This window comes from Pogona vitticeps, chromosome 2 (assembly GCF_051106095.1).
Source record: "Pogona vitticeps strain Pit_001003342236 chromosome 2, PviZW2.1, whole genome shotgun sequence".
NCBI lineage: Eukaryota > Metazoa > Chordata > Lepidosauria > Squamata > Agamidae > Pogona > Pogona vitticeps.
Window position 1 is genome coordinate 120,831,692 of NC_135784.1, and position 144,179 is coordinate 120,975,870.

Here is a 144,179-nt window from a genome sequence, read left to right on the forward strand (position 1 = left end):
AGCTGGTCTTTTGTGTGCAGTGATCACCAGTCCTTGTAACTGGGTAGAGTTCGTTTACCTTTTGCAGGCTGTATTATTCAGTGCTGGGAGCCAGGCTTTGTTGAGTTTTAGACTTTCTTCTTTTTTTTGTTGAAGCTCTGCTGGTATTTGTGGATTTCAATGGCTTCCCTGTGCAGTCTGACATAATGATTGCTGGTGTTGTCCAGTACTTTGTATTTTGAATTAGAATTTCATGTCCAGCTTGTTTTTGGGCATGTTCAGCTACTGCTGATTTTTCCAGTTGTTTTAGTCTGCAGTGTCTCTCATGTTCTTTGATTCTAGTGTGGATGCTGTGTTTTGTGGTTCCAATATACACCTGGCCCCAACTTCAAGGTATCTGGCATACTCCTGCAGTGGTGAGGGGTCCCTTTTGTCCTTTGCTGACTGTAACATTTGTTGTATTTTTGTGGTGGGCTTGAATACTGTTTGTGTTTTTTCAAAAGTTTGCCCATGTAGTCCGTGACCCCTTTGATGCATGGCAGAAATAGTTTATTTGTGGGTGGCTGTTTTTCCTATTCAGTTTGGTGTTGTTTTCTTGGTTTGCTGGCTCTTGTGATTTCATTCTTGAAATAGCCATTTGCCTGTAGGGCCCAATTCAGATGGTTGCGTTGAGTACTGAGAAATTGAGCTTCACCGTTCCGATTTGCACGGTCTACCAGTGTTTTGATTATGCCTCTTTTTTGCCGTGGGTGGTGGTTGGAGTTTTTGTGTAGGTACTGGTCTGTGTGGGTGGGTTTTCTGTAGACCTTGTGTCCCAATAGGAGGTCAGATTTGTGTATGACCATGACATCTAAGAAAGGGAGTTGGCCCTCTATTTCTTTTTCCACGGTGAATTGTATATTTGGGTAGATGCTATTGAGATTGTTTAGAAATTCTTCCAGTTTTTCTTCACCGTGGTTCCAAATTGCGAAGGTGTCATCCACGTATCAGAACCAGACTGTGGGTGCGAAGGGTGCTGAAGCCAGGGCCTGTATTTCGAAATGTTCCATGTAGAAGTTTACTCTAACTGGACTTCCAGAAGACATCAAGGCCCTTTTCCAACACCACCTAATGACCAGCTACTTTCAGTGGGACAATGAGTTCTATGAACAGAAAGATGGAGTGTCCATGGGGAGCCCCCTCAGCCCAGTTATGCATGTTGGCTGCAGTATTCTGGGGTTCGTGGTCTCAAAAATTAATTTTCCCAAGCTCTACTGTTGCAGCATGGAACTGTTGCTGCAAAACCCAATTCTCCCATCACCCATGCACACTCCTGTGATTCCCTCCTGGCCACAGGCTCTGTTCTTCCCCTCCAGTACCTAGCACTGCCTCCTTTCAACAGCCATTCATTCTTCTCTCAGCTCTCCTGTCATTTCCTCTCTGCTGCTCTCTATGTCCTCCACCACCACCATGGTCATTTCCAAGCCATTGCCTTGCCACAAAGCCCTTCTCCCAGCCTCAGTGTTCCTCCTTTCTCTCCTTGCCTGCCAGGATTTTTTTAGTGCCAGAAAAACAGGAAACTGAAACAGAAACATCCAAAAAAAGAAGAAAGAAAGAAAGAAAGAAAGAAAGAAAGAAAGAAAGAAAGAAAGAAAGAAAGAAAGAAAGAAAGAAAGAAAGAAAGAAAGAAAGAAAGAAAGAAAGTGCCAACAAGTTGGAAATATAGTGACCCTATAGTTACCTTCAAAGTAATGGAGATATTTAAGGACCAATCAATACCCCGAGTGAGTTTCCATGGCTGAGCACGTACATATTCAAACCCAGGCCTTCAGAGTCCTAATCTGTCACTCTACCTACTACACTACACTGAGTATCCCTCATACCCATAAGATTCCCAAAATAAAAGAAGAGCCCACAGAAAGGCCACAAAACAGATGTAAAATGAAATACACCTCCCACACATTCACAGCTTGCAGCAGTGAACCTAACACCTTCTCTGTATCTTCCTATGTCTTTGGTTATGCTGTACCTGATGTAAAAAAAAAATCTTGAAAATAGTGTTTCTTTCCTTGCTGTATTTACAAATGCTTCAGTGTGGTTTTAGGAATATATTTCAAATTCCAAATGAAATGATTGGAGGAGACAAGTTAGACAGGAGGAGCGCAAGATGTTCATGTTTATGAAAAGAGGCATGGATTTTAAGTGGGGAAGCACGGAGCTAAAACATATTCACTGTCACATAAATGTCACTGAAGCCAGCAAGACTTGCCTCCAAGTTAATGGATATAGGTCTGTAGCCTCATTAACCTGGTAAAGGTTCTTGCTATTTTACCATACTGCTAAATATTTTTGTAACCTTTATTTTCATTTATATGCTATTCTTCTTTTCAAACAGACCCAGAATAATGCACAGCACAAAGACAATACGTATGTGACACACACAACAATAAATTATAAAAATGAAAGACACCCCCCCACCTAACAACAATTTCAAAATTTGTGTTATGTTTGCTCCATTGACCCCATTTAATATGCATTTTAACACAGAGGTGCATAGCCTTGGTAAATGAAGTGAACTCTCTCTCTCTCTCTCTCACTCCCCTTTGCTGCCCCTCTCATTTTCTGAGCATGCAGCTGTGACATATGATGGTGTGCTCATTAGAACAGAATTACAGACTTTTTATTACATCCTGAGGGTCTTGTCATGAAGCCATACATTTTAAGCCAAGCCTCATTACTTTACACTGAGCAAAAGAATGCCACTGCACAGCTGCACCTGTTTAACAAAAAGTTTTGTCACTTACACTGCTTGCTATCACCTGTCAAATGGCTGCACTGTTATCACTTACTCATGAGTAGTCACCTGGGCTGCCAGCAGCCACAAAGTTAATGATCTGAAGTCCCTTGAGAGGGAGAAATACTCTGTATTTCAAAATGAACTTACTGTATTATGGCTCTCTACCCATACCTTCCTTTTTCTTAACAAAACAAGAAAGGTGACAGAAAATAGCTTTCTACTAATCAACATCAACACCATTAGTTCTTCTGTGCTTGCTACAAGCTGTCAAGTTGGAACCAACTCATAGCCACCCTAATAGGGTTTTCAAGGTGAGATATTTAAGGAGTGGTTTTACCAGGTCCACTCCCCCAGCCCGTTTCCGTGGTCAAGTGGGCATTTCAACCTTGTTCTCCAGAATCCTAGTCCATCCACTACACCACACTGGGAACCCTGTGGGAAATACTTCTAGTTCAGTATTATCTGTACTACGGATGCGATAAGTTTGGCCCTCCAGACATTGTTGGCCAGTAGCTTCCCTCATCACCCTACACATTCCCCATCTCTTCTACAGCACTACCAAGTTTGCATGCAGAAGACCTTCAGTTCACTCTGTATGGTTTCCAGATTATGAATATTATCTGGAAACCATACAGAATGAACTGAAGGCCTTCTGTATTCAAACTGTAGAAGAGACCATATTTTCACAAGGCCAATTCAGAGAGATAAGTGCGAGGCACATCTGAAGCCATGCAATTTCAGTCATCCACCTAACAGCTCACAACTAACTCAGTAACATTCAGAAACAGCAATTAAAACTCAAAAGTTGAAGTATGTTGACAAATGAAGGATCAGAAGAAAGGGCATTTTATTGAAAAGTATAAAGCTGAGGAACTGTAGAACAGCACTTTGCCTGCCTTAGCTGGACTTGACTATCCGATGGCAACCATCCTAGGGAGTACAGGAGAGAAGAGGTGTGAAGCCATAACACACTACTTTGCCCAAGAATTGAACATTAGAGACTCACTGGTAATTATTACATACATTGGGATCTGAGGAGGGCTTTTTCAGCACTTGTCTTACTACTGCCTCTTTTAAGCATGCTGGGATCCTACCGTGCTGCAAAGAAGCATTCACCCCTCCTCTGGCAGCTTTTATAAGCCAGGAACAGCAAGGGTCCAATGGACATGTGGTTGCCTTCACCTTTCCGAGAGTCCTGTCCACATCTTCAAGCTGCAAAACCTGAAACTTAACCATCAACACAGGGCAAGTAAGGGCCAAAATTACATTCATAGGATCTGTGTCAATGCCAAGTCAGAGTGGATCTGAGCAATTTTGCCTGCAAATTGTCACACAAAGTCTTCATCATGGGCTGCAGAATAGTCTGTGTTTTCTTCCTGTGGACCAGCATGTAATATGCCCTTCTACATTTCCAAGTGTAAACCCTGGTGTTTCCAATTAAAGGCTTGTGGAGGAAAAACCTCTGAGCTTGAGATAAATCACTGAAGAACTGGTATTCTGAACTGCCGAATGCCTCTGCAGATTGTATGTATTTCTACTGCATGGCTAAAAAGTAAACTGACAGAAAACTGACCATCTATCACATTAATAAGGAACATTGAAATCTTTTCTGAGCTATGATTTGTGTTGGAGTAGACTCATTAAGAAAGGCTCGAGGAGGAATGTCTGGAAATAATTTTATCTCCAAACCTGGGTCCAGTCCTATCACAGGCCGTGCATAGGATTGTACTTCTCACAGATATCTCATACAGATATCTATAGTTGTGACCTAATATGCGAAAAAAACCCTTACTTAAAATAGGCCCTTAAAATAGGCCCATTTGAATCCATGGAACTTATAGGCAAATTGACCCACCAAATCCCCATTGTTTCAGTGGGCCTATTATAGTGCAATTTACACACTAAAGAATGGGATTTTGGCCAATGACTAATGGACATACTTGACACAAATGTTTGTGCACTACGAATAATCAATGAGACTTCTTCCAGCCAGTTTTGTGGATTTCAAGCAAAGTCCATTCCAATTTCCACAGCAGCCCATGATTTCTGGATCTTGCCAACTTCCAGGTGGTGCACTTTGGGGTGGGGGGGACAGAGCTTACATGAATTCCTATATCCCTTCCACGCATTTATCTCTCTTTGCTCTTAGGCAAAACAAGGCTCAAGGATGCTTGCCATGCCCCCCCTCTCATGGAATATTTTGAAGGAGTGCTAGTTGGTCACATGGGGCAAAGACAGACTTGTTGCATTCTGCTGTTGCTGCTTCACACAAACCAAGGTGGTATACTTTCCAATGGACAAGAAGATTTGGTAAGGCTTTGTCAGGGAAACTGTCCATCTATCATTTTATTGCCATGAAGAAGATTCCAATTACAGCCTGAAATCACTCTTTTAAAGCAGGGAGGGACACATAAACCGAGTGTACGAGATAAGTCTACACATCCAACCCCTTACTTCTTGTTCCCTCCACTTTCCATTAGATCTTGGCCGTATTTTAGTTCCAGTCTTTACAAACAATGCTTGCTACTTCTGTTTTCATCATGAACCTCAACTAAGTACTGACCTTTTCAGGACAGAAAAAACACTTGTAGACATAAAGAGCTCCACTGCAGGACATTTCACATGCATGATAGTAGACAGGTACCCAAAGAGGCAGATTAAAGCGTCCTGCTTATTAAGAAGCTGTAACTTTTGACTCCTATCATTTTGAAACAGGCAACTCCAACAAAAACAACCAAATGATGTCCTTCAACTAAAAAAAGCATTTTTCCAAGGCATTGATACAAATCATACACATCAATTGTGAGAAGCTATTTTTGGTAACTGAAATATTGTTTTTTTAGAAATTGCAAGTCAGTGGCCATGCTGGCTGGAAATTCTGGAAGTTATAGTTCAAAAAAGCACCCTTTTTGAGTTCTGCACCTCCCATACCCAACCCTATATGCATGTCTGCCTTTAATGAAGTCAAGCATAAGAACTACTGTAAGCTTGAGTGCAGCAATTTTATTGAAAAAAAATCTATGGATATGTGCATTTTCTTCATTAAAATACATTAAGGAGCAATTGATGGTCAGGAATTCAATTATACCTTTCTATACATGTTTTATTTCCAAAACTATACAGACATCAGAAAACTGTCCTTAAGTCTCTGTATTGGCTGTCAGTAATTCCATAGTTAATATACATAAAGATTATTCCTCATTCCCAGTTGCAAACCTATTTGAGATCAACTGGTGTTTACAGTTTGTGACCATAAAAAAGTCAGTCATATTTACATGTGCTTAAGGTTGCATAACTGAGCATCACACAGATGTTTTAAAACCAGCAGCTAACAGAATGATTTTCAAAAGTCACCCTACTGGCTCTTGTTGTTTTGATGTGCACATACTACAGGGAAATGGCATTTTAGCAAAGACACTTGTCCTCTTTCCCTTATGTTTCTCCATTTGTTTCACCGCAATCTCCTAAGTTGCATGCTAGCTTTCAACAGACTCTGTAACATAACAAAGGGATCCAGAGAGAGTGGGCAGGGGAGAAGGAACACAGACATCAGCAAACAAATAGATGGTGAAATGCAGGCTTGTATATTGATATAAATGAAAATGCCTGGAAAGCAAAAGTTTGCTATCTTTGTAAAAAAACAAAGCTATATTAGGTTCTGGTTCATTCAGATGGACAGTATATCTCAGCAAAAGTATTCCAGGTAAAAATTATCAGTGGTAAAAAATGGGAAAGGATCTGTTGGCTGCAAACAAAGCTTTAAAAGACCACTGGCATTCTGGCAGGACATAGCAATGACAGGTTCAGTTGCTATAGAAAGTGAGGAATAAAATGACACTCCAGAGCTAATCTGTAGTCTAAGATACTATACTGATTGGTCTTACTGATTTCTTCTGTCAATATGATGGTGTTTTGTTCAGCCTCTTATATCTTGTCTAACTTCTTAGAGATAGTGCTCTCTGCCCAAATTTTTCATGCATGAGGGAAAAGGCATTTATGCCTGAAAAAAAGGACGACGATGAAGAAGAAGCTTTTCTGATCCACATTTTTCTGCTAATATAGCCAAATTAGGGCTAACAAAATGAAAGATAATACTGTATATGGTATCTCTGCTCCATTTAGCCCCAGCCCCAAAATCTTCATGCAGTAGACCCAAGGTAATACAAGGTAGTGGAATATTTACAGCAATATTTGTACATGTGCTCTTAGAGAGGGAACCCAAATGTTCTATTTTATTGTTACTATTATTTGGGTGTAAAGAAAAGCTATTTTTCTCCATAGACTAGTTTACCTTACTCTGAAGAGAGAGATGACTCTTTCAAAAAGAAAAGCCCAGAGAGGACAAAGATCATACATTTCTCACCAACATTAACAGTGATCTGTTCTGTGTTGTTGTCTTCATTGTTGTCATTGCTGAAATCACTGAAATTATAATACTCAGATTCCAAGAGCTTGTGTAAGTCCTCTCTCCATTGTCCCTCCCAAATTCAGTGGTAGATTTCTACATGCTACTTGATTTTGTTTGTAACAAATTGCTTAAAATGTAGGATGATAGCATTCAACTACACAATAATTTTCCTGTCGTCTTAGACAAATGATATGAGAGTTGACATTTATTGGGCTATGGCACGAAAGAATTCAGACCACTGTGTTGTAAACTTGTTCAAAGTTCCATGAAACTCTGGTGTTTAATGAAGTTTTAATGAGTTAGGGTTGACCTACATGTCAGAGAATGCTCTGTGTGTGCAGGAATAATGCATGGGCAGAGTATTCCCTGAAATAGAAGAGAATGTGTGGCTCCTACTTGCAGGAACATCTGTTTATGTGTGTCGCAGTCCTCACGTTCACTATAGCCATTGCACCATGGCATCTAAGTGGATTTATACAGGAAACCATCTAATAAACTTCAAGAATAAGGCTCATTTCACTGATTTCCTTTCTGATTGTTTACAGGTAAAGGTAGGAGACCCAGTAAACGAGATTAAACAAACAAAAGGCAGTTGGAAAAAATATGCGGGCATACGAGTCCATTTTGGCAATACGGATATGTATTCTTCCGTGCCGCCATGCTCCTGTTCGGCAATCCTCAAAGCAGCAGAAAAAACTTGCACAGTCCTTGCCATCAAGACACTCATAACCATATTCTTCATCCCGTTCTTGGAGGTGTGTGGCATTGTTCATTTGAATTGTGGCTGATCTTGGACGGATATCAATTGTCGGTGCCTAGGCAAATGAGTGGCAAGAAAGAAAAGGGGCAAAATTAATGTTTTGCTCTATGTTACAAAATTCTACTTCTCTCAAATAATATTTGGTGTATGAAACACATATTGCCAGAATAAGGCAATTCTTAAGATCATAGGGGTGTTGTTATAATGATGAATCCTTAATTTTGCACTTATTCAAAGCAACAGTCCAACGTCTGCACTCTAAATTCACTTCTGGCTTAACAGCAGTAGCTCAGTTTAATTCCAGATAGGAATATAGGAAAAAGAGCACGGATCACTGTTAGCTATTAATACAGGACTGTTTGAGATAGCACTGCTTGATACAAGAAGGCAATCCCAATTTTTATTTCATTAAAATCATAAACAAAAAAACAGAAGTTGAAACGTGAAAATGGATGCTTTGTGTTTCTCTTTGGGCAGAAATCTAAACTTTGTTAAAGGGAAGAGGATACTGTCAGATAAATTACCTTAGCATGAGTTGGGTGATCTTCAACAATGCTCTCTGGTACTAAGCATTCCTGAAAACATGCAGCTCTGGGTTAACGACTGTTCACCAGCTTGAAAGCTCCATAATGCCAACACAGTATACAGCAGCTGTACGCATATAACAGCTTGAATCATGTTTTACTGACAAACTTCTTTGATCCTTTGATCATGCTGCATGAAGCAGCTGCTGAATGATTAACACCCCAAAACAGTGGATGATTAAGGTTAAGATAAAAACGTGTTTGATGTGAATGATAATTATCATTTTAATTAATCTTTGATTTTGTGGATCTTTTTTTTTTTTACCCAGAACTGAACATCCGCATTTCAGAATGATTAATATTTAACATTACTATAGAGCTACCTGCCTTTGGACAACATATCTAAGAGCAAGTGACAGCACTGAACGTAAGCGCCTGATACCCTTTCAAAACTCTTGACAACGTAAGAACCATTTCAGGACCATTCCAATGAGATCTAACAGATCAGTAGACATCTTTAATAAATTTGTAATTCCAAAAGAGTTTATTGAGTTCCAAAAGGGTTTATTGTGGGTTCTCGGTGTAGCTGGTGCCACTGGTTTGGATCCCATGAATAACTGAAAAAAGAGAGCAACACAAATGTTTTGGATATACTACTAAGCTCTCTTCATGCATGCGATCCAAAAATGTTGAAATCCTTTGAACTTAACATAAGTTCAAAACAATAGTGAACCAGTGTTTGGGCTGCTGAATCTACTAGATGGACATTTCTAAATATTAGCCATTCTACTTCACTGCAAGTTTGCTCCAAGTAGAATGCATAGACATCTAATAAGCCTTCACTGAAGCTCTAAATTGTTCAATTCAGCAGTCACATGCAGTGGATTTCTATACCAAAAATATTATACCTTGAATGAAAACATCCGAAGAAGCTTTGGTTTTGTAGACAGAAAAGAAAAGAATCAGAGTTTTTAAATTAAAGAAAGGAAGAAAGGTGGGGGAGGAGACAAAAAAGCAGCATAAAGTAAAGATACTTTTCTAAACTATATCAAGTTTGAAAAAACAGAGATAGAGAAACAGCTTTAAGAATAGAGAATTGGTTTTTAAGTTAGAACTTCAGAAATGATTAATATGCGAAGAAGCCTCTAGGTTTAAAAAGCCCCATAGAAACCATTGATCGATGTGTTGGTAAATAAGATGCTTGGGATTTGAGGCATTTCCAAATGCAGACAAATCACCATGTGAGTCAAAAATTCAAAAGTTATAAATTTGCTGACTCTTATCTCCTAGAAGAAAAGGCACAGTAGTGTTCACCCATCAGTCAAGTCTATAAAACGGGATGAGGTGAGGATCCCACAGGGTGCACGATGTCCCACCAAAACTTGAGTGTGGCCACCCAAGTCTCCAAAGCCCTTCTGAGCCCAGAAAGTCCAAAAGAATATCCCCAAATTTGGTCCCCAAAGTGCACATCACACTCCCCTCTGAGAAACACACTCTGCACTGTAGACTCCTCTGGTCGTCACTTCCTGTTTCTAAGGCATTCCAATGCCTAAAACAAGCCCAAGTGTACAAAGAAAATTATGTCCCCCTAGAAGCCTGGGGCAGTTTCGCCCTGGGGCATTTTGGAGATGCGTGTCTGAGCGCATATAACAAAAATGCTTGTTGGAAGTTGCCCATCCCTCCTATAGGGCTCAGTCACACTGTCCTCAGTTTCATTTATGTTCTGTCATTGCTGTTCCACCATCATCATTCCCAATATAGGTTGTGGAAAGTGGAAAGAACACAACTTATTTAAAACATTTATAAGTCACCTTTCACCAATGACTTCAAGGCATATAAAATAAGTAGGATATAATATTTATAAAACTTACAGCACTTTAAAAACAAATAGACCTTTAAAACTGTGTTTCAATGGTTGCTGGAAGGGCATACTAGGGGACAGGGGATAGAACAAATCCCCCTATCCTTTAGCAGAGAGGGAGGCTGATTTGCAGAAGAGGACGTCTGTGCCTTTACAAGCCTCCCTCTGGCAGGCACATAATGGTGCCTTTGTTACTCCATTTCTGTTGCACCAACGGTGATAATAGCAAAAGGGTTATACTGGGGTGGATCAGTAAAGGCTTTGGCTTCACTATTTCCAAAAAGGCCCCCAACTGCTCATGGAATAGAGCACTCCCAGGTATTCATCTTCCCTGCCAGTTGGGCTGATGACAGAAAGAATCTAGAGAGGATGTATAGAAATAGCCCAAAAGAAAAGAGACAGAGAAAAAGAATGCTTCTTCCCTCAAATCCATGCCCATTCATATCTGGTCTGCCCTGCTGGTGCAAAGCTCATAAGACTTAGGGTGTGAAAATTCCTCTACCTGAGATTCTCCTCTCTCATCCCAGAAGACTTTCCTGTAAAATCTGGAGAACATAAACTCTACAATATTTAAACACAGAGAACTACAGTGGAAGCTGGTCCCGTGAGCAGACAAAGTGCCTGGTAATGTGCAATGAGCACTGTGTGAGATCATCACACATGTTTCTGCAGTTGGAGCTCCATGTGTACTTCAATATTGATCCTGGTCAAATAGTTCAAATAGATTTAAAATAGTCAGAAAAAGTTGAGGGAAAATATTTTTGAAATACTTCCATAAATAATATTCCCCCCCCCCCAGTGCCTAAAAAACAGGAGAATTAGAGTCAACAAATTTATTTCTTCCAATTCTGATGTGTTTTGATAAACACTTGTTGGTTATGTTTTGCAATTGTTCAGATCACAATGACCTCCTCAAGCAAAGGAAGCGAGGTCTATGTAGATGGAAACTCCCTAGAAACTCACTAACAAATCTGTAAATAAACTTGCTAACAGGACAATTGCGGTATGTTCATATAATACCCTAGAAAGTACAGTTGACAGACCTATGGCCCTCCAGATGTTGTTCGATTTTACTTCCCACCAGCTCTTACTAGACTGGACAGTCAATGATATATGCTGGAAAGTATGATGATTTCATCAACATCTGGAGGTTTATAGGTTTCCTCCTGTTTCTGCCCCTTCTATAATGGTAAATGGCAGATAAAGAAAAGAGAAAAAGGGGGAAAGTACGGTGAGTAGAAAGAAAATGGAGGCCGATAAAAGGAAGGTAAGTTATTCACAGGAAATTCAGATTAATAAACTGGAAGTTTTACAATCCATTTTAAGCCCTTAGAAATTCTAGAGTTGATGGTCATTCAAAAGAGCTATCCAAGGTCCTGAACCTATTTGAGGAATAGAGTTCAGAAGATTGCATGGCTCTGATATAGTTTGAACTTAAGACTGGATCAGACTGACACCCCAGCCATCACCCTGACTGAAGGTCTGTTTTGGTGAGGGGGAGAGGCACCAGATACATACATAGCTCATCTGATGTATTCTCCTTGTTTTCATCTTTAATATAGCTTGAAGAATCAAGGGAGAAAGGTTCTCTTTCTTTTAAAAGGATAATGAAGCATCCCTGGCAGAAGCTGTGAACTACCTCAGTTGGGGTTGCTAATGTTAGTATCACCCAGCTGTTAGTTCTTGGTGCACTCTCCTGCCATAAGCAGTGCATGGCTTAGATTAGGGCCAGCAGAACAAGGCATACACTGCTGTGCCGTTGACTTGCTCCACCAATTCCAATCAACCAGAATTATTCTATACACTTAACCAAATCTGTCCATTCTCCATACACTGTGGGCACACCTGCACAGTTCAGCTCTTAAAAGTCTCCATTCATTGGAGTAGTGAGAACATCAATTGGATCAAAATAACTAGTCATTCTCATCCCTTCCCATTCCTGATCATCCAGCAAACCTTTCACAGTTGGCTATTGCCTCTATTGTAACTACCAACAAAGAAACACTTTCTCCTCTGCAAAGCACAATTAAAATGTGGGCATCAATTTGTAAAGTAAGAAAATACATACAGGGTTTTTCTTCTTTTTGTCTTTATCCTTGCTTGGCTTCCTGTTACTGACAAAATAATGAAGAGTCCCGTACTCCACCAGTGCAGAAAAAACAAAAATGAAGCAAACTGATACAAAGAGATCCATGGCCGTCACATAGGAGACCTTGGGGAGAGATTTCCGAGCAATTGTACTGAGTGTGGTCATTGTCAGGACGGTTGTGATACCTAGTGAGGGGATAGAAATGTTCAGAAAATACATGATTACTTATGGCAAGAATCATAATTCTGCTGAAGCTGACACACAGACAAATGAAGACACAAGATGCAACAGATGGGTTGAACTATTTATTAGAGAATTAACACCTCTGCAGTGGAATGACTGTTAGCTGCCAGCTCTTTTCTCAGTGTGGGCAACCAGCTACCAAAATGAGAGTAAAGAAACAATCTTACTTGTTCCCTGTTCTAGCCTGTCAAAGGGGTTTTTAAAAAAAAAGCAAAACTGCTGCCTTTCTACACATGCACACAGAAAAGGGCAGAGAGGGAGAGATAGAGAGATTTGGCTAGCTAGGAAACCTCACCCCCCCTTTTTTTTTACATTGGTTATATAAAAACTGGATCAGAAGTTTTCATACTGATTTCACATAATATAAAATGATTATTCGCTCAATGTTTGCACAAGATAATATGGAGTTTACTTTCATGTGTGCAAGCAATGCTTCCATATCTGCATATGATTAATATAGAATAACACTGCTGACAGGTAATGCAGGGCATGTGGATCTCTATAAAACATGGGAGGAGGAGTAACTGGCATAATCGCTGATCCAGGCATGGTGTAGGTCCCCTTGCCCCAGCTTCTTACACTTCATCTGAAGCCCAAGAGAAGGTGTCATAAAGTTATTCCTACCAGGAAGCTTCTTTGGATCAGGAAGCATGGGAAAACAAGAAGGAGATGTGCTATTGGCAGGGCAGAGGGCAAATTCCACACTGTTGGCTACCTTGTAATATTATGGTGAGCTCAAAAGCATTATAAAATGAACTTAATAAGAGATCTGGGAATAAAACAGAAAATTGAATCCTTCATGGGAAAATTAATTATGGGGGAATTTGGAGGACAAATCATGATACAATACTAGCACTGCCATCCTGTATACCTGCACACAAGGAAGTAGGCATATTATAAGCAAGGTGCTGAAGAATAACAAGGCCTGAACTAAAGTTTTCCAGGTTTTTTTTTTATTTTAAAAGGATTCTTAAAAACATACTGAGATCTCTTTTCTACTTCCCACAGAGAAAGTTGATGAACTATTCCTCACCCCAGTTTCTCTGCTAACACAAACAATTTTGAAAGGTCATTTGTGCACAGATACTCTACGAATTTATCTATTTAGGCAGATTAAATGGTGGAACTACTACCTCCACAACCCTGTTGAGCAAAAAGTGGTTTTGCATACACATGAGACCTATTTTCTTCATAGTAACAGATTTTTTATCTAACAAGATATTACTCAAGGTCCCAAGAACAAGAGAAATATTGCCTCTGGCACTTTAAATTACATTCCTTTTTCCATGTAATTGAGGTGGAAATCCAGACTTCGTCCCTGCAAACACGTGTGCATCTCCTTTGTTTGGTAATGCTGTGTTTCTTATATAAACAGAACTATGTTAGAAACATCTTGTAGTTCTTGTAATCTAGTATGGGAAGGGCTGTGATCAATGGCATGACAGAATTTCATGACAACTCTGATGCAGTTACTGTTATTCTAGTAAATTCATCTGGTTTGAGTTTTTAGGCTGCATTTCTCTTTTGAGTGAAAGAATTTTGCTTGATGCACAGCCTGAAGAAATAGAATTTCTGAAATGTAAGCACAAGGCTTAAAAAAAATCTCTGATTTGAAGAAGAAATTCAGATGTAGCTAAAAATGCATTCCCAACGATACATGGATCAAACAATCTTTCTGATGGCCATGCCTTTGGCAGCTGTATGAAAGGGCTCTAAATGTATTTAAGGTTCTTATATGCAAAGGGGAATCCTGTTTGGTACAGGATTCTCCCTGCAATGAGGGTCATTCACACTGCTTTTAAATGAAAACGTGGTACCTGAAAGGGAATAACAAGTATGTAAATAAATCCATACAACAAGAGTATTTCTGTTGATGAGGCAGGTTTCCCCAGTCACATTAAACATCCAAAGGTCTTGTTGACTTCTGAATGGAGTGGGGACATAGAGGGCACGGCTTCCATGAATTTCCCCATCCCCATCACCCCTGCAGCCCTTTGCAGTTTCAGTTTTACTCAATGCATAGGACTTATCTGCTTTGTAATGAAAGTGCCTACAAAAAGGCCCCTTAGTTCTTGAGGTATACAGGAATCATAATGAACAGCAATACCGTCCAGCTGACTCAGGCTGGCAGAAGGGCTTGTGCATGAACTGTGATATATCTGTGAAAATCCTGTGAGAAACACCAGGAGAAATCTCACCGATTCTGGACAGGGTGAGCAATACATTATAATAGTGCCCTTGGGTCTTTGCAAGCAACACATCTCTTTCTAGCCTCTCCAAAGCATTTACAAATATTGATTAACTGAGCTTCCAAATACCCTTACATTTAAGATCTATGTATGGTCCATGTAAACATCTCACTTGGGTCCACTTTGACATTCAGGAAGTATCCCAATATTGAAATGTTTATAACAGACAGGTCCACAACTATACACAGTGGCATCTGAACCAAAGAAGCTGAAATTTTTGTTTCAACTGGAAATAAAGCTGCAGTACATGTAATGACTTCATCAAGGTGTCAAATGCTTTTTTAACACCACAGAATTACTGTAGTTATAGACAGTGACTCAATTTCCTGAATGAGAAAACCTGGGCACAGGAAGTTTTTAGGTCTGTTGAAACATCATCTCAATATAAAGACACTTTGGTATGTTTTGTTTTTGGTAAGGATTGGGCAAGTATCTCAAATAAAATCAATGTACCAGTTGTGTAGATGGGTAGTAGTATTCTGTCATTAGGCCCTATTAAATCAGAGATATTCCGTCCACTTTGAACTCAGAGATGTGCCAGATGCAAGCAGTTAAGATTTGGTGCAATCTTCTGCCAACTGACCTTGGAGATCTGCTGACAGAGTAATCTGCTCTGCTGACTATGATCTGTCAGCAGAAGTGCCAAAAAATGGGAAAAGACCTGAGTTATTCCAGATTCAAACCTCATATTGCCAAGACATAGCCATAATCCTGGCACAAAAGACAGAGTAGGGCAACAGTAGTGGTATATAATTCCTAACATCCTTGGGCTAGGAGGAGTTTAGATTCAGTCAGTTTTCAACTGGCCAAGTATCAACCAACCTTTACCATTTGGACAATTACATTGAACTGTGGAATGGGGTAAAGATTGTCCATATTTATGACATTTTGGATCTACGAGTACAGGTACTATTTAAGAGGGCTGTTGAGATAGTAACAGATTACAAAGAAACAATAACATACCCAAAGATGTTCTGGCTGGAACAGCATCCTTATTAATCCAGAAGGAGACCCAGGACAACACTACGATGAGTGTGCAGGGGATGTAAGTCTGAATGGTGAAGTAGCCCATCCTTCGGCTAAGATCAAAGTAAACTGCCATGACCACATAATCTCCTGAAAAATATGTTATATAAAATAACCACATGACACAGTTCAGTGACATTACTATTCAATACTGAAGCACCAGGGTTTACAAATAAATGTCCAGTTGGGGAACTAAAATAAGTTAATATTTCGGATCAGGACAGTGTTGTTTTTTTGTTTGAAGAAAAGCATTTCACTTGACCACACCTTTTATTCTTTGGGCAGGGCAAGCTAGCTTACTAGCAACTACAAGAGAGCACATCAGGTCTGGTATATATACACTGAAGTTGACTGATCCATTAATTGCAGTGAGATTGTACTAGCTTCAGTTCAGCACACAACTGATGTACTGTAAGCAAAAGGATGGGCCAGCCTGCATCTGCTCAGCTCCTTTTAATTTCCTCCATGCATATTTCATTCACTATTTATTTATTTGAAATATTTTTATCCCACTTTTCTCCTTATAAAGGACCCAGTGCCCATCACTGCCCTACTCTTCAGTTTGATCTAACTGGTCTAATTCAGTACGGTAGCTCTTCATTTTGTTAAAAGTCAACTTACACAAAGACATCTGTTTTAGTCTCTTCCAATAGGTGTCTGTTTCAACAAAGACTAACAGGTTGAGAGTAAGACGTTTAGTGAAACATGAGCTACTGGCCAGATAGCTCACTGAGCTGGAGGACCTGAAAGCCAATGCTTGACAACCTGTGTCTCCTAGGAAAAGAGCCAGACTCCGTAGTCTTGGACAAGCAGTACAATCCCAGGGAATAGCCACTTCTGAATGCTTTAAATTTAGAAAACCCTGAGAAGTGTTGCCACAAGCCAGAATAAACTTGATTGTGACCAATGACTAATTATTTTTACATTGAATTACAATCTGCTTCCTCAGATTTGAGATCCATGATCATCTGTGCTGCAATAGATCTGTTCATCTTAAAGGTGCCAGAAGAGTTTGTCCTTTTGTATATATTTAGAGCAATTATCAGACAGGAAAGGCAACAAAGTAGACATGGTCTAGAGGGGTGGGGTATACATTTAATAAACAAACAAACAAACAAATAAACAAACAAAGTATGTTCATGCAAAAAGCAAAAACAGAAGAGAGTATGCCTGGCCATCACCAGGAACATAGATATAAATTATATACAAAACATTTGACAAATAGAAGTGTTATGTTCACAACAAAAATAGCCTCAGATGCACAGATAAACAAGTGGGCATGCATACATACACACACTAACTCTGCTGTCTGCTAGGTTACTACATTAGCCAACATACAGTTCTCTCTCTCTCTCTCTCTCCCTCTTCCTCTCACTCTTTGTTTAGAATATTTAGGCAAAAACCCCACACTTCTTAACCCATGATGCTTTTGAGGATACCTTGCGTTTTTAATGTTTCTGGCTTCTCTGTTCACATTTTTGTGAGTGATATTGGGTTTATTTATTTATTTATTTAATTTACATGCCGCCCACACTACCCAAAGGTCTCTGGGTTGTGGTACATTAATTGTTGTCGGTTGCCCAGAGTAGTGCCCTGACACAAGATGGGTGGGATATAAATCTAATGAATGAATAAAGCAAGTAAAATAAAAACTGAATTGAGAAGACTTGCAAAGAAGGCGATACAATTGTGGCAATTGTGGATGACTTGTGACTGGGACAGGAACTGTCTCCTCCCTGTCCATATGTGCCCCTGGCTGCAACTACTTATACTGGGTTGTGTTGTGTTTTAAGTGATTCTTTTTAGCCTGCCTTTTAATCTGCAATGTAATTGATAATGTTGTCTTCAATCATAAAGCAGGAAAAGAGCAATAAAAATTGTGTGGCGTTATTATATTTTTTTAAAAAGTCAGTAAAAAAATAGCAATAAAATAGTGACAGCACAATAAAAAGAACTTCATTGTTCATTTAAAAACTTGAGCAATCTGAACAGCTTCACAGCACAGGCCTATAAAATATTTCCTCCAGGGGAAAAAATCTCACTGTCTAAATCTCAAATGAATGTGCAGATGGTAACCACCTTCACGTGGCACATAAAACTTGGAAAAGGAGGAGCCAAGATGTTCCATTACCCACAAGTCATTCCTCAAAAGGCAAAATCTCCAGCAGGGAATCACTGAAAAGGAATTGATGAGTATAAACTTAACATTAATAACTCAGATATTTTTCCAGGCTGTGACAGCTTGTTCTGTACAACTAAAAGCTATGCTCTTTGATTTATATGGATGCCATGTAACTTGATTAAAGACTGTGCTTAAAACAACAAAGCATAATAAAGCCACACACTTGTTCTTTATCAGAATACACAGCAAAAGTTAACTCAATAAAATTATTTTAATAATAAACTCCCCAGTGTTTGGCAATGAAGTTAGGCTTGACTTTTGCTCAGATACGGAAGCAATGTAGGGAATAATTATGCTTCACTCTGATGAACTCAGTCCAAATTAACAGCAAAATGCTGCATTTAGTTTGATCTGGGGGATGTCACAGTGCTCTTGTGTGTCTCTAAATCATTTTATTGTTTTGAAAATACTCTTATGTATGGAATATGGCCTTTCATTTTTCTTGTCCCACAGACTTATTAACTCCTGCCTGTGATGTAATGGGGTGGTGTAGTGTGAATGAGATAGAGCTTAAAAATTACTCTTTTGGACTACAAATACTTAAAACCTTCAGCCAGCATAAGCCATGATATATTTGCCCAGAAAAGTAACTTTGCCAAGCTCTGAGAAAGAGTTTGTGAAGGTTACTTTCCCCTTGCATATTATTAGCCAATGGCCATGTCTAAGGGAGCAGTCCAGGGAGGAAGACCACCTAATTGCTGGGGATCTAGAATGCAAAGGAAGCTCTAATCTGTTGATCTGGAGAAAGCTAAGGGCGTCATTATGAGGCTTATGGGATCAATGGGCAGGTCTGGTGGACTAAACTGGAACTGAAGTTAATCTGCTGAGGAGAGAAATACACCCAAAGGTAGAAACATCCAAAGGCCCCACTTGTAGGCATGCTTGGTCTGCAGAAAGAAATGGCTGTAGGAAATCCACAAATGTGGTGTTTCTAAACACAGATTATGGCTGTGGTGCAACTGAAGCAAAGATCAAGCCAAAGGACAGGCATGCCCCCAAGATGGAAAGGAAACACACTTACCTCAGGGGCACTGAAACTACTGGGGGTTGGGGTGAACCCTGAAATTTCTTTCCCTCTACTCTACCCTTCCCTTTTTTAACATCTTCTCTAAGTTATGGGGAACTTGAAAGCATGTACATTATTTTGTGGGCATTTTAACTGGCCTTTAGTTGGGTCATAAAAGTACCACTACAACATGGATTTTGGGATTTTTCTTAAGGCCAGCATATCTACTTTGGCTTGGGTATCCAATCACCTTCTTATAGGATTACAGTATGGCCCTAGTTTTAAAAGCACATACTTTATAGGCCAGTATCCTATTGGTCTTTGGGTGAGGTTTGAAAAACTTGCTGAGCATATTGCTGCTAATTGTCAATGTGCTGGAATATATCTCGACTGAATGTCTGGTTCTTCACCCTTGTACCTTGGCAATTAGCCATAATTAGCAGGGGCAAATTACAGAAACCTTGTGCATACACCAGTAGGATTCTGGCCATGCACTCCAATATTTCTTTCAGACAGCACACTCTAACTGTTGAGACCCAGAATTAATTGGAAACCAAGTGTCACACTGAACCTTGGGCTGACGTGATCTCTTCTGCATGCCAGAAAGTATTGCAATGTTTTCATTTGATTGAGATTAATATGGTTCCAAATGATGGCCAATCCCAGGGAATTGTTCTACAGAGAAAAATCAGTTTTACACAGTGGTTGGCCAGCAGTCTCTAATTGTGGGCAATCTGGTCCGTGGGTACAGAAAGCCTAACAACTAGCAACTGAAGGACTCCTCCTTCAGCTGCTGCTTTGCCTGGGAGCTGACTTAGCTGGAAAGCAAGGAATAAGCAAAGCGATTGAATCATGGACTCTCTCATAACCTCCCCCTTTGCAACAGTGAGGATCTGGGGAAAGGTCATTATGAGGCCTGTGGGATCAATGGGCAAGCCTGGTGGACTAAACTGGAACTGAAGTTACCCATCCTCTGTTCTAATGTTGCTGGGATTAATCAACAGCTAAGCAAATTATATATCTGAGCTGTACTCTATGTGACTGTGATGGAAGACTCTGATTATGAAAAGTCATGTTCCGTTATCTTGATAGCCAGAGTTCTCAGTTCTCAACCTCTTGCCTTCAAATTTATATTTTGGGATCCCTTCTAATCCAAAATCTGTGAAAGGAGCTCTGTCCATTGGCCTCACAGGCTGGCAAAGTACAGGCAAAAATGTTGGTGTTTGTTCTGTTGGATATAGTATTATGGAGAATGGGCACTACTTTCTGTCCTGTGAGGGATACCTAGGACTATCTTAAGCAGAATCACTCTTCCAGTTCAAGTCACCTCTGACTTATGGTGACCCTTTGAAATGATGATCTGCAAAATGTCCTGTCCTCAACAATCCTGCTCAGCTCTTGTAAGTTCAAGCCTGTGGCTTCCTTAAGGGAGTGAATCCAACTTGTATTTGGTCTTCTTTTCCTGCTGCCTTGCACCTTTCCGAGAATTACTGTCCAAAGTAGGACAGCCCCAATTTCAATATGTTTGCCTCCAGAGATAGTTCAGGCTTCATTTGCTCTAGGACACACATATTCATTCTTCTGTCAGTCCAACGTATTCACAAAGCTCTCCTCCAGCACCACATTTCAGATGAATCTGCATTTTTCCTGTCCACATTCTCTACTCTCCAGCTTTCACACCCTTTCATGGCAACTGGAAATACAAGAGTGTGGATGATCTTAGTCTTCCAGTTTGAGATGTATTTAAAAGCATGTAGAGATGTGATAATTAGGTGCAAATAATAATATGCAAATGTTGCAGCCTGGCTTCAGTAGACAATAATACTCTGGAGGGATAAGACTGCAACCAAGGAGGGAGTCCTGGAGAGGCACCAGCATCTCACAGCTACTCACTGCCACTGTGGCCCTGAAACTCTTGTGATTTATTATTTCGGCTCTTCATCAAGACTATTTCTACTTCCCATGGCAGCTGACAAGAATCCATTAATCTAGATGAATGTGGAAATGCAGCTCAGCCACTCCTTCCCTTCTCCTTTCTGTGGGCTAGCTTCCATTAGTACTTGGGATACCTCCACAAGGGTTTGTGTGGCTCTATCCAGGCAGCTGAGTTGACTGCACTGAAATATTCTTCAACACAACCTCAGAGGGACAGAAAATGAATGTCTTTTCCCTTGCACTATTGTATCTTGCAGCATCCATTAATTATTAGAGAACAAATATCTTTTCAACTGAAACATGCACAGTATTCAAATCTCCTATGAAGCTCTGCAAACTACTGTTTATAGAAAGGCAACCAACACCTCGGAAACTGTACAGCTGAATAGTGGTGCATAGTGTCTCTGTCAGTTATGTAAGGAAGAAAGCTGCCCACAATCAATACAGGCATGGCATGGCATCATGAGCTACATCTGTGAGCTCTGAGTCTCTTCCAAACATCCTCTTCTATGCTACAATTAGAGCCTTATTATATAATGAAGTGAAACAACATTACGTCTTTGATGACCCTTGTACCAGAGTTCATTTATATAAGATTCTCTGTGGGATTCTGCTGTTCACATACTTGATTCTCTCTTTCTGCTCTAAAGTCACTCTATTTTGTGGCTAACTCTCTGTCTCTCTCTGTGTGTATGAATGCAATGTTTCTTTTAATGACAGCCATTGAAAATCAAATGAGTTCAGGTTACAGGAAGAAAACTGCCCATATGTGTGTATCTACTTCCCAGCTTTGTATGATCACACAATCACATATTAGACTAACGCAAAACACATGGGGGAGGAGGATTTTGCCCAAGATTTAGTGTTCCACTGTGTGTGGATATGCATGAAGTGAATCTCCTTGGCTCCAGGCTACATGTCAATTTTTGAATGTGAGAAGACTTTCACTACTAGAGTCCCATTAAGCATTTAACTGTACTATTGTACTAACTCTATAATATTTGAATTAAGGAGCAATTTGTCATTGTGCCATTTAGTTAAGGCTAAATGCAATTTCCTTTTACATCATACTACAGACACCCCGTGGTCCAAGTGGTAAGGAGTGTGGGGCTCCATCCACCATTTCACGGTGAGGAACCCCCATATTCAGACCATAGCCCCCCTCCTTTTCTTCTGTATCACCAGTCAATTATACTTTATCTTTAGCCACTTTTGAAAAGTAGGCTAGCAATTATTTACTTACATTTAAAATACAAGCTTGGGATCTGTTACCAAGAAATGCTATACATTGCAAGACTGTACAACATATGAACAATTAAAATCTTCAAGAACTCCATGATTTTCCATATTATTCAAGAATCTTCCATTCATTTCAATGGCATGGAGATTTTGGCTTCAATTTGGTCAAGAATAAGGAAAACGCTGTGTACTTCCCAAGACTGCACAAGTGTACAAGCAGGTGATGCTACTTTTTATTGGACCACTAAAATTAAACAATTTGCAAGCTCCTATGGATAAAAATCTCACTTCTTCATGCTTAGCAGAAATCCTCCATGAATAGTGGAGAAAAATTGTAGACAAAAGTTCAGAAATTGATGGTACATGTTTGAGAACTGATGTAAGGAACTAATCTAAGGAAGTAAATTCACAGAAGTGAACTTGATGCTTTAGGTATCTGTACTCTTGAAAGCATAGCTATGGAGCTCTAAAATATGGCCACTGGAAGATACGGCAAATACTCACAAATTTTCTCATAAGAAAAATGGTGTCTTGATGTGAACATAAAAGTCAAGCACCATGAGCATTTACACTTCAGCATGTGAGTGAAAAGTGTATTTATCCTAAGTTCTGAAGGGTTATAAACATCACAATGTAGGCAAGTGAGGCACAATTAAAAATAAAATTGCCTTTCTCTTTTAAAAAAAGAATTAGAATTAAGAAGAAGAAGAAGAAGAAGAAGAAGAAGAAGAAGAAGAAGAAGAAGAAGAAGAAGAAGAAGAAGAAGAAGAAGAAGAAGAAGAAGAAGAAGAAGAAGAAGAAGAAGAAGAAGAAGAAGCACAGCGCTTGCTTGGAGATTTGCAAAGAGGAACATCTCTGGCACTTGGAATTAGAATCCCTGTGAAGAAAACGTAATGAAAGAATAGACTGAACCAGCTCCGAATGTGCCAATATGCACCAATGTGTAAATAATCTGCAAATGAGGGACCATCCACTCCCTTTCCTTTCATATCCTCCCCATTAAGCTACTATTAGAGAGGAGAGCAACAATTTCCCCCCTTCTTTTGAGCTCTTCAGACTGGTTGAAAGATTTGCATTCCAATTAACTCACACAGTTCACCATTATACCAATAATATTCAAGGAAATTGCTTTGCCATTGTGCAGTAAATGAGATTTTAGGGAAGTAGCTTTTCCACTCTATAGAACCTGCAACACAAAAATATTTTCCAAAATGGCAGCCGGAGATTTGACAGCTCAGCGATTTCAAATTTCAGGTGCTTGTAAACACTCCAAAGGAACCTGCAAAAATCCCCCTGCCTTTTAGACATTTTCAGAACAGAGAAACTAGGATTCCACTCCTAGGGCTTAGCCCACCATAAGGCAGAGGGAAGTGGCCAGTTCAGGTGGGAGATTCCCAGTGATAGGAGATTGTAGTGAACTGTCAAAAGGGAGAGGAAGTGGGGAGAGAAAGAGAGTTGTCCTGAACCTGGCATTTCTAGATACGTGTTAGGAAAGATTCTTCTCTGAAAACACCCACTGTATAAAATACTGAGTCAGATGTACCAGTTATGTAGCAATTTTCTTCTGTTCCTGCTTATCTGATCATAGTTATTGTTCTGATGGCCTGTGGTTACCTAAATACTGGTTTTATGTGGTACTACTATTTTAATTTTGTTATGACCTCTGGCCAAATAGAGCTCAGTTACCTATCCACCCACCCATAAACAGCAAGGTGTAGAGAGACCTGAGGCCGGAAGCAAGCAAAATAAGGGGCTCTCACAAAGTACATGCCAAAAATCATCTCAAAGTGTAGGAATACCTTCTAGAACATTCCTTTCATGATCTGGCAAATATTTAAGGAAGTTAAAAATACTTGTAAATGTTCTTATCCTCAATAAGAAAGGGCATCTTGACACAACAAAACACTGGAAAAAATAGGCAACTACTATGAGGTTTCTTCAATTCTGCTTGACACCAAAATGATGCATACTTTTTTCATGAGTAGCAACATTAGTAAAAACAAAACATCCACATACAAAACCACTGTGTTCTCTGCCAAAAATGTTATTTTGTACAAACATAGCTTGAATTCTGCTTTTAAAAAAGAGTTTTTTGGTCAAAATATATGTTTCCATGAAAAGCAAAAGCAAAGCGTGCCGCTTATATACCGCCCCATAGCGCTTCAAGCACTCTCTGGGTGGTTTAGAAGTTAATTATGCAGGCTACACATTGCCCCCCCCCACGAGCTTTTTACCGACCTCGGAAGGATAGAAGGCTGAGTCAACCTTGAGCCGGCTACCTGGGATTTGAACCCCAGGTCATGAGCACAGTTTTGGCTACAGTACAGCAGTTTAACCACTGTGCCACAGGCTCTTCATAAGAAGCACTTCCACAGAGACTGAAATGTGACAAGGTGCACAAAATGCACAAAACACTTACAAATTTTTGTTGTCACCTATGAGAGTAAAATGAGTTTTCACATCCTTAATAAGCTTCCATTGCTGTTAATATGAACTGCTACTACTGCACAAGAGGGCAAATCTTCCTTCCATTCATCTTGTCATAGCTGCTTTCCGAGAAAGCAAACAGGGTTTTGATGGGTGGCTCAATCATTCTAATGTGAAACTTCAAGTTGTGAATATTCACTAACTAATCTGTGTTGGACAGTCAGAGTTTACCTCAAGGATTTTACAAGTGCATCAGTTAAATTGAGATGGAGGGGTTAATTCTGTTCTGATGTCAAAGTGTGCAGCGTATATAGTTATGGATAGTTTACAATTCAGTTATGCAGGCTACACATTACCCCTTCCTGCCCCTGTGGGATGGGTCTCAATTTACTGATTTTGGAAGTACAGAACGCTGAGTCAACCTTGAGCCAGCTACCTAAGTCCATCAGGATCTAACTCAGGTTTTGAGCAGAGACAGAAGTGGTATGATTTTTTAAATTTCCTCTCCCTCACCTCCCTTCAAATCCTGATATATAGAGTATGGAAGACATCCTTCTCTGAGTATAATTTTGAACTCACCTCTACATCTATAGGTCAAAGCAACACTCCTGAGTCTTCATAAATATGCAGATCAACTGGTACAATTTGTATCAGGGCCGGACTGGCCATCTGGCAATTCTGGCAAATGCCAGAAGGGCCTATGGTCAGAAGGGCCGGTTCTTGCCTCAGCGCAGGGCCAGGCTGAGCCCCCCTCCCCAAGAGAGCGAGAGAGCGAAAGGGAGCCTTCCCTCCCCGCCCCCTTGCCTTACCTTGCCTTGCCTCCTCCTCTTCCTCCTCCTCCCGCCCCCTCCAGCTGGGGCGTCCCCCCCCAACCTCCCCGCCCGGCCCAAGAGCACACCCGTGCCCAAGGGGGGGCTCCCGTGCCCGTGGAGCCGGCGGCGGCGCGCTTTGTTCGAGGCTCACGCGGGCAGCCAAGACGCCACGGTTTCCCGGCCCTGCCTGCCCGCCGGCTGCTCTCGGGCCATGGCTGGTGCTGGTGGCCGGCCGGAGGGTCTGGCCGGCGTATCCCCCGCCCCGCTCGCTCGCTCGCTTCCTCGCCCTGGCGCGCCGGGGCCGGGGAGGGCCGGAGGGCAGAGCGGGAGCGGCGGCAGGAGGAGGAGGAGGAGGCAGCCTCGCCTCGGATCCTCCCCCACCGCCCGCCCACCCCGGCCCAGCCAGGCCCGCTGCCCGGGTGCCCAGGTGGCCGAGAGCGCACGGTGCCCGGGTGCGTCGCCTTCGCCGGGTGCCCTTGGCCTCTCCAAAGGGAAGCGTGCCGCTGGGGGAGCGGGCGCCTCGGCCGGCCTTCCCTGGGCGGGCGCGCGAGGAGGGAAAGCCGGGGGGGCGGAGAGGGGAGGAGGAGGAGGAAGGGGGCGGGGACGGGGAAAAGAGCGGAGGGGGGGACTGGAAGAGGTGAGGAGGGCCAATCGGAAACTGGAAGCCGAGAAAGCCTCTCCTCCCGGGCAGGGGTGGCCATGCTGCCTCCCAGGAAAGCCCCTCTGACGAGGCTGGGCTGAAGTTCTTCGGCAAGCCCAGCCTCGACCGGAGGGATCCTGACCCGGTCCCAGGAAAATCAACTTTCCTGGCCAGTTTTTTTTTTAAGTGAAAATTTCCTCATCAGAGCTGGGCTACGCTGTCTTTGTTTCACCGTCCCCTGAGAATGTCACAACCCCGCTTTAGATACGAGTTGCCTTCTTATCCTGCTCCTTAGGATGCGCTGCGGCAGAAAAGATACACTCCTCTTGCACAAGGAGGTTCTGTTTATTCGTTTCGTTCATATCCTCAGCTCCCTCCCAAGTTTTATCCTCCTCCCTACAGCCCTGTGAGGTAGGCCAGGCTGATGGCGAGAGCACCTCGCTCAAAATCCCCCCCGGTGCTTTTCAGGGGTCCATAGGGCCAATCCTGGCCCAAAGCCAGGTGGGCCTGTGTCCCCACAGCCGGTGGGCCTGTGTGCTCTAAATGCCAAGGCCGATTTTTGGTCCCAGTCCGGCCCTGATTTGTATTATGAGTCATCACCATTTTTATTTCACTGATGAAGACAATTACCACAGTGTACTAGCTTCCTTTTCTTCAAGCAAAAGAAAGCTACCTCCCTCCAACAATGGAAGCAGCCCCTTCTGCTTTTCATGTCAATTTGCTATTTGGCAGATCTGTGTGAGAAGCAAGTCCAGTGAGTCCAGATATAAAGAGTATGGATGAGCTTCCTGACTAAATGCGCTTTTGGACTTCCTGGTAACACACATTGTCAGTTCAAATTTACTGAAGGCCTTTCGAGGAGACAACACTCCCAAGCACACATGTGAGGAAGACAATAAGCTCCTGCTTCTGCCCACCTCACAAACCAAAGCCAGACTGTGACAGCAATGATCCCTCAAATTAATGCCACCAGAGAGTGAGGAGCATCATGCAAAAGGCCGATGGCAGAGACGCAAATTGGACAAGCAGGTTAATGCTCAGAATTTTGCTTCGTCAACTCTCTTTCAAGTCTCTCTAGATCGCCTAAGGTTGGATAAAAGCTGGCTGAACATTCCTGTAAAAGCTTTCCATTCCCTGAGAGCATGGAAATGCAAGGTTGCCGCACATTTAATCTTTTGATGTTTATATTTCGAGCTGCTTCCAAAGTCAAGGGACAGGATTACATAATAAAAGGAAATCTTCTTTCTAGTTCAGGGAACTGCTCTGTGAAGAGGCTACAGATTTAACAGATGCATTCTGCTTGGACCCATAGCAGGAAAAATACTTATACAAGGAAGTACCATTGCAAAGTGTACTAGCATCAAGCTGGTAGGAAGGTCTCATAAGCAAAAAGCCAGAGGGATTTTTCAGTTGCCGACAAGATGAAAAGCTGTTTTATTGCTCAAGTTTCTGTAATCTTCTCTCACCTGCCCCTCTCCACATCTCAATTCCATGTATTTTTGACTCCCACTTTTTAAATATTTCAAAGAACTGCATCAACCATTTTTTCCTGGAACATTTTGTTTTAAATCCCCTTAGGAAAGCAATCCAAGCAAGTAAGCAACACGTAAAACTTATCTTAATACAAGATTCTGGAGGGTAAAACAAAAGCAGTGCAGATCAAAAGCAGCCTTCTTGGAAGCTCCCTATGATCAGTCAGGTTAATGGCAAACATTTCAGGGCAATGCGATTTTGAATAGAGCCGAATTTCAGGCTGGTTGTGTGCAGAAAGTAGTCAGGGAGAGAACAGACACACAAAGATGCTTTTGAAAAAGATGGTAGAAGACTGTGCACATCTCTTCCATTTTACTCCTTGGATCCCTCATCAAAAGAGAGATGACAAAAATCCACTATGATAAAGAGGATGTTCTGGATGTTGGAAATGGAGAAATCTGACACAATCTAGACATCTAACTGCCTTTTAAAAGTATGATGGATGCTTGATGCTGCTGGATAGGAAGCACAGACAGTAGGATCATTTTAAGGTATTTTATAGCCTGTTATGTGAATGTTAAGATACGCTGATGGCAGAGATGCAAATTACACAAGCAGGTTAATGGTCAGAATTTTGCTCACTCACAATTCACAGACGCTCTGGTCCATGGGGTCATGAAGAGTTGGACACGACTTAACGACTAAACAACAACAACGTCATCTGAGTAGTACCAAGAAATTAAAACGTGGGAAAATGGAGAATGTGTCTGGAGGAAGGGAATCCTATGCCTGCTTATTGTGAACCAGTGCTATGATCAAAGGGACTTACTCCAAATTAAGTGAGCACAGCTGTAGTTTCAAAAGTAGCCTTTCCAGCCTCTGTAAACTATAGCTATTAGCTAAAATGAACAATTAGTGTCATCTTGTAAAAGGCACTTTCCAGTATTTCCTTAAAACACAAATTGTACCACTTTTGTTTATCTCAAATAGGTAAGAGGTTATTAATGTTTAAAATCCTTCATGGGGCTTATAACAAATCTCTGAAACTGGTACTTGACTCCAAGTATGATGCACTTTGCTTGAAATGGTTAAAATAAACCCTCATCTAATGGGTCACATCTTGTTTTGGAGATATTCTAATATAAAAAGCTTTTTTTATGACTACTTAAGGAAAAAAGTTACTGTGTCACAAATAATGCATTTAATTTAAGCAACAAAAAGATTATTTCAAATTCAAGGCTAGAACAGAAGAGATAACAATCCTATTACCAGGAGTGTGTACAGCATGGTGAATCAGTTGTAAAGCCCAGGTTAAGATGTTCTAAAAACAAAGCAGGCTCTTGTGTGAAAATCCACAACACAACTTTTAATAAGGGAAGGCAATACCATGTGCCAAGTATCCGAAAAGTAGCACAGGGAGAAGCTGACTGCTGCAGTCATCAGCTGGTATACAATGGACCTGGTTCTGCTTAAATTAATAGTTACGTTTGTCAGAAGGATCAAGGGCAATTTGGATTTTAGTAATTTAGGGTCATTGGCAATCTGTTGTGATTCCCTCCCCACCAAGATCTTGAATTCTCCTCACAACAGATTTTCACAGCATGTGGTTTCACAACATGCTCACATACATTATTAGAACTGGTAATAACTTTGTCTAAGTGGCAACTCAATCCGTAACCTAGTTATGGCAAGCCGTTTAAAAGTATAGCGTTATATATGGTTTCAATCACTTCTGATTTTCTCTCCCACTCACCCTCCTCAGCAAACCCCACCAATTTAACAGGATCAGGAATGGAGTTGTTTACTTGGCCGAACATCCTATTTCACCACCTCCCATTCAGCCCAGTTCTTAATTAAAAGCTCCTTGTTATACTTAGGGAGAGGGGGAAAGGCATCTAGGAGGTACATATTAGCTAAATAGGTTATTAAAATGCTGTATAACAACATGAAGTTGAGAAGCCGGCAACTACAGCTACATTGTGAAGGGGCTTAATTGGGCAAGAACAGCCTTGGAGGCATCTGTGTTTATTACCGATAACATATATGCGCCAGAAGCCAATCCCATTTTTCCCCTTCATCTGAACTGCATCTGCTCACCCTGAACATGCACCCTACTAATATTCAAAATGATTTTTCTGTAGTGCCTTTTTTGGCAATAACTTAAGCCTTCCTTTGGTGTTGAAAACAGCGAAGCAGGTCCCACCCTCAGACTTAGGTTGTTCATGCAAATGGCTGAATCGTGTCCCTGTCTCTATATAGGAGCTTGGCCACAGCTTCATTTATTGGTCAGCGAGATATGTGTCCTCTTCTGCATGGGGGAATGATTTAGGCATGGCGAGGTGTTCGGGGTTTGAAGTGGATACAATTGGGTAGATTGACAGCCTTTGGCCAATCGCCTCCTGATATTTTGGTTATTCACTTAGGAGGTAATGATTTGCCTGGATTACCCGGTAAAGGGCTAATATTAGATATTTTGAGAGATCTCACTTGGTTAAGACAGAGATATACTACAATGCGAATTGTGTGGTCGACAATTATACCAAGGCTAGCCTGGCGAGGCGCCCGGAATCTGGATGTGGTTAACAAGGCCCGGCGGGGCATTAACAGAGAAGTTTGTCGAGGTGTCTGCAGCGGCGGCCTCGGATCCGTGGTTGGTCACCACAGGATCTCTGCGTGTAATAAGAGTCTTTTTCGAGAGGATGGGGTCCACCTGTCCAAGGCGGGTTTGGACATTTTTCTTGAAGACATTAAGGGGGGCCTGCTTTTTGAGCTCGAGGAGCTTGGTGGTGGGCATAAGACATAGCTACGCTAGTCTTTATGCTGTGGCGGGTAGTGCAGAAAAACAGGTGGTCTCGGTGAGTCCCGTTTGTAAGTCAAACTAGCCAACAGCGTGTCTGACCTCTCGGCTCTGCGGATTGTGCGATCACAGGGCCGGTGTGGGAAGATGCGTTGGGCCACTCCTGGATCAACAGTCATCAATTAAAGATGGCTCGAGGTCTAGGGGTGTTTGTTAGCGGCCGGAGAGGTTCTTGCTGTCAGTAAGACAGTGGGAGCACGGGGGCCGGGGGCTCGCCCAATGGCGATCTTATGGGGTATTTTGATACCCCTGGTTTCCTGTTTCCGCACTACAGCAGCCCCCCCCCAACAGTTTTAAGAATTTGAATTTGGTTGAATTAATTAAATAAAGTGTGGCCCATTTAAATTCAAGCTGTTGTCTCGCGTATTTATTCCGGGGCTGGGGGGGGCAATCTTTCAGCCGCCGGACAGGCGTTTTGCGCCCTGGAACGGCGTGGCTGGGCTTTGCCCCCAACGTCCCCGGATAGAGCGAGAACGTTGGGAGACACGTGGGCAAGTTGGGAGGGGGAGCTCGCCTATATATACGAGCTCTCCCCGATGTTCGCCCTCTCCCAGTTTCGGGCACCCACCCGCCCTCCCTTGTGTTAGTGTGGCTTTAGTGGTCACCTTTTGAGGGGCCAGAAAGGAATTTTTGACCTTCAGCCTGATTGGCTTTTGGCTCGGGGGATTTTTCGCCTATCCCACACTACTGACAGGGTTGTTGGCTTTTAGGTGGTTTTATTTGGTCACACTGGCGGGTAGTGCGGAAAAACAGGTGGCCTCGGTGAGTCCCGTTTGCAAGTCAACTAGCCAACAGCGTGTCTGACCTCTCGGCTCTGCGGATTGTGCGATCACAGGGCTGGTGTGGGAAGATGCGTTGGGCCACTCCTGGATCAACAGTCATCAATTAAAGATGGCTCGAGGTCTAGGGGCGTTTGTTAGCGGCCGGAGGGGTTCTTGCTGTCAGTAAGACAGCGGGAGCATGGGGGCCGGGGGCTCACCCAATGGCGATCTTATGGGGTATTTTGATACCCCTGGTTTCCTGTTTCCGCACTACAGCAGGCCCCCCCCAACAGTTTTAAGAATTTGAATTTGGTTGAATTAATTAAATAAAGTGTGGCCCATTTAAATCCAAGCTGTTGTCTCGCATATTTATTCCGGGGCTGGGGGGGGGGGCAAAAACACCTTTTTTCCAGAAAAGAAAAGAAACTGCTTGAATGCAAAGCATGCTCAAAAACTCTCACAATCTCAGCCAGCTAGAAGAAATTTTTCACATCTATGCACTAAGTAGTGAAGATTTATACCCTTAATATAGTTACTTATTTTACCTTATTTTATTTTATTTGTTTATTTGTTCAATTTATACACTGCCCATCCGGCGGTAACACAAATAAAATCATATTAAACAACTCAATTATAAAATGAAATACAACAATCTCAAACAATGTAAAATGCATTCTAAAATACCTAAATATAAAATATATTCTAAAATACCTAAACATTTCAGATCGTTTTTTTGAAACTATTTTCCATAAATTATTTTCTATCTGCTATATGAAGAAAACTGCAAATATTTTACAAATTTTCTCCTGAACATAAATGTTGCTAGGAGGGAGTGAAGAGAAGAGATACATAAATTAGCAACAGACGAGCAGTCAAAATGTGGGATTTGCATGCCAAGGTATCTAGGAGGTACAAATTAAATTACAAAATGTATTATATTTATTTGTTTACACTTAATTTGCAAATTTGTCCATTTCACTTCGGCTGATGTTCTCCCCCCCCCTAAAATCTCAAATTTCTTCCAAATATGAACAAATTTAGAGACTGGTAAATCTTTATCAAAAGTGAGAAAAAGATTCTCACCCATCCCTAAAAGGATGGTCAACAACCTGTCCAGCATCAGAAACTGGCCACTGAGATGGAAGGAAGTCCCATGTGAATTACTGTATCATTTTCCACATATAGACCATCTCATTTGATATCTGCTCCATCTGTAGTTTCCTATGTAGTGTTTGTTAACAGGTTTGTTCTTGGCTTTGCTTCCTGTATAACACTGGTTCCTAAGCTAGACTCGGCTTCTAATAAGTCTGCTACATTAAGAGCATTCTGCAGCATCTCAGCAAAATACAGAAAGGCAATGAGTTGTTTTGTTTAACAAATGCAAAGGGCTGCAATGAATAGTTAAAATAACTGCTACTTGAACCGGACCTTTTTCTATCATCCAAGGAAGATGCTTTAATCTGAATACACTGAGCCCTTTTATGGTCACTGAGAGGCACCCCTTTCAAGGAAGACTGATCCACCAAGCTGAAAGCTTAAATACACTTCATTTCAAGTTTTTTTTTTTACTGCCAGGACCTTTCAGCTTTTGTGTACAAATTTTTTTCTCTCCAGAATATCAAATCCTTTCACTCTCACCCCTCACAGAACTAGTTGCTTCATTTTCAATTAATACAGAATTACTTCATTTATCTTCTTGGATTCATTTTTATCACAAGTATGAATTCATCCATTCTTCCCTTCCTGCCCATTTATTTTAATCTCTGACACTGAGAGAAGGATGCTTCCAACAAAACTCATCAATCCTTAGAGCAAAAAAAAAGCTCAGTCTTATGGAACAAACCAAGACTTGCCAACACTCTGTTGCTCTTACCTGCTTCTCCTTTCAATACTGCTTTTCCCAGTATGGGCAAAAGACAGCCATGTTGCTCAACTACAATGCTTCACTATTGGCTATGCCAGCTAGGGCTCATGGGAGCAGCAGTCCAACATCTAAACAGCTTTACTTTGTGCACCTCAATTTAATTGAACATAATGCATGTACATTATGCATTATGGACGTTGTCAGGTTGTGCATTTCCCACCTCCAGTTCTTATTATTGGTTGTCAGTGGAAAGGATGCCTCAATGAACAAAATGTGACATCACTGATCTTGTTCAGCTTGTCCCATTCAAGTATTATGCCTGAAACCAGACAGATGTTGAAGCTTGAAGCAACCATTGGGTTGCAGGTAGGTTTCCCCTCTGCCCATGTCCTCCCTCCACTCAGAGGTCAGACAGACTTCACAGTGAAGGTCTGCAGCAGTGCTTTATAAATCACAGACAATTTGTAAGCGCATACAGCTGGAAGCACTGACTGCTGCAGACCTTTGCTGTGGGCATACAAAAGTCTGCCTCACTTCCAGGTTGGGTTTGGATATGTCGACACAGCTTAGGTATGTGCTTCCAGCTTTACCACACTCCAAGCCTTATGCAATTTCAGGCAATAACAGATGAACAGGGCTATGCTGTTCATCTGAAAGAGACAGTGAGCATCTCCAGCTAGTCTTTTTACTAGCTAGACTCCAGAGTCAATAAAAACTAAAGTCACACTTTTCTGGTTAATACTGCATATTGCCAGAAAAAAATGGCTAAACCCAATGGCTAGAGAAGACTTATTCCATCCATGGGATGTATATAGACACTGGCTTATCAAAGTCTGTATGAGTCAGTGGATATACTGTAGATGGTATTAATAATCAGTCTGAGGCCCAAATATTCAGACATGAAGAGTGGACAGAAAAAAAATCAGTTCATATTTTCTGGCCTTTTCTAGTCCCAACAATTGTTTGAAAAGTTCAGTCTTGACAGAAAGAAGTTCCCAAATGAAGGTGATTCATTTTTCATCAAGAAAATTATGTATCAGGTTATGGATTATGAGTGATCTATTCCTTTTTTGTTATATCTTTTGTATACTGATTGTTCAAATGTTATGTCCCCATGACCACACATGACAAACACACAAGTACATGACCGATAGAAACAAAATTAAGTATGCAAATATATGCAAGCTCACATTGGAACTAGAAAGGATTGTACTATTTTGTCCCCCCATTAAAGCATATGCCAGCCTCATTCCATTTCCTGTTCAGCTGGTTCTGTTCAATGCAGACAGCAAACAAAACACAAGTTGTCAGCAGCCCCTCGTCCCACGCAATGTCTCAGTAGAACCTTGCCAGTCATACTAGAATCATAGTTTTGTAGATCTAGAAGAAACCTCAAGGGTCATTTCATTCAACCTCTTGCAAACACAGGAACAGAGATGATGTTGTAACTGCATTCAAGCCATGGGAATGAGACCCCAAATAGGCCTTTAGAAAGCTCTTGAGAAGGGAAACAATGGAATGCAGTGGTCTGGCAGGAATAATTAGATTCTTCATAATAACTTGCTGAGCAAATTATGTCAATTGCAGAGAAAACAACTCATGTAGAATCTTAATTCTAGAGCCCTAACAATTACTTTGGATTCATTAAGAACTACAAACTTAATAGAACAATATGCTCTAAATCATAGGTTTGTGTGTACAGGTCTGCCAGATATCAACAAAAAAGAAGTGAGAAAGATAGGGAGGCTTAAAAGAATGATATTTTAATGAGATGGCTTGCATTTTTATTTTTTGGTATTTATACTGCAACATATACTTTTGCTGATCAGAGTGTCATTGCACTGGAATAAAGAGACAGCAATAAGCAACAGGCTGGTCTATACATTCCACGATCATACAGACCACAACGGCTTATAGGAGATAGCAGTGTAGTACCTAACCATATCAGCATATATGTTACCTCTTGTGACTCCTTCTTTTAAAAACAGGGCTGGTCCAGCCATAAACCAGTTTGAGACATTTACTTCACATGGAGAAGCATTTGAGGGGGGCGGGGAACCACTGCCAGAAGCACTCCTCTGCTGCCTGAGCTGGCCACCAATGGCAGCAGCCTCTTTTTCACCTTTCTCAGAGGTGGTGCCTTTCTCCCTGCCTGCTTTTTCTTGGCAAAGTGTGGAACTTTATGGCTTAAAAAACCCCTATAACTATGCAGGAGAAAAAAAAGTTTCCCTACAGTAGACCGCCCTTTTTATTTGTTCTCCTCGACTAGCACTTACTGGTTCAATAACTCAGTCAGAGACACTGGTGAGAATAAAAGGCTCCATTTACTCACAGTTGTGAATAGATCAAAACAAACAGCATTTTGTAGGAAAATAATGACTGGTTACATAAACAGTGCTTAATTATTTACTTAGTTTCATACCAACTATATGGCTAATAGAAGACAGGCTGAAAACCTGACTACTAGCTTTCTGCCTAAAAAGAAAAGGGAAAAGGAGTCTTGAGTAGAGAGGTATGACTCCCTTCAAACTCTGAGACAGAGAGGGAATAATTGGTTGCTACTACTGGATTGATTGACATTCACCCCAAGTCCAGAAAGGTCTCTTCCACTCAAAACTTCTTAAAGACAATGTATGTAGATTATGATAACCCAAACACTTTCTCTCTACCTGCTTGCATGCTCTGCTCATTTCTTGGCTAGTTCTTTGAATAATGTCTTATTTTGGGGGGCTGTCCCCCATAGCAGTATGGCAATGGAAGCAATTACCTTGAGAGGCGATGAGCGCTCCAGCACTGGAGGCATTCAAAAGAAACTTAGACAACCACCTGGCAGATATCCTTTGATTTCCAGCCTCATTATTCTATGAATCTATGATAATGCCTTAGCAGTGGAGACCACTGGTGACCCTCTCCTGGTGAGCACTGCAGGACCAGGGGTGGTGGACTGCATCAACCCTTCTTTCCCTGCCTCAGATGGCAGGGAGGGCATTGGCACTGTTCCCTAACATAATGTAAAGTTAGGAAAGAGAATTTTAGGCAGTCATTGTTGTACAAGACAAAAAAACTTGTTTTACACTTTCGTTGGAACCTGCTCACTTATCTGGGCCACAGTATTAAATTTTATGAGAGCACTCTTACTTGACACTCTTAGTTCATCAAGAAGGCTGAGTTGGCTATGAGTTTGATAAGGTAGTATCAGAAAATTCAACAAGACAGTATCATTTTATTTTCCCTGAAATAGGAATAAGGAATAATTTCACATGGAATAGACCTGTTTTTGTTTGTTTGTTAATTTTCTTAGTTATTGTCTGTTGACGCCTAAGATTGACTTTTCTGTAGACAAATTGTTACATACAGCACTGATGTTACCTGTCTGTCATGGGTTTGGAGGGAAAGTTCCATCCTATGGGGAGTGGAAGGCGGGACATCAGGAGGAGGGGCTGTACTGTATATATATGTGGAGTTTGTGTGGAGAAGGAGGAGAGCTGGAAAAGAGAAGCTGAAGAGAAGAAGCTGGTGTGGGAGTCTGTGTGTCAGACAGGGTACTACTGTGTGTCAGTCAGTACCAACCTGATAGGTTCAGGTGTCTGTATGGTTAGCCAGAACTGATAGGTTCAGGGTCTGTGCTTTATTTAAAGGTGTTCTGTGTGAACCAACCTGGTGTATGTATGATTGAGACTAAGCCACGTTACTGTATCTTATTCACTTGATCATTTTATTTTCCCTGTGTGTTATTTAAATAAACCTTATTCCTTTATTTGTTAAAAATCCATTCCTGGTCTGTGTGACTCCTTACAGGGAATGGTTGGTGGCAGCTTAGTGAAACTGTGGCATATCCCAGTAGGTCTGGGGTTGTCACATTGATTGGTGTCCAGCGTGTGGGATACGACTGGTCCAGTTGTCCAGTGGTCCAGCAAAGCCTTGGCAAGTGTGCCCAGAGCAAGGGGGGTCTAGTCAGGGAAAATCTGAGAGCGCGTAGGTAATCTTCTAGGCTTACCTCACGGGGAGGTACGCTAGTGGAAGAACGTGTGACCTCAGATTGGGGACTAGATTAGGGAGCTCTGAGGCAACCTGTTTTGGCGGGAAAAAGCTGAGGCAAAGCTGAGTGAAGTAGCAGTGATCTAGCTTGTCTGCTGAGAGGCCTAGCAGAGGGGGGTAGACTCTGGCTGGCAACAGTTGCAAGTTAGTGCTGAAGAACAGCAGCAATCTATAGAAGGCTGGTTCTGAGGCAAAAGAAAAAAAAAGAGAAAAAAAAAGTGGTCGCTTTATTTTGAGGCTTGACTTTTGAAAGCAGCCTGTTCTGGGGGGGGATTATGCCCTTGACTCGAAGCCAAATGGCAGAAATGGGTGAAGTGAAAGACCCACAGGTGGACCAAGGTTCTGAGGATGAATTTGGCTCAGTGCAGGATGAGAGCACGGGAGAACAGAACCCAGAACTCAGAAAAATGCTCATAGCCCAACAGCATGAACTGAGGGTGAGGGAAATGGAGCAAAAGGAAAGGGAGAGGCAAAGACAATTTGAATTGGAGAAAGAAAAAATGGCGTTTGAGTTAAGAAAATTGGAACTGATGAATCAGAACAATAATAACAATAGAGATTCTGAGGGGGGCCAATTGTCTAAAACTGACCTGAAGAAATTCCCTGTGTACCACAAGGGAGATTGCCCTGAGGTGTTCTTTTCCCTCGTGGAAAGAGCGTTTGTGGACTTCTCAGTGAGGGAAACTGAGAAGATGACCATCATGCGATCTTTAATCAGTGGCAGCCTGGCAGAAGTCTATGCAGAGATGCCAGAGGAGCTGTTAAAAGATTTTGCAGAGTTTAAAAAACTGGTGTTTGCCAGACATGGGATAAATGCGGAACAGCTGAGGCAGAGATTCAGGTCACTCACCAAGAAACCAGAGCAGACTTTTACCCAAGTGGGGGCCCAACTGGTGAGGCTGCTAGAGAAATGGCTATCTCAGGAGGGAACAGAGACCTTCCAGCAGCTCAAAGACCTGATAGCGCTGGAACAGTTCTATTCAGTCCTGCATGGGGAACTAGAGTTCCATGTGAGGGAAAGGAAACCGAAATCTGTGGCAGACGCGGCCGAGATCGCAGATTTTATTTCCCAAATAAGAAAGCCCTTAGGTGAGGGGAAATCTGTAGGTAAACCCAAAGAAACCTACAGCAAGTACTCTCAGGGACCAGGGAGAAGCCAGCAAGGGGGAGGGGCCCATGGTGAAGGGAAGCCCTCAGACATGAAACAAAGACCTCAGATTTTGGAGGGAAAACCAAAACAAGATGAGAAAGACTCAAAATACAGCAGAAAATGTTATTTCTGTCAAGGAAAGGGCCATCTAATCTCAGAGTGTGAGAAATTAAAGCAGCTAAAAGGAAATGTGCCTCATGATTTGAGTGGAACCAAGCCAAAAGCTGTGTTCTGTGTCCAGAAAGAGCAAAGCTCCTTGCCACTGAGGGAGCCTGTTGCCATGGCTACTCAATCTGGAACAGATACATCTGCTGATCAGGCTGGGGAAAATGGTCCTCTTGTGGAGGTCAAGCGCTGCTTACTAGTGAGAACAGATTCGCAGTTGTTTGAAACCGCAGGGGTGGACGTAGGAATACTTGACCATCAGTATAGGGGGCTGAGGGATACTTGTTCCCAGGTGACCCTGTGCCATCCAGATATTATTCCTAGGGAGTATATAATCCCGAATGAGAGCATAAAGGTGGCAGGGATTGAGGGACAGGTGATCACGCTGCCAGTAGCTGAGGTACCTGTGAACTTTCAAGGCTGGAGGGGAGTTTGGCGGCTAGCGATTTCATCGACTCTGCCAGCAGCCGTGCTCGTGGGAAATGACCTGGCTGAACATGTGAAACGGGTGCTAGTGATTACACGCTCACAAGCTAACACAGGGACAGTTCAAGGGGATATTGGAGAGCCCGAGACGGAAGCAGAGGGGAGTTCCGAAGCTGTGGTGGAAACCTTAACCACAGACAGCCGATTTGGCCAACAGCAAAAGGCAGACGCCACTCTCCAAAAGTGTTTTGAACAGGTGACAGACGCCCAGCTAACACCTGAAACCCCAGTGAGATTTCGAGAGGAAAAGGGAATTTTATATAGAGAGACCCTGAGGAATATCTCAAAAGGGGGAGATGGGATCAGAAGTCAGCTAGTGGTACCTGAAAAGTATTGCCCCATGATCTTACAAAGGGGGCACTCTGACATGTTTGCTGCGCACGTAGGGGTGAACAAAACCCAGCAGAGAATCACTCAGAATTTTTACTGGCCTGAAATAGGGAAGCAGATCAAGGAGTTCTGTAAACAATGTGATGTGTGTCAGAGGCAGGGGAATAACCGTGACAGGACCAAAGCAAAGTTGTGCCCTTTGCCTGTGATTGACACTCCGTTCAAATGCATAGGGGTGGATATTGTGGGACCTTTGCCCAAGGCCACAAAGAGGGGGAACAGGTTCATTCTCACCATTGTGGACCATGCCACGAGGTACCCTGAAGCCATTCCCTTGACTAACATTGAAACTAACACAGTGGCAGATGCCTTGGTGGGGTATATGTCCAGGATGGGATTTGCCTCAGAAATAATCACAGATTTGGGCGCATCGTTTACATCGAAGCTCATGAAACAGTTATGGCAAATCTGTGGAATTAAACACAAGGAAACCACTGCCTATCACCCAGAAAGTAATGGGTTAACGGAAAAGTTCAATGGGACTCTGATGCGCATGATTAGGGCTTACTTGGCAGAGAATCCAAACAATTGGGACCAGAAGCTGCAATCCCTTTTGTTTGCTTATCGATCAGTGCCACAAGCCAGTACCGGGTTCAGTCCGTTTGAACTTTTGTTTGGGAGAAGGGTGAAAGGGCCCCTTGATTTGATCAAACAAAACTGGGAGCAGATCACCCAGGATGACCCACAAGATGTTGTGACATATATAGACTCTTTAAGGAATGACCTAAAGAGAAACCTAGAGCTAGCAGCAGAGACCCGGCAAGCTCAAAAGGTCAGAAAGAAAGCTTGGGATGACCAGGGAGCCAGGGAGATGCACTTTAACCCAGGGGAGGAAGTGCTTTGGCCCAGGCCCTGCAAAGAGAACAAACTTCAGCTGGGTAGCCCAGAAATAAAATATTTGGGTCACATAGTAGGGGGAGGAGTGATCAAACCCCTAGAGGCCAAGATAGAAGCAGTTCGTGATTGGCCTAGACCCAACACCAAGAAAAAAGTCAAATCATTTCTTGGGTTGGTGGGCTACTACAGAAAATTCATCCCGAGGTTTAGCGAGATTGCGGCTCTGCTGACCGATCTGACGAGGAAGAAGACTGATGACCGCATCCCGTGGACCAGCGACTGTGAGGAGGCGTTCCAGAGGTTGAAGGAGGCCCTCATCAACTATCCAGTGCTGCGTGCTCCAGACTTCGACCGGGAGTTCATCATATACACCGATGCGTCTAACAGCGGGGTAGGAGCAGTTCTTTGCCAGGAGGATGAAAATGGTGACCAGCATCCAGTGTCCTACCTGAGTAGGAAACTCCAGAAAGGTGAGAGACATTTGGCAACCGTGGAAAAGGAGTGCCTGGCCATAGTCTACGCGATCCAGAAGGCCAAGCCTTACATCTGGGGAAGACATTTTATTCTGTGCACTGACCATTCACCACTGCAATGGTTAAAGACAATGAAAACCCACAATAGTAAACTTATGAGGTGGGCTTTAAACCTGCAAGACTATGACTTTGAAGTGAAGGTGGTCAGAGGGTCAGTGAACTGTGTTGCTGACGCCTTGTCAAGAAGACCCGAAGAATGAAGACGGCGAAGAAACATGGACTATGTATATATTTTGGTGACCAAAGGTTAAATGTGCTTGTTTATTAAACATGCTTGGTTTGTATGAATAAAGGTAACTTGATGTATTGTAAATGGTAAATGTTTAAATGCCTAATAGATGTGTTTCACTTAGAGTGTAAGTATAAGTAAGTATGGTATTGTATGTTATTGTATAACTGTTTTTGTATGTTTTGGATCCAGGTTGTTTTTTGGAGAAAAGCACTTTAGCTTTCCCCCTACAAAACAACTTATAAAGAGGGGAGATGTTACATACAGCACTGATGTTACCTGTCTGTCATGGGTTTGGAGGGAAAGTTCCATCCTATGGGGAGTGGAAGGCGGGACATCAGGAGGAGGGGCTGTACTGTATATATATGTGGAGTTTGTGTGGAGAAGGAGGAGAGCTGGAAAAGAGAAGCTGAAGAGAAGAAGCTGGTGTGGGAGTCTGTGTGTCAGACAGGGTACTACTGTGTGTCAGTCAGTACCAACCTGATAGGTTCAGGTGTCTGTATGGTTAGCCAGAACTGATAGGTTCAGGGTCTGTGCTTTATTTAAAGGTGTTCTGTGTGAACCAACCTGGTGTATGTATGATTGAGACTAAGCCACGTTACTGTATCTTATTCACTTGATCATTTTATTTTCCCTGTGTGTTATTTAAATAAACCTTATTCCTTTATTTGTTAAAAATCCATTCCTGGTCTGTGTGACTCCTTACAGGGAATGGTTGGTGGCAGCTTAGTGAAACTGTGGCATATCCCAGTAGGTCTGGGGTTGTCACACAAATGTCCAACATTGATCCTACTTATCAATAATAAAATTGATAACATCTTGCCAGAGTTTCATGCTCCTCACTTGCATCAGCATTACCACTCTCTCACACAAACACAGAGTTGCCACTGATGTTGTACAGATTAAAAAAAAAGAGTTAGAGTGCAACCATATACAAGACTAGAAGTAGTGTCCACTGAGTTTATTCTAGCAAGTTATAGGATGGTAGTCCTAGATGCCTACTATCCTGCAAGAATCTTGCTTCTTGGGGGATTAGCAAAACATTGCAAAAAAAACACCTTACATGTTCAAAAAGTTGGTGAAAATTAAACAGGTTAAATTAGCCTTAAAATGCAGGGGAAGACATGTTGAGTTTAAAACAAATTCCAATTTCCATGCTAAAAGTGCACAAATATCTCTGTGCAAGCTTTCATAAAATAATTTAGAAAAAGAAATCTCTTCAGGTATATTACAAAAAGTGGAGGGGGAATGGATCTCACTGTTGGTAGGATGCTATCTGCATAATGGTGTAAAATGAAAAACTATAAAGCTGCAGTGGGCTTATCATATATTACAGTTTTATGCTGCATGGCCCTGGTTTTGCTAGGAAAGCAATAAATTCTAAATCTTCATGTTGAAAATACAAAAACCTTCTTAAAAGGTTCACTCAGGCTTCCATCCTTCTGAGGTTCCTAAAATGAGTATTAAGCTTGCTTGCAGGGGAGTTGGCATGCATAGTATGCATAATTAACTTGAAAACTGCACAGAGAGTGCTTTAAGTAGTATGGGGTGGTATATAAGCAGCACACTTTGCTTTTTTCCCTTTGATTTTGAACCCCCAAAGTGTCTCTGTTCTGTGGAAAGCCCAGGGCACTTTTATTGGAAGAGAGCAGAACAATTCTAGGCAGCTTCAGTGCTGTCAAGGCTAGGGAAGAGCTCAGATAACAGATCAATCGGGTAGAGCAACGCAATGGAGGTTGTTTTTGTACATACATACATACATACATACATACATACATACATACATACATACATACATACATACATACATACATACATACATACATACATACATACATACATACATACATACATACATACATACAGAGAGAGAGAGAGAGAGAGAGCAAGAGAGAGAGAGAGAGAGAGAGCTTGTGTACACTAGTATGTATAGTACAAATGGGATAATGGTGCAGAGAGCTTGGAAATAACTAGATCCAATTTATTTGTACCTGATCCACATGCTGTTATGGAGTGTAACATGACAGCTCAAAGTCACCACCAGCCAATGCCATAGGTTATAAAGAACACTCACTTTCAAAGTCATAGCAATGGAGCATTTCTCTTCTCTCTGGGCATGGCTGGTTTTTAGAAATGCTCAGTCTTAGTGAATTAATATACAAACTGAAAGACTCCACATCCTGAAGGTCAAACTAAACAAGGCTCTCAACTCACATTTAGAAGCAAACAAGTACATTTGTCCTCCAGCAATGGGGTTTCCTCAGAGCTCTGTGCCTAAGCAATCAGACTTGCAGATTAGGCTTATTTTTAACCTCTCAATGAACTAAAACAAAGCAAAGTAATCCAACTTTCAAGATCCTGCTAGGACACACAGAGTGTATTATTAAAAAGCTAGACATATTTGCAGTGTGGATTTATTGCAGGATGCTATGTGTTTCTTGAATCAAGAGCCAATGAAGAGGTGTTAAAGTAAATGAATAATTCCCCCCCCCCCAAAAAAAATCATAAAACACAAGAAGCCGAATGGGCATGTAAGGAAGAGTGAAAAGTATAGATAATTACATCTGATAATCATGATAAAAGAAACAGGAAATGAAGTCCAGGAGAATCTACATGGGAGAGTGGATGCAACACAACATTGTCTTTTAAACCTATCACATCCAAAATCAAGACAACATTGATGACATCCAATTTGCAGTGACATGGGAACAAGAGGAAGAGCAAATTGATTATCTCATTTGGTGTTTGTGGCTAATGGTTGAGATATAGGTTTTGTTGTTATTTGCCATTGAATTGTTTCTGATTTATAGCCCTAATAGGTGGTGGTGGTTAGAAGCCTCATAGTGCACTGGTTAAACTGCAGCACTGCAGTGAAGACTCTGCTCACAACCCGAGTTCAGTCTTGGCCTGAGGCTTAAGGTGGACTCAACCTTCTATCCCTCTGAGGTCAGCTTCCTGGCGCGGGTAATGCATACCCTACATAATTAAACGGTAAACCGCCCAGAGAGAGCTTTACTAAGGGGTCTTATATAAGCAGTATAGCAAACACTTTGCTTTTGCTTTGTTTTTTGAGGTATGTGAAATATTGCCACTACTCTGTGAATCTTCATGGCCAAGGTAGAATTTGAACCCAGGTAATGTGAATTTGACCAAACTCAGGGAGGCAGTGGAAGACAGAAGGGCCTGGCATGCTCTGGTCCGTGGGGTCATGAAGAGCTGGACATGACCTAACGATTAAACAACAATAACTCCTGAGTCCTAGAATGATGCTCTAATTATACATCTCAATGAAATTTTCTGCATTTTTTAAAAATAAGATTCCTATGGAAATGACATGAAATAGTCTTTTGGAAGCACACGTGCAAATGAAATATGGGCTAAAAAGTAGGCTGGTTTGTCCATTTCTGGATCACAGGGAAACTGAATGTAGAACAGAATCTCCCCAGTGAACTGTTCAGTAAAAGTGGCAGATGGCATCTAAGGCAGCCAGACAGAGATTACCAGTGCAGCCCATAAATTAGGGAAACTGGAGGGTTTGTTTTTAAGTCCGTTTAGTGCTCTTATTAGAAGCTGCAAAGCTTTTCCTTTCTGAGCACAGCTGCCCATCAAAGGCAATAACAGCACCAAACAGCGTTCATTCCGAGGTTGTCAGGTCTCAGGGTGCAGGCCTCAGGATGTCATTTTGTGCCTCAGTCTGAATGAGTTGCTGTGCTTCTCTGAGACATCAGGTGGGGACAAACATCTTGGGCCAGGCAGCCTTGGTGGAGAAGAGAGTCTGATTTTTTTAAATTTTTTATTTTTTATTTTTTTGTCTGCAAGAGGACTTTAAAGTCATCTCCACCCATTCCCAGTGGGTGCTGTCTCCTTTGACATCAGAAGGACCTGTACCCCCCGGTGTCACATTTTGGTCCTCAAATCTGAGAGAATGAGATGGTGCCAACCTGGCAGCCCTAGCTTACTCCAAGCACATTAGCTATGTCATTTTGTGCCTCGTGGATGGCAGCACTTTCTGAACGTAAAAAAAACACTGGCTTGCTTTGTGATCTGTTTCATCCTAAAAGGAGTACTTGGGTTAAGAAAGCTGCTAAGAAGCAATCTGGTCTCATCCCCAATCCATTCCTCTTGGTGGACTGGCTTGCCTACCTACTTTGCAGTCATGCCTAGCTGGTTCCTTGAATATGGGACGGGGCTAATTTTTTTAAAGAAAAGACAAGAGATACACAAAGCCATCATGATTCTGCACTTAGGTTATGAGTTTTGCTTTTTATGACCAAAGGACTGGATTGAGCTGGACTAGATCCTCTTTGGAAAGCATCTCATGTTAATGATAAGAAAACTCTTGTCCATCATGTACAAATGCACAATTAATATTGATCACTTTATTTGTTTAAGTAAGTGGATAGGGAGGGTGTGCATCAGTGCATTAATAGCAAATATGATCTTTCAAATATATTGGCCCTACTAGAACACTACTGTGGTTTCTGAAATGAGATCAATGATCCCTCAGGAAGGCCATATTAGACTAATGTGAATGGATCATTTCCTTAATGTATAGAAACTCATAATTTGCCAAATGTTATGTCCATGTTTATTGCAAAGTCTGAAACAAAAGGAACTGACACTTGTAGCATTTTCAAAATATACTGATTTTTCTTTATCCAGGAATTTATTTTTAAATCAGTTAGCAAAAGGCACAGGCCAAAGGGGCAAGAAGCCACTATCAACATAAGAAATATACATTATGTCAGAGAAGATACACAAGTCTTTTTCTGATTTTTCCCCCAACGAAGTGAAGAAGTAAAACCTAGAAACTCTTTTGATGCAGAGCATTTTTTAAGTGTAGTTGTTTAATTAAGGTGCCGGCCTAACACATTTTGCTGACTGAGACAAAGCAGTGAGTTGTACCTGCTCCAGCCATCAAATGACACAAGACAAGATGCAAAATAGCTTGATCCCAGCTCTGTTATTTTGGGCACATGCGCCAGAAAATCCCACAGGCTCCTTACTCTAACTCTTACAGTAAAAATAAAACAATAACAAATTAAATACCCATCCATTTCTTATCCTTCCATGCCACCCATAATCTGCTATCTCATTCTGCTTGATGGTAACACTGGTCCTGCTTATCTCTCCAGACAGGGGAAAAGCTGAGGACATCCTTTTGTTTCTTTTTGGTCTTTTTTTATTTCAGGAAATGATTAGGCAATTTCCAAACTTCTTAATTCTTCCCCTATGCAGAGCGACCTCTGGCACATGGAAGCAAAACAGCAGACAGATTATTAATGGCTGTAGATTCCAAAGGACACTTAATTTCATCTGTTTTCCTCAGCTGTGGTCCTTCCATAGTAACTTCTCTAAATCAAAACCATTTCACCTTCTCCTGGATTAGTCAAATAAATAAATCTGTTTTGGACCAGAGCTGGCTCAAGAGGTTGGGTATTTCTGGAACACTACCAACAAAGATTTCCAGTATGGTATAGTGAATAGAATGAGAGATTGTCCCCCAATTAGTGGGATCCCATACAAATTTCTAAAGAACTCTGTGGTCAAAAATCTGTACGGCATTGATATATTTTCCTGATGGCTTGTTGATTTTCTACCTTCTTCAAAACTGGGAAGAGAACATAAGGGAAGGCTTTTACAATACAACAGCAGGAGTTTTATTTAAATAGATAATAGAGACCTCCAGCACATGGAAGAATTTAATTATGCAATAACTTGTTCCACATTTTATCACTACCCCCCCTGCCAAACAGGCAACCTTTTCTATAACTCTGATTTGAGTACAGTATTCCTTCCAACCTTGAGGAATGTGACAAGAACATTCCTTACATTGGGAAGAAACGTGCAAATCAGGGTTACTGTTCTTCTAAGTCACTAATATTTTGCCATTACAGCTTCTGTTACATGGGTACACTGTGGGTGATACAAATAGGCAGGAGGAAAAGAAATACCTGTTAAGGCATATTACCCGCCCAGCAGCCACCAATTTAGTACTAGATTGCTTCATTTACTTCTGACCCAGAGGTAAAGGCAAAATGGAGCACCAACAGCTCCAGAAGCATATTAGAGAAGGAACTGTGATACTGAGTCACAGAGATGTTTCCCTGGAATTCTTTTAATTTTATAGCTAACGGAGGAGGGAAAATAATTCTAAAGATTGTGTAACACAATGAAGAATGTACCTTAGGTTAATCCTGTTCATTCATTCTCTAATCAGCTGTTTGCTAAAGACTGTGAATTGCTCATATGTTTGGTGTGACCCAGCTCAAAACCACCGAAACCACTTGATTCACACCAAACATCTAACCATAACCATCAGCCTCTACAGCAAGGGTAGACAAAGTGGAGAGGAGGTTCAGATAGGTCACAGTTGCCCCAATACTATTTAGCACTCAAATATAACAAATGTCCAATCTTTCTTTGGATCTCTGGACGTTTCTAGATTTTTTTTTCATATTTTCATTCCTCACCCTGTTTCTTTCCCCTTGCCTTTCCCATGCTCTCAGTCTCTGTGAGGTTTTCTAAGGTTCCTGGAGACATAAAGCTGGATGGGGAAAGTGTGGCCTTCCCAGTGCAGTTGGATGATCTTTCACCATTAGCCCCGTTCATTCAGCTGATGAAAGCTGCAGTCCACCAATATCTAGAGGTTCATAAGTTCTCTACTCTTTCATTTACAAAGATGTGACTCTTGAGTGGATGTCTCATTTCAGTTTGCAGGTAGAAGACCACATATCTAACCTTCCCCACTATAGTGGTGCGCCGCTTGACGATTAGCTCATTAGACGAGGAAATCACTTAACGATGTTTGTATGTTTTTTTTAAACGACGATCGGTTCCCAGCTTCGAGAACTGATTTTTCGCTTAAAGACGATCAAAACAGCTGATCATCGGGTTTTCAAAATGGCCACCTGCTGTGCAAAATGGCTCCCCGCTGTGTTTTAGGATGGATTCCTCGCTATACAGGCATTGGAAAATGGCCGCCCTATGGAGGATCTTCACTGGACACTGAGGTATTTCGCCCATTGGAACACATTGAAGTGGTTTTCAATGCATTTCAATGGGTTTTTTACTTTCGCTTGACGACGATTTCATTCTACAGCGATTTTGCTGGAACGGATTATCCTCGTCAAGCGAGGCACCACTGTATAAAATATTTTTAGCATATTGATGATGATGGTGGTGATGATGATGATGGACCATTAAATCGATTCTGACCTACAGCGACCCCCCAGGATTTTCTAGGTGGAAGTTATTCAGAAGTGATATATTCTGGTAGCACTCTGAGACCAATCAGGTTGTCCAAGGTTGCACAGGTAGCAGAGTGCATACTCCAAGTGAGGCACAACTCACTGAACTATACCAGCTGGTGCATGCACACTTAAAATGTCAGAGAACAGGCTAGACCAGAAACCTCCAACCACCGCTGATGAAAGTGCTAATATTGATTTGTTTTAGGAACTGGCCTGCACATTCGAGAATTAAAGTAAGATGAGGAAATGGGTCCTAGACACCCCTGTGCCATCCACACCCCACAATGTGGTCTTGTCCATTCTATACATTCAATACATAACACATATAGCTGTGTCCAGATGTATGCTCATAGAAGTCTCCACATGACCAAGAATATTCATCAAAAGGATTTTCCAAACTCACAAAGGTTTCTAAACCTATTCACCTAAATGCATATTGGGAAAAAATATCTACTTCTTCAGGGATTTGTGCTAAAGCTTCTAAAAATATGAGCCTTGAGTAGAAAGCCAAGGGACACCAGGAATGGGCCTAATATGCACACCTTCATGCCCCGTGCCTACATTTAGTCCACACACATTCAATGTAACACCTGGCTAGACCAGCCTGTTTGTTACATAGCAAGCGCAATATTGACCTCTTCCCACACAACTCTTTCATACAAGCCTTTATGAAGGGGACATTCCTATGCAAAGTATAGCAGCTTTACCTACCTGAAGTTGTGGGCACCACTTCAGTAGTATTTCTGAGCCCAATAAATGAGAACTGATACAGCCTCCAGGACCTCGTATCCCCCACTTCCACTGAACTGCGCTTCCACATGTAGATGATTTCTTCTTTTGGATAGCCATCTTCAAAACAACAAACATCACCAGTCTATCATTATTTTCATTCATGTGCTCTCCTTTGGCCACATAGACATGAATGACATTCACAACCAGGCAGAGGGTAGCTGATCTCAAAACATCTGGGGACTCCACATACTGATCCCTGGACATTGCAGAGGTGAATACAATGCTTCAATACTTGACCCCAACCCTTAATTTTCCTTTTTTTCAAAAAGGTAGTGTTCTTACTGAATTTCAGGGAGCGAATGGGGTTGCAAAGTGGCCAAGGCCCCTCAAAATATGGGATGAAATGCCCTTATAACCATTGAAGTGCACAGGGGAAATACCTTTAAAAGGTACTTTTGAAAAATCAGGTGGAAACAGAGTACTGAGATGTCCCTAGATGCTGGATTCATTCAGGTCTTTGGAAGCTACATGGAGCCATGTAGCACCCATTGGTGGATTCACCCTCCTCTGTCTACATAGCGAAATCAACATGCAACAAAGCGTACAAAGGGCTTTGCCATTCCAAACAGCTACTGAAAGGCAAAGCTGTCTCTTTCAGCCCCCACTATACTAAACTGCTTTAAAGACACTGTTTCTTAAGACAAAAGCTCTGAGGTTCCTGTCCTCTGAAAGAGCTATGGCTGATCTCTGAAAATTTCTTTGGGGATTTAAAAGTGCACGTAAATATGATGGGCCACATGAACACATATACCAGCTCCTCCCAAACTCCTGGCAATTAGATGTGTTCGATTACTACTGCCATCACCAGGAGCCAACCTGGCATGGGAGGTGCAGTCTAATATAGCTGAAGGTTACCATGGGAAAAATGTCTATAAATGCAAAATCAGTGGGTCAAAGTGGTAAATGCTTTATTCATGACCATTGTCTACACTATGTACCAGAGAAATCCCTAATAAAAACTACAACTAACTTACAGGGCATGCTTTTGCAAACATTATTTTGTGGGGAAGCTGGTATTGTACGTTGGGTTTGGTATTGCAACCTAAGCTGGGAAATCAGCTCTAGTCCCAGTACAGGAGCTGTGATGGGACTACTCTGAATATGCTTGGGCCACTCCCTCCCTCTCCCCGCCCAAGTCACCACACAGGTTATTATTATTGTTATTATTGTATTCCCGAAGGCTTTCACGGCCGGGATCTAATGGTTGTTGTGGGGTTTTTTGGGCTCTTTGGCCGTGTTCTGAAGGTTGTTCTTCCTAACGTTTCGCCAGTCTCTGTGGCCATCATCTTCAGAGGACAGCACTCTGTGCTCTGGTGTAGTTGGCTTGGGAGTAGAGTATTTATGACTGTGAGACAGTGCTGTCCTCTGAAGATGCCGGCCACACAGACTGGCAAAACGTTAGGAAGAACAACCTTCAGAACACGGCCAAAGAGCCCCCAAAACCCACAACAACCATTGTTATTATTATTAATTTCATTTATATGCCACATTTATCCCAACAAGGGAACCACAGGTTGTTGTGTGAGGATAAAATATAAGGGGATAATTCATGCATAACAAGCTCACATGATGATCCTGAGCTTAGGGAAAGGCTGAGATAAAAATAAATCAAGGAATAAACTAACAGGTTTCTCAGCTTATTCAATGGCCTCAACATCTCTGCCCACATGACAGTGCAATCAGTTCATAGTTTTTTTTTCTTCCCACCCTCTCTCATTTACAAGGTTCTGCTTAGATTAGCCTTTCCCAACCTGGCCTCCAAATGGGTGGAACTACACCCTCCTTGGCCCCAACCAGCCTAGCATTGCTTCTTTTTTCTGCCTCCCTCCACCACCACTAAAAGGGATGCTTTAGAATGCTCCCTGTGCTTTGTTCGCAAAGTTTTCCATCCCATTGATTCAAATAGGAGGGAAATGAACTGCCTCAGTTCCACAGCTCTTTTAGTTTTCTGAGCGCGTGTCGGACTTTGGATCCCATGGATCCACAGTGTTTCTCAGCATCAGAATGCCTAGAGAACATCCAAAGAACATCCGACATGTGACAAATTCCGCCTTGGTTGTGAATTTTTTCTCAAAATATGCCATCTGGCTTGTTTGCTTATTGTTTTTGCCTGCACAAAGCTGGGCAGTAACTTAGCCCGATCAAATCTCCTATTTCCAAATGTCACTCCTAAAATGATATGACTGTGTGTTAAAGGACAGACAGAAGTAAATATTTAAGAGATCACTCTGAGAACAGGCTGGTTTCCTTTTCTTTACCATAGAACACATTGCAAAAGGAGAAAAGATTCAGGAGAATTTTTTTAAAAAAACAGAGATAGACCCACAGCATTAACAAGAATAAAAATTCAACTAGTATAACAGTCCCCTATTGCCAAATCCAACAAACCAGGCACCGTTATGGATTTTTGTCTAGAAACATCTGTCACCCTGGGCCCTTATATAACTTTTTAATATCACAATATTGTTTCCTATGAAAACCTAGTTGTAGGTTTTCATGAGAAACTGCTGCCTACTCAGCAATGGCACTGCAATGAATATGTTTTTCTGTGTTACAACAGGGTTTGCAAAAACTACCTGCTCCCTTATGTAGTGCTCAAAATTTGAAATACCTCAATGGGGATCTTGTCACATGTCCCCCAGTCTCTATTATGTCAGTGACAAGATATCAGCAATGGGACACCTATTCCTTCTTTCTTAAGTCTTGCTGAACTGCACTCAAAGTTGGCATCAAATACAAGCAAGCTGATTCAGGATTTCCTTGGCTATATTGGTCAATTAGATCTTCCAAACAGATAACGAACACAGGAAGCTCTGATTCAATAATGTCTGTCACAGATGCCTGAATAGAAATACTGAAACAGCGCCAGCTGCAGACCATTTCAGAAACCCCTGAGGAATCTCCCTTGAAGATCCAAAATCTGGAATATTGTGATTAGCAATAAACTGACACCTGAAATTAAGTTTTATAAAGGAACAATAAATATCAATAAATTTAATGAGATATGGGATGACTTTATAAATACCATATTGAATGAAGGAAAAGGGGAAAACCTAGAGCAAGAATATATCTATTTCTCAAAGGGATGAGGGGTCATTTAAAAGATTACTGGAATGTTGTTGTAAAATGTTGTTGTTTCTGTATGTAAATAAAATTAAATAATAAAAAAGATCCAAATAAACCCTATAGCCCTTAAATTGTCTCCAAAAGAACATTGGGTTGTGACCTTATTTTGCTCGACAACAGAGCTTTTGCTCACTAATTTATTTCAAAACTTGTATTCTTTTGTTATTTCTTAAAAGGAGCCCATTAGTCTGGGTTCACTACTTACAGCTTGAAAATGCCAGGGGACAAGAATGTTCATCCATTGGGAAGTTATGCAGCTGTAGCTGACACTCAGCATCTATAGTCAATCTATGAAGAAACAGATACAAACTTTATTACCATAATACAATTTATATTGTTCATAGCTCTAGGCTTTCTCTAGCTATAAAAATGAAGGATACATGTTTCCAAAAAAGATAAAAAAATCTATATAGCTCTTGTTCTAATATTTTCCATAATAGGTTTTGATTAGGATGTGAAATCCTCCCTCTACTTTCTTCTGTCACTAAGGCCAGTATCCTACTGAGATTCTGCTAAGCAGAAAGTCCCACTATCATAGCATTGCAGGATCACACCACTTACACAAGTGTTACCATTCCTCAAGAACTGGTCTTCATGAAGAAATCCCATCCTTCCTTTGTACAAGGCACAACACTCACACAAATGGCACAGGCCCACAATATTATGCTGAATGGATGTTCTGTTCAACAGGATACTGGCCTGCAGGTCTTAAGGGGAAATGGGAATTTTTACTTGTGGATTTTTGAGATCTTTCCAACATGATATTTAAAATATCCTATGTTCCTCATGAACAAAACTAGATTAAGACCTGTTGAGAATCTAAAATATCTCAAGTTTAAGAGGTCCAAGAGCATTACTCTGGAACATAAAACCCCAGGCCAAACAGTGCTGCATGAACCAACAATGGAGAAAACTCAAATGTTGCCTGAGGCTGAGTGATTATTTAGTCCAGAACTCCCAGAATCCCCAGATAGCACAGTTCAAGAACACCTCGGTTATCCAATGGCTATATTGACATGACTCTTGGGAACCAATGGTAAAATATGGTAGCCCTGGACAAATAGCCCTCTCCCAGTCTCACTGTTGCCACAACCCAAAAGCAAGAAACTGAAAAGCCCCTCATAAGGGTTAGAGGATGGCCCTATTAATCTACATCTCACTCCCTTCATCCCCAAATTGGCTGTGTCTTTATAGAAATTAAAACTAAAAGACACAATATTTGTCTGGGCCCTTCTAAAGTCCAACTCCTGCATGAAGCTTCTGCTGCTTCACTTCAGGAACCACCAGAGCAGTCCTGTTTGGACGGAGCTTTGGATTTTGTGCAAGATGCATCCTTACTGTACACATTGGATAACACTGAAAGAGTGGCATAGATACCTTAGTGTATACAATACTCTGCCATCATTCCAAATCCGAAGCATCCGATTGGGTGTGGTGATCCAGTGAGCATCAGCTTTTTTTGAATTTCTGAAGAATGTGTCTGGTATCCAGATTTTCCCCACCATGTTGCTGTTTAACCTCAGCACTTTTATAGTGCTATTGAATCTTAGTCGTCTGTCATACCAGGTTTGAGCAAAAAATATATCTATTGTATATTCCTGCAGTATTAACAAAAACATCAGAATAAAACTCCATAGATCTCAGACAGGTCTTAATTTCAAAATCTCTGCAATCTTGTTTGGCACAGCTTTTGTGCCCATTTCATAGAAGAGGTCAAGAAAGTCACATTAGTAGCCTGATCAGCAACAGAACTGACCTCCTCATTTTTAGAATATGTTTGTGCTTCTGGTTGACTATCATCATATCATTATCATTCATCATGCTTTAAGTTTAGCTCTCTTCACCCCCCCCCCCCATTTTCCCTAATCATTATGAAGCTGTGCAAGAGAACATAATCTGCATTTAAAAAAAAACTCAATATTAATTTTCAAATCAGAATACTAAATTTAACTTTTTTGAGCATCAAACCACCCAGGTAGTGTTGCTATAATTCTCATTTTGGCTATTCGTAATTGACATGCTGTTTTGCCTGTTTTGGCAAATGGACGGAGATAAAATGTATCCAAGATGTACATTAAAATTAATATGAGTGAATGGAAGATTTTCAAATGAGGATACAAAAAAATAGGTATCAGCAGCTCAGATCTTCTCACCTGGTTATGCTGGCAGAGCACAAAAAGCATAACATTTGGAGATGAATTGCCCCAAGGTAAGAGATCACTGTACACATTATCATTTGCAGAACTGCATCAGATTCATATGAGTTATGTGCAACCGTTAATGTCTGCCATTGCTTCTTAACTTGGGGCAATATGTCTCCAGTGTAATTTGCCTATTATGCATAGCAAATATGCAACACTGGAGGCATATTGCCTCAAGAGAATTTTGGACAAGGTCTTCTTGGGGCAATAAGAGGATCTGAGACAACAACTTGGACATAGCCAGCAAGTACACATTAGCTAAAGAAACACCATCTAAGAACTAAGTTAGCATCTCAGATACAGAATGGGCTCAAGCAATTTTCAGTAATCTTTACTACCCACTAAGTCCCAACAAGATGCTCAGATAGAACTGCTATGGTGAAGAAATGTCAGAAAGGTCAACTCTCACCCTTCTTCCACCCTTTCTTCTGGCATATTTCTGGACCAAATTCAATTATATATAAAGGGTACATGTTGTTATATACTGTCAAGTCAAAACCAAATTACAGCAACCTTAACCAGGCTTTCAAGGGAAGTGAAGTATTTAATAAGTGGCTTTACCAGTTCTACATTCCCAGTAAGCTCCATGTCTGAGTGGTGATTTGAACCCAGGCCTCCCAGTCTGTCACTCTATCCACTGCACCACATTTGGCATCCCAAATTGAACACAGTAACAAGCAATACAAATATTTTGACATTTATGAGCAATTGTTACGTACCATATTGATAGCATTCACTGGACCAATGCTATTGACATACATATCAGTGTGAATTACTGTTGGTTGCACTGTAACAAAAATAAGAAAAACTGCTAGTATCACTAAAACATTTTTAAACCATAAATACAACTTACGTATATTAATATAGGCTTCCCAGATGCATAAGCTATGTTCAGACGGGCATTACAGCCAAATGTATCTAGAAGGCACATGGAGGTTGGAGAAGTCTGGTTCAAAGGAGGTCAATTTCTCTTGGTCAGGTACATTTTATTTCAATAAACAGGGACAAAACTGATCCCCAAAACTAAAAAAAATGATCTCATGTTTTTCCAAGAAAAAAAATAATAATGCCTATACAAGGCTTGTGACTGCTATTTTTCTATCAGCAAATTTAGTATGCTTGTGTTATCAGCACGTTGATTTTGATCTCATTTACCCTACTGAATCATTAATGAGGTTATAATCAGGTCAGTGCTGGTGCATCAGGCAGAGTTAGAAATAAAGCTAGACATTTCATTTAATAAGAAGAAACTGTGGCTGAAATTCAGTAGCATAACTTAAACAGTTCATAAGACTGATGGCATCAGTTTTTTTGGAAATTAAAATTTTCTGATTCTGCTCACAAGCGTCCCAAGACTCCCTTGGGATCCCTTTCATTGTGGGCATGCTGCTGGAGGCTGCAGAATGGGGAGAGTCGTTAATTACCAAATATCATCACCATCAACAGCAAAATCATTCCTTTGCTGATGATTTCCAAAAATTAAGACTTCCCAGGGCCTCCAATGGCTTCCCCTTGACTAAAAGGATCCCAGAGGAGCCCCAGGACCTTCAATGATCGGGAATAGGAAAAAATTAATTTCTGAAATACCACACCATCAGCCTTACATGGCATAAGTTATGCTTCTGGATTTCAACATGTATTTTGTTTCCCAAAAATTTCTCATGACATATTGCATCAGACATTTCCTATTACTAGAATTAATGCAAAGTGAATAGACATAGCCTGCAGAGTTACTGGAGATGTATACAAAGTTCAGTAGCTAACAACAACATTGCAAAAAGTATTAATGTTTAGCAGTTTGCTATGTATAAACATAAACTAATGGCCAAAATCCTCTTGAGCTGTTACAGTGGCACGACGACAAAACTTTTGGAGGTGATTCGAGTCAGGCAGAGTTAGAAATAAAGCCATAGGTACTGTCGATAATGTGTGGAGTCACATTTATTATGCAACAGATAGTATCTTAACCTGAGGCCATTTGCTTCCAAAAGTTAAATTACACCAGCATAACTACACAAGAGGATTTTGGTCAATGTTCAATTACTTGGTCTTAGGTATATTTTTTGTTAATATTTATACCACATAACCCGAAAAGGACTTCAACGATAGGTATGTGTTTAAGAATAAATGCACAAGATAATTCTGAAAAAAGCTTTTCTTTGTATTGCATCTGCCAGTGTTAGCATACTGTACATTCCTCAGTCTTTCTGTTGGCAGAGAAGCCAGCAAAAAGAGTAGTTCTTGAGCTCAAATTTGAGTTTTAAGAGCCTGAATCAGCAGGTGATGAACCCCGAATTCTTCACTGGCTTAGACTGAAAGCCAGGCATTAAGGCTTGAGGTTGGGAAGAGGGAGGATCATAGAGGGAGAATAGGTCAGATTACATTTGGATTATTTTGGACATAAAACAAGCCAACGCCTTCCCAATGTTTGGGTACACAAAATGGTTTGGAATATTTTCAGGACACATCAATGCAAGTCTTGGGGGGGCACTCATGTCAACTCATAAAAGCCAGGGTGGGGAGATGTGTTGGTATCTCCTTACTTAACAATCTGGCTGCCGAATTCTGGATCCCCCTCAAGGAGAGACCCACTGATAACAGCATTTGCCCACCCTGTTGTTGAAGGTCTGGCCACTTTCAAGAGCCAGGCCGGGCAAGGATCTAGTGCACTGATCAAGCACTCTGTCAACCTCAACTGACGTCACAGGCTGAAAATGTGTTAGACTCACTGGGCAAGACAGTACATTGGACGTCTCGGCTTGATCTACTGGTAAAGAGGAGAGATCTAGGTCCCAGGAGATGGCCTCCACTTTGTGTTTAAAGAAGGGCACAAAATGGTCACAGAAGATACTACTGGGAGGCCTATCACTTTGACCAACCCCAGATAAATCATGTACAATACGAAATAGTTCAACTTGATGGTCTCGGCCTTCGCTTATCTGGGAAGCAAAGTAAGATCTTCTTGTAGCCTTCACTTTAGCTAAATAGATGTTAGACACAATTTTTGTGGCTTTTAATTGGATACCATCAGGGCCTGTCTCCAAATGTTCTCTAGCTTCCTTCTATTTCGGTTCAACACCCATAGCTGCTGGTTATGGATGGGCTTGACGGGCTTGACAATGGAGGGGGCATTTAGGAGCAATCATGTCAGCTGCCCTGGTGGCAGCAGCATGCCATCCATCCATCAGAACTTCAACAGGACCACTAACTAGATCAGTTGGTATCCCACACATTTCATCTTGGAAACCAACAGTATCCAATAGCCTGTGGGGACGGACCATCTTAATAGGTCCCTGCTTCCTGTGGAGGGGGAGTGCCACTGAGAGGTTGCATTTTATTAGGTGGTGGTTTGACCATGACAAGTGGACTTATATCAAGTAGGTCACCACTGGTCCATTCTTTCCCTGTCCAGTTGAGAAAACCTGGTCTAGTGTGTGGCCCACCACATGAGTGGGGCCATTAACAAGTTGGGACATGTCCAAGGAAGCCATGTTTTCCAAGAACTCAAGAGCTGAAGCTGTGGCCCCAATCTCAGCATGGACATTGAAGTCCCCCAGGACAAGGAGTCTGGGGGACCTCAGTGCCACCACCGAGATGAAGTCCACCATCTCCAGAAAGGAAAGTGCTGGATCGTGGGGAGCACAGTAGAACAGCACCATCCTAAATCCATCCCCAAGGGTCATCAACACGTGGAGGGCTTCAAGGCCCAGGATCCTCAAGGCAGAGAGCCTGACAACCTCTAAGGTGTTTTTAGAGATAATGGCAACTTCCCCCCCAAAACCCTCCTGTCTACTTGGTGTTGGATGGAATATCTGGGTGGGCAAATTAATGAGAGGGCTATGCCACCCTCTGTGCCCATAAAAAACCTGTCTTTTTATGACCACATAAGTGTTATAGAGGCTGTAAAGGGCACAGCATAGAATCAAGGAGAATTGAAAAGCTTACATTGACCCCAAGAGTCATCAGGTCCAACCCTTTGCCAATGCAGGAAATCAATAGTAATCAACAGCTTCCCCACCACTTTAAAAACCTCCAACAAAGGAGAATTCACCACCTTATGCGAACAGCCCATTCCATTCTCAAACAGCTTTCATTGACAGGACGTTCTTCCTAAGGCTGACATTCTTGAGTTGTTTTTCTTAATGATTGAATGTTTGTTTTTTCTCATACAGACAATCAACTTCACCCATGCTTATCAGTTAAGGCTCAACAAGAGCATGTTTTTTTGTCTAAATGCTATAGTCTCTTATACTTATACCTGGATAATCATGTTGTTTCATTCTATGGAACATTTACTGGTGTCGGTCATCTTTCACTAACAGCTTAATCCCCAATCCAGTTGAAACTGAGTACTAGGACTTGAGATGCTTAAATCAATCTTAACTGAAATTGTGCAGCCCAGTTAAATATTACATCCAAGTGGTACAATACTATTTTGAAACAAATTATCTATTTTGAAACAAATTGCCTGATTTCATTTACTACTTTGCCCATATATTTTTCGACACTGAGCCTGTCACAGTTTTAAATTATGTATTACAATTATTAAGAGGAGTACAGAAAAAATTGTCCTGAAGCTGAAATTGTATTTAAAGTGCAGCTTGGAAATAGTTTACTGCGGGCAATCAAAATGATTGGTGGACTCTCAGGCTGGACATGGTCACTCTGCCATAATATTCTGAAGGTGAACAATGTTTTAATTACAATTTAGAGGTGTCCTATTTAGGTCTGATTGTTTCCACTTTTTATAGATCCAACACCTTTGCATTACATTATTTATATCTTCTAAGAATTTAGAAGCTTTAAATTTCCGACACTGTGGACCTTGTAACTCCAGACTTTAAGGAAGGTTCAGTCAAATGTTATCAATAAAATGGGAACTTGCCAAATAATTAGATTAGAAACCTCAGAAGTTACAAACTCTGTTGGAACAATTGAGAGTTTGATTAAACATTTTTTCCTGGTCGTCTAATCTCCCAATTTCCATCCTTGCAGATAAGATTGTTTTAACTGATAAAGGGATGATAATGGTATAAGTAATTGCCAGAAAAGATAATTGAGGCAAGGAGCAAAGGATGCCAGGAGAGCACTGTTAAAGGGGAGAAAACTCTGCTGGGGATGGTTTAAGATTGTTCATATATGCTGATATGATTTTTAATTGCTTGTGTTCTGGTAGTTTCTTACTTCTGTAATTTTCTTAACATAATTTTCATAGATGTGACTTAATTGAGAATTAAGCATTTATAATTTTAGAAAATGTCTCTTTGTAATACATTTATTTTTGAGTATTTTTAAAGCACCATGTTAATTTTTGCTGGAACATTTCAAGTTTAGTTAGAGCCATTACGTATATATTTTTAAGTTCATTACATTTTTATATCCTTATTTCTAATTTTGTGTTAAGTTTTTATATATACAAGTATATTTAAATATTCATATCTGCGTTCATATGCCTATTCAACAAAAGGAAGAAAAGCAGAAACTTTTTTGGACATTCAGTTTTTATCTTGTGTGGGGATAATAAATAAAGCAGTGGTTCTTAACCTTTGTTACTCGGATGTTTTTGAACTGCAAGTCCCAGAAACTCCAGCTAGCACAGTTGGTGGTGAAGGCTTCTGGGAGTTGCAGTCCAAAACTCCTGAGTAACCTAAGGTTAAGAACCAGTGAAATAAAGGATCGTCAGAAGAAAGCAGGATTGCACAATGTGCAGTATATTCCTCAGGGTCACGTTGGATTTAACCCCTTTTGATGTATATGCCAGCTGTGAAGAACACAGGCTTCTGATCCCTCATATATCTATAAAGTTCTATAGGGCTCATAGGGAGGCTCAGACTTCATGTTATCTGATCTGACAAGCCAAATGAACATACTTGTCTTTTGTCACTATTATTATTTTCTTAACTCTACAGTATCAGCTATAACATTTTTTTTTTAAAAAAAACTTCATCAGAAGTATAGAGTTGAAATACTTGTTTCAGAAATGGTGGGTTATAGCTTCATGAAGAGAAGTATCAGTTGTCAAGTACGTTATACATTTTATGCACATTTTCTTGCAAGCTCTTTGCTATGGAAAACATTTTGGCTTCTCTTCCTCTTTCTCTTCATTCTCATTAAAATAACAATAACAATACCCTCACCTCCTATATCCGGCCTTAGCTTGTTGTCATATCCCTCCAGCAGTCCATTTAAAATAAGGGTAACATCACTCTCATGGACTTTGGGAGTTAAAACCCAGGTTTTGTTGGTCGTATAATCTTCATAATCGTCATCACTTTTTTGGCTAGAACTGTTTTGAAAAGAAAAATAAGAAAACAGAACACTAAAGTCACATTATGGGTGAATGTGTGAATTATATTCAGAGACAGCTCTATCAGAAACCATAATGACTGCATAACCCCCTTAAAATAATAACAGTTCTGCACACATAACTTTATTGAAAGAAATGACCAAGGGAATATCATTTATTGACTGATATTTACAGCTCAGTTTCAGTGAATTTTCAAGGTTATTGCACATATTTATTTTCTCTCGCACAGATATATTTTCCTTGGAATCTTATAAAGGCAGTTGTTTATTTTGTGGGTTTAGATTAAATGTTTTGGAACAGGCAGTGCATCATCAGTACATCAATATGTGTGAAAAGGAACATAGTCATTGCCTTAGAGAGAATTGTCTGACAATAAAATTAAATAATACTGAGATACAATGATATGCCCTGCTGTTAGTCTAGAATACTGATTTAAGTTAACATTGGTTGCACAGAATTTAATCTGTTGGGTGGTTCTGCATTAAATATGTTTAAATGCACATGAAGCTTTATGAACCCATTCATCTTCACAACAGTCATGTAAGGAAGGACAATAATATTACCATTTTAGAGATGGAGAACTATAAAGGGAGGCATTGCTTGCTCTGTGTGTTTTGGAGGACTATTCATGTTCATTGCTCTGTAACACATTACCAGTGACCTCATGGCTAATCAACCTGCAGCTGAATATATTACAGGTGTTCATTAGAGATGCATGGTGATTCATGCCAGTTCATCCATCAGTCAGGTGCCCATTCAGAAACAGCACCTGGAGGAGGCAGGACAGGGGAGCCAGGGTGCTCACCGGAAGAGGCGGGGCTTAGAACGATGGAGCACCTGTTGGACCAATGGATAAACTGACACAAAACACCAACTGGCAGTTCGTGCCCATCTCTATTGTGCATCAAATGCAAGATTAAGCTTTGACCTTGCTTCACTGATTCAGAAAACAACCTAATTCAATTCACACTGATTTGCAGGTATCCAGTTTGATTCTTTCTTTCTTTCTTTCTTTCTTTCTTTCTTTCTTTCTTTCTTTCTTTCTTTCTTTCTTTCTTTCTTTCTTTCTTTCTTTCTACGGCTCAAATGTTATTCTTTTCAATGGGGGTAGAGTTATGGGGAGGGGAATTTGGGGTTGAGGGGGACAGGTATGGATAGAGCGTGAGATAGTAAAATTCCAGAGCGTGAGATAATACATTTGCATCAACTTGTACAATTAATGCTACAAAGGGAAATAAAAAGAAAAACAACAAATTTTCCCAGTATTACTATAGTTACTACATTATCTATTCCCTAATTGGACCTTCACATTCTTCTTTAATCTGTGCTTTCCAAACTATCTTTCAAATCTAATTATGAAATTATTCCCTAATTTTGAGTCCTTTTTAAGGTGATCTTTGTTTATTACTTCTGTTTCCTCCATCTCCATGACTTCCCGTGTCTTTTCGGTCAGCTCTAAATCCTGGATATCTGTTTTCTTCTAATATTTTCCATCTAATAACTTAGCTGTAGAAATTACATGCATATTTCATTTCTCTATCTAACATCTCAGGAATAATATTCAATACAGAGGGGGAAATGGTTTAAATGTTGTGTGAAATAGAATATTTTTCAAATTTTCATGCACCTACAATAATTCCCTATATATCCACCAAACATGATAAAAGTGCCATCCTGTGTTTTAGGTTTCCCACACTATTTAAAAACAGTTTTGCACCTTTAAAAAAACTTTGTTGGCATTGCGTATCATCAGTAAATCGTGTACCATCCATAAAACACCTTACCTACATTTTCTTTAATTGTTACTGATTTTTAAACATCGTTATTCTTCTACCATTTTATATCCATTTCATTTTAAAGTTTTTAACCACTTCATCTTTCACTTTCATGTTTTAGTCATTTAGTACCTCTTTATTGTTGAGGTTTTCTTTCCTCCTCCTGGATCCTCATGTTTCTATAGTACACTTTCCTTTAGAGTTTCTCACTTGCTCTTCTACTCAAGCCGAGCTTCTTTCTGCCTCTGATCCTGATGAGCTACTTGATTTCTTCTTGTCTCATTTCTCATCTTCGTTTTTCTCTTCTTTTCTGCCTAGCCATTTTCCCTTTGTTTTCATAAAATCTTCTTCATTTTTGAATTAATATAGTAACTCTGCTCCTGGAATTCAAAGAGGACACCTTCAGGCACCAACCACTTAGACATAATTGAATTTGTTCCCCAGAGGAATGCATATTGCCTTCTTTTCTGTCTTATTTGCCATGGATTATGTTTCAATATCTTAATTTCTTTATCTTTTATGTTAGGTTCCTTGCCCTGTATATTTCTTAAAACTTTATCTCAAAAAATATTTCCCGTAAATTTAACATAAATTTCTCTGGGGAGATTTTTATTCCTGGTGTATGCTATATTAATTCTTTGTGCTGTGTCTATATTTTGCTGAACATCCTCTGGTTGCATCCCCACGAGCGGTGCTAAATAAGTAGTAATCACTTGCACTGTATCTTCTTTTTGTTCTTGTAGATTCTGGCTCTTTCTATTTGTAGATTTAACAGCGTAATTTCATCTTGCTTTCTTTCCCATTTTAGTTCTCCCATCTCTGTACACAAGGTCTCCAGACTTCCTTCTGTTCTTTTTGATATCCCATCTTTTCTGGCTATTTCTTTTTTATTTTATGTAATTTAATTTTTAATATTAGATATTTGTATCCCTAAGTCTTTCATTTGTATACATAGCTGAGCCATCCCTCCTTGTATTTGCTGTGTCCCTGTAGATAGCATCTCTTGAATACTTGAACGTTGTTGCCAGTCCTTAAATGACTCTTGCCACAATAACCCACTGAGATTCTGTTCTTGTGCCAGTGAGCATCTTTGAGTTCTCTTTTCCACCTTTTGTTGCATACTGATTTTTTATTTCTTTCTAAATTAAGTATATAAGGGATGCTGGGATGTGGTGGTGCTGCAAGGATGTGGTGGTGCTGCAGACTAAACCACAGAAGCCTCTGTGCTGCAGGGTCAGAAGACCATCACTCGTAAGATCGAATCCATGCAACAGAGTGAGCTCCCGTCACTTTGTCCCAGCTCCTCGCCAACCTAGCAGTTTGAAAGCATACAAATGCGAGTAGATAAATAGGTACCACCTCGGTGGGAAGGTAAAACAGCATTCCCTAGTCATGCTGGCCACGTGACAACTGAAACTGTCTTTGGACAAGTGCTGGCTCTACAGCTTGAAAATGGGATGAGCACCGACCCCTAGAGTTGGACACGGCTGGACTAAAAATGTCAAGGGAAACTTTTACCTTTTACCTTTTTAAGGGATGCTGTTTGACTCTTCTGTCAGCAGATGTCACTGTAATCTTACTTTTCTTTCTCCATCTTATTTATATATCAGATCCAAAGGGGGGGGGTGGTGGCGCTTCCCTCAAAGTAGAAAGTTCTCACAGTCACCAAGTCACAACAATACAAATTTAAAGGACCTGCAATGCTTTGAAGTAAATAGGATTTGATATTGACATTTCAAATAGTCATGGGAGCAAGACTTCTATCTTAAATTGATCTCCTAAGGTAGTTTTCTCCCCCTTTCCCCTTTTTCTCCTCTCTTCTTCGTCTGATCCAAGCTTGGAGGGGGAGGGTCACTTCTACTGTGACGGTAAGATTTTTTAAAAGGTTACAGGTGTCTCTCCACCCTCCAATATCTGCAGGTGATATGTTCCAAGATCTATCACAAATGCCTGAAATCGTGGATAGCAGCAAATCCTACATATAGGGTAGTCACAGCTGCAGTGCTATTTCCATATGGCAAGGTGGTGCCAGCAACAGTGAACACAAAGTGTCAATTGTAGTTAGTGGGACTGACGGGTGGCTAGCCCTCTCCTGTTGCCATTACTGCCTTGTACTTGGAATAGAGCTGGTTGATGATGTAGGAACTAATTGGAGGGCAGAGAGAGTGTGAAGGTGCCACAAACAGCAGCAGTAGAAGTAGCAAGAGGAGGAGCAGTAGCAGGAATCGACATGTCCCTGAATAATCTCTCAAACAAGGAACTCCATCATTTATGTTCAGTTGGCATCAAAGTCACAGAAAGTCAAATAAGCTAGGGATGGAGGGTGGATTGGATCATCATAAGTACCACCTTCTTTTTAATCAAGTGCCCAATGCTATAGGGTTCAGTGCCCCACAGACTCCATTAAATCTAGAGATGTTTATTCAGATTCAGAAATATTCAGAATTCACTGAATAATCCAAATTCAGATAGTTCAAAATATATCCAAATTAGAGATGGGCATGAATTAAGTTGCACCTCTTCGTATGAAGTAACCTGCACAGATGCTGCACGGATCCTTCCCTTACTCCCCGGCCCGGCTGGGCCACTCACCTTGCATCACATGCTGCTGGGTCCTTCTTCTCTGGTGGCACTCTAATCCAGGCAGGAGTTCAGGATGTCCACACCTGCCTCCTCCAGCCGCCAATCACTCCAACAAGGAGGCAAGATGGGGATTCTCCCACTGCAGCTGATGAGTGGTCAGCTGCCAGAGGAGATGGGACAGGCAGCCCAAACTCTTGCTTGGATTGGAGAGCTGCTAGAGAAGAAGGATCCCAGCAGTGCATGGTGCAAGGTGAGTGGCCCAGCCATTCCAGGGAATGGGAGGAGGATCTGTGTGGCACCTATGGTGCCACACAGGTTATTTCATATGAAGAGGCACGATTTAAGTCCTGCACATCTCTAATCCAAATCCAAATGTAATAGTTCCAAGTATCAGTAATAATAACAACTAATATTTGGAGCCTCATTTAAAATAAGAAAATAAGACCATTTTGTGTTCACTGGACAGTGGCATGAACAAGAATTTATTGATTAAAAAAACTACAAATCATGTTTCTCATTTTTGTTTTTGTTGAACTTTGTGTTAATTCATATGTTCCTATGTTTAAGACGGGAAGTCTAAACCATCCACACAGTAGCTTTACTATTTATTTTAATATCTTTCCAGTATGATAAATCTATCATTTTTTTCCTTCTGAATACTGTCATTTTTTATGACAGAGATGTTTATCATTTGAAAATGAGATAGCGAGTGATCAAATGTATTTCATCATATGGCATTTGACTCTTACACAAGCACCTGAATTAGAAGTTGCAAGGGGCACAGAAAAAAGGGAGTGCTGTCAGTTTTTTAAAAGGACTCCCTATTGATTCAGCTAAAAGTATGCTGAATGTGGGGCAAAGTACTGCTATAAATCTGTGTTTGCTGGAGCAACATAAACAGCATTTTGTGCAGTCACAGTTTAAAAAGTCCCATAGGCTTGAAAAATAGAATGCTCTATTAAGTTATGCCCGAGCTGCTCTTGAAACCCTCTTTTCAGATAACATTGTTACGAATGTAAGAGGAAGAAAGAATAGACATTTACTTATGGTCCTTTTTTGGTAGTGTATATATATATATATAGATCAATAGATTATACACTTATAGTTATGTCAACATTATTACCATGATTTAAAGGTGTAGAGGGGAGATGTTTAGAGTCTTTGGTACATAATTTTAATTGCATAGCTAAGAAGAATGCTCAAGAATCCAAAGGAGATTTAGATTCTTCAGATTTCTTCATTCATTTTACTTTGCCACATTGATATTCCCACTAATAGCATTGTAGGTCTTGCGGGAAGGGCTGGCAGCTGTTGCTTAGGATTCAGAGAATGTTCTGGGAGTGTGGGAGGTTTGACTTCATAAAAGGGTTTGGAAAACTGATATGGCTGTTCTTTTTTCTGTTTGGCAACTTCCTTATGAGATTGTTTGCTGCTTCTCCTTTTCTCCTGCCCTCCATTTTGGATTTGGGTCAGGTTGTTCATCCTTGACTGCTGCTCTTCTTCCCTCATGGTGCAGTGCTTAAACTGTTGTACTGCAGACAAAACTATGCTCACAACCCAGTGTTCGATCCCAGGTAGCCAGCTGAAGTTTGACTCAGCCTTCTATCCTTCCAAGGTCAGCAAAATGAGTACGCAGTTCGGGGGGGGGCATATGTAGCCTCCTTAATTCACTTGTAAATTGCCCAGTAAGTGCTTGAAGTGCTATGGGGCAGTATATAAGCAGCTTTTTTTGCTTTGCTTCCCTTATAGGTTTTCCCTTATATATTTTTTGTTCCATCCTTTTTTGCCCCTTTGGATTTGCTGGTTTGTGAGGGGGTTGCCATTTTTATTTTATAAGGGGAGGGGGGAAACTGCCATTTACTTTATTTCTGCTCTTTTCTGGTGTGCCTGCCCTCAGCAGCTTCAAGTGCTGCCAGGCTGAAAAGGCATCAAAGTGGTAAGGGGAAAAGAAATCTGCCCAATCCCCATATTTCAGGGGCTTGGTTTGGGAAGAGGGTTGGATTTACTGTCACGCCTTGCTTTATTTTACTTGGTTTTGGGAGAAGTGTGTTACATACAGCACTGATGTTACCTGTCTGTCATGGGTTTGGAGGGAAAGTTCCAGCCTATGGGGAGTGGAAGGCGGGACATCAGGAGGAGGGGCTGTACTGTATATATATGTGAAGCCTGTGTGGAGAAGTTAGGAGAGCTGGAGGAGAGCTGAGAGAAGAAGCTGGTGTAGGAGTCTGTGTGTCAGACAGGGTACTACTGTGTGTCAGTCAGTACCAACCTGATAGGTTCAGGTGTCTGTATGGTTAGCCAGAACTGATAGGTTCAGGGTCTGTGCTTTATTTAAAGGTGTTCTGTGTGAACCAAACTGGTGTATGTATGATTGAGACTAAGCCACGTTACTGTATCTTATTCACTTGATCATTTTATTTTCCCTGTGTGTTATTTAAATAAACCTTATTCCTTTATTTGTTAAAAATCCATTCCTGGTCTGTGTGACTCCTTACAGGGAATGGTTGGTGGCAGCTTAGTGAAACTGTGGCATATCCCAGTAGGTCTGGGGTTGTCACATTGATTGGTGTCCAGCGTGTGGGATACGACTGGTCCAGTTGTCCAGTGGTCCAGCAAAGCCTTGGCAAGTGTGCCCAGAGCAAGGGGGGTCTAGTCAGGGACAATCTGAGAGCGCATAGGTAATCTTCTAGGCTTACCTCACGGGGAGGTACGCTAGTGAAAGAACGTGTAACCTCAGATTGGTGGGACTAGATTAGGGAGCTCTGAGGCAACCTGTTTTGGCGGGAAAAAGCTGAGGCAAAGCTGAGTGAAATAGCGGTGATCTAGCTTGTCTGCTGAGAGGCCTAGCAGAGGGGGGTGGACTCTGGCTGGCAACAGTTGCAAGTTAGTGCTGAAAGAACAGCAGCAATCTATAGAAGGCTGGTTCTGAGGCAAAAGAAAAAAAAGTGGTCGCTTTATTTTGAGGCTTGACTTGTGAAAGCAGCCTGTTCTGGGGGGGATTATGCCCTTGACTCGAAGCCAAATGGCAGAAATGGGTGAAGTGAGGGAACCCCAGGTAGACCAAGGTTCTGAGGATGAATTTGGCTCAGTGCAGGATGACAGCACGGGAGAACAGAACCCAGAACTCAGAAAATTGCTCCTAGCCCAACAGCATGAACTGAGGGTGAGGGAAATGGAGGAAAGAGAGAAACAAAGACAATTTGAATTAGAGAAAGAAAAAATGCAGGAAAGGGAAAGGCAATTCGAAATGGAGCAAAGGGAAAGGGAGAAACAGAGACAATTTGAATTGGAATTGCAGAGAGAGAAAATGGCGTTTGAGTTAAGAAAATTGGAACTGATGAACCAGAACAATAATAACAATAGGGATTCTGAGGGGGGCCAATTGTCTAAAACTGACCTGAAGAAATTCCCTGTGTACCACAAGGGGGATTGCCCTGAGGTGTTCTTTTCCCTCGTGGAAAGAGCGTTTGTGGACTTCTCAGTGAGGGAAACTGAGAAGATGACCATCATGCGATCTTTAATCAGTGGCAGCCTGGCCGAAGTCTATGCAGAGATGCCAGAGGGACTGTTAAAAGATTTCGCAGAGTTTAAAAAACTGGTGTTTGCCAGACATGGGATAAATGCGGAACAGCTGAGGCAAAGATTCAGGTCACTCACCAAGAAACCAGAGCAGACTTTTACCCAAGTGGGGGCCCAACTGGTGAGGCTGCTAGAGAAATGGCTGTCGCAGGAGGGGACAGAGACCTACCAGCAGCTCAAAGACCTGATAGCGCTGGAACAGTTTTATTCAGTCCTGCATGGGGAACTGAAGTTCCAGGTGAGGGAAAGGAAACCGAAATCTGTGGCCGAAGCGGCCGAAATCGCAGATTTTATTTCCCAAATAAGAAAGCCCTTAGGTGAGGGGAAATCGATAGGTAAACCTAAAGAAACCTACAGCAAGTACTCTCAGGGACCAGGGAAAAACCAGCAAGTGGGAGGGGCCCATGGTGAAGGGAAGCCCTCAGACATAAAACAAAGACCTCAGATTTTGGAGGGAAAACCAAAACAAGATGAGAAAGACTCAAAATACAGCAGAAAATGTTATTTCTGTCAAGGAAAGGGCCATCTAATCTCAGAGTGTGAGAAATTAAAGCAGCTAAAAGGAAATGTGCCTCATGATTTGAGTGGAACCAAGCCAAAAGCGGTGTTCTGTGTCCAGAAAGAGCAAAGCTCCTTGCCACTGAGGGAGCCTGTTGCCATGGCTACTCAATCTGGAACAGATACATCTGCTGATCAGGCTGGGGAAAATGGTCCTCTTGTGGTCAAGCGCTGCTTGCTAGTGAGAACAGATTCGCAGTTGTTTGAAACCGCAGGGGTGGACGTAGGAATACTTGACCATCAGTATAGGGGGCTAAGGGATACTTGTTCCCAGGTGACCCTGTGCCATCCAGATATTATTCCTAGGGAGTATATAATCCCAAATGAGAGCATAAAGGTGGCAGGGATTGAGGGGCAGGTGATCTCACTGCCAGTAGCTGAGGTACCTGTGAACTTTCAAGGCTGGAGGGGAGTTTGGTGGCTAGCGATTTCATCAACTCTGCCAGCAGCCGTGCTCGTGGGAAATGACCTGGCTGAACATGTGAAACGGGTGCTAGTGATTACACGCTCACAAGCCACCACGGGGACAGTTCAGGGGGGTACTGTTGAGCCCGAGACGGAAGCAGGGGGGAGTTCCGAAGCTGTGGTGGAAACCTTAACCACAGACAGCCGATTTGGCCAACAGCAAAAGGCAGACGCCACTCTCCAAAAGTGTTTTGAACAGGTGACAGACGCCCAGCTAACACCTGAAACCCCAGTGAGATTTCGAGAGGAAAAGGGAATTTTATATAGAGAGACCCTGAGGAATATCTCAAAAGGGGGAGATGGGATCAGAAGTCAGCTGGTGGTACCTGAAAAGTATCGCCCCATGATCTTAAAAAGGGGGCACTCTGACATGTTTGCTGCGCACTTAGGGGTGAACAAAACACAGCAGAGAATTACACAGAATTTTTACTGGCCTGAAATAGGGAAGCAGATCAAGGAGTTCTGTAAACAATGTGATGTGTGTCAGAGGCAGGGGAATAACCGTGACAGGACCAAAGCAAAGTTGTGCCCTTTGCCTGTGATTGACACTCCGTTCAAATGCATAGGGGTGGATATTGTGGGACCTTTGCCCAAGGCCACAAAGAGGGGGAACAGGTTCATTCTCACCATTGTGGACCATGCCACGAGGTACCCTGAAGCCATTCCCTTGACTAACATTGAAACCAACACAGTGGCAGATGCCTTGGTGGGGTATATGTCCAGGATGGGATTTGCCTCAGAAATAATCACAGATTTGGGCGCGTCGTTTACATCGAAGCTCATGAAACGGTTATGGCAAATCTGTGGAATTAAACACAAGGAAACCACTGCCTATCACCCTGAAAGTAATGGGTTAACGGAGAAGTTCAATGGGACTTTGATGCGCATGATTAGGGCTTACTTGGCAGAGAATCCAAACAATTGGGACCAGAAGCTGCAATCCCTTTTGTTTGCTTATCGATCAGTGCCACAAGCCAGTACCGGGTTCAGTCCGTTTGAACTTTTATTTGGGAGAAGGGTGAAAGGGCCACTCGATTTGATCAAACAAAATTGGGAGCAGATCACCCAGGATGACCCACAAGATGTTGTGACATATATAGACACCTTGATGAATGACCTAAAGAGAAACCTAGAGCTAGCAGCAGAGACCCTGCAAGCTCAAAAGGTCAGAAAGAAAGCTTGGGATGACCAGAAAGCCAGGGAGAGGCACTTTGACCCAGGGGAGGAAGTGCTTTGGCCTAGGCTCTGCAAAGAGAGCAAGTGTCAGCTGGGTAGCCCAGAAATAAAATACTTGGGTCACATAGTAGGGGGAGGAGTGATCAAACCCCTAGAGGCCAAGATAGAAGCAGTTCGTGATTGGCCTAGACCCAACACCAAGAAAAAGGTCAAATCATTTCTTGGGTTGGTGGGCTACTACAGAAAGTTCATCCCGAGGTTTAGCGAGATTGCGGCTCCGCTGACCGATCTGACGAGGAAGAAGACTGATGACCGCATCCCGTGGACCAGCGACTGTGAGGAGGCGTTCCAGAGGTTGAAGGAGGCCCTCATCAACTATCCAGTGCTGCGTGCTCCAGACTTCGACCAGGAGTTCATCATCTACACCGATGCGTCTAACAGTGGGGTAGGAGCAGTTCTTTGCCAGGAGGATGAGAATGGTGACCAGCATCCAGTGTCCTACCTGAGTAGGAAACTCCAGAAAGGTGAGAGACATTTGGCAACCGTGGAAAAGGAGTGCCTGGCCATAGTCTACGCGATCCAGAAGGCCAAGCCTTACATCTGGGGAAGACATTTTATTCTGTGCACTGACCATTCACCACTGCAATGGTTAAAGACAATGAAAACCCACAATAGCAAACTTATGAGGTGGGCTTTAAACCTACAAGACTATGACTTTGAAGTGAAGGTGGTCAGAGGGTCAGTGAACTGTGTTGCTGACGCCTTGTCAAGAAGACCCGAAGAATGAAGACGGCGAAAGAAACATGGACTATATATATATTTTGGTGACCAAAAAGTTAAATGTATCTGGTTATTAAATATACCTGGTTTGTATGAATAAAGGTAACTTGATGTATTGTAAATGGTAAATGTTTAAATGCCTAATTGATATGTTTATCCAGAGTAAGTATGGTATGGTATGTTATTGTATAACTGTTTTTGTATGTTTTGGGTCCAGGTTGTTTTTTTGGAGAAAAGCACTTTAGCTTTCCCCCTACAAAACAACTTATAAAGAGGGGAGGTGTTACATACAGCACTGATGTTACCTGTCTGTCATGGGTTTGGAGGGAAAGTTCCAGCCTATGGGGAGTGGAAGGCGGGACATCAGGAGGAGGGGCTGTACTGTATATATATGTGAAGCCTGTGTGGAGAAGTTAGGAGAGCTGGAGGAGAGCTGAGAGAAGAAGCTGGTGTAGGAGTCTGTGTGTCAGACAGGGTACTACTGTGTGTCAGTCAGTACCAACCTGATAGGTTCAGGTGTCTGTATGGTTAGCCAGAACTGATAGGTTCAGGGTCTGTGCTTTATTTAAAGGTGTTCTGTGTGAACCAAACTGGTGTATGTATGATTGAGACTAAGCCACGTTACTGTATCTTATTCACTTGATCATTTTATTTTCCCTGTGTGTTATTTAAATAAACCTTATTCCTTTATTTGTTAAAAATCCATTCCTGGTCTGTGTGACTCCTTACAGGGAATGGTTGGTGGCAGCTTAGTGAAACTGTGGCATATCCCAGTAGGTCTGGGGTTGTCACAAAGTGATTGTCTGAATGTTTACAATATATATTTACTTTCTAGGGTGGTGGTTCATTGCTACCGTTTTTAAATTGCTACTTGGTTATTTTACAGTGTATATTAATTATTGTATTTAAAGCGGAATCTTTGCTAAATCACTTCTGGGGTGAGTGGATATTTCTTTGTTGGATATTACATTGCCATTTGGCTAGTCCACTCTTTATGTCAATAATTGTAATTTATTTTTTTCCATTTGAAGTCAAATGGGTAGGGACAGTTGTTCTGCTGGCTAAATTGCTTCAGGGAGCATTCTTCTTTCCAGACCTTTTCCCATTTGGTTGGAGAAATTGGAAACTTAATGTATACTGTTCTATGTACAGCATATATAATATATTTTGGTGGCCTTTTGAATGACTATTCTGTGTTTGCTTCTGGGAGCAGAGGTGGTGGAGTGCTTCCTTGATTTTCTTCTATTGTGCTGAGGCTCACAAAGGCTCTCTCTGTCTTATGTTGAACTGTATAAGGGGGAATAGAAGTCTTACTGTGTTTTCCTCTTAATTTTAAGTGTTGGGTGATTGCTGCTGGGTTTTTTTGTTTTGTTTTGTTTTGTTTTGTTCTGGAACAGCAGTTAGGTGCTGCTGGCTAGCTGATTGCTGGGCTTGTTAAGTAGGCTGAACTACCTACGGGTGCTGCAAGTCAGGCTTGTATGGTGTGTGTGCACCAGAGTCAGTGTGCTAAGTGCAACTTGTGCACCCTCATCCTCGCCACAGTAGTGGTCTGCCTTAGGGAGAGATGATAAGAGACAGGGTGTGTAGTGGTCATGATGGTACCAAGGATGGTGTCAAGAATAGAATTTTGCATGGACAGGCGACTCCAGCCAGGTATAGGGCTTGTATTATAAAGTTGAGTTTTGGTGGTGTACCTGGCCCGGGGGTGGGGTGGGGCGCAGTAACTTTGCTATTGTGTCCTTTATTGTGGGATTAGGACTCTGTCATTGGCAGTAGGATTATTGGGGGGGCCCTCATCCTGTACTGCACCCAGCTTCTACTTCTCAAATGGAGAAAGGTATCATTAGCCCCACCCATTCTTGGGGAGAACTGACCTCCCTGAGATCGAAGAGCATGCTCTGGTTGTGGTTGAGGAGTAAAGGACAGAGGAAGAGGAGGAGGAAGAAATTTAAAAGAGGAGCGCTGGAGGAAAGTGTGCCATCAACATCAGGCAGCCTCTTACAAGTGGGAGGCATGCCGGTGGCAAAGCAGGTTCACCCTGGACAGAATGGATTGTAAAATGAAAGTACCCCAAAGACCTGGTCCCTTATGAATCAAACTCAAATATTTTCCTCATACATATGCCTACCTGAGACTAAGGCTACACAACAGACCATAAGAAGCCGATTCACACCTTCCTGTTACATGTTTTATTGTGCTGCTCAACTTCTATTATCTTGTTCCTTTCTTGTTCTTAACTTTGAAGTATTTGTCCCTCTCAGCCAGTAGCTGGCCAAGCTTTCTTTTTCACAGATAATAACAAATTTAGAGATAACTCTTGTTGACTTACAGCTAGAAATAATAGCCGATGATCACTGAAGACTAGCAGGCAAGATTTACACTACAGTCTTATGCATATTTATCCAGAAGCTGTCCAGTAAAATATTGGCTGCCGGCTAAATGTGCATAGATATATCCACATCTGTTGAGCTTTATTTTCCCAACTCTATGTCCAGTGTCTGCCCAGTTCCACCAAGGATTGATCATTATTTTGAAACTGTTTTGCATAGTTTTGGAATGCACACACTTTTAAAGCAATTTCTTATATGTATTTTGCATACATTCCTTGTGAGTGCCTAAATAATGCCTTTCCTATATTACTGTGCACATGGGCAGATGTGAAACAGACATATTTTTCTTTGCATGCCTTTCAAATGTGTATAATTTATTTATTTATTTATTTATTTATTTATTTATTTATTTATTTATTTATTTATTGGACTTATATACCGCCCCATAGCGCTACAAGCACTCTCCGGGCGGTTTACAATTTAATTATACAGGCTACACATTTTTTACTGGCAACCTTCACAGCTAACTGGTAGCATGTGGATTCCAGAATGCAAAGTGTGCCCAGTCCATACACAGTAGAGGCACTGTGGAGCAGGAGGATTTCTCCAATTTGTATAAGAAATAGGCAAGAGCTTATTCCCTGCACATTATTGCCCACATGTTATCTTATAAAGTAGCAATGCATTCAAATAATATCATATGCAAACAATTAAAACAGTTCTTTCCAAGCTATGTACCTGCAGAAGGTTTGCTATATTTTAATATGGAACTGGAAATATGAAAATCCTGCTTGAAATGCCTCTATGCTTTATAAACTGCTCACTCCTGTGCCTCTCCTCCTTTTGCTTCATCAGATTAAAAAAAATAGGATGGGATAACTTGTTGTGACCTCTATGTGACCTCCAACACTGAGATCCAGTTGTAGCTCCTAGAGAAGCATGGATTCACAAGACAGGAGCAAATCATGTTTCTTGCAAGCTTATGATCCTCCTGACTTGTGCAATGACCCATGATTTTGTGTTGAGGCATCATCATGATAATAAGCAGTTCCTTCTTGGTTTGCCATCAAAAGAAGCTGAGCAAGAGTGAACAGCCTGGTTGATGTGCAGATCAAGTGGGCTGTTTGGTGAAGCTGCTGCAGATTCCAAACTGACACTCTTCCAACTGGCTGTCAACCTCATGTCTCACCAAATATCAGAGTGGATGACAGCCATTTGCAAGAATAGCTTAGAGATGCAGAGTCTGTCCAGCCATCTATTTCTGGATAAAAAACCTTCTGCATGGAAGGGCAGCATGTATGTGTGAAGCCATAGTCGGTGCAACCTTCCCAGACCTGAAAAAGAGATTCAGAATTCAGCTCACCATGGTGCCCATGCTGCTGAGAACAAAGAAGTCTGCCAAGCAGTGCCAAGGTGGGCACTGGCTTGTGGACCTGGGGTACCTGGGTGGCTGAGAGATGAGGCTCTAGATGGTTACCACCAGCAGCAGCAGCAGCAATGAAAGCTCTCCCCAACAAATCTGCCGAAGTTGGGGCAGAAAGGCTGGTTGCTGGGTGTAAAGTTCTCCCCAGGGACTGAAGATTGAAATGAACGAGGAAGGATGCATTCATGAGCATTTAAGAATTGCAGGCAGGAATGGGTTGTTTGTTTCAACAGCTGATCCTTCTGTGCTTGCCATGGGGATAAGAACTGTTCTGCTTCTCATGGGGAAAGGAACACTAGGAGGCTGACTACACAAGCAGTGTAGCCTACTGTTTGAAGCACTGCAGGCAGTTGTGCTCCTAAAGACAGCAATTAGACAATCTCTTTCCTAGAGTGCACCAGCCCACCCCAGAGTGTTCCTACCTATACCTTTATGGCACCTGCCAAAGGGCTTCTAGTTTTCTGCTGTGGGTAGAATCTCTCTGGTTTAAATCTGCTTAATAAACAAGCCCCTTCAGAATATTGGCAAATTCATAACTTCCCCTGCTTGGCAGCTGTAAGGAAAAATGAAGTTTTTGCTTTTGTTTTGACTGTATATAGACTATTGCTGATGAACTGAATCAGTTATTTTTTTAAAAAGTTAAAAACCTTTTCTTTGCCTAATCTTAAAGGGCTAGTCGAGAAACCACCCACAGCTTAATCCACAGCAATGACTTTAGCTGCAGGCAGTCTATATACCTTTTTTTTAAAAGTTATTTCCCCTGCATTCTGCTGAGCAGGGGAAGTGATTAATTTGCTGATATCCTGAGGTGGTTTGCTTATTAAGCCACAATATTGGTAGGAGCTATTTCTGTGTAAATGGCTGCACTTGGCTAGATCGTTCTAATCAAGCCTGGCCACTCCAAAGCAGCCCACACTTGTTCATTCTTTGCCACTAGTGCACCTACACCCAAATTTAAATTCTACAGCTCAGTTTGGCACGAAAAAAAATTCTTGCAAATCTAAGACTGAATCAAAAACACCTAATTTTTCTTGCATTTCTGGCCAAAAGCAAGAACGCTTCATTTCTTTGCCCTCATCTGCAAGGATGAGATAAATCAGGTTTGCATTCCTACTAGTAAAGGAGTAGATTGAGAGCTAACTAGGCTCCTGACTGGTGCTCACTGGGGTCTACCTGAGTTTGAAAATCAGAAGCAGTGCTCCTATTAGGTAAAGCAAGTTTGCTGCTCTACTGCTTCCAGAATCTACAATATTCATGCCAGTGTCCAGAAGATTCTGGAAGCTGCAGCCAAAAATTAACATTTCCAAGCTCTAGATCCTGCTCTAATGGCAGTAACTCACCACAGTCTGACTTGAATTACCTCATTTATGTCTAGGCCAAAAATTAACTTTCCATGGTTTGAATACTAATACTAATACAGCTAATGCTAATGTTACAAATAGCAACCTCAGTATTAAAGAGCTTCCAAAAGGGCTTCCTCACATATCTTCTCAGCAGGCATGTCATTTTGCATGGATTTTAACATATGGCTCATAGTAAATTTGTGAGTGCTTATTTAATCTAGAGTTTAAATCTAGATCGACAACCTGTACTCTTGCTAAAGGGAGCAGAATGTGCATGGGTGTATATACAATTCAACTGAGGCTAAAAAAAGGAATGAGCAGCATGTGAAGTGGCTTTGTGCCTGTTTTACAAATGTAAGCAAGAATATGCTGTGGTATCATTTTAGTCATACCACTGGAGCACATAGTTTGTCCATTTATTCAGCACCAAAACATCAGTAATCCAGCAATGGCTTTATTTTCATCTCAGTCTTGCCTTCTTCAGTCTGCCTTAAAACTCAGATGAGTTTTGCAAAAGTTTATAGTTCTTCATGAGAATAATGAACAATTATGCTCATTATTACAACTATTGTTAATCAGCATAGTTGCTCACTATTATCATGAGCAGCTATGGGCTTTTACAAAAATAATAAGCAATCAGTAATGAGCAACCAGTGATGATCATGTTGCACTGTTGCTTCAGGAATTCTTTGAACCAGTTCTTCAAAAGATATCAGCTTTGAAAGGTAGTCCAGAAGACAAGCAGTGACAACTAAATTTCCCTTTGTTTGTGGTGCCTGGAATCCTCATACTGTTTGAGGTATTGACAAGTATGACTTACAGTTAATTTCATGAATGAAATCCTGGAAAGACATCTTCAGTTCTGGATTAAGTTAAGAGGATACCTGCATCCATACCCACACCAACACAGCCATCTCTTTTTAAAACAGGTACAACAGAAGCTGCCCCCAAAATTTAACAGGTCCAGTAATATGTGCTTCCTGAGCTTCTCATACCTCATCCTAACTCTACCTTCAGTTTTTGTTTCACTGCAAAATAAAAAAAGACCTGAGTTTGAAGTAGCAAAATGCACATGTTTACACATTTTTGCATATTACCTTTCACAGCACCTAGTTCATCTTTGAAAACTTATTTATGTATTATTAATACATCCTCCAAGATAATTTCTCATTCATTTTTAAATGTACACTTCTTTTTGGTCTAGGGTAAAAATTTATTGTTACATGCCATCAAGTCACCTCTGACTTATGGTGACCTTATGAATGAGTGATCTCCAAAATTTCCGGTCCTCAACTGCCCCACTCAGCTCTTACTCATACATTTGATCATCTTTTCTACTTCCTTCATTGTTGCACTTCTGAGTCTCAGTCTTCTGATTTCTTGGCTGCAATCTCCCTTTAGATTGACAATTGAACCAAGATATACAAAATCCTTCACTATATCAATTTCTTCATTGTCAACATTAAAGTTGAGTAGTTCTTCTGTAGTCATTTTTGTTTTCTTCATGTTCAACTGCAGTCCAGCTTTGACAATTTCTTCGTTCACATTCACTAAAAAATTTTTCAAGTTATTACTGTTTTCTGCCAGTAAGATGGTATCTTAAATTACTGGTGTTTCTTCCACCAATTTTCACTCCTCCTTCATCTGAATCTAGTCTAGTTTTCTGTAATATGTTCTGTGTACAAGTTGAACGGGATAAAATTCCTTCAGCCTAAGGAAACCATTCTGTCTCTTCATATTCTGTCCTAATGGTAGATTCTTGTCCACAATACAGGTTTAGGTATCAGGACAATCAAGTACTCAGCCACACCCATTTCGTTCAAAACAAACCATAGCTTTTCATTATCCACACCGTCAAATACTTTATTATAGTCTATAAAGTATCAACCAATTTTCTTCTCAAATTCTTTGGTGCACAATAGCCAGCAGATATTTGCAATATGATCTTGAGCACCTCTTCCTTTTTAGAATCCACCTTGAACATCAGGTATTTCTCGTTCTGTATAAGATAAATAAGCTTTTGTTGCAGAACCTTGAGAATCACTTTACCGGCATGGGAAATTAAAGCAATAGTCCTATAGTTATCCTTAGCATCTCCTTCCTTGGGGACTAGAATATATAAGGAACATTTCCAGTCTGTGGGCCATTGTTTTGTTTATTATATTTGTTGGCATATTCTTAGGATTTTGACAGATTCAGGGCAAAATACTCTTAGTAATTCTTAAAAGGAGGAAATGTCCTATCTGAACTTTCAGATTGCCAAGTGAAAGAGTTCTTTTCTAACCATGCACAGGAGACTAATAGCAAATGCTAACATTTTCTAGTAAAGAGCATGAGAATGAAATTTGTCAGTTAGTACAAGGTAATTAATTGCTCATGAAATGTAGTTGCAAAATGTCAAAATTATTGTTACTAGGATTGTTATGGACATTAAGGAGGAATTTTTTTCAAACAGGCTTGCTTGTTCTTCTGATGTATTGGTAAATATCAAATTGTTTTAACAACACTGGCCTTTTGTAACATTAAAATTGCAGCTGAACATCAATATTCACAAACTTTCTGACATTTACTGTATCAGACTTGCATATGGTTTAAATAATTCTTCATAGATGTTTTCAGATATACAAGAACATAATTTCTGATGTTCCCTTAAAAAGGGAAGCTTTTAAGCTTAATAATTCTGGATACATTGGCTTTCTCACAATAACTGTCAAATAAAAGTTTCAAATAAATAAATAAATAGATAAACAAATAAATATTAGTGCAATGCACAATGCAAGGAGGAAGAAATCCTCTTGTGACTCTTGCACTCCTCTCATCAACCTCTAACTTTCTCACCTTTGCTTGACTCTTTTTCTTCCTCTGTTAGTGATACTGTTAGCCCAAGGCCAGCAACTGTGACACACACCCCTAATAGCTTTGGGTTATGATGACTCCTACCAGCCCTAGCCAGTGTACATAGTGATGAGAGATTGTAGGAGCTGCAATACAAATGTTGCTTAAACACTGTGTATAAAGCGGCTGCCAGGAATAGCCTATTAAGAAAACTTTCTGAAACTGACTGGGAGATTTACACACACATCTCAAAATCTACAAACATCAGCCCTGGCTCTGTGTTCTGATGCTACTGAATATGCTTGTGCAGCGCGGTACTAATCCATATATGCTAAATATGTAAATATGGCACTAAATCAGACATGTTGACTTACTACCAAGTGCTTGAAACCAAGCCCTGTGAAGAAGGTGTGCTATCTGTTCCACCTGAACTATGATAAATGATCAGTGCCTCCTGCATTATTATTCAAATAATAACAAAAAAAGAGAAGGAAACTAGCGCAAAATGCAGATCATTCTTTGTGTGGGCACCAACCTCCAAGGAGAAGAGTGAAATCTAAGAAAGAGCTACTTGAACACTACTACAGCACTAAAAGTTTGACCAGAAGAGGCCACACTATGTCTATGGAGAGTAAGAACTATTCCCCTAGCGAATGGATGGACCCAATTGAACAGATAGTACTTGAGCGTAACGCTGGATGGAATGTGTGGCAGTCTCTGAATGGTTACAAAGTGGAGTTGGATGGTCTAAGGACAATTTTGTCACTGAATGTGGGCATTTATCTGTTGGAGTAATAACATGTGAAGAAAACCAAATTAAGTGACATTTAATGGATTTTTAATAAGTAAATTTTAGTATAATCCTACATACTACAATGCCCTGACACAAATAAATTATTTGTTTCAGAGGCCAAGAAGATGGGGAAGGCCACTGATCTGCACCGACTTCCCAATGGATATGTGCAACTGGCCCTGCTCTGGTGTCATAAATTTTACTGACATCATTGAAAATGTATCCATTAGATTAGAAACAGGATAAGCTATTCTTTACTGAGTCAGACCATTGGCCCATCCAGTCCAGTCTAGCCGAGTCTGACTAACAGTGGCTTTCCAAGAGTGTTTCAACATATTTTTTTCTATCCTATCTGGAGATTACAGGATACTTTCTGCATGCAGATTTTTAAATATTTCTCAAAAAAATCAGAAGATGTGTGGTCCATAAAAGATCCTAGGGAATGAAACTGGCACTTGCCAATTTTTTCCACTTCTGATATCCGTGATTTCAGATATAGGCAATGTCTGAGTAGTAGAAGGAAGATTATGAAGATTCCCTTTACAATTGGTTCTGATCTCTTAGCATTTACAGTGACTGGCTGCAAGTCACCAGTGCTTCAGACAGAGGCTATTTACCAGCCATAGCTGGAGATGCCTCCACCTGATTGAGATGCTGGACTCTTTTGTACGCAAAAATAAATAAATAAATTTATTTATTTATTTATTACATTTCTATCCTGCCCATCTAGTTGTTTCGACTACTCTGGGCGGCAACATAGAATCTGCCACTGAGCTAAGTCTTGTCCATACGTTATACTAGTGAATGCTAAGGAGGCCTATTTATCTCTAAAACCAGAAGTGAGCAATTTTGTGTTCTTCAGATAGTCAACAATAGCTTGAAGGTGCTGGGTTGCGTAACTACAGTGTACATACCAGGATGTAATATATATGCATTGTAGCAGGTAACAGTTATCAATCACAACTATTTTGGTTCTTCAAAACAGAAAGGTAGTGAATGGAACAGTAAGAGAGACATTGTTTCACTTGAGTGTCCCTCCATTTTCCTTCTGTATACAGTCAAGCAAGGTCATTCTGAATAAGCAACATTTCCAAGGACTAATACGTCATTCTTGTTATTTCACCTACCAGCCACTTTTATATTTAGCAAGACTTGACAAGTTCACATTATGCTAAAACACTGGGCAACTGGAAATGAAATTTAGTTGCTAATCCTCAATCTGTTGGAGAGTACAGACTTCTACTTATATCTGAAGATATCCTGATGCAGCTTAGCAAAATCCTCATATGACCACAATATACTCTTTATATTCTATAACTGGTGTGCGTACAAACATATACACATTTACAAAGATAAAACCCATCAGCTTCATGCTTCTTAAATTTCCCCTTGAAACTAAACAGCTGATAGGTCCCATTATATTGTCTCTCACTTTACTGTTCTCTCTGAATTAAAAGAAAAAGAACAAAGATCCTCGCTCCATCCTCACCGCACACACAACAGTAGACTGCAATGCCAGAGTGTCCATGTGAAGTCCTTCTTCTCAGAAGACACTCATATACTGATAGGCATCCTTTCTTACAAGAGCTGTCCAGTTCAAGCCTGGATTTAAGAAATAAGTTCAGCATCCTGTTTAACACAACACAGTACAATACCTCATCGACAGAGTACTCTGCACAGTCTCCAGGTTGCTGTTACATAAACTGGATATTGACCCATGGAAATGAATAGGGCCTATGCTTGTGCTGGGAGAGACTGGATGATGCCTCCCTATGAATACATGCTCACTATGCATATCTAACAACTTTTGAAATCGATTATTTTTGCAGAAGCAGAATGCACATAGAAAATTCTGGCTGATAAAACCTAAAGAGTCAAAGCATGGACCTCAATGTTGCCCATCAACAGTACCTGGACAACAGCTTGAGTATCACAACAACTGAGCAACCTTCTACTTCTAAGAATGTAAGAAAAAGAAATATTGCAGAAAAGTATCTTCTGAAAAAATTGAACTCAGCACTGATTTTCATTCTTTATGTCTCAGCATTATGTCTCAGCATTCAGGGTTTCCCATTGGTGTAGTCAAGCACAGGACCATTGAGCCTCGCACATGATAATGGATTCTGAATTTTCTCCTTGTTTGAAACTGTTTTCAAAAGGAAATTATTTTCTGTCCAACTGAATGTGAATGGTTGTGGGGAAAAGATGGAAGAAATTTTGCCATAGCACTCATTCTAAGTGAAGACAGATCACCCCTTTAAAATTATCTCTTGCAATTAAGAAACCTGATAATGCATGGTTCCTAATCAGAGATGGGGACAGATATTAAAACGGATCGCTTTTTCTGATGAATATAGCCACTTCATATTTGTGGGTTCCAGAGACCCTCACGAATACAAAGGGATATTTACCCGTTTTTATTCATCCTTCGTATTAAAACAAAAAACAAACGAAAAATCATTCTGCCTACCAGCTGCCAATCACCTGATCAGCAGCAGAAAGGCAGCCACCACCCCACACAGCCACCCAATGCCACAGCCTACCCTCGCAACTCCTTCCTTTCCCTATCTTAGGCCCCACCCCACCCCACCAACACCCTCTTACCTTAATTGCTGCTGCCAAGCAGAGCCATGCATGTAAAAATTGAGACTGGCTGCCCTTTGCGAAGATGGCGGTTGCAGCTTCATTTAGGGTAGGGAAGCTGCAGCTGCCATCTTCGCAAAGGGCAGCCTGGATTCCCTTAGCCTGCCTTAAGGGAATCCAGGTTGCCCTTTGCAAAGATGGTAGGTGGAGCTTCCTTATCCTAAATGAAGCCATGGCCACCATCTTTGCAAAGAGCAGCTAGTCTCCCTTTTTACACCCCGTGGCTGAGAAGGCCTGATGGAGACATCAACATAAGCTATTAAAGTAAGAGGGTGTCGGTAGGAGTGGGGTGGGGGCTAAGGTAGGGAAAGGAAGGGGGTGTAGGGGTAGGCTGTTGGGGTGGCTGGCTGTGTGTGTGTGTGGGGGGCTGCCTATCAGCTTTTGATAGATGATCCACGACCGGTAGGCAGAATGAGCTTCTGTGATGTGTGGTAAACTCTCCTGGGGGGACCCAATTTGTGGGTGAATGACCCAGATGTCCGATACCTAATCTTCACCACAGTTTGCAGGCATGTTGGGGAAAGAAACAGGAAGCTCAGTGGTGTTTCTGGAGTCTCTAAGTACCTGGGGGGAGCTTTCCTGGGAGGTCCTCTGTGTGACTATATAACTTGGGGGTCCGTGATCTAATGTTCACCAAGCTTTCAGAAGTCATAGAAAAGTGTCTGATGAAGCTTCCCTGCAAATTTGGTGTCTCTAGGTGGTTGGGGGCCAGTGTTATAGCCATTTAAATTGCAGATGAATCAACGGATTGATTCATCGATTTGTCGAAGAATATTCATATTCATTGATCCATTAACCTTGACGAATAACAGATCAAAATGAATTGCCATTTTTTAATTTGTCCCCATCTCTATTCCTAATCATAGGGGTGACTTCTAAGTATGTTCAGCCAAATGCAAATATCCTTTTAGATCTTCATGTTAAATGTGCAAAAGTCAACAGAGTTCAAGATGTTGGAGGCAAGCAAGCATGCTTCCAACCAACTTTCAACCTACAGACAGTAGACATGTACAAATATCCCTTCAGAACTTGGTGCTAAATGTGCAAAAGTCAACAGACAGAGTTCAAGAATCTTCAAGTTCTGAATCTTTTCATATATTGTGTACCCAACCTTTCTGCCCAGGTGTTTAGAGCGTAATATAAGATGTTACTCCATGTTATCCATTCAGATCTAAGATGCATATTACATTAACACATAAATAACTAGTCCAATGCCATTTAGTAAAAATTACAGCTAAGGTTGAAGAACAGCAGAGTTAAACACCAGGGCAAATTTTGCAAATATTCTTCCACTCATTAGTTTGTTTGCCTCTGAGGGCTGCATGGCAACAAACCCTCAAGGCTTCAAAATAAGGAGCATGAATCTGGATGTATTTTTGCACATTTCAATCTGCATCAAACTGCAAGTACTGTATTTCTCACCTCTGCTATACTGCTCTGATCCTGCTGCCCATTTCAAAGCTTTTGGGGGCACAGCTAGAGTTGAATTAGGAATCCAGAAAGACAGTACTATGACTACAGATTTATGCCATAATATTCTGCTGAAGTCAATAATTTCATAAAATTATTTAATTATATATGAGATCCTTTTTTTGCCTGGGATTGCACAATGAATAAGTTCCTTCAAGTCATGACACCTTAGGGGGGGAAAAGGCTATAATGAAAACAGATGTGAAAATAGTCCAATGTTTTTTCACAGTGCTTTTGATACTGCACAAAGTATTTTTTCCCCTCCAAAGTAATAGAGGGTTTGATTTAATTTTATTATGGCATACAAATTATTTGAGTTTCCTACGCTGAACCAATTGGTCCAGACATTACCAAAAGTCAAAGGCTGCAATTGTTCATTGATTGGACTATGCAAATATCATTACATTTTAAAAAATATTTCTTGTTTTCTGGGTTCAAAGTAATTTTAATATTGGATGCAGAATGTACATATTCAAATATTTAAGAATTTTAGAGTTCAATCTTATGTTTGGGATGTTTAAAATGGCTGTTTTGTAAGACTTGTGATGTTCTAGAATAATCAAAAGAAGCAAATCTTTTCTTAATGCTCTTGTCGCTTTGCTTTCAATGCCACAGAATAATTGAAAGAAGTGTATGTAATAGCAGTACTTGTATTTATTCCTTATTTAAAAGAATAACTCACCCCTCACCTGATGTTTTCAGAGCAATGTGCGCAAAAATACGAATGAAACAATATAAAATTACAATTAAAAGGCACAATCAGAAGTTGAAATCACTAATATAGTACAGAGTAGAGGGTCATTCATTTATTTAAAATATTTTATACCACCTTTCTAAGGAAATCATCCCCAAGACAAAACACCTTCTCATTCTCCATTCACTCCATTATTCCAAGTCTGATTAAAGAACTTCAGGTGTTCACCCTTATGTGTTCTCAAAGTACAGTAAGATGAAAGTGGGCACATCTGCATATCCATGGGTCCTGCCCCAAAAAGCCTTTATGTGCATATATACCCAAATGTACATGTGACTAACAGCCCAGTTTTTCAGAATTCCTGATGAGTACTCACTATAAAGTCAGTAAATGCACAGTGGGAACATCTGAACAGAGCTGTGATAGGAAGTGTTTCTCAAATTACAAATTGAAGGGCAGGCACAGACAGAAGGCATGAATCGAATGATAAAGGAACTGTTTAATTCAATGCCTCAGTTACTTACATTCTCAAATACTAAACATCTTCTCCCCAGAAGAAGCATTACTTAAGCATCATTATATTTTAAAAAGTAGACTCAGAATAACATGATCTTCTCAAATCCTATTTGGGTCTTTGTAAATGAACACGATTTTCAGCAGATAGTCACTGGACTTCAGGCCAGAGAAGACCCTAATTACACCACAAATAGTCCCAACCACTTAGAGATATTGGGATCCTATCAAATGGTGAGGTATTGGGGCTAGAACTGGGTACCTTTTCACCTGGAAGAGTCCCAAACCTCATGTTTCATAGACAGCTTAATATCCTCAGACTGGTTTCTGGATCTGCCTAGACAGGAAGGAACAGAGGAGTGTTTCCCATTCTGTTAAACTTTAAGCAAAAAGGTCTTCCTGAGCTCTGGTGTATTTGGTTGGTTGTCCATCAGCCATGACTAATGGCTTGCTTTGGTTACTGCTTTGTCTTACAGTCCTGACTCACTCCGCATAGTTCTGACTTGCTGTTTTCTTAACTTCTGAGTAACCTCAAATGGCTACCTTCAGCCCAGTTCTTACAAATTCAGAAGTCATTCTTAGCCTCACCATATAAATACAATTTCACATTAACTGAGCTCCTATAAAAAAGCATATTGGCATAGGAGCTGTGTGTGCGTAGGCCTCAATAGGTGTATGCTTGAAGTACATGATGTGGCCTCCTCATATTGTACACAGAATATGATTTTGGAGGCTGTAAATGATCCAGCCCTCAGAGGAATTTTGCGCTCTCCTAATGTTTAGAATGAAAAGCTCCCAAGTCCCATTCCTGGTGGGACAGGTGATAGTTGTAGCACAAAACAACTTGGACTGTAGAAGCTTCTGTACTACTGCTTTAGATTCACTATGAAATAATTTAATCGGCCTTAATTTTCACAGGTATAATTTAGAACTCACAAAAAGACATAAGACATAAGACATAAGACATAAGAAATTTATTTGTCATTGCGCTCACAAGTGGGTGCAATGAAATGAGGTGCTCTTCCCCAAGGTAAAACTGGACAACACTACAAAAAAAAGTTAAAATATACACAACTTTCACCATCCAAATATAGATACCCCATTTTCTCTCAGCAATTAAAATTCCACCAAAAACCTATGGCCCCGCATTTAAACTCAATACTGCACTTGGGTAAAAACTGTTCTTGAATCTGCTTGTCCTTGCTTTCAATACCCTGAATCTCCTTCCTGATGGTAATAGTTTAAAGAGCTGATATCCCGGATGAGAGGAGTCTTTCAGTATGTTAGATATCTTCCTCTTACATCTGTTCTTATACAATTCTTCCAAAGAGAGGAGTGAACAGCCAATGATGTTTTGGGCCGTCTTAATCACCCTTTGAATTGCCTTTTTCTCTGCCACTGTGCAGCTCGTGAACCATACACAGAGACAGTAGGATAATATGCTCTCAATCAAACTCCGATAGAAGGTGATTAACAAACTCTCAGTCAATTGTTGCTTTCTAAGAATCCTTAGAAAATACAACGGTTGTTGTGCCTTCCTGATTAACGCAGCGGTGTTTGCACTCCAAGTCAGGTCATTTGTTATGATAGTCCCAAGAAACTTACATTCAACCACCTGTTCCACACAAACTCCATCTATATACAGTGGCTGAATGTCTGCTCTTTTTTTCCTATAGTCCACTATGAATTCCTTGGTTTTTTGGATGTTAAATAAAAGATTGGTTTTTTTGCACCAGCGGGATAGCTGTAATACCTCGTCCCGATACGCAGACTCATAAGAGACTCATAAGAGAGATAAGTCCTACTAGTGTAGTATCATCTGCAAATTTGATAATCCTATTATCAAAAAAGACCTATTGGCACAACAACAGTGCAATATATATAGCAGTAGTTAGCATCAAAAGACCAGGTTTTTGATATAAGGGTTTCGAGCTTCGTTAAGAAATAAGCCACTTCATATATTTTTAAGGACCATGTTAGTCATTACTAGTAATCAACTCATTTTTATTTTCAGAATACTGCTAAAATTCTGAGTCATGTGTATGCAAATTGGTCCATCACATTTGCTGGCTACTGTTACAGCAAGGATTTTTCTTTCTTCTTCTTCTATTTTTTCCCTTTCTTTTGATAGATCTCAGTACACTGATCTTGAAAAATGTTCACCAAAGATAGACTATTTCTGCTAATATAAGTGCCACAGAAATTTATTTGGGGTGGGTTTTTTTTTTTTTTAAAAAAAATCTTCATACTTCATATATGATCATAGTCAACAATCTTTTTCATCAGAGTCTGGTTTGGGTTGTTTTCCTAAATACATCTAGGCAAGATTTATATGTTTACAATCTGGGTATGTAAGTAACTTTGAGGTGAATACTCCCCATACTATGTAATAGCATTTACATGCAATAATCATGAGGAATGTTAGACAATGTACTTAGGTGACCCTGGAAAGGTGACACCAACATAGAAAGAAAATATATAATCTACAAGCCTTTACAGTTCTTGAATAACATACACAAATCTGCCAAAGGGTTGGGGCCCTAAAATGCAGTCACTGTTTGAACAGAAAATATATTTCTGTCTATGACTTAGACTTATTTGCCAAGCACAACCCTACCTTAAGTTCACCATGTCTCTAAGAGGACTCAGACAGAAAGTCACCAGGGCTTCACAACGGCAGCAATTCTGCCACTGTCTCTCTAGTTATCTTACATATCTGGAGAATTTCAGAAAAGAACATCTGGAGGACCAACAGTTCCCCAACCCTTGTCTCCAAACTCGAGTGTGAAGTGGAACACCAAACCATGCCGTACATGTGTTCACATGTACAAAGAACTGAAGGGACTTGGAAGACTGTTGAAGTATTGAACATCCATGATTTCCAATGGGGAAAATTTTTAGCTTGTTTAAAGAGCTGCCACTTTTTAGCTTGTTTAAGGAGTTAGATTAGTACTTCGTTGTCGGTGCTGCTTTAAAAAAGTAATTAGATAATAAAATACTTGAAAGACATATGAGATGGGACCAACAAGAAGAGAGGAGTTATATCACTCATAGTTACTGATGTCACAGGCACTAATCAATCAGTAAACAGAATACTAATCAGAGAAGGTAGAAATCATGTTTTCGCAGAAATGGGGCTACTTTCATTTTTGGGTTCCAGCTCCTTGAATACCCTAAGAAGCATGGCCAAAAATATGAGTGTTAGAAAAATGTATTTGCTTGCAAGGAAAACAATGACCTAAAGAAAGATATTCATATTTCCCCTTACCCATGTGCTAACAAACAGTGAATTATTTTCACAAAATATGTTTTGATCTTTGTTTGACCATTTCGAGCACTCAGGATAGCAATCCTATGCACAGATGATTATGGCTGGGACTCCATGGTCCAGGTTTGGTCCTGGAGGTGTTAATGAACAACTTCTCCCATCATCCTGCACCACTTAGTCATGCTGCCTGGGGATGATGGGAAAATGGAGCAAGTTCCAAGAGTTCTGCAGTCCTCCTCTTTAGGATGTGGTACAACTGGAGAGATATTCTCAGGAGTGATCTGGAAGCATCAATGATACAGGTATACCACTACGTATCTGACGCCAGTGCAAGAACATGCCAGTGTAATATTATTCTACAAAGGGTATCTCAGTGGAGAAGTAAGTTTAATCTGAAGCCGAAAGTCCCTCAGGCCCAATACTGACAAAAGAAACAGTGTGAGCTAACAGACATTTGCTGAATTTAACTGGAACCAAAACACACAGCATCCACCTTCCCTTTCAGCTTCTTCACACCCCATAACAAAGCATAAGAACCTAGTTACCTCTAACACAAAACAATCATAGTAATACATAAACTTAAAAATGCCATACACTTCTTTTCTGCCATGAAACCATTTATTTCCCCATGAATATGGGGTAAATAGAGATATTTTGAAGTGCTAGGCCACATACCTATTCAAACCTATCATAGAAAGCTCCTCACTCAGATGACAGGGTATCTGCTTCTCCTGATAAAAGACAAAATGACCTCAGTGTAATGAGCACCATTCACCAGTTTTTTTTCAATAACTCTTGGACAGAGATAGTTTGGCCACAGCTATCCCAGTTTTAAAGATCAAATCCACATGGTGGAGTGTGCTCCTGTCGCTTGTCCCAGCTCCTGCCAACCTAGCAGTTCGAAAGCATGCATATGCGAGTAGATAAAGAGGTACCACCCCAGTGGGAAGGTAAAGGTATTCTGTATTCTAGTTGCACTAGCCACGTGACCACAGAAAACTGTCTACAGACAAATGCCGGTTCTATAGCTTGGAAACGGGGATGAGCACCACACCCTAGAGTCGGACACGACTGGACTTAAATGTCAAGGGGAACCTTTACCTTTATCCCAGTTTTGGTAACTTTTGTGACAGACTTTTGCAATGCACTGTACTTAGGCCTGCCTTTAGAACAATGGTTCCCAGCCTCGGGTCTCCAGATGTTCTTGCACTACAACTTCCAGGAATCCTGGCACAGCTAGTGGTGAAGACTTCCAGGAGTTTTAGTCCAAGAACATCTGGGAACCACTGATGTAGAAGCTGGATAGTCTTTTGTCAGGGATGCTGCAGTTGCATCCTTTACCACACATCTTATGTGAGGGCGGATTCCAAGGACCCTCCCAATTAGGACAGAAAGACTGTTCCTATTGGCTCACAGTTCTTTCCATGGGCCAGTTCAAAATGCTGATGCTTAGCCCGAAAAACCTAGACAATTTGCAATCTCTTGCCTAAAGGACTATCACCATCCACATCTATCTGCCTATGCAGTTACTGAGATAATACTCAGAGGCCCTCTTCCAGGTGTTCAGCAACATGTGAGATGAGACAAATGGAAGATGGAAAGAAAGCCTTCTCAATTGTGGCACATCATATATAGATCTTCTACAATACAGCTTGACCAAAATCATCTTGTGTAACTATGCAAATAGCATAACATTTGGAGACAAATAGTCCTAGGTAATCACAGGAGACAGTATCAATTGCATATAGAGTTATATCATACTGGTGTGTATGCAACTGATGATGTGTACAATGATTTCTTAATATGGAGCAATTTGCCTCCAAAAGCTACATTAGTTTGTGCTACACCAGCATAACTAGATAAGAGAATTTGGGTCATGGTTTATTTAATATTTCAATATTGGGGTTTTCTGCTAGCCTCTTTTGTAGTGCTTGTTTTCAACAATATTATATAGTTTGATGTTTTAAATTACTAGTTTGTTTGAAATATTGTAGCCTTCAGGATAGTTCACAGTGCCATGCCTCTTCATTTTACAAAAAGTGAAATCAGCAAGGTGACAAGATCTGAGAGAATAAATTTAAACTGCAGTCACAGCATGCAAAATGTTTTGGCTCAGGTGATAACCAGCAGCTGGAAAGGGATAGGTGCAGTCCTTAAATGTGGATGACTTCTCCAGAATAAATAGATGGTGGTTGTAGGTTGAGGCCTATAGCCATAGAAGACAGCTACTTTCCAATGATTTATTACCAGACTAATAGAAAGGTTTTGGAAGAGGAAAAAAAGTTAGTTCTTTTACATTTCTTGTTGTTGTTGTAAACTGGAATTTTTGAGTACAAACATCTCACACTCCAAATATGAGAAACAAAAAGGAAGAGATTCAATAGCCCTAGCAACTCCAAAATATCCTCTGACAGAGCCACCCATACTAAAAAGCAGTCCAGATGTTTAAGGCCATTATAGTGGCCCAATATTCTCTTGGGAATTTATCAAGAAATACTGCATTCCTTTGAAATCCAATAAAAACTGTAGAAAACTCATTTTATAAAAGAATATATTCCCTCCCCCAACAATTCATTCCATTGTTGGATTTATTACTAAAACAATGTTCTCATCTCTATTTCAGATTTATGCAATACATATGATGATAGAAATATAAGGAGAAAATATATTTGTTGTTAAATACTTGGTTCTACAAGACTAACATAGTCCTATAAAACAGAAAGTAATAATGATGATATGGATATGATCAGATAGTGGAGAATTATGTTTCTATAATATTAGTAATATGTTTAATAATAATCCTTATATATAAGGGTTATTATTAAACATATTACTAATATTATAGAAATATAATACTTCACTATATATAAGAAATATAATAATATTTCTATTATTATTCAGTGTGCTTGATTTTGAATATCTAAAATCAAATTCTAGCACTAGAGATAGCATGATGTTATTTGTCATTGCCCAAACAACTATCTTGACTGTCTCCAATATGGCAGGTAAAAGGGGAGTGAGCCAAGGAAGTGAACATTAGAGCTTTATTGTTGCAAAATATGACAACAAAAGGAAGGAGGAACTTCTTCCTGCCTTTCTGCATCATCAGCAGAGACTGAATTCCTGCCACTGTGGTGGGAAAGGCCTTCAGGACGTGAATGGCTGGGTATTTGGCAATGTTTCATTGTTTTTGACACCATGCCTGCTAAAAGCACAATCCACCATTCTGGGATCAAAATGCTGAGTTCATAGGTCCAGGGCTTAGCAGGGCACTGAGCATTGCTTCCCATTCCATCCTGCTCTGCCATCTTTTTATTTCTTTTCTGCCCTTATATTCTTAAATAGAAATAACATATTTATATATAGCATCATGTATAAAATATGTACAATGTATACAATCTGTCTCTCCTTCTCTGCCCCCGACCCAAACTAACAGTACTCACAATGGATATATATAAAAAACGCACCCATTATAATGTCAATGTAAATATTTGCTTGAGAGAGAGAGAGAGAAACTACCGCCAGGCATGATCCTGCCTCCTCCTCCTTGACATGCCTTCACTACCAACCAATTCCACTGGGATGGAATTCTGGCCCAGGGATGGCATCCCTTTTTATTATTATTATTTAGGATGAGGAAGAGGAAGGGAGGGCTGCCTTTTGCTCAGCACCCTGGGCCCAGCAGAAAAAGGCAGCACCTGACTATGCAGAACCTAAACAACAAAATAGACAATTAAGGATCAATCCACACAGGCAACGATGCTATGGCTTCCTCCAGAGGCACCGCACACACGGCGATCTTCCCAAGCAGGCTTTGGCCGGTGCAGAATTCCTGGCACGGAAACGACTGGTAAATTGAGGGGGGGGGGTTGCGTTTCATTCGAATGACACCTCTCCTCTTCCTCCCCCCCCCCAAAAAAAATAATCTCATCGACTACCCTTTGTATTCGCTCAGCTGCCCCTTCTTTCCAGGCTAGCGATGGAGAGATGTTGCGTCCATTGTGAGAAAGATACAGAATAACATACATACATATATACATAAATACATATATTTATTTATATCGCTAAGATGGGGGGGGAGGGTGGACGCCGCAGCTGGCCAGCATCCTCTTTCCACCCTCGTGCATTCATAATCGGCCCCTTCTCCCCCCTCCCCCTCCTCCATCTTCCCCCCCACCTCACCCCAAGCCTTCCCCTAACCCTCGGTAGGGAAAAAAAAAAGGCAGAAAGCCCAGCTTACCCCTGGATGAGCGAGACCAGCAGCAACGCCCGCACCATCATTTTGAGGGCAGGAGACGCTGCATCCAGCGGAGGAGAAAGGCAGCCTCGGCTTGGCGGATGCGGAGGACTCATTCTCGTTCTCTTTCTTTCCCCCTCAGTCCTCTTTCCCGCCCCCTTTTTGCCTCTTCTCGGTCGCAGACGGATCCGTCCCCTTCTTTTTTTAGTCCTCTGCAATAAGGACGGGGGCTGGGGCTGCCCCCCCCTGTTTCTTCCCTCCCTCCCTCCCGTTACCAGGTCCCGCCAGGGAAACGAGACATGGCTCGCTCGCTCGCTCGGGCTCTCCCTGACGCCCAATCAAATATCCGAGGCTACAAGGGGAGGGGAGGGGGTCAGGGAAGGGAAGGGGTTAAAAGGCAGCTCTCTGCAAAACACTCCCCCCCCCCCGCTGATAATAATGTTGAGAATTAATAAATCTATAGATAAAGGCAAGGACCAGCTCTGGCCAATCCCAGCAGCAATAGCAGGCGCTTCCCAATTTAGAGGAATAGCGTTACTGTACGGGAGCAGGCGGGGCGGCAAAAGGGTTTTTTTTTGGGGGGGGGGAGAAGATGCTCACGTACGAGCTCCTGCAGCTTGGCAGGGGATGGAGGGAAGGAGGAAGGAGCCCACCCTCTCTCTAGCACGGAGAAGGAGGTGGGGGGAACAAACGAAGAACAGACGGGAGGAGAACAGCCTCTGCCTCGTTGCAGATTTAAAGTCGGAGGTCAAAGTGGAAGCGGTGCCCCGTAAGCGGCGGCGGCGGTGCTGCTTGCAGCTGCTGAGGCGAACCCAGCGCTCTTGTCTCCGCCGCCGCCGCCGCCGCCGCCGCTCCTGCCGCAGCCTGAGCGCAACACATGCGTGGTGGTGTCAGTCGAGCTTGGGTGGTTGGGGCGCTCGTTCTCCCGCGCTCTGGCGCCTGCCTGCCCTCCTCTCCGCCACTTCTCGCCTGACGGGGCAGCGCTTGGGAGCTGAGGGTGGGGGGGGGATGATTTCAGACGAAATGGGGGAAGAGGGCAAGACGCCCAGCCCCATTTTGGGGGAAAAGGAGAGGGAACCGATTCTCTGACAGACAGCACACACATGCGCTCACACCCGCGCGCTCCGGCGTGTTTTATGGCTGCGAAGGGAAGGAGCAGGATGGTAGTGGCGGCGGTTGCTAAGCAACACTAGAAGTTGTGAGGGTTGGTTGGGGGTGAATCCCCGGGAAAGGGGGCTGGCAATGAGGAAAGGGGTTGGGGTGAAGGGCAAGAGGGAGCTCCTCTCTCTTCCCACCCCCACCCGTAACCCGGAGCTGGTAACCCGGAGCAGCAAGCAAGTTGACTGGGGTGCCAGGGTCACCAGCCTTGGCACTCTTTGGACAGGGAGCGAAATAGGTAGCCTGTGACCCGCTAACAGAGCCGGCCCTCCTCTTTGTCCAAGTGGGGTGGCTGCCTGAAGCCCCTGACCGGCTCCACACTCTGGTTTTTCTTTTCAGTGGAGAAGATATGCTTTCGACTCCACCTGGGCACCTGCATAAATAACAGTGCTAGCAGCACTGGCGTCAAGCTATGCTGGCTCCGCTGTTGCTTGAAAAGGGTTTTCAAATTGCAGTGCCGGTGGAAAGGAAAGACAGAGAGACTCTTAGTAGACAATTTGCCTATGGCTAAGCTCCAGGATCGAACCAAAGGACATAATGTGCATATGTACTGTAAAAGTGCTTGAGATTAAGCTATGAGGCAAGCTGTTTATTGCAAACAGGAGTGGCATTGGCTACAGTGTTGTGCTTTTACTTGGGAACAAGTCCTACTTACCCTGTTCTGCTGAAAAGAAGACCCAACCTGAAAATAAGCCCTAGTATGGTTTTTCAGGATGCTTGTAATATAAGCCCTACCCCAAAAATAAGCCCCCGTTAAGTGAAACCCCGACCTCCACCATTGTGCACCAACCAGAAGAAGTTGACATGACTGTATTTGAATAAATGTAGATTTGTGTGTGTGTGTGTGTGTGTGTGTGTGTGTGTGTGTGTGCGTGCGTGCGTGTGTGTGTGTGTGTATTTATATATTTTAAAAAATTAAAACATCCCGTGAAAATAAGCCCTAATGCAGTTTTTGGAGCAAAAATCAATATAATACCCTGTCTTATTTTTGGGGAAGCACGGTAAAATTATAAACTTTATGTTGGCATAGGTACGAATATGCTGTTTAGATTGCGTTTCTGTGCAGATTTGCCCAGGAGAAAGTTTTTCAGAGCACAATAATGACGTGCTTCTCAGTGAATATGAACAGGATTGCACTGTAATTTGTTGTTTAGTCGTTTAGTCGTGTCTGACTCCTTGTGACCCCATGGACCAGAGCACACCAGGCCCTCCTGTCTTCCACTGCCTCCCGGAGTTGGATCAAATACATGTTGGTCGCTTCAATGACACTGTCCAACCATTTTGTCCTCTGTCGTCCCCTTCTCCTCTTGCCCTCACACTTTCCCAACATCAGGGTATTTTCCAGGAAGTCTTCTTGTGAGCTAGCCAAAGTATTGGAGCCTCAACTTCAGGATCTGTCCTTCCAGTGAGCACTCAGGGTTGATTTCCTTTAGAATGGATAAGATTGTTCTCTTTGCAGTCCAGGGGACTCTCAAGAGCCTCTCCAGCACCACAATTCAAAAGCATCAATTCTTCGGCGGTCAGCTTTCTTTATGGTCCAGCTCTCGATTCCACACATCACTACTGGAAAAACCATAGCTTTGACTATGCAGACTTTTGTCGGAAAGGTGCGGTCTCTGCTTTTTAAGATGCTGTGTAGGATTGTCATCGGTTTCCTCCCAAGAAGCAGGCAGCTTTTAATTTCGTGGCTGCTGTCACCATTTGCAGTGATCAGGGATCCCAAGATGGTAAAGTCTGTCACTGCCTCCATATCTTCCCCTTCTATTTCCCAGGAGGTGATGGGATCAGTGGCCATGATCTTAGTTTTTTTGATGTTGAGTTTCAGACCATTTTTGCGCTCTTCTCTTTCACTCTTATTAAGACGCTCTTTAATTCCTCCTCACTTTCTGCCATCAGAGTGGTACCATCTGCAAATCTGAGGTTGTTGATATTTCTTCTAGCAATCTTAATTCTGGCTTGGGATTCCTCCAGTTCAGCCTTCCGCATGATGTATTCTGCATATAAGTTAAATAAGCAGGGAGACAATATACAGCCTTGCCATACTCCTTTCCCAGTTTTGAACCAATCAGTTGTTCCATATCCAGTTCTAACTGTTGCTTCTTGTTCCACATATAGATTTCTCAGGAGATAGATAAAGTGGTCAGGCACTACCATTTCTTTAAGGACTTGCCATAGTTTACTGTGGTCCACACAATCAAAGGCTTTTGCATAATCAGTGAAGCAGAAGTAGATGTTTTTCTGGAACTCTCTGGCTTTCTCCATAATCCAGTACATGTTAACAATTTGGTCTCTAGTTCCTCTGCTCCTTCGAAATCCAGCTTGTACTTCTGGGAGTTCTCAGTCCACATACTGCTGAAGCCTGCCTTAGGGGATTTTGAGCATAACCTTGCTAGAGTGTGAAATGAGTGCAATTGTATGGAACATTCTTTGGCACTGCCCTTCTTTGGGATTGGGATGTAGAATGATCTTTTCCAGTCCTCTGGCCACTGTTGAGTTTTCCAAACTTGTTGGCATATGGAATGTAACACCTTAACAGCATCATCTTTTAAGATTTTAAATAGTTCAACTGGAATGTCATCACCTCCACTGGCCTTGTTGTTAGACATGCTTTCTAAGGCCCACTTGACTTCACTTAACAGGATGTCTGGCTCAATGTCAGCAACCACCCTATCTGGGTTGTCCAGAACATCCAGATCTTTCTGGTATAATTCCTCTGTGTATTATTGCTACCTCTTCTTGATGTATTTTGCTTCCCTTAGGTCCGTACCATTTTTATCCTCTATCATGCCCATCTTTGCACGAAATGTTCCTTTAATATCTCCAATTTTCTTGAACAAATCTCAGGTTTTTCCCTTTCTATTATTTTCCTCTATATCTTTGCACTGTTCATTTAAGAAGGCCCTCTGTCTCTCTTTGCTATTCTTTGGAAGTCAGCATTCCATTTTCTGTAACTTTCCACATCTCCCTTGCATATTGTTTCCCTTCTCTTTTCTGCTATTTGTAAGGCCTCGTTGGACAGCCACTTTTCTTGCCTTTCCTTTTCTTTGGGATGGTTTTTGTTGCTGCCTCCTGTACAATGTTACGAGCCTCCATCCATAGTTCTTCATGCACTCTGTCCACCAAATCTAATTCCTTACATCTGTTCTTCATGTCCACTGTGTATTCATAAGGGATTTGGTTTAGATTCTACCTGACTAGCCCAGTGGTTTTTCCTACTTTCTTCAATTTAAGCTTGAATTTTGCTATGAGAAGCTGATGAACAGAGCTGCAGTCAGCTCCAGGTCTTGTTTTTGCTGACTGTATAGAGCTTCTCCATCTTTGGCTGCAGAGAATATAATCAATCCAATTTCGATACAGTATTGCCCATCTGGTGATGTCCTTGTGTAGAGTCACCTCTTGGGTTGTTGGAAAAGAATGTTTGTGATGACCAGCTTGTTCTCTTGACAAAACTCTATTAGCCTTTGCCCTGCTTCATTTTGAACTCCAAGGCCAAACTTACCTGTTGTTCCTTTTATCTCTTGACTCCCTACTAACATTCCAGTCCCCTATAATGGGAAGAACATCTTTCTTTGGTGTCAATTCTAGAGGTGTTGTAAGTCTTCATAGAACTGGTCATTTTCAGCCTCTTCAGCATTGGTGGTTTGTGCATAGACTTGGATTACTGTGATGCTGAAACGTCTGCCTTGGATTTGTATTGAAATCATTCTATCATTTTTGAAATTGTATCCCAATACAGCTTTTCCCACTCTTTTGTTGACTATGAGGGGTCACTAGGATGTCAGTGTTTATTCTTGCCCTCTCCTGTTTGACCACCTCCAGCTTCCCAAGGTTCATAGATCTTACATTCCTGGTTCCTATGCTGTATTTTTCTTTGCAGCATCGGACTTTCCTTTCACTTCCAGGCACATCTGCAGCTGAGCATCCTTTTGGCTTTGGCCCAACCACTTCATTAGCTGTGGAGCTACTTGTACTTGTCCTCCGCTCTTCCTCAGTAGCATGTTGGATGCCTTCCGACCTGAGGGGCTCATCTTCCAGTGTCATATCTTTTAGCCTTTTGCTTCTGTCCATGGGGTTTTCTTGGAAAAGATACTGGAGTGGCTTGCCAATTCCTACTCCAGGTACAATGCAAGTTATTCCTGCACTGTAAATAAATAAGGTAAATAATCAAGTTATTTGCATGATGGTATGGTAGTATAGGGTCCTCATTAGGATCTTCCAACCATATTGTCACGTCATGAAAGCTTTCAGGTTCTCCAGAATTATTCAGCTAATTTGCTTGTAAAGGAATTTGGGAGAAAGAGGCTTGCTTGAAATGTGATATTCTATTCATCTTAACAAAGGTGTTGTCTTACTATAAGCTTGGATCCTGTCCACCTAACACAATGCCATTATCTAACATTTTTGTATAAGACTAGAAAGAATAGGTTGGGCTTGGTTCTGTGGTTGAGTCTGTCTCTTCCTGCTCTGAATGAGACCTCACCCCCAGCATGGCAAACAGCAGTAATTAAAAAGCCAGTATACTAGTGTACATGGGGTTTCTTTTTAGTTGCTTAAATTGCATCCCGTGTTTTCCCCTCTACCCCACTGTCAGCTTTGGTAAATGAGGGGGGCATCATGTTATCCTTCACCTCACAAAGCAAGATGACCTTTGCCAGCTTAGCATACTAATAGTGTATCAGATGTATCCTTTCCAACATAAAAGAGTAAGTCATGGCTTCTGGATAAGGAATAAGAAGTTTGATATTGGTTTGCTGAGAGGATTGGTAAGAACAGTAGCCAAACAGATGGGGACCTGCAGCCTGACACAGCAAAACAGATTAAGATATTAAATTTTGCTGATAGTGATCACTACTGATCTGATAGTGGCCACTACCAACTGGTAAGAATTATCTGTCCTAGGTTACTTGTATATTGGAGAAGAAATAACTGCCTTTACAATTAGGTAATTGACTGCATTTTAAAATACTTTTCCTGTTTGTTTAGTTTTGTATTTTTTTCCTTTGCCTTATAATTTAAAAGACAGCCTTCACCTTTGCTCCTGTTTCAGAAAACAGATACACAGGATATTTTGATTCCGATATGAAGGACCAGGGCTGAAATTACACAGTTTCAATAAACTCGGGAGAGTGTACTGTAGTTGTCATGGGTTAGCTGCAAACTGGAAGAGCCTCATGGTGCAGAAAAGAGCCTTGTGGCACAGTGGTTAAACTGCTGTACTGCAGCCAAAACTGTGCTCACAACCTGGGGTTCAATCCCAGGTAGCCGGCTCAAGGCTGACTCAGCCTTCTATACTCCTGAGGTCAGCAAAATGGGTACCCAGTTCACTGGGGAGACAATGTGTACCCTGCATAATTAAATCACCCCGAGAGTGCATCTTAGCAATTCTGAGAATATATTAAACAGAAGTGGGCCAACAGTAAGCATTTGCCAACAGAGTGATTTTTAACAATCTCTGGGAATTTTGGGTACAAGAAATAACACAGAGTACAAGCACATTGGAATCAGTATACACATCTGCCTGAAACTTAAAACTAAGCATAAGATCACACCTTATGCTTTTGCAGGAGTGTGTGTTCTCACTTCACAAAGAACGTCTTTCCATCCAGCACTTCATGAACTGTTGGAACACATCATGCACATACGCTTCACCTACAGCTAGAAGTCAAGAGGAATAAGAAATATTACTGAGCTGAGTGCCAGCACTTTTGTATTCCCCTTCTTCACGGATGGCCACAGACATTTTGCTGCTGGAACCAGAACAGAAAATGGCACTCCTCTGCCACATTCACCCACGGTAAGGTATAAGTTGTTTTGGAGAATTCCACTAACACACTTTCCAATTAGTGGCAGCGAAAATACGGCAAGTCAAGGATCAACAATTTGCTGCCTGATGCAGTGGTTCCATGGTAAGCTCCAAGCTGCACCAAGCCAAACTCTCTGCACGGCAGTCAGCTGGCTGGGCAAGGAGTAAAAGCCAAAGCAACACATCTTCCATTAGTTTGACTGAGAAGATGAAGACCTCAAAGATTTTTACATTAAGGCTGCTTTTACCTTAAAGTTGATTAGTGCCTCTGATGCATTGCTTTTCTTCTATTAGCTGCAAGTGGAATTTAAAACACAAGTTTCACATAGCACTTAATCTGCTGTATTAACCAGCAACACCCTTTCCCGATGGCCTATATCTTTCTGTAATGTCTTCAACAAGTGCTCATTCAAAGCTTCCTGTCTGAAGGTTAAGGCAGTCCTATACTTCTATTGCTTTCCTGGTCACAATAGCTGGGAGACTTGTTCTCAGTTACACTATTTTACTATAAAGGGAATAAAAAGTGGAATGAGGTGAAATAACAGAACAACCCATATAGTTTTGCTCCTTCCAGAGACAAAGCTGATTAAAGAAAGGGGCAGTTAGGGCAATTCAGTGTTATTTCCCTAGCTGTGCTGATCAGGGAAATAATAAAATAGGCTATACCTGAAGAAATGATACATTCAACGTGAACAGCTAGTTTCCCATAAGAGCCCTAATCATGTGGCACCTGTGCATGTTAGACAGATTATTTCTGTCACTGCAGTTCTGTTTCATAGAGCACACACATCCATCTGATCCAGAAAAAAAAACATAAAAAGATGGCACAGAAAGCCATACAGCAGCATGATTTTACCATTGGTGGTTTTCTGTAGAACATGAGTGAAGAAAGGATGGTAATTCAGAGAAAAGGAAAACAGAAAATGTTATCTGGAAGGGTACACTTTCTCTGATTACACACAAGATGTCAGAGACCTTTGGGTAGTGTGGGCGGCATATAAATTAAATAAATAAAAATAAATAAATAAATAAAACTTGGCCCCTTTCTAGATAGATTCCATACAATTTCAAATAAAAAACAACAACAATCTTCCTTCAATAAGGTTTCCACTCTATGTCAGGCATAGAGGTATAGGTTGGTTGAGGGAGGAGCATGGGGGTGGTGGTGAACAGATGGATGGGAAGGGTTGGGAAGAATATTAGCAGGCAAAAAAAAAAAAAAAACCCAACAACAATGTTTGCATACCAGCCCAAACTGTGGTATATCCATTTTTTTAAAAAAATGGAGTGAAAAAGAACTGGATTGGGTGCCATGTTGCAATTTTGGATGGCTTGGCATCTTGTGCTACAGGAGTCACTATAGATTCTCTGAGGTTTTTCTGGAGATTGTCATTTTGCCCCAGGAATAAGTAAAGTGGTCTAGAAAGGAGTTAAATGATCTGATATAAAAGTGAAGTGATTAGTATTAGATCACTTCTCCCTTTCTCTCTGATTATTTTGTCAAATATTAATTTGGAAATGATATGGGAAAGGAGATGATTAAAAAGTGAAGGGATGAGACCTCTAGAAAAAAGGCCTTTTCTGCTCTTTTAATTTATGCAACTGTTTACCATATTTACAAAGCAATGGGAAAGAGACAAATGTAACACAGATTTAGCATATTTTTTCATGTGTAAAACCAAATACAAATGTTAGATGCCCCTTAACTCCTCTTCCCTGTGTGTTGTTGTTGTTTGTTGTTTAGTCGTTAAGTCATGTCCAACTCTTCGTGACCCCAAGGACCAGAGCATGCTAGGCCCTCCTGTCTTCCACTGCCTCCCAGAGTTTGGTCAAATCCCTGTGTGTGCATGTGAACAATATCAGAATACTTATTATTGTACTATTTTCCAAGACTCCTCTTCCACTAGAGAAAAGCAGTTAAAGTGCCTTTTTATGCTTAGAAATCAGACTAAGAAACATGCAAGTATTTTAATACTATCTCATTTAGTTTTCCCATTGCTAATTGGAAAAACAGAGAGGACAATCAGTAAGCATAAACATTACAGAAATACTATCATCGGTATGTGCTAATTGGCACCAAATAGAGAACTGCACACCATTAGGCATGAGTCACAGTAGTGAAGGCAAAGAGGACATGCATAGCTCCAACCCCCAAAACACCACAATTCATTTCTTAAGAGTAAATTAAGCGGCATTCATTTCTGATGAATAAATTCCATTATGGGTGATCATGGGGAAACTAAAAAGGCAGTGTTTACGTATAAAGTATGATGTTTAAGTATTAAATATAAAGTGATACTTACAACGATAAATGAGATATGGATGGCAATAGGTATGTGCTCACAAATCACGGATTGTTGCTGCCACTATTTCTAGCTGAAGATACTTGGCTGAATGAAACACTGCCAGTGGCAAGCATTTATTTAATTTTCAATTTATTTGCATTTATTTAAGTTACAGGATAATTCACAATAATGCCTAAAATCTCTGTACATCTATTTTGTTCAGAGTCACTCAGGGAAATTTCATATTAACGTATTAACTGGACTCAACTGAACACTAAATTCCTAATTACTTAGATTCACACAGGTCATTATACCATTAACTAGCAAATTTATAGAAATGCTACACAAACAAAGTACATATATTGCTGATTACATCATCATGTTTAGCTGAAGAAGGGGTCTGATGGGAACTAAAAACAAGACAAGCCAGAAGCTAGTGTGCTTTTCTGGCATGTATCTTGAAGAGGTGTATGGTCTGATCAACAAAGTAGCTTCTGTTAGTGTTGTCCACATATATGAGGCAGGGCAGGCAACTCTATTCTGCTGTACTGCAATTAAATCAAAGAAGTACATTTATATTATCCATCTATGTAACAGATACAAGGCCTGATGCAGAGGAACACACAATGGGAATAACTGAGCAATTAACTAAAATCACATCATATAACATTAAAACACAAACATTCCAGTACTCAGTCACTCTTAGACAAATGTGAGAAACTTGTGGCTATCTAAGATGTTTTGGACTGCAATTCAAATAGGTTAGTGATGATGGAGAATAAGGCCAGAGTTTGGAATAGTTATGTTCTGGACTACAACTCCCAGAATCCTCCAGTCAGCATGGGCACTAATCATAATGTTTGGGTGATCCTAGACAATGCAGTTCCAAAAAGAGAAACTCTTCCAAACTCTGCATAGGTGTTCTAAAGTGTGCTTCTTACACTGTTTATCCAGAGAAAATATCTGTCCATGGATATGGTATGATGAGGCTGCAGCAATGCCATCCCCCCCCCCCTTTCCTCAATGCAGTGTTGGGAAGAAATGTAGGGTGTGAAAGGAGAAGGTAAGACTCTGGAATGATCAAACACACCTATGTTATGTACAGGCAAACATATGAGACAGCATGTATTCAGTTAAGAAAAGCACAAAATACTGTGCAATGATTCTGCAGCAATCAACACTGATCACATTCTGAATGCTGCAGTAAAACAAAGATCACTTCTCAAATCAGGCAGCAGGAATGATCCCTAAAAGCTCTGCAAAACTACAATGTTTTTATCAGCTCTCCAAAAGCAACATGCTCTCTCTGGGAAGGGAGTTTCACAGCCAGGATGCTCCCACCGATACAGCTTTTTCAGATTTTCTTTGAACTCCCTGACCTGACTAACTAAGTCCATGTATTTTTTAAAACACAACAAAACAATTCAAATCTCAAAAAGATTTGTGATCATGCTGAATGTTCACACCATCTGAGGAAGCATATTTAAAAACTGAAAAACAAGGTAACCAACTATATAATGCTCAATTGCCAGCTATGACCGAGAGAGCTTTATTTCCATTTTTCATGGGGGATGATTCTCTATTTGACCTTTGCAAAGCAGTTCCTGGATTATGTTGTATCTGTTAGTACTACAACATCTGGTTCCCAGCAGTGATGACGATGTCATGTGGTGGATTAATTCTTCAGCGCAGGGAGTTGCAATCTCGTCCTATGGCCACACATTTCATTCCAAGGGACAATGAAATACAAAATACCAGAGGATGCAATAATGTTTACATTTTATATTTAAATGCAAAGTGTACCTTAAGATAACTGTCACACGAGGTATTCAGTGCTGTTAACAGTTTTCTACCTATTACTGTTATTAGGCATTTTAGGAGAAGCCTGTGAAAAATGACTCTCTTTGAAGAAAACAGTAGACAGTTACCATGTGATAGTGGTGCTCATTGAGGGACACAGTAAAATTACTCTGCAGAGTCAAGGGCAAAAGTGAGCATTCATAAACACACGTGTGCATGCACACACACACACTGCAAACCACCATTTATTCACTACTCAGCTAAGAGACAAAATACACACATACAGAGAGAGAGAGAGAGAGAGAGAGAGAGAGAGAGAAATGCTCCTGCAGGCTGCTGCTTCTCTCTCTAGTTTTAACTCACATTTAATTTGTTTCTCCTCACTCTCCCAAAATGTGACGAAGCTGGGAGTGCAGTAGGGTTCATCCTCTCCGTCACGTAAAGAAGAAGGCAGAAGATGGCTCACTGGGGGAGGTCCTGAACCTGAAGTCATATGGTGTCCCATTTGCCTTAATGAACCAGCTGCTAAAACTGGCAATAGCTACTATTTTAAGATAGTGGGGAGACCCCTTAAAGGATCGCACAAAATCACACAATTTCTGCTTCCACACAAAATGTATGGATGTATAAAGAGTTGAACTCTTTCTTGTTGTGCTCTCTACCTCCTGGGTCTGAGCCATCAGCTGATGCTCCCACCCAGTTCCTTTTTTTCCTTCCAGCCAGCATAGTCTGTAGTTACTGTCTCTTTCTATAGCTACCTGAAGGCATTCACAACCAGTGCTATTGCTTATGCTATCGGCTTCTTGCACCTTTGACTTTCAGATGTGTGCCACTTATGGAGCTTTCCTCACCTCTGAAGCTGCCTTCCTTTCTCTTTGTCTCATTTCCTTTCTTAAGGTGGGTAATCTTGTACATTACAGGCTCTCCTACTGCTTTGAAGGGCAGCTCCCCCCCCCCCCCCGGTTTCTAAGCACACGAAAAGCTTTAGAACACAGATGGCGTCCCATGATCTGATGCTTTAAAACTCACAGTGGGTTTGCAGTTCGCTCCTAGAATTATCTCTTGCATGTTATTCTGTTGCCTATTGTGAAAACCAATTCACACAAGCATTTCTGAGGAAGAAAAGTTCTCACAAAATCACATCATAAACATTATTTTTGAACTGTTGAGATTTTGAGATGAACATGTATTAAACAGTAATGTTGTATAGTTAAATGTAAAATGGCTGATTTTACCTGAGTCACTATACTGATTGTATTCAAGTGTGGGTATCAAGGATTAAGACTTAATGTTGTACAGCTGTGGTACATGATGAAACTTTCCGTAACAGAAAATGAAGTAATGTATTTTCTGATTGGTCACAGAACTTTACATAAGTCATGTGTAAAATGAATGTCTATCTGCTGTAAGTCAGATCACTTTTTCCTATGCTGTGTGTAAATAGACTTAAGTTGTTGGTTTTACTCTCTCAGTGTCATAGTTTCATAAGTCTCTCTGCTAACCAATATCTCCTTACTCTGCTGACGTTATGAGATTACACATTATTATCAAAATTCTCAATAGAACTCCTGATAAAACTATGATTCCTTGGCACAATAGTTTCTTTAACATGGCAAGTAGTGCAACTGATCTTTCAAAAAATTGCCAGCAAATAGATTAATGTAGGTAATTAATTAATTCAGCCCATTAACAATTAAGAAAAACACAAAATACTCTGAATTGAAGTACATAGTGCAAAATAGTTTGTTCGCAAGGCAATTTCTATGTTGAAAATCCACCCCATTTTCAGGCACAGAGTATTTTTGCTATGTATCAGTGAATGAGCTGATGAGTGGTCCTGATTATGCACATCAAGTTTGATGCTACAGCTTTTGTGGGTACTTTCATTCCTGTGATTTCTGGAATCTGAACTGCAACAGCAAAGGTAATTCCTGAAGTAAACCTGAAACGTTAACGCAACCTCAGAATCTCATAAGAGAACTTAGAGCCTTACAGGATGATGTGGAAGGTTCAGCTAACCTAGCCCAAATCTTCTTCCAAGATACACAAAGGGCATAACTTTTGGAGACAAACTGCCCCAAAGTCAACTAATCGCACACTCACTCACAAAACAAATAACAGTCTACAGTAATTTCTTAACTTAAGGCAACTTGCCTCTAAAAGTTACCCCTTTGATGTTATGCCAATGTAACTATGGAAGAGGATTTGGACCAATATTTCTAACAGTCCTACTAACCAGATATCTCTGGAAGCTAAGCTCACAAGCTTGGTGTGCAGCTGAGAGTCTTAAGTATGACACAATCTCGAATAGAGTTGAACCTTAATTCATTTTGTCATTGACATAAGGACTATTATATTACAAGAAAATTTGCATTATTGAAGTATATGACCCAAGAAAGCAAACAACAATAGCAACAATGACCTCGGCATGACTGGACCCCCTGGTGAAGATTCAAAGAATGCTTACACAATCATATTCCCTTTTGTTTCTTGTTTCCTCACTAGTAATCCAAAGCCTCTACGACTGTGGTGCCCATAAATTCAAGGCTCTCAGATCTGCCTAAACTTGATTTTATTAGAACGTCAGAGTGGGCTACAAAGAAGAGATGCCAGCTACCTCCCGTCAGTACTTGAGAAGGGTTGAGTTGCCTTCACTAGTCTCTGCCCAACCCCAAATTGCCATCAATTGGGGATTCACCAGTCTGGTGATAGCACCAGGACTTTAACACAGCTCCAGACTACTGATACCCCATAAGGATGGCTGGTATTGTCAGCTGCCAGTCAATGCCCACATATTTCTGACCCCTCGTGATCATGCCACTGCCACACTCCTTTCATCTCTTGCATCTCCAAAGCCTTCTCTGGGTTGGAATACAGACTTGGTGCCCTTCCAGATGCTGATATCTCCACTGGCTAATGGGGGTGAGGAAGTGACCCTGATAAATGCATGACAGGCACTCCCCTTCCATACCCTCTTCTATCAACTTGTGGGAATTGTATCAGGGTCATCTACATATATATCGGCTACAATCCTTGTTTCAGCTCCTCAAGAGCCTCACCCAATGCCTCTTCTTCTTCTGACTCAATGCTCCTGACTGACTCAATTTCCTCCTGACCTCCCATCTCTTCTACTTCCCTCTCCTTCATCCATGCCAGTTGGCTGATACATCTGGGGCCCATCTCTTTCCCCAGCCAGGTACCCATCTCTCCATCTCCATCTCCTCTTTGCCTACAGGGTGCTGCCCTGCATCTGAACCTGTCTGGAGCCTGGAGATTGCAGCTTCCTGCTCAATGCAGGAATCCATTTCAAAGTATATCTGACAGATGGTTGTCTAATTTTTCTCTTTAATGCCTCCAGCGTTGGATCACTCTCCATCACTGAAGTAATTGGTTCTTTTGTTATACTTCTCTAACAGTTGAGATATTTTTTTCCTGATATTCTACCAAAATCTGGCTTCCTGTAACTTGAGGCTATTAGTACATGCCCTGCACTCTGGATGACCGAGAACAGATTTTATGGCAATTGTTCAAGTATTTAAAAAATGCTGTCATACCTCACCCCAGTCTTCTGGGCTAAACATGTCCAATTCTTTCAGTCTTTCCTCATAGTCTTGTTTTCCAGTGCTTCTTCACTATTTGTTTATGAATCTCAAGCTGCAGTCCTTCCCTTGTATTTCACATTATCCAGGACAGTCATAGACTGCCTTTTGGGAAAAGACCAAGCTGAACTAGGAATTGAGCATGTTTGCCTTTTCTTTGCCATCTGTTATCATTTTCTCATCCCCACTGAACAGCTGAGCTACTATTTTTTCTTGTCTTTTGCTATGCACATGCCTCTAGAATGCTTTTTTTCCTTACTATTAACATATTTCGCTAGCCTTAGCTCATTCTCAGCATTTGCCTTCCTAACACCATCACTGTAATTCTTTCCTACTTGTCTGTACCCTTCCTTTGTGGCCTAGCCTTCTTTGTACTTCCCACATGTGTCTTTTCTTGTTTTCAGGTCCTCTCTGTGCTTTTTGTGAAGCGACATTGGTCTATTTTGCTGTCTTCCACTTTTTTTTCTTGTTTGAATTGTTTATTGTTCTGTCCTTAGAATTTCCTTTTTAAGAAACTCCAAACCATCTAGGACTCTTTTTCCTGTTAGGATCTCCTGCTATGGAATTAACTTAAGGTACTTATTAACTAATTAACTTACTTGACATTGTCCCGGGCTATTTTAAAATTGGATTTCCTAAAATCCAGTATACTATACATGCACAGCTAACACTCTGCTTTTGTTTCCTTTGAAATCAATAACTCAAGTAGAATGTGGTCACTTTTCCCCAGAGTTCTCCTTACCGCCACTTCTTCTGTATTGATTAGGATCAGTTTAAGGATAGCTAATTCTCTAATTTCTTCCTCCACTTTTTGTAGGAGAAAATTATCAGCAGCACAAAGCCAGGAATTTCTTGGGCCATATTTGGCAGAATTTCTTTTGCTACGCAACAGGTATAAGGATAATTGAAATCTCCCATTACTATAACATTGTGTCTCTGAAGTTCTTGCAGTTTGTTTTTCAGAGGTTTGAGTCACATCTTCTCCATGAATGGGCAGGTGGTAGTAGACTCCAGCTACCACATTCCTCTTGGGCTTCTGCCCAATTATATTAATCCAGATGTTCTTAACCAGAAAACCAAGCTCATCCTCCTGTATTTCTGTTCAGGAATGTGTGACATATATTGCATCTCTGTTCCCTTTCTATTATTTCTGTTCTTTTTGAACAACTTATATCCTTCAATTTCTGGTATTCCAGCCCAAGATTCAGTTATCCCTATCAAGTCATATTTACCCTCCTGAACTAAGATTTCCAGTTCTTCCTGTTTCTCATACTCCTGGCATTCTCTTATCATGCATAACCCTTCATCTATCTTTACCTCGGAGCTTGTGCTTCCCCCCACCTTCCAATTCGGTTAAAGCTGTATCGATGAAGCTCTTCATACTGTGGCCAAACACCCTATCCCTAGTTCTTGTGAGGTGTAACCCATCACTTGACAGCAGTCCATCTTCCAGGAAGCATAACCCATGATCTCAAAATCCAAATCCCTCACATTGGCACCATCTTTGTAGCCCGTTGTTAACCTGGAGTAATTTTCTTTCTCTTTCTGTTCCTCTTCTGAATACTGATAGAATGAATGAAAAAGACTATCTGGCCACCAAAGTCATTGAGCTTCCTTCTCAATGCTTTAAAGGCTGATGTGATTTCTTTGTAGCCTCTCTCCGTTCTGCCATTTGTTCCCATGTGGATGAGGAAAAAAAGGCATATGTATCTGAGGATTTTATGAGCAATGCTAATCCTTCCATCATATCCCTGATCCATTCTCCAGGGAGACCGCATACCTGGTGGATCCCTTGATCTTCCAGACATATTTCGGTTCTGACCCCACAAAATGGGGAGTCTTCTACTACAAATATTTTTCTCTTCTTTTTGTAGGGCATGGGTCCAGTGACTCTGTTTGGCTAAACTTCAGCCTCTCTCATGTCCTCCCGTGGGGTCTTCTATATATCTTCCTCTGCATACTGTCTGCCAGACTCTTCTTTGAGAATCTGAAAGTGTCTTGCAGTTCCACTGGTGAAGAGTGTCATCTTCTTTTGTTCCTAAATGTGACTCTTTTTCTTGATGCTTTCTCCACTATGTTTGTTCTCTCCTCAGCAATTCTCCTCCTCTGCTTGCTGTTCTTCCACCTCCAGTGCCTCCCTTAGCTGCTGCTGCTTGAGAGTTCTCTCTATGAACTCTTCATCTTCTCTTATAGCCTTATGCCTGGCCACTCACTGCTCCAGTTCTTTCATTTTTATTTCCAACAGTGCTACCAGTTTGCACTTGTTTCATGTGCATGCCGTGTTGTTCTCAGGCACAGGGACAAACATTGCGCACACTTTGCAGGTCACCACCACAGAAATGTCTCTTTCCTCCATGATCTTTTTAGTTTCTTTATTTGCCTATGAGTGCCTTTTGCTTTACCTTGTCTACCTTGAAGGGTGCTGGGAAAATCCATTAATATATAACTCTCTGCCATTGTCTCCTTGGTCTCCCCATTTCTTTTGTCCCTTCTTCCACTAAACCTTTTCCTTACTGTTATTCCCCTATGAAACTTGTGGCTGCTCACTCCCTGGGATCTGTCTCAGTTTTGTTCCTCTGCTGTGCTCTGCTAGGAGTCAGTAAACAGAAAGACGGTGCCAGCACTCACAGCTGCTACATATTATTATCAGCAGTCATCAGGACATGCCCCTTTCTCTTAAGCTGAGGCACAAGGTGCTTTTGAATGGGGAACTCCCAGGGATTACTCTAGGTCACTTCCTGGTGTTAATCTAAATCACTGACCTCTCTGTGTTCCCTTTTCTTGTGTCTCTTTCTTCCTTACCACCTCTCTGCTTCCCCTCCCATGTCAAACTTCTGTTAGCTCTCCCTGGTCACTTGCTTGCTTCCTAAGGCCTGTCTCAATTTTATTCCTCTACTGTGCTTTGTTAGGAGTCAGCAAGCAGAAAGGAGGGTTTTGTTGGTGATGCTGCTGCAAATATATCTCTAATATATGCAAATATAACCCTAATTTTAGTATTGCTGTCATTGTCAAGTTAAAATTAAGTTGGGAACATGCCTCATTATCTGTAAATAATGTCACTGTGATCTGTGGAGGGCATTTCCTCCCACTGTCTTCTATTTCAAACCTTCTGTGAATAAAGAAAGGGCACCCAAGTTATTCTAGGGCCCCTTCTCAAGCTATAGAATGTCAGAATAAATTGTTGGAAAGTGGTTATTAAAAAAAATACACCAATCAAGGAGGAGACTGAAATTATTATGTGAGTTCCTGAAGTGAAATCTGTAGGCTATTCAAGCTTGATGAGTCAATTTGAAGTGTGAGAACCACTGTGAATTTTCAGTGCACCTTCTTTTTATTTGTCCAAAGGGTTAGAGTGAAGAAATTATTATATTGCCAAATGGCAAAAAAATGGACTTAAATATTTAAATATTTATCAAACACTCTGTACCAGAAAAGCCTATGGCAAGCTTCAAGCAATAGCACAATTTAAACTGGTGTAGAGCTACGTAAAACAAGCCAACAAAATAACAGAACTGGCAATCCAACAGATTAAAATAATATCTGTCATCATTCAGCTTTGCGGGTAAACAGCCAGTTTCTACCTGAGCACAGAAATAAGGCCAGCACTGGTACCAATCAAGTCTTCAACAGCAGGACTCAGGAGGCCTTGGTTCAAATCTCCACTCAGCCATGGAAACTCACTGGGAGCGTGGAGCTGGTAAAACCACTCCTGAAATATCTCACTTATCTTGAAAGCCCTATTAGGTTCACTATAAATTGGTTCCAATTTGATGGCAAATAACAACAAAATAACATGGCTTTTATATGATATTCCTGACAACAATCATTCTGAACACATATCCAGTATTGCCTCCAGGGGCTTAAACTCTTTAATGTAAAGAGGCACCACTGTCACCACCGTTGTCACTGTCATCCAAGCACCAAATCTGTCCATCGTCCCTTTTTTTGATGACTGAGGTACATGTTGTCAGCTGAGAAGCCTTTGGGTTGGTGCATGCTTTTATGAATGGTTTTCAAAAACATATTTTAATTAGGCCTGTACAGTGTCCCCCTGCAAAACAGTCTATGTCTGAATAAGGCCTCAAGAGTTTCACCCGATGACCTTCTGGAGATATTCCTTCCTGGTCTGTGGTCATGTGCATACCAATGTTGTACGATACTGATCTCTGGGGATGGGGGAACACCACTGGAAAATCGAGAAATGAAAATGGACATGACTTGGGGTGGAAGCAGCATAGTACCATCATAATTATTTCTGGCTGATTTCTTTGCCCACCTTCAGTCCAGAGGACACAATAAAAAGAGAAGCAAAATACAGCTATTATGAACTTCAGTGCTGACAGCACCACAATGACAAAGAACGAGGAACTTGGGCAGGAGGAGAAAGAGAATGAAAGACAGACCCTAATGTTTTAAAGTGTAATCATAAAAACCACTTTCACTCACTCACTCACTCACTCACTCACTCACACGGGGGGGGGGAGGGAGGGAGGGAGTCCTTGCAGTGCAAGTAAAAATGCCCAGAATATTACTTCATCCCTGGTGTGTGTAACTATTCTGGCCAACAGTTGCCCTCTCAAAAATATTTCAGTCACATATTTGGTTGCACACAGCCAAATATGGTCCTCTTCGACATACAGACACATAGTAGATGGCTAGAAAATTGTACAATCTATGTGACATTTTGCACAAGGTTTCTGGTGCAATAGGTAGGAAAAAAAGTATATTTGGGAAAGCCTGGTCAATATACTACAACCCAGATATTCTAGTGGTGAAGGCTTCTGGGAGAACATCCATGCACCCAGGGTTGGAAACCTTTGCACTATACTAAAAAATATTGCTCCATTTACACTGTAGCTAAACAAAATGTTGCAAAAGAATATACAAGCTAGTCTCTTGACTCACAGACTCTACCCAGTGACTCAGAGGTTGAAATGTGCAGAGCAGGTCTTGGATTTCATTGGCGAATGAAACTGTCAATCTCTGTCTCCTTTGATATCAGATCAGCATCTTCCTTATACATTACAGATGTTTCTCTTTACCTTCCCCTGTTTTTTTGTTGTGTCATTTATATTCTGCCATTTTTATTCCCACTAGCACTGCATTTGACATAAAAGATCCATGTGGGGTAATGCTTCACCCATTGAGCATCCCTGGACTCTTCAAGCTCTGTCCCACAGCTACCAAAGAGATGCACAAATATCCCTGATTCAATTACTCTTGCAGCTTACATTCAAACACAGAGCACAGTCCTATTTTCAATTGTTGGAACAAGCCATTTATAGGTTGAACATGAGAATGTAATCATTTTGAGACACCTATGTGCACCACTTTGGAGGTGAGAACTCACCATGGCATGGGAATTTGTCTGATCCATGTGATGATGGATGGCATGTGGAATGGCTAAAAATGGTCTCTCAGTATGGTGCACCTAGTTTATGCTTGTCTGAAATTAGGTCAAAGAAATACCACTAAAAGTCATACTCATTTTTAGTTGCTTAAATTGAATTTAAGGGGATGAGAAATACACAGTTTGCCCCTGCTTATCAGACAATGGGTTAATGCAATAAAAAGAATAATCCATGAATCCTGATCCATAATAGGTTTAAGATCATGTAATTCAATGATCATTTATCTGTTTAAAAACAGGATAAAGGAGTCCACCGCTACAAAGACTATAAAAAGAAATCTCAAAAGGATACAACATTCTAGGAGACATACTAAGATGATTTATCAAAGAGGTTATTGTATGATATCATATTTGTGAATATATTACCAGACTAAATTTTCTTACCAATGTGTTTTTGAAATTGCTTTTAATTCCACTGTGTCCTAGTATACCTTTTAAACAAAGAGCAAAATCCCACTAATGTTCACATAAGCTTTATGTAACTTGTTGTGGCTAATTGATGATGTGATTGGACATATCTCAAGGTATGATTGGATGAGCATTTAGCCCACTGTTTGGTCCACTGCATGGATGGATTGGTTTGCTCCTTTATTTATTTATTTATTTATTTATTTATTTATTTATTTATTTATTTATTTATTTATTTATTTGTTTGTTTGTTTGTTTGTTTGTTTGTTTATTTATTTATTTATTTATTTATTTATTTATTTATTTATTTATTTATTTATTTATTTATTTATTTATTTATTTATTTATTTATTTATTATTCAATTTCTACCCTGCCCCTCTAGACAGAGTCTACTCGGGGTGGCTTGTAAGCAGTTATAAAACATCATTAAAAGTCATCAAAGCAATCACATAATTAAATCAACAAATTTAAAAGTTCAAGATGGGGAAAAGGAAAACTAAAGAGAAAAAAAAATCAAGTGTTGGCTGGAGGGAAGGCCTGTGTAAAGAGCCAAGTTTTAACTGACTCTTAAAAACACCCAGCAAGGGTGCCAGGGTGATTTCCAATGGCAAGGTGTTCCATAGTCGAGGGGCCACTGCCGAGAAGGCCCAGTTTCTTGTTCTTTCTTTCTGGGCCTCTCTTGGCATTAGGCCCCTCAGCCGTCTTTCCTGGCTAAAATGAGTGACTCGGATAGATCTAGGTGGGAGAATACATTCCGCCATGTATCGAGGTCCTAAACCGTTTAGGGCTTTATAAGTCATCATTAATACTTTGAAGTCGATGTGAAAACGAATGGGAAGCCAATGCAAGGCAGCCAGAGTGGGCAAGATATGCTGGTATTTTCTCGTCCCAGTGAGAAGTCTGGCCACCATTTTGCATCATTTGAAGTTTCCGCATCAGCCTCAAAGATAGCCCCATGTAGAGTGCATTACTGTGGTCTAATATCAAGATCACAAGTGCATGGACCAGAGTGGTAAGCACCCCAACATCAATATAGGGACGCAGCTAGACTATCTGCCGCATATGGAAATGGGCAAAGTGGACCACTGACGCAACCTGGGTCTCCATGGTGAGCACCAGGTCCAGATGTACTCCCAAGCTGCGAACCTCACTCTTTGCGGTGAGAGTCACCCCCCAAAAAGAGAGGGAGTTCCCCAAACCACAGATGGAGGGGCCACCCACCCTCAGGACCTCCATCTTGCCTGGGTGCAGCCTCAGCCCATTCTCCTGCATCCACCACAGTACAGCCTCCAGGCAGTGCTCAAGGGATGGAATGGCATCCACTGAGGAAGGTGAAAAAGAGATGTAGAGCTGGGTTTCATCAGCATACTGATGGCATGAAGCCCCACACCCCCTGATGACCCCTCCCAGTGGTCTCATATAGATGTTGAACAGCATTGGAGAGATGATTGAACCCTGCAGAACCCTACAATTGAAGCTCCACAGGGCCGAAACACTCTCTCCAAGCTGGACTCGCTGAGGGCGGTCCTCCAAGAAGGATTGGAGCCAGGCAAGTGCCTGTCCACCGATTCCCAACTCCGAGAGCCTCCCCAGGAGGATAGTATGGTTGACGGTATCGAAGACCTCTGAAATGTCGAGGAGGACAAACAAGGACATATTGCCCCCATCAGCCTCCCTCAACAGGTCATCCAACAGTGCGACCAGAGCCGTTTCCATCCCGTGGCACAGCCTGAAGCCCGAATGAAATGGGTCCAGGGCATTGGTTTCATCCAAAAGAGCCTGCAGCTGATCGGCCACCACCCTCTCCACCACTTTGCTAAGGAAGGAAACATTGGCGACGGGCTTGTAGTTGGCAGTGTTATCCGTCACCAAATTTGGTTTCTTCCTAATGGGCCTAATGAGTGTCTCCTTGAGGGGAGGGAGAACTTTGCCCTCAAGGAGAGACCCATTAGTTATCGCAGTGGCCCATTCAGTTGTTATAGGCCTGGCTGCTTTGATTAGCCAGGCTGGGCAAGGTGGTGGCCCAACAGCGATCAAGTGCTTTGTCCACCAAATCTGGCATCACAGGCTGAAAGAGTTTGAGTCTCATCGGGCAAGGCGGAGCGCTGGACATCTCTGCTCGATCACATGGTAGAATCACTAGAGCAAACTAACCCATGCCCAGAGCCTTCCTACTCACAATTTTCTGGGCCCCTGTCAGGGATTTCCACCTTTTTGATGTAGGTAGGATCACTCCATTTTTTTTTGTTTTGCCAGTGTGTGCAATCACTGGAAATGAACCAAAGTGAGCCATCAGCTATCAAAGCTCCTTTGACTGTCAGCATCATAAAGTGGCTTAAGAAGAGAGCCATTTCAGGACATTGGCAAATTAAACACTTCCTCTGCTGTTCCATGGAGGAGCAGAGGAAGTATTTTTAAGACTCTATCAGTATAGCACAGATATGCTGCATCACCTATAAAATATAGAAAAATTAGAAAGTTTCATCCCAGAAGTGTGAGGTACTTGGTGGTGGATTTGGCTACAGGACAGGTTCTTGACTGGAGTTTTAAGATAAATCAGAGAAGGGGGGGGGAAATTGCCCTCCTGTCATCTCCTGTTTCTGAGAAGAAGCTTTCTAATTTTAAAATCTTTTTTTATAAGTGATAAGAATCATCTGTGCTGCCCAAATATATTCTCTTTTTTTTTTACTTCCTCTGTAAGAAGGAGGAGGAAATTGACAAACTGACTTGCAGCTTTTTATCATAGCCCTCCTGTAGTCCTCTTGATTTGCAGGACACATGCTATAGAAAAACTAACTTAATAAGCTGTAAATAAGGGTCAAGTGGCATTTTCCTAATCCATCCTTCCTTCCTTCCTTCCTTCCTTCCTTCCTTCCTTCCTTCCTTCCTTCCTTCCTTCCTTCCTTCCTTCCTTCCTTCCTTCCTTCCTTCCTTCCTTCCTTCCTTCCGTCCTTCCTTCCTTCCTTCCTTCCTTCCTTCCTTCCTTCCTTCCTTCCTTCCTTCCAAGTGCCCTAGGACAAAAGCACTGAGACTAAGCATTTTTTTTAAAAAAATATGTAATGAAATGACATAAATTGTAAAGATCGAGTCCTCCCAGTGATTTTATGGTGCCTCCCCCACCACCACCACTGGCTACTGTCCTATCACACCACAGGGCTATTGAGGGCAGGGCATTTTGGAGATCTCTCATTGATAAGGTTGTCATAAGTCAGAGGCAACTTGAAGGCACATAACAACAACAAAAATATCTTTTCAGCTGCCACTTGCTGGCAGTCAACTGTTTCCCCGGAAGGGAGAATGGCAACCAACAAATAGAACTGAAGCTTTGTTGCTGCTACAAAACACTGATTGTAGCAAAGAAGACTAGCCATTTCATTCCCTCTTTGCCCTTCAGAAACTGGCTGGATGGCTGGTTTAGCCAGAGGATGGGAGTAGAGCCACCCTGTGTGGCTATAGGCAAGCTGCACAGTTCCATGATGCCCCCAGAAAATGGGAATGGTACACCACTTCTGAGTATCCTCTACCCGGAAAACCTTGAAAAGGGTCACGAAAACTCAGAATTTACTTAATGGCTCATGGTTATTATTACTGTTTACCCCTCAAAGCAACTTAAATTGGAATACACTTCTTCTCAACCAAAGGCTTGCCTAAGTTCACTGACAGCCCTCTAAACTATGGTCCTGTTTCCAGTCTTAATTATTCTTAATCAATTATTTTATTTATACTCACCTTTCTTCCAATGCAAAGCCCCAAGCTGAGCTGTTAAAGGATTAAAAGGAAATACAGCCCAAATTAGAATAAGTTATAAATTTAAAATGCAATTGAGCATACGCTGATATGAAAAGACCACTAAGTTAAAGGAATTTAAAACACTTTAAAATCATGTCAGAAAGGAATAAAAAAGTGCAGCATCCCCTAATCCTTTTCCTTACCTATCCAGTTATCAAAGCATACCTGAAGATAAAAAGTCTTTGCCTGCTGGAGAAAGGACAGCTAGGAGGGTGAATGGATGGGAATTCTACAGTCTGAGAACAACCACCCAAAAGGTTTTCTCTCATGTCTTATCAAATGTTCCTGATAGGGCTGTGGGACTGAGTTCTTGGAACAAGATATTGAAACAGACCAGCAGCCAGTGACATTTTTGTACCAGGTGAGTTATGTGCTTCTTTTAAGCAGCCTGATCAAAAGTTGCTTGCAGCACTTTGGACCAGCTGAAGTTTCCAAACACTTTTCAAAAATAGCCCCATTTGAAGTTCATTACAGTGATCCAAGTGAAATATGACTAAGGCATATGTCACTGTAACTAGACCAGACATCTCAAGGAATGGGCAGAAATGACACCCTGGCTTTAACTGTGCAAATGAACTGCTGGCCATTACTGAAACCTAGATACTCAGGTGCATGGCTGAATCCTGGACTATATCAAAGCTATGAACCTGAATTTTGTGCAGAAGTGTAATCTAATCCACCTTTCAATTTATCAGGAGCACTTCTGTCTTGTCTAGACAGATTTTAAGTTTGTTCATCCTCATTGAGCCCATAATTGATATCAAACATTGGTCTAGAATCAGAACAGATACCTTGGATTGGATGGATGGTAGCTGGAAGTAGGTGGCATTGACATACAGTACTTTGTTGTTTAGTCATTAAGTCGTGTCCAACTCTTCATGACCCCATGGACCACGCCAGGCCCTCCTGTCTTCCATTCCCTCCCGGAGTTGGGTCAAATTCATGTTGGTCACTTCGATGACACTGTCCATCCATCTCGTCCTCTGTCGTCCCCTTCTCCTCTTGCCTTCACATTTTCCTAGCATCAGGGTCTTTTCTAGGGAGTCTTCTCTTTTCATGAGATGGCCAAAGTATTGGAGCCTCACCTTCAGGATCTGTCTTTCCAGTGCGCACTCAGGGTTGATTTCCTTCAGAATTGATAGGTTTGTTCTCCTTGCAGTCCAGGGGACTCTCAAGAGTCTACTCCAGCACCACAATTCAAAAGCATCAATTCTTTGGCCGTCAACCTTCTTTATGGTCCAGTTCTCACTTCCATACATCGCTACTGGAAAAATCATAGCTTTGATTATGCAGACCTTTGTCGTCAAGGTGATGTCTCTGCTTTTTAAGATGCTGTGTAGGATTGTCATTGCTTTCCTCCCAAGAAGCAGGCAGCTTTTAATTTCGTGGGTGCTGTCACCATCTGCAGTGATCATGGAGCCCAAGATGGTAAAGTCTCTCACTGCCTCCATATCTTCTATTTGCCAGGAGGTGATGGGATCAGTGGCTATGATCTTAGTTTTTTTGATGTTGAGTTTCAGACCATTTTTTATGCTCTTCTCTTTCACTCTTATTAAGATACTCTTTAATTCCTCCTCACTTTCTGCCATCAGAGTGGTATCATCTGCAAATCTGAGGTTGTTGATATTTCTTCTGGCAATCTTAATTCTGGCCTGGGATTCCTCCAATCCAGCCTTTTGCATGATGTATTCTGCATATGAGTTAAATAAGCTGGGGGACAATATACAGCCTTGTCGTACTCCTTTCCCAATTTTCAACCAATCAATTGTTCCATATCCAGTTCTAACCGTTGCTTCTTGTCCCACATATAGATTTCTCAGGAGATAGATAAAGTGGTCAGGCACTACCATTTCTTACCATAGTTCCCTGTGGTCCACACAGTCAAAGGCTTTTTCATAGTCAATGAAGCAGAAGTAGATGTTTTTCTGGGACTCTCTGGCTTCCTCCATAATCCAGCACATGTTAGCAATTTGGTCTCTAGTTCCTCTGCCCCTTCGAAATCCAGCTTGTATTTCTGGAATTGACATACTAGTGCACAACTCCCAAACTCTGGAAAGCTTCTTCCAAGGGTTTCATGTAAGTTGACTGATAGAATGGAAGCACAGTCTAAAGCTGAGGACATAAAGCAAAAATTCCCCCAGCACCACCTTCTAAGTTCATCCTTCCTAGAAAAGTGCCCCCAAGTCTCATCCCAGAGAAAAGTCTCAGAGGAACACCATGGTCAATGCCACTGAAAGTCACTGAGAACTCTAGCAGAATGAACAGGGACATACTCCTCCTGTCCAGCTCCCTGTATAGGTCATCATCCACTAAGAAGACCAAAGCCATCTGTGTCCTATAACCAGGCCTGAAACCAGCTTGGAATAGATCTTGACAAGTGGTTCCCAACTTTGATTTCCCAGATGTTCTTGTATTACAACTCCCAGAAAGCCCTGGCCAGCACAGCTAGCAGTGAAGGCTTCGGGGACTTTTAGTCCAAGAATATCTAGGGATCCGTGGTTGGGAACCCACTGATCTAGACAAGCCATTTCATTGTACTGTACAGCGAATGTCATGAATTTGCCAAAGACACAGTTGTTTCACATGTTACACATGTGATGCACTGAAAAGTGTTCCCAACAGGAGTGGGAAAGGGAGGGGGGGTTACCAAATGGTCCCTTGCTGGGCAAATATTTGTGTAAAATACTTCAAAAGCATAAACATGAAAGAGATTCTGCAAAAGCTTGGGGAAGTTCAAACGCTTTGCCAGTTTATCTGCTGATAAGGAACTTTGCTATTAAGTGATCTAGTGAACTGAAAAATGAAAAAAGAAGGGGGGGGACCAGCGAAACTCTCAAGCAGTGGGCTCCTTAAATCATGATAAGGAGAAGCAATTTATCTGCACAAGAATTCATTTTCTTTTTTCTTTTCTTTTCTTTTTTTCTTTTCTTTTGGCTAGGTTAACATAACAATGACATTGAACAGGAATGTTATAAGTTGGTTCTGTTCTACAGAACACATTAGTGAAATAAATGAGAATGGAATTGAAATTAACTGAGCCTTCTCTCTTGTTAAAAAAAGAAAATGTAGGTTCAATAAAGCTATCTTGCTCCAAGTCAGATCACTAGACCAGTACAGTCTACTCTGTCTGGTAGCTCTTCTAAGGGTCTACAGAACAAAGGTCTTGCCCTATTCAGCTTTCTGAAATCTTTTGACCCAAAGGCAGAGAACATACAACTCTTTTGAGGTTCCTGGACTGCCCATCCACTCAGTCCTCATCTCGGTAGTCAACTAACAAAAAGGCATTGCCCAGAATTCTGTTGCTAGAATTGCACAATTGAAAATTGTGCAAATGGTTGTGAAATCTGCACTAAGACAGAGGTTATATCCCGTAAGTAGTTTTGTGGGCACATTGTGTGGCTAGTTGCATGATCAATTGTGCAATCAAGTACACAATGCAGACTGCCTAGTATAACTGTGCTACTCCAAGTGCAATAGGATTTCAGGCAACAGAAACTGGAGATCAACAAAATCTGAATTTGTTCTCATCTCTCCTTTAACTGGCCTAGGCCAGGGAGTAGACCTCTGATTTATTATCTCTAAATGTCATCTAACCAGAAATAATAGTTTTACATGTGTACACAATGGTATTTACTTTGATTTGTTTTTTAAATCCTGTTGGTATGAGAGAATTTGAATGGATGGCTAAGATTTGGCCAATTTATGCTGACAAAATCCATATTTCTAAAACCAACGAACCAGTAAAACAAGCAAATCATTTTGAAGCCGCCTCTTTGTTTGTCTCTCTGTGTGTATTGAATTTACCTGGTAGCTCAGTGTCTATCATTTGACAGCAGAAGGCTCCAATCCCCACTTCTTCATCCTTTCAGTCTTGTTAGTTACGTGGTGCTGACTCAGTTTGGAATATCCTGTATCTGCCTTTGAAGAATTTCCTAATTTACGTCAGACAACACTATGTGTATAAAATGTCCCTGCATCTTTTGCCAGTCTTTTAAATGCTTCATATTTTAAAAGAGCTCCTATTACGTCCAGTTTTGCAGCAGAGACCTCAGAATGCTGTTTCCTTCCTTGATTAGGTGTTACTGTACAAGGTACAGCGTTACAACTTCTTCAGAGTCAAAGTGAACAATGTGCTTAACACATTTTGAGAATATGTAACCTTGGCAGAAGCAATTTTACAGTGCAATGCTTCTGGGTAACACTATTGAAGTAGCCCACTTCTGGTAAAAGATAGTCTAATTATCATGGCATTTTAATTTGTTTTTAAGTTTAATTTAATTTTAATTTTACCTATATTTCATATGCATCCATCATTTTGAATTATACAGTGTTCTGATAGGAAGGAAGGAAGGAAGGAAGGAAGGAAGGAAGGAAGGAAGGAAGGAAGGAAGGAAGGAAGGAAGGAAGGAAGGAAGGAAGACTTTTGTTGCAACAGATGATTTTTCTCAATGAAAGCAGGTGTTATGATAGGCTGCTAGAAGGTAAAGGTAAAGGTTCCCCTTGACATTTTTAGTCCAGTCGTGTCCGACTCTAGGGGGCGGTGCTCATCCCATTTTCAAGCCATAGAGCCAGCGGTTGTCCGAAGACAGTTTCCTTTGCCATGTGGCCAGCGTGACTCGGGAACACTGTTTTACCTTCCCACTGAGGTGGTACCTCTTTATCTACTCGCATTTATATGCTTTCGAACTGCTAGGTTGGCAAGGAGCTGGGACAAAGCGAGGGGAGCTCACTCCGTCGCATGGATTCAATCTTACGACTCCTGGTCTTCTGATCCTGCAACACAGGCTTCTGCGGTTTAGCCCACAGTGCCACCACGTCCCATGTTTACCCTGGAAGGTAAACATAGGCCTAATTTGCTACTCTCATTGCTGAAGCATGTATTTCTGAGTAGGTCCTATCGTAGGAAAGAAAATGGGTTAACTGGCAGAAATATGCCTTGAAAAAATAGGTTAATAGGAAGAAATATATTTTCCTTCTGAGTCAGACCCTCAGTTATAGATTGTCCCAGTTCTAGAGGGAGAACTGGCCAACTCTCTTCCTAATCAGATTGATTCTCTCTATTAAACAACAGGGCCTAGGACATTTACGTTTCCAGTAGAGACTTGCTTATAGTGAAGCAAAGAAAGGACTTGTAAAAATATTTTGGTAACTCTGCCTGCAGCAATACCATGGCCAGCCATACAGGACAGCATTTGCTAAGGAATATTTATTTATGGCTGTTTTAGCTATTCAGTACTCATTCTAAACCGTCTTGTTTTTTTTAATTATCAGTGAAACTTCATCTGCAGTGTCCTTTAAAACAAATGTGGTGCCACTTTTTAATTACTTTTCTCTGTCTTGAACTGTTGATTTTTTCGCTTCAAAGTCATGGTTATTCACAGCACCACAATGGTTCAGGTCTAGCAGGTTCATCCCCAGGTAATATAACACTACTATTTATAAAGAATTTAAGGCGTTCTAGTGTCTGAAACTACTAGATGGTGATGATGTGTGAAGGTTTGATATGTTCTGGGCCCTGGGTTAGCAAAATTGATAAGAAACCTGACAGGAGAAGAATAAGAATAAAAAAAAATCTGTGTAACACAGTAACCTCCTATTCTAGAGCTTGCAGACAGCCTTTGATAAAGAATGCAGCAGATTCACTCCTGCTTCTTCAGCAGTCCAGCATAACTGGATTTGTTGCACAGGTCAAGCCAAGGAACTGCTCTGGGGCAGGGATTTGAGAGCCAGATCACTCCACACTTCAGTAACTCTCCATCAACTTATTTATTTAAATATTTCTGTCCTGCCCTGTATTTGGAGATTTCAAAGTAGGATACAGATAATATATGGAACTTTAAAAATAATCATGAAACAATGCCAAACAATGAGCACAACTAAAGCAGAACAAAACAAGAGAAAAGACAAAACTCCCAACCCAACAGGCCCAAATCAAGCCATGGTCCCTGGGCCCCACACGTCAATGTAAACAGCCATGTTGAAATTAGGCCAGTGTCCATGCCAATCAGGCCTTCATGGGAGAACAGTTCAGTCACATCAGTATAGGGGAGGATGGAATGACATCAGGAGATATGTCCCAGTGTCACACCTCCAGTGCCATTGGGAGTATGGCTGAAGAGATACACATCACTGTACCTGAGACAGAAATCCGACATAAGTCTTTCTGCCTCTCCTTCTTTATATGGGGAAGGTGGAGGTGACAGTGATGCTTTCTCAGTAGCTGCCAGTAAATGCCCATTGAAAGCAGCCACTCCTTGGTTTTCCTGAATGGGTAAAGGGAAGAAGGAGTGGTGTGTTCTCCAACAGGACTTGTAGATACTGGGTAAATGCTGAAGTTAGGCCTCAGCTGGGACTTTAAGACCACCTGAAAGCCAGCCAAACACGGCCACATTTACATACCAGTCTTTCTAAGTAGGAAACATCAGTTCTTATCTCCAATCACTGATCAGAAAAAAGTAGAAATTATTCCCTGTTCCCCTGGAAACCCAGCAACTTCGTGACCCAGACCTTAGTTCCTTTCATCTATGTTAGGTGATGAAGTTGTGGTGGCCTTGTATGAACCAGCCTTTCTGAACCTGCCATGCTGCCCAAGGATGATATGGGTCACAGTTCAACACATCTGGAGGGCCCTTGACTGTAGAATTGGCTCTAAAATTTGTCAACAGGATTGTGTTATTATGAACAAATGCAGCTGCTGCTATTTACAAACAACCAAAAAATGATTCTAAATTCTCCAGCTAGATTTCACTTTGACTTTGCTGAAGTACAGTACTTGAAGCACTACTGAGTGTTCGGAAGAGATTTAATGTATAATTATGATTGACTTTTAGAAGATCCAACAGGGATTTAGTTTCCTTTTATTACTTTTTCTAAAGATATTCCTCTTCTGCAGGTTTAATTTGGCTTCCACTTCAACAAAGATATGCAACATTTCATGACCTTGATGCAGGGGCATATGACTTAGTACTACTAAGTGGAAGGAGCGTTCAGAAGATTATTTGATGTCTGTCCATTTGTGAATTTCTTTTGCAAATCTGTTCTGACTGGATTAAAGCAATAATAATACATAGTCATACAATTTCTTTGAATTCTAATCTGGTTATACACATATATTTGTGCTGAGATCTGTTTGTTTCTTATTGGAGAATACAAAAAGAAATATATTTTAGACTTCAGAAGTAATATTTCCTGGGTTTTTGCTATGGATCAAATCACTGGGAGAAGTTCTTCCTCCCAGACATTAAGGGCACAAGCTTTTTAGGGATTCAAGAGCTGTGACAAATATGGAAACAAATCATTGACCAAATGTCTTTGGTCATTATCTCAACAACCCTAAATACCAGAACTTGGAATTTGTTGTTTTTTTAACATCCAAATCTCCAGTGTATGGAGCATAGTAGAGTGTAAACCTCATATGTGAAGCAAGTAAGGCCTAGATGAACCTTACAATATGAGTTTTCACTCCACTCTACTTATATATCTCAGCCATGAAGCACCACAAATAGAGAGCAGTAGTACACAAAATGTCTCACACCAATAGAGCAAATAGCATCAGACAGTTATGAAGGTCACATACTACATGCAACAGAAGTAAGTGGGTGGGTGGGTGCATGGACAACCAAGCCAAGCAAAACTTTGTTCATAAGTCACTCTGTTCAGGGTTTTTTTAAAAAATCCTGACTCCCAAATATAGTATATTGCGTGTAACTAGTGTCAATGATCCCCAAACACAGCCTTCCTGGATGATAACTAAGCCAACCAAAGTAGCATCTGAACCATTTTTATACATTAAGCTTCTGCTTCTGAACTTTTCCAGAAGATTTTCCAATTAGGCATCACGTTACCTCCAACATTCCGCTACTCTCACTCAGCTGAAAATCATCCTCCCAATTACCTCAGTACCTGAAAACGAGCCATCCTGGTCTTGAAGGCCGCTCTCATACGGATAAGCTGCACGTGTTACTCCCTTCCAATTACTGGTGGGCATTGCCTTCCCTTCTCTCAGCCAGCTCCTTCCAGGCACTGAATTTTCAAAAAGCCTGAATTTTCCAAAGGAGTATCACAGCCCAAGATCCTTCAATTTCCGAGTTTCTTGGCATCTAGAATCCATCCAGTGACCTTGCTTAGGAAAACATTGCTAGTTTGTCAATCAAATATACCAAGGAAAGAGCTCACCTCCAGTTATATAAAGCTATGATTTTACTAGTCATAGGAGGTTAACCTAAGACATCTGTGAGGTAGATGCACTCTCTCTAGCCCAGTGGACCACTGCCAAAAACATAGCACTGTAATTAAAAATTATTTTTCAGAACTATGCTGATTTTTTTCAGTTCATGCTTTCGATTTTTCTCCTGCATTGTCTGTCATAGAAAATTTACTGACTGACTACAGTCTTAATCCTTCAGCCATATGTTAGTTTATTGAGTACCAATCATAACGAAGTGTGTATTCCATTATAGTTGTTCATTGCAAAACTCCCTCCTCAGGACCCATTGTCAGCAAAGAATACTACAAAAGTAACCATTCAAAGCATGCCGATTTTGAAGCATCTCCACTCGAATCTGCCTCTAGGACCATTTGAAAAGCTAGATTTTGTAATAGTGTTTTTTTAAAAAAACACTTTGTTTAATAGAGTTCCAATGTATTGGATCAAGGTCTTCAAAATTGTTTTGTTTTGCTTTGTTTTCTGTTGTTTTTCTTTTTCAGAGAGGAGTTTCTCAAATACAAAAGGAGTCCTTCAGGATAATTTGAAATGTCGACTGTGTAATGTTGTGGGGCATTCTTCTCTGTCATGCAAAATAAAAGATCAGAGCTTCATAAACTTACTGTTTTGGGACTGCAACTCCCAGAATCCCTCAGCCAAAGTGGCAACTGCATAAGCTCTATGAAAGGTGACCTATCTTTATTGACTTTATATATCTGGCTAAGAAGCCTAAATAGCCAGTTGATGTTCTAGAAACTACAGTGCAACCTAGACAGTGAAGGGGATCAGTTTTCATATGACAAAGAAAGAGAGAATGAACGTATTCGATAGGAAATGTGAAGTGAAGAGAGAAAGACAGAAATGACAGGGAGTTCTGGAATTCTCTGAAAGAGACACCTTGCAGCTTTTATTCATTGTCTCCTGCTTGTGAGGATCCATAGATGGAAGGCAGGAACGCTACTGAAGCTCCTGGTTCTCACAATGCTGCATAAGCCTGTTCAGTTGAGGGCTGTGTCACCTTAACAAGCAAACATTTACATTCCCATTAATTACAGCAATGATTGAATAAAGCTTTGTGCCTTTCAAAATTGAGAGGGAAGTTCATGAAAAATTGCTTCTTTCTTTTGGATCCATTTCTGAAACAGTGGTGTTTTCCCCCTCACTGTTTCTATAGGATAACTGGTAAAAGCCCAAGAGTTAAATCACTATACACTGGTTTTGAAAATAGGTTAAGTACTGAAGCTATTAGTGATAACTTCATCAGATAGGATCAATACAAAGGGTAATACCTTGCTCAAATGATTTCTAAGTGCTCTTTGCAAGGCACACTTGAAGGAACAGTCTGTGCTAATGTTATTACTATAGCTACTGGAATGGTATTAAAAAGGGATTGGAATGATGGTATTCCAATTATAAACAGCTTTAGGAAGATTTGATTAACTACATTTTAGGCCTTTATGTATTCACATAATTAGAGTGGCCTATTTAATAATAACTTTTCAGAATCAAACCCTTGCCAAAAATTATACTTAGCTAAATCTTAGGGAAAAAAAGAATCCACAATATCCTTTGTCTCATAATTTTAATAAGCTTTAGGAGAACAAAAAATAACTAGAGAGGTAGAAGTGCAATCAGCCAAAAGGAATCTACATCTCATTCATAATGTCACTGAAAAGTAGTCACATTTGCTAGTAAGTGGTTTAGAAGACATAACCATCATGTCCCAACATCTAAAATATTGTTTGTAGGATCTGATTGATACTTTATACTTAGGGGCACAGTCCTACATATATATTTTTGGCAGTTGGAGGAAGTTAGAATTTGAACTAATACCCCTTTTGGGAAGGATCTCAGAGGTAAACCACACTCAGGTTTCTGAGGATAGAGGAAGACAAGAACAGAGTTTGGAAAAGTTTCCATTTTGCTTTGTGCTGTTCCTGTTCATCTCTGATAAAAGAACCATTTATCCTGGTATCCACCCTAGATTTGTCTATCCCACAACAGCTCAGTCAGCATGGCCCACTCTGAAATATATGTGTAGGACAGTCCAACTTAATTCACTAAAGCAGCAGTTGCCCAGGAAATTGTGCACATGGCTTCTTGCTGTATATGTGAGGCCAGAAATACATCACACAAGGGGGAACTTTGTGTAGAAATAAAACTTCTGGAGATCCCATACTAGAGACAAATACACTGCACAGATGTTGGGGGAGAATTATACATAGCTAAAAATTGGGGGCGGGGAGAGAATCCACAATATCCTTTGTCTCATAATTTTAATAACCATGGAACTGGAAACCAAGCCTGATGAGGAAAGACTGCAAGAACTGGACATGTTCAGCCTTGAGAAAAGAAGGGAGTTATGATAGCACTTTTCAAATACTCAAAAGACTGTCATACAGAGGAGGGGCAGGATCTGTTCTCAATCATCTCTGAGTGCAGGGCACACAACAATGGGCTCAAGTTACAAGAAGCCAGGTTTAGACTAAATATCAGGAAAAAATGTCTTAACTGTAAGAGCAGTTGACAATGGAACCAATTAACTTGGAAGGTGATGAATGGTCCAATGCCGGAGGCATTCAAGAGAAAACTGGGCAACCAACTGTCAGATCTGCTTTGATTTGGATTCCTGCATTGACTAGGGGGGTTGGACTCGATGGCCTTATGTCCCTTCCAACTCAATTGTTCTATGAATCTATGAGAAATGGGAATCTCCATGTAATGTCATATGAATGCAGTTCTTCTCTTACTCCAAGTTGAACTCTTCAACATCTTTCTCCATGACATATATTCAGAATCAGCATACTTCATAATTTCATCAGGACAGGACTTTGGGAGAGACATGCAGCAGCCATTTCCTCAGGTTGTCGTTTAGTCGTGTCCGACTCTTCGTGACCCCATGGACGAGAGCACACCGGGCCCTCCTATCTTCCACTGCCTCCCAGAGTTGGGTTGAATTCATGTTGGTTGCTTCGCAGACACTGTCCAGCCATCTCATCCTTGGTCGTCCCCTTCTGCTCTTGCCGTTGCACTTTCCCAACATCAAGGTATTTTCCAGGGAGTCTTCTCTTCTCATGAGATGGCAAAAGTACTGGAGCCTCAGCTTCAGGATCTGTCCTTCCAGTGAGCACTCAGGGTTGATTTCCTTTAGAATTGACAGGTTTGTTCTCCTTGCAGTCCAGGGGACTCTCAAGAGCCTCCTCCAGCACCACAATTCAAAGGCATCAATTCTTCGACGGTCTGCTTTCTTGGATTGCTGCCTTGTTGTGGCGAAGGGGCTTGAGTAACTCAGAGAAGCTATGGGCTATGCCGTGCAGGGACACCCAAGATGGACAGGACATAGTGGAGAGTTCTGACTAAACGCAATCCACCTGGAGTAGGAAATGGCAATGCCACTCCAGTATCTTTGCCAAGAACGCCCCATGATCAGATTTCCTCAGGAGGAGCAAGCAAAGGCATAAAGGAATCAAAACTAGTTTAGCACACTTCTCATCACCATTGAGAACATCAGTCCATAAAACTATTAAGTGGAGAGTTTGACATGTTTCATTTTTTTGAAAGGAATGGAGAATAATATTGTTTCAGTTCACTTTTGAAAAGAATTTTCCAAGTACACAAATATTCCAGATAGAAGGATCATGAGATTTTCAGAAAATAATTGTGGGAGAAATTAATACAGGCAGATCTGTTCATGCAGGATCAAAGATATGAATGTTCAACAGTTTAAGTGATCTCTATTATAGTCTCTGGGTACTGATATAAATGCTTGATTAGGGCTGCCTCCTCTTTTCTTTCCCACTCTGAGAAACTCCTGATATTAAATGCTAATGGGCAGGCAGATGGAATATGGGCCTCTCTAGACTAATGCAATTTGCACCTTAGAGAGGGGTGAGGATTGATCACAATGAACTTTTGAAGAATTTATCAACATCCACAAATGCATCCATTTTTGGATCAGAAAGGACTTGAATGTGTTTGTCTGTCTTTAAATTAGAAAATTAGAAAAAGTGAAACTGAGATGTTTTCCCCATCACCAGAAACAATCTCCTGTCTGAGAGAATTTGTAATCTGCCCAGTGGAAAGAAGATGTTTGGAAGGCATCGATGCAGTTTGGGAAAGCTACCAGAACTCCATGGCCAAAGTTCTGTACAACTTTGTGAGTTTTGATCCCCCAAAGTAATTTTCCCTAGCCTAGGCTGTTGCACATAACCCTGGTATGGATCTTTAGTTGTAGCAAAGGCTGCGGTTAGCAAAAGGGCACCCTGCCACCGATGCCAACATGCTACGACCAACTGACTATTGTTACAAGATATCGTATAGTGCAATTACTGTTGCACTAGGACTGGGCAACAAATATAGAAAATGTAGCTGGAAGCCTATCTGACCAAAGATTCTGCTTTCCCTCCAGGACTAATGTTTAGAAGTGGCTAGATTTGACTAAACTACTCATAATTTCATTTTATCGAGAACTATTCATTGCAGACCGTCTCAAATGACCCATCCATATATTCATTAATGCTAATATCATTATAGTCAGGATGTTCATTGACACTGATTGTGTCATTTATGAAGCTATTTATTGTACTTGGCAGTATAAAGCTATTCAGCTCGTATAAATGTCAGATTAAACCTTTCAAGAAATGAGGTCTGCTCATTTGAATCAGGGTCCAACTCAATTATATGCTTAGCACATATTTCAAAGTGGTGCTCCCTCCAGTGGTGAAAGACATCTGTTTGCTATGATTCATGCTTTTCCTCATCTTTATATTTATGAAATATAAATTAAGCATGACTGCTTTTGTCATTGCTGTTGGTTATCGGAAGACAAACATTGGCTTAATTTGTTTATGGGATTGAAAGCTTAATTTCTTTCCTGTTGCTTTAATTTATGGATACATTTTCCAGCACAATCTCCTGAGCATCTTAGTACTTTGCATTGCAGTACTAACATGCACCTTCTTATAACAGTAGAAGGGATTGACTGTCAGTTTATCACTGCTATTCCTCCAAGACAGTAAAGTCTAGACATCTGCAACCTGGCATACTCTGGGAATCCTGGGGCCATGAAGCTAAGGCTTATTTAATTTTTTGATGCATTATTCAATTTTAATTAATTTGAATGTGTCAGTGTGTTCGAAGCCCATGGTCCTATCTTCAGTTTTTTATTTCCCTAATCAGTCCACAGCAGTCAAAACAGCTTGAAATCAGGGGGATTAGTTTGAGGGACAGAGTTATAGTATTCACCCTCCTACAAGATGGGCACACCCATCCTTATGAGGTTTTATGGATGTACCATGAGAACAGCTGTGCCTAAAAGCTTCAACAGCCATGCCTTCACTCAGATGGGAAAGACACAGCATGTAACCCTATGACACTAATAATAGGGCTATCTCAACCTATGTGAAATGGGGCACTTCCCTCAATGCACGACATTAGAACAGAATACGCCATTTAAATTAATGTGAATGTTGTTGCTTAGAAGATATGACCTCCTATCAGAGGGATGTTTGGGAAGCGTTAAGCTAATGAATGAGCATTATATCATTCCCCAGGAAAATTTAAGCATGACATTGCTCCAGGTTTGCAGAAGGAAAATTCTACAAAGAAAGAGCCACCCAAATGATGCATATTTATCATAACTTGTCATACCAGAATGATGATGCCATTAGCTCGGATTACATGAATAATTTATAAGCTCCCACCACCGTATCTGGAGTTTCTAAAACTAGTGGGATATCAGCATGTAATTAACCATGCCATTATTTATAGGTATTGAACCCCAAATACTGGCATTAAAATACATCAGCGGATTGTTCAAAACAAGCAAATGCAAATTAAAAACTCTCAGTTGTTTACAAAGGGACTTTTAACCCCTTTGAAAACTTTGCTGCAGTCTTCTTCAATGATATCACTGCCTAGCAAGAATAGTCAGGGCAAGATAATTTTGTCCCATCAACTTGAAGTCAGGAGTAGGAAGAGCTCATGTTGGAATTAGACTGCCAGACAAAGCAGGTGTGGGCAAAGTGTGACTGTCCAGATGTTTGTAGAACACAGTTCCCAGAAACCCTAGCTAGCATCACTATCTGACAACATCTGGATGGCCACACTTGGCCCACTCTTATCTTAAGGAAGTTGTACCTATATTTATTGCCCAGTATCCTGTTGCTTGTCCCAAACAGGGCAGACCCATTGACTCAGTGGGATTTGCATATGTGCTGGCTTACCATTGGCAGTCAATTCAATGGGTCTACTCTTGGCTGAGATTGGCTCTAATGTTTATGAAGACATAGCAAGTAATGATGTTTTGGGTGGACTCACATACAGGGGGTGGAAATTAGAGGGAACATTGATTGGGAAGGGGTTTCTATTTAGGAAAGTGTCCCTTTGTTGTAATGGCTGCTCCTGTAGAAATGCATTGCACACAGTGGACTTGGGATATCCATGCAGCAGTACTGGGGATCACCCCCCAATAGCGTAGGCATACCAACATTTCAATGTATCTTCCCATAGGAAAAAAAATTACTTGCCAGTAAAAGCAAAAAAGCAAAGCTTATATACTGCCCTATAGCATTTCAAGCACTCCCTGGGTGATTTACAAGTTAATTATGCAGGATACACATTACCGACCTCAGAATGTAATGTAATCTAATGGGAGCGGCCCTTGATGACATACTTTTACCAACATATTGATGTATCAGGCACAAATACTTTTTTAAAAAATGTTTACTGCAGTAATGGTGCCCCCCCTTCCTGACTTCAGTTCTGAAAGGAACTGAAGGGTGTGCACACAGGCAATCCCAGTAAGGAATGCACAAGTACAACAAAGGTACAAAATAGCACAACCCTCCTGGCGATGGGAAATGTTCCAGAGTTACACCGCTGGCTGGGAAAATGTCTTGATCTTCCATTTGGAGGAATATAGGACCATTTTTTTGTATTTTGCATTTTTGTGGTTATTTGTGGTGGGTTGTTTTTGTTTTTTGAATTTTTGTGGTTTTTAAAAAAAACAACTAAAATTAATGGTTTACTGAGTTAAAATAACTATACCATAAAACATATATTTTGTCAGTGTTATTGCTAGATTCAGTACATCCTTTTAGATAGTCATTAATGCATATGTTTCAAGGTCCCTGATTCATTGGGTCACCATTAGTCAGAAGCAACTTAACATAGCAGTGTGTCTGTCTGTCTCCTCCCATGCTCACTTTTGAAAAATCAGTTTAAAACTGGGTGGGGTGGGTGGTAGAAATCAGATGCACAACTTTGTGCACAAAAACTAAAATGAACTCAGATAAATACTTGTGGGAAATGGGTGTTAAGGGGGGTCATGCTCTCTTCTCTTTCAGATTTTCAGGGAGATAGAGTCACTCCTTATATAACCAAATTGGCATCATCTACACACAGAAGAAAAAGATATCTGAATATCCAGTGAGCCCTGTGTTATTAATGAGGATTAGTTCATAAAAGTAGGCAGTTATACAGTTGAATACTCTAAGGCAGCAGTTTCCAAACTTTGGTAACCCACGTGTTCTTGGACTGCAACTCCCAGCAACCCCAGCCAGCACACCTGATGATGACGGCTTCTGGGAGTTGCAGTCCAAGAACACCTGGGTTGCCCAAGGATGGGAACCACTGCTCTGTGGTCTAAGAGTACATAGGCATCCTTCAGTCTCGAGAGACCATGGTAATGTGCTCTGTATTGAGGAGTGTCCTCTCCAGAGAATAAAGCCTGGGTAAAGTAATATGGAGATAGGCTGTTACCCAACCAGCAGATCCCCCCTCTCCATGTTGCTGAAATGGTCCAATGGAAAGGCAAGAGCCAATACAACTGGTTCCAGCAACATCGCAGGCATTGGCAGAACAACACAAACTGCCTTCGGGACTCCAGCTCCGGATTTTGCTGTAGATTAACTCCTGAAGCCATTTCCATGAGTGGATATAGGCACGGGGCAGTGGAAGTTTGAAATCAGAGTTTTCCTTCTCCTAGATGGGCTGCCTTCCATGGCTGACGAGCCCCACCTATCCGGCCTGCTCTCTTATAGTGCAGAAGTATGATCCAACCCTTAAAACTTTCCTGCATCCCAGGTATATGCAATTCTAATTGGCTTTCCTATTTACCATATTAGGGTCAGAGATAGAATCAGAGAATTTGATTCTCTGACACCCTCATTAAAAGTAGAAAACCCCGCCCCCTTGGCCCCACCCCCAGGCCATGCGGTGGGGGAGACCAAAAGAAAGCCCAGCCAAAAAAAAAAAAAAAACAACAAAGAAAAACTCCTCAGCAAAATGTCAATGCAAGCATACCTGGCCTTCAGTCTCAGCCCAGCTTCCTAGGGAAAAGGGCCCAGGGTCCTGGGACACCCTCATTTAAAGTAGAAAGCCCTCATTTGAAGTAGAAAGAGCAATTCTCAAGAAAACATCATATATCCATTCACCCACAAGTCCTCACTGACAGGCAGAAACCAGACCAGAGTGGACAAAGTGAGACCTGTACTAAAGTGCATTGTGTCAAAAGGTACACATGCAAAAGACAATTCAAGGAAATGAAGAACAGACATTCTTTTCTCTGTATGTTCCTCGGTATTGTCACTAGAGTCCAGGCAACTGTGGAAATCTCAGTAGCAGCTCAGGACAGCTATGTCAAAATCAGAGCCTGGATAAATTGCTTGTGGACTAACCACAGGATAGCTCCATGGTTTAGGCATATGGAAAAAGGAGGTTGGTAGTTCAGTTCCCCACTGTACCTCATGGACAGGGCTTGGACTCAATGATACATAGGGTTCTTTCCAGCACTGCAGCTCTATGATTACAGCTCCCAATATCCCAATGGCCATTCTCATGCTAGCTCAGGGATTCAGGAGCTTGTAGTTCAAGATTGTTAATTTTGTCCAGCTAAATTTCTCACTGCCCCTGTATTTTACCCCTAGGGGATACAAATCCATGACACGCCTGCACATCAGCTGTGCTAGCACATGGTTTCCAAGGAACAGCCAAAGCAGTGCTGGGGCAATGAAGGGCTCCCCACCCCTGAACTCTCACTACAGCCAAAGCCTGATGTTCAAGGGAGATATCTCACGTTGTCATCTTAATGGGCCTTGCCATTTTCCCAGCATGGGAATGATGCCTTCATCATCTAGAGTGGTCATATAGACCAGATGGGTGGGATATAAATCAAATAAATCAAATAAATAAATAAATTCATGCCATCCACAAGAAGGAAGTGTCAATCCTCCAGCAGAAACCATCATAGTTGTTCCCGGAGGCCTGCTTTTGAATATTGCTTTAGCATGAGCTGGTGGCCTGGCCCCTTGTGTTTGTCAGCAGTATGCCTTTTAGGATGAATCCTGTGAGGTACTGCTTCAAGCACAGCAGATGCCTAGAAATTAATGGTTATAAATTAATTTATTATTATCGGAATCATTTCAAGTGTGTTCTCCTGCCATCCTGCCTTCCATTCTGTCAGCTGTTCAGAATAAATCAGTTTTGATCAGGGTAGTTATGAACAAGATTTGAATATATGCTTCCTAGCATCTTAGATGCCCACTAAATTAATTGCAAAGTTTTTTCTTTTCCCTTTCTTCTGCAAAGTCAAAAATCTGTATGCAGCCAACATTCAAATTCCATTTATACAATGAGAGGCTAGTTGCTCTAATTTTTATCTTCAATTCCTGACAAAGTCTTAGAGATGTCAATCCTATTTTACCTCTCCAGCTGCATACACTTGCTCCTACTCAGTGGCCCTGGTGAGGATGACAGAATGGAGTCTTAATCTAAATTGACAAAATATTCTTTACAAAGAGATGAGCATGTTTTTAATGCATGCCATCACCAAAGCAAAGAATGCACTGCCTGTATAGCACAGCTGTGGAAGGTTGATAGGAAGAGACTTCCATACTTTTGTTCCACCTCTTTGTTTCCCTCATTCTCAATAATAATGGAAGTCACCTTGGAAATGCTATGAACAATCTGTGTCTTTTGAAACAATGGGCTGTTGCCATCTCATGGAATATCATTAAGTGACTGTTCACCTACGTGCCTAGAGATTTTTAGGACATTGTTTTCAAAACCACAGTGTCCAGATATGTACTGTACAGTTTCTGAATAAGATGTTGCGCCAGAGACCTGAAATGAAGCTTGCTGCACTTTGTATGTTACTGGTGTGGTCTGAAAATGTAACTGTTTAATCAGAGGTCAGGAGCTGGAAGACCTCTGCAATCTAAGATTGGATCTTGTATGAACCTGCTGACCTCACTTGATATTTGAAACCTACTTGACTAAATTGGGGGAACTTCTGAATCTGACCTGGACTTCACTTGTCTGGTTTCCAAGTATACTCAGACTTCGGCAGACAGAGTCACAATTATCTATTGTGATTCCATCCTATCCTCATTTTGAGTGTGCATTTCTGGTGCTGGGACATTGAAACAGGAGTAGTTTTCCTCTGATGTACTGTCCAACCATTTTCCTGCCTGCATTAGCAAAGACAGACTCAGAGATACTGCTGATGATTGGTTGCTAGGCCAACATCCAGAGTAGGGCTTCCTCATTCAGAATTTTATGGCTTCCATGACAACTCTGGACTTGTCTCAACTAGTTCCTGGACCTATATGCCTTGCAGGGCACACTTGTGATTTGGTTTTTGGATGGGATCACAGTGGACTGCTATTGGACTAAAATATGAATTGTTGAATTCGTGGCTTTTCCAAGAATTTGGACTTCAAGGAATGAAGGATCTAGATGGATACCTGAAGACTCCAGGATGACATTCCTTGGGGGCATTTGAAGGGCTTTGCTTGATTTAAAGTTCCAGACAGGGTCTGTCCAAGCTATGCTTGAAGGGAAAAGCAAGACACAAGCTAACAACTATGTAGCCTCACAATCCCACACACCTACCCATATGTACCAGAAATGTGGAGAAGCCTATGTAGAGCTATACCCCCCCTTTCTATTAACACTAACTCCATCCTCCTATCTTTGAAAAAAAGAGGTACCAAGGACTAAATCTGTCTTTCTCTGTACACAAAAGACATACTTTGCCACTATACCACACACAACCTGCATCTTCCTCTTCTTCAGAACGGATCCTCCCCCCTTTCACTACTTTTTTCCTCTTGGTCTTCTTTTATATGTGTTCTCATAGCTCCCAACAAGGCAGGCAGTAACAGTACAAAATTGAAAAGGGTCAGACTAATAGATACGGCACACAATAATCTTTTTATTTATTTATTGTTAGCTTTTTCCTATATGGTGAATGTTGACACATTTGTACTCAGGGGGAAAAAAGCACATCTGATATTTTTTTTCTTTTAATTTTGATTCAAAATGAATGCTGCCATTTGGAGTCCTTTGCGACCACTTATATCTGTAAGCACCTCATTGAGCAGACATAATGCATAAAAGCCCTTCACCCATGTGCTGACATGCTCATGAATTACAGCAGCAGACACCTGGGACAATTGAAAATACCACCGTCCAAAGATGTGTAGGCGGATGGCATGTGATGGTTGAGATGTGGCGTCAACCATGTGCAGAGCTGGCATGCACCAGTGTTTTGGCAGCCTCTACACAGTGGTTGTCACACATAAATTGGCTTTCAGAAGGATTTTGAAAGATATTCTATGCAGCAGCTGTGGCACAGCCCACTAACCAGCAAGCGTGAAACACCAGTAACAGATGTCTGTTGCTACTTTATAGACGCCCTGACTAAAAATGGCTTAAGACTTCTATTTTTAAATGAACCAGGAGATAATTATCATAAATGAAAACAGCATATGGTACTCAAAAACCAAGTTTTAAGACATCTGATGGTTACAGCTGAAGAATAAAGATACATTGGGCTAAATTCTGTTTTAAATTATTTTAGAAAGACATGCTTTCAGTTCAGTAAGAAGAGAACCTGTTTTTTCTTTTCAGCATTATTACATTGTGAAAACATTTTTTTAAAAATGGATTGGGCTATCAACTTTATGGGTCTGCACTGAAGTGTCACACACATACACAGCAGCAACAACAACAAAAACAACACAATGGTGCTTTTCTATGTCCACCAGCCACTTAAACTACTCCCAGAGATTCACTGGACCCTAATCATATTGACAATCTATTACCTCCAGTATCAAAGACGATGGCCAAGATCCTGCTGCTTAGCCTAGTAAATCATGCTCTAGTAGGTTCATCAAATCATACATTTCATGAATTCAAATAGGCATCCTCTGACTGCAACTGCCTTTAGCATTGTCAGTCACAGTTAAGGTAGGCCCATTAGGAACTTACTGCAAAAGGATTTTGATATGTCTGTCAATACCATGACTCGCTGGTCATGAATGGAGTGCTGAACTAGACACACCTTTCTGTCAGTCCATCACAGGTCCTACGCTATCCTTGCAATAGTTACGAAACCTGGAAACCCAGATTTTGCCTTTCATTCCTGCTTGGAGAATCTCACAGTGATACAATGTTTTGTTTTGTTCTTTAAGTTGACCCAACAAATATATAGACAAGAGTGAAGGGAGAGAGTCCTTGACAGTGAGGATTTAGATTAATGAGCAATGTTTGTGAGGAAAAGCTACCATACCATTTGCACTCATTATATGGAAAGACCCAACATGGTCAGCCATTTGGTGAGGCCATTCAAAGCAAAGCTGGAGTCCCAGTGGCTTCAGCCCCATAACCTGCCATGGGTGCTTAGTCTTCTTCACATCCATCCGCCTGCAAGGAGAAAGACTTGCCAAACTTTATTTATGCCAGTGAAATAATACCCCATGCTTAGCGATAAACAAGAGATGGGGACGAATATAAAAACAGATCAGTTTTTCTGATGAATATAGCCAATTCGTCATATATTCGTCGATCCATATTTGTAAAATTTTATATCAGGACAAATATGGCTTGATGAATATTTCCTTGGTTTTATTTGTCGATCCATTCATCTATATTCATTACCACTTTGGGGCGCCTCTCTGAGATTGCTGCCGCCAATTTGAAGCTCTGGCCAATCAGGACAGAGATACTGGATTGGCATGTCCGGCAGCCAATAGCACTGATGAAAGGTGTATCTACTTTTACAGACATTTCATATAAGCTTTGTCATGGTTTAGGTTATTGAAGCTAAAATGTAATTTCTAAATGGGATTTGTAGTCATGGAATGGAGTAGAATGAATCCATCTTAGTCTGTGTCATTTTACTAGAAGCATCGAGAAGCTGTTTTCTCTTGCAGCTAGTTAGGAATGTTATCATGTAGATAGCTTGGTCAAGGCCGAAGACGAAGAGCCAAGCCATAATATCGAGGAAGAATGTTGACTACACCTGCGATCCCATGAGAAAAGGAGGTGGAGAGAGATGAGCAGTCCTTCGTCCTGATTGGCTTACATCAGTGGAGAGTGAAGAAGGAGGTGTTACCAGCCTGTGAAGAAAATGACAGGATGTTACAGGGGGAGAGACTCTTTTTAGATTCATTTTTGGATTATTAGATGTTACCATGGATTTTTGAGTTTTGAATGGACTTTGGAGTTCCCAATGCTAAGATGTAGTTTATAGTAGGAGAATAGAAAGGGGGGCTTAGCCTTTCTAGCTATTAGAATTTTCTTATTTTAATTTTTGATTATTAAGTGGGAATAGACCTGGGAAAGTGTGCCAGTGGGACAGCCTGGTTGAGACAAGGACTCATCTCAACTTAAATAGGGGTCAACTGGACTCTGAACCTCTCTATGCCAGCCTCAGCATTCTCTTAGGAGAGCTCTGTGCTTACAAGCTTTTCCCGTCCATCTTTTCCCCACTTCTGTTTGTGCTCTCCAGAGTGAGAACACTTGCTGCTCACTGGCTTGCTGGTGCTCTTGCGGTTTTGCTTTTGCAGCAGCAAAGCAAAGACTTATATTTTTCTTTTTCATCACCATTCATCAATCATCATCAACTTTACTGGGAATTTGGGAAGGAATTTCAGGTAACTTAGGCTACTTCTTTGGAAGGGCTGAATTTCATTTCAAATTCAAATAAATCAAGCCTTTTTTTTCCCCGGAGGCTTGTGTGTGTGTATCGTCCGGGGGGGGGCTGTTGTCATGTGACTGTGGAATCTCTTTTCCTTTATATTCAGTTTTTAAAAGTTCATTTTAGAGAGGCTTGGTGCTACTGATTCCCCGAGAGCCAAGCTCTGCCCCCCCCAAGCCTGTCTGGGTGTCCCCCGTACCAAGATGGACAACAACAACAACAACAACAACAACAACAACAACAACAACAACAACAACAACAACAACAATGCCCAGAGTGGTCAGAAGACCAGATGGGCGGGGTATAAACAAACAAACAAACAAACAACACCTATACCAAGCCCAGTGGCTCAGCAGCACTGCAGTTTAAACCACAGCGCCACTGTCTAACTTGCTGCCAACTTCCTCAGTGCCTGATGGGTCCATTCCAAAAGTCTACGTTGCTGGCTACATGACAACTTTCTGAGTCCTGCAGCTCCTTCCACTTCCAAAAGGCCTGCGTGCTCATTTCACCTACCTCAGGCTTGATTCTCAAATGCTACTTGCTGACTTCAGCATCCTTTCCTCCTCAGGCATCCCCGTGCCAAGAGGGCCAGGTTCAGCCCCACCCAAACCTGACCAATGTGCTCCCTGCTCCTGAGATGTGCTGTGTGTGATATGTCCCTCCCTATCTTCAGGATCAATATCCGCTGATTCATTTATTCTGAAAAATCTTGGAAATGCATATTTATACGTATTTCATGATTACAGCCTCCTTGGGCTTCATTCAAATTATTCGTGCCTGTTCATTCCAGCCGCCTAGCCTTCCCTACTGCCCCAGAAACCTGGCAGAAGCTGGGAGAGAAGCAACGGGACATAGCTCACCCCATCCCACGGATTCAAACTGCAGTGCTGATCTTCTGATGGACAAGCCCAATGGCTCAGTGGTTTAACCTGCAGTGCCACAGTCTATGTTGCTGCTATGTGCAAACTGTGCAGGCGTCACCCCCCCTACCTCATCAGGCATCAATTCCAGCCTCCTTCAGCCATGTTGGTCCCAAATCCTGCATCCCTCACCAGGTGCCTTGGGCTTGCCTGCTGCTGATTCTGTGCCAAGAATCAGGCCAAGGGCCTTCCAAATCTTGTCTGCTGGGTGAAGTTGTCTCATTGGGCCAAGTTCTTTTTTCCTGCCTGCCTGCCTGCCTGCTTATTCAAAGGGCTACATTAGTGCTCCAAAGTCCACTCAGACTAATTCCCTGGCTTTTCATTCCAGCTTTCTACTGCCTCAGGTAGGCAGAACCTGGAACAAACTATGGGAGCTCAGCTCACCCCGTTGCATGGATTTGATCTTCTGCTCGAGAAGCCTAGCAGCCCCGTGCATTAGCCACCATTATATTAGTAGCACCACCCTATTCATCTGTTGTTGCTGTTGTTGTGCAACCTCAGTTGCCTCCTGGGGGCAAACTTAACTATGCAGGCAAATGTGATGTTCCTAAAGAAGGCAAGAGTCTGCTTCCAAACATGTCTGGGCATCCAAGCCTCAACCAGGCCTGTCTCAAGCCCCCCCCCCCCAAGCCTGTCCGGGCATTCCCGTGCCAAGAGGACCGGGCTCTGCCCCACCCAATGCCTGTCTGGCCATCCCATGCCAACACGGTGCTCCAAAGTCCACTCAGGCTACTGCCTGAGTAGGTTGGCAGACCTTCCGAACAACAAGCCTAGTGGCTCAGCAGCAGTTTAACTCAGTAGGTAGGCAGAAGCAGGAAGAAGGGACAAGAGCTCAGGTCACCCCATTGCATGGATTTGAACTGCTGATCTTCCACTTGAAAAGCCCAGCGGCCACCCTGATTAAACCACCGTTAGTAGCACCTTGCAGTCTGACCCTATTCTCCTGCTGTTGCTGCTGCTTTGACAACCTCAGTTGCCTCCTGGGGACAAATTTAAGTAACTTTGTAGGCAAATGTGATGTTGCAGAAGAAGAAGACCAGAGTCTCCTGTGGCTGCCTTTTGCCTCAGTGCCCCGATGGGGCCAAAAAGCCTGCTTTCCAGCTGCAGACTTCTTCAGTGCCTGATGGGGCAAAAAATCAACGATGTTGCTGGCCATTTGAACAATTTCCTAATCCTGCAGTTCCTTGCACTTGGGCTACATTCCAAAAGGTCTGTCTGCTGTGCCCCACCCAAAGCCTGTGCTGGTGTGGCCCCATCACCCCATCGCCCGGCTTCAGACAGCAGAGCTTGCCTGGTTTTCAACCCGTGCCAAGGGGGCTGGCCTGTCTAAGCCCCCCCCCCCAAACCTCCGAGGGCTATCTTGATCATATCCGGACAGTCTCAGCAGCCAAGTTGCAAGCAATCCCCAGCTTTCTAGTTCTAAACGAGCATCTTTGTCGCCCCATCGCCCAGCTTCAGATTGCAGAGCTGATCTGTTTCCGACAGCCCCACAGCCCTGTGGATTAACTGCTGTTAGTAGCATCGACTCTATTCATCTGATGGTGCTGCTGGTGCTGTTGGAAGTTGCAAGCAACCTCAGTTGCCTCCTGCAGGCAAAAACATTCCCTTTGCAGGCAAATCTGATGTTGCTGAAGAAGACCAGAGTCTGCTCTGCTGCTTTTTACCTCAGTGCCCCGATGGGGCAAGACACGGTACTTTGCTGTTGCCAACTACCTCAGTGCCCGATGGGGCCAAAGGAGCCTGTTTTCCTGCTGCCAACTTCCTCAGTGCCCGACGGAGCCAAAAAGCCTGCAGTGTTGCCAAATACCTCCTTGCCTCCAGTCCTCCTGAGGGCAAACTCTACTTCACCGGCAAATGTAATGCTGTGCTGAGCTGAAGACAAACTCAATGCCTCATGCATGCCTCTGCCAAAGGGACCTCTCATTCTGCTGGGGCTAAATATAACTCCCTCAATGCCATGGGCTTCTGTGGTGTGTGATAAACTCTCCTGGGGGGACCCAATTTGTGGGTGAATAACTCGGAGTTCGGATATCCAATTTTCACCAAAGTTGGCAAGCATATTGGGGAAACACATAGGAAACTCTGTTGTGATTCTAGTGCCTCTAAGCACCTGGAGGGAGCTTTCCTGGGGGGGTCCTCTTTGTGACTATATAATTCAGGGATTTGTGATCCAATGTTTACCAAACACTCAGGAGTTGTAGAAATGCATCTCAAAAAGCTCCCCTGCAACTTTGATGTCTCTGGGTTGTTGCGGGCCAGTGTTATAGCCATTTAAAGTGCAGACAAATCACCACATTAATTCATTGATTCATCAAAGAATATTCACATATTCATATTTGTTGATTTATTAACGTTGACGAATAATGGATCAAAATGAATTGCCATTTTTTAAAATTCATCCCCATATCTACAATAAACCATAGTGACTTTATTTTCTGAATGTTAACATTTTTCATGCCATACTCCCCCTAGCCATACCCTTTACCTTTGACTATATAGTGAAAAGTCCATCAGCTGCTGATATACAATCTTGCAAACACCTCATTTGTGATGCTAGCTAGTACTTGTAATGACTACTTATCTTTTGGAGCAGTCCTGTGCTCCTTATGTGCCAAGGTTTCCATAGCCAGCCATTTAATCTTCTCTGAGAACAACAGCCCTAAAACCTAAATCAGAATACTTAAAGTGAGGCAAATAGATATACATTATGCATGGGATATGAGAAGCGTTCCTTGGCAAGCATCAGTGAGCACTGCCTCAGGAAATGCGTGCTGACAGTCTCCCAGTTTAATCTGATGGATTGAGGGACTTTTATCCAAAAAACGATTTTTATTTCAGAATATCATCTCTATTGTGGTTTGTCATAATATCAAACCATATAATTTGTCAAAGCCTGGAAGGGAAAACACCAGAGAGTAGTGAGGTTTCTAGAAGATGTCACTGATTTCTACTTTTCTTGTGTGCATAACCAGTCAGTTTTCTTCCAGCATGTGAATCAATTCATCTTTACAGGCATTAACTGGTTTAATAATGTTTCTTCGCATTCAGCCTGAGAAATTTTCCTTGTGTGTTGGAGAAGTCTCCTAACAAAAATTACTCAGATGTAGAGTGATAAGGATATTTTGGTAAGGAAGGTGTGGCCATTAAAGTGGGCTACAATTGACACAGGATGGCTCCATACTACAATATTTTTGTTGTCTTGTTAGCAGAGGAACGTGGTGGCGCTGTGGGCTAAACCGCAGAAGCCTTTGTGTGCTGCAGGGTCAGAAGACCAGCAGTCGTAAGATCGAATTCACGCGACGGAGTGAGCGCCCATTGCTTGTCCCAGCTCCCGCCAACCTAGCGGTTCGAAAGCATGTAAATGCGACTAGATAAATAGGTACCACCTCGTTGGGAAGGTAACAGCATTCCGTGTCTAAGTCGCACTGGCCATGTGACCACGGAAGATTGTCTTCGGACAAAACGCTGGCTCTATGGCTTGGGAATGGGGATGAGCACCGCCCCCTAGAGTCGAACACGACTGGACAAAAATTGTGAAGGGGAACCTTTACCTTTACCTAGCAGTTCTTATACTGTCCTTTTCCTAAAAGTTGGAAAACTGGTGTATGTGCGCGTGTGTGCATGTGCACGCGCACATGGTTTTCCTGAGCACTCTTTGAAGGTAGAGTTGTCTTTTCACATCTGATCATGTTTGGACAGGGAGTATTCAGTAGCACCATCCCTTTGAAAGTTG

General features: G+C 41.4%; 1 protein-coding gene and 2 long non-coding RNA genes across 6 annotated transcripts; all 3 read right to left on the reverse strand.

Annotated features, from left to right (window-relative positions):
• Positions 1 to 5,743: 5,743 nt before the first annotated feature.
• On the reverse strand, positions 5,744 to 93,904 carry GABRG2 (gamma-aminobutyric acid type A receptor subunit gamma2). Of its 4 annotated transcripts, XM_072990282.2 has the most exons (11): positions 93,087 to 93,896; positions 60,449 to 60,597; positions 55,031 to 55,098; positions 53,488 to 53,708; positions 52,316 to 52,398; positions 48,904 to 49,041; positions 15,853 to 16,005; positions 12,377 to 12,582; positions 9,356 to 9,379; positions 8,448 to 8,498; positions 5,744 to 7,978 (listed from the first exon to the last, which is right to left on the reverse strand). In XM_072990282.2, the coding sequence occupies exons 1-11, from the start codon at positions 93,197 to 93,199 to the stop codon at positions 7,703 to 7,705; spliced, it is 1,482 nt and encodes a 493-aa protein (XP_072846383.1). In that variant the 5' UTR covers positions 93,200 to 93,896; the 3' UTR covers positions 5,744 to 7,702. The 4 variants fall into 4 exon arrangements, with proteins under 4 accessions (XP_072846383.1, XP_072846385.1, XP_072846384.1 ...); XM_072990284.2 differs by lacking the exon at positions 8,448 to 8,498 and having other exon boundaries at positions 93,087 to 93,904; XM_072990283.2 differs by lacking the exon at positions 9,356 to 9,379.
• LOC140704523 (uncharacterized) lies at positions 61,607 to 61,801 on the reverse strand. The gene is made up of 2 exons (XR_013541946.1): positions 61,698 to 61,801; positions 61,607 to 61,649 (listed from the first exon to the last, which is right to left on the reverse strand). It is a non-coding gene; the product is annotated as an uncharacterized LOC140704523 (long non-coding RNA).
• Positions 93,905 to 99,610: 5,706 nt separating the features above from the next.
• Positions 99,611 to 113,736, reverse strand: LOC144586875 (uncharacterized). Its single transcript, XR_013541947.1, has 2 exons — positions 113,079 to 113,736; positions 99,611 to 102,877 (listed from the first exon to the last, which is right to left on the reverse strand). It is a non-coding gene; the product is annotated as an uncharacterized LOC144586875 (long non-coding RNA).
• Positions 113,737 to 144,179: the final 30,443 nt, after the last annotated feature.

Coding starts and splice junctions, on each gene's coding strand:
- GABRG2 (XM_072990282.2), bottom strand. CDS start 93,199: ATGAGTCCTCCGCATCCGCCAAGCCGAGGCTGCCTTTCTCCTCCGCTG. Junction 53,709..55,030: donor CAGTGAATGCTATCAATATG/GTACGTAACAAT, acceptor TTAATACTGCAG/GAATATACAATAGATATATT. Junction 8,499..9,355: donor TTCGGATGTTTTCATTCAAG/GTATAATATTTT, acceptor GCATGTTTTCAG/GAATGCTTAGTACCAGAGAG.